Source organism: Crinia signifera, chromosome 4, assembly GCF_055691185.1.
Source record: "Crinia signifera chromosome 4, ASM5569118v1, whole genome shotgun sequence".
Lineage (NCBI taxonomy): Eukaryota > Metazoa > Chordata > Amphibia > Anura > Myobatrachidae > Crinia > Crinia signifera.
Window position 1 is genome coordinate 181,375,671 of NC_139220.1, and position 144,179 is coordinate 181,519,849.

Here is a 144,179-nt window from a genome sequence, read left to right on the forward strand (position 1 = left end):
CCTTGCGTTCTGTACCCGGTGGTGTGGTGTGTTGAATAAGTGCTCTCTGGACCTCTTGTTGCTTGTAATAGAGGAGGTGGGGAGTGAATTGACGAAAATTAAGAGCGAGATTGCCATTCTTAATTCAGCCTCTGCACCTGTATTGACTGGTGACTCTACAACAAATTGGTTGGAAAAACTTGGTGAGCAGATCAACACCTATCAGAGTGACTTAATCTCTTTTAAAAAGAAAAAACTGGAAGTGGTCAATCAAGACTACGCCAACCACCAAGTTTATCGGTGGTTGAAAGGTGAACCCCGTAGATTCTACAACAGGGGTGACAACCGTAACTATAGACCAAGAGGCAATTCCTCTTATAATAGTTCTTCACAGTCTAACTCTGAGGGTGAGGGTAGGCCACCGAGGGACCTTACATCATCAGCTGCCTCCTCCTCCTCCTCTTTTTTAGGAAGGGTTACCCGGAAATTTCCGGACCCCTCGCACCGCCCGCAAAATACCCCAAGAGGCGGGGCGGTGGGAAAAAGAAAAGGAGGGAGAGGAAAATAAATGAACTTGTGTTTAATATCTCTAGTCAGGAACTCACAAAGACTGAACTTGAAGTTTTGAGTTTAGGTTTTACCTTTGTTCCAACTGTGAAACCCAACAAGTTCGATTGGTCTGTTGACAATTTTAGATTTGGTCGTAAACTACGTTTACGTGAGTTCTTTGGACCCCAGACCTCTGGACTACCTGAGACCATTAACAAATTTCCCAAGAAAAGTACATTTGATCCTTGTTCTGTTAATCCAAGCATCCGTACGTCTTCACGTCTTGTTGAACAAAACATGTCAGCACAGCATCTAAAACCACGCTATGACAACCTCTCCCATGAACATCGTTTGGCACTTCGCAGCCTTATGGGTAATAAACAGCTTGTATTTCGTCAGGCTGATAAGGGAGGTGGCGTGGCGGTGCAGGATTGGTCAACTTACGATGCCGAAATTCGGCGCCAACTTTCTGATATGGACACGTACGAACAGCTTAAAATTAACCCTATGTTAAACATTAAAAAATTGGTTGATGTTACTGTTAGCAGGGGTTTTCAGTCAGGTTGGATCAGTAAGGATGAGTTGACGTTTCTCCAGGTGGACCATCCAGTGTGCCCATATATATACACTTTACCTAAGATCCACAAGCGGCTGGATGATCCACCTGGACGCCCTATTATATCGGCTGTGGGCTCTGTGCTACAGCCATTAGCTATTTTTGTTGATGTTTTTCTTCAAATGCATGTTCAGCAAATGTGGAGCTACATAAGGGACACCTCAGACTTTCTTGAGAAGATCTCCTCTTTGGGTGACATTCCAGATGGGGCATTTTTTGCCACTATGGATGTCACCTCGTTATATACAGTTATTCCGCACCAAGGTGGATTGGAGGCACTCAGAAGAAGTCTGCAGACGGGTCCTTATGTTGGTCCCCCAATCGAATTTCTTCTTGAGTTGGCAGAGCTTGTATTGCGACACAACCATTTTATGTATGGCAAAGGATATTTTTTGCAAAGGGCGGGGACCGCTATGGGGTCTTCCCTGGCCCCGTCCTATGCAAATTTGTATATGCACAATTATGAGAACAGTCATATTATGCCTGCATTTTCCAGTAAAATTTTATGTTTTAAGAGATTCATTGACGATATTTTTTTGATTTGGGTTGGCACGGAGTTAGAGTTTCTTGAAATGATTAATTTACTAAATTCCCTGGATACAACCATTTGATTTACACACAGCATCTCGTTGACTAGCATAAACTTCCTGGACGTCACACTATTTAAGGAAGGATCAAAGATTGGTTTCACGTTGTTTCGTAAAGAGACTGACCGCAACTCGTTACTTTATGCTTCGAGTCACCATCCTAGCTCCCTCAAAGAGAGTCTTCCCATCTCTCAATTTATTAGAGTGCTACGTAACAACTCATCAGCCTTTGCAGCACATCAACAAATTGGTGAGATGAGTGGGCGTTTCCTCGAAAGGGGATATCAACAAAGAACCATCGATCGTTGTCTTCGCAAGGCACATAATAGGCACCAGCAAGAGCAGTTGGTAACACCACGTAAACTTGAGCAAGATTGCATGATTTTTACATCAATCTACAATACGGCATCCGACGAGATGGGTAGAGCAATCAAAAAGCATTGGCCAATTGTGGCCACAGACACAAAAATGTCTCATGTGAGCAAAAAAGCACCTATGCTTTCCTACCGTCGTGGACCAAACATCAAGCAGATGCTCATGCGACCTACATCACAGCCCAGTGGGAATAACACCTCCTGGTTACCAACACAGCGCCTGGGTTGTGTTCGGTGTATTGACTGCACCACTTGTCGGTCTATGTTGGCTGGACAGACATTCCCCACCCACATACTGGCAAGAAAATCAAGATTCAGCACCGACTATCGTGCACCACATCATTTGTGATCTACATATTGATGTGTCCCTGCGGACTCTACTATGTGGGACTTACTACACAATGTTTTAGGGAGCGGATGGCGAACCACCGCCTGTCGATACGCCAGGCACTTGAAAATAAGGTATCTGACAAACCGGTGGTCAAGCATTTCCAACAGTTGGGCCACTGAGTTGCTAGTCTGAGATGCATGTTAATCGACCATATACCCCCTCCTTTGCGAGGTGGAGATCGTGTGAAAAAACTTCACCAGCGCGAAGCACGCTGGATCTACGATCTTGGAACTGTAGCCCCTAGGAGCTTAAATGAATATATTTCATATAATGTGTTTCTCTAGGGAATTAAGTTGAAATTGACAATGCTGCATAATATCTTCGATATTTTATATTTTTTGTTTTTTTGTCTTTTTATTTTTAACAAAAATTTTTTTTTCGTGTATATAATGTACATTATTATTTTGTTTTGTGCATTTTTTACTTGCAATACTGTAAAAACGAGTTTTACGGTTGAGATTCATGATGTGAAGTATCAGGCAGTTTCTCCAATCCGGCTTTATATGGTGGTAACTATCTATTACTATAATTTATCTGCACCCTAAGGTCCTGAGATTTAATGCGCTGATCTTAAATAATCTAGATTTCCCTTCCTGTTTGCGTTCCACTTAGTTGGAACGCAAGCCAGTATTATTGGTTCCCGCTATACAATGAGTTCCTTCCCCTTGCGGTGTGCGTTCCACATAGATGATACGCAAGTTAACTACTTCCGTCAAGCAGTGCGCTCCATTTGCTGGAGCGCACTTGACTTCCGGTTCCTGTAACTAGCTCTGATATCTGGCTGAGTATTTTGGCGCGCTCGAGCGGTAAATCCCAGCTATTTCCGGTTAGTCATGCGTTCCACGGCGGTGGAGCGCATGTCACTTCCGGTCAGACGGAACTTTAACTTTTTAGCGCTTAAACTTAGGACCTGATAATTCCCTCTGAGGTGCTTTGTATTAATCATACTAGACGCTACCTCACCTTAGTCTGTGGGGTTTTATATTGAGTTATTTGGCCCTTTATTATGTGGTTTTGAATACTTCCTGGTATTTTACTTCACAGGAAGTAGGTGTGTCTATCAATGAATCCAGTGTTACCATAAATAGCCGCATGGGAGACTGCATTTGTACACTGCCTGGTGCTGCCTGTCCTGTGATGTGACCTATTCCTGTCTTGACAAAGATCCCTGTTAAGGATCGAAACATCGACCAAACTTTTTTGATGTCTTGAATAAAATTTGATCCAACTTGCTCAAAATTGCCTATGGTGAGTGCCTGCTTCAAAAACAACGCTTATATATATATATATATATATATACACACATACATATACACATACATACATATATACACACACACACACACACACACACACACACACACACACACTCGAGTATAAGCCTACTTTTTCAGAACACTTTTTATGCTGAAAAAGCCCCCCTCGGCTTATACTTGAGTGAGGGTCCCACTTGAGTCAATACGTTTTCCCAGTTTTTTGCTGTAAAATTTGGTGCCTCGGCTTATATTCGGGTCGACTTATACATCCGATAGGTCAAATGACCTGTTGTAGCTGAGTGTCCATTCCTAGGCGTGCCTCATTGGTATGGCTTGATCCTGAAAGCAGGTTAAAAGTTATTAAAACGGTTTTATGGAGGAAGCAGCCTCCTGTGCTTGTTTCGCCTGGGATGTTTATGGCGCTGGGTCACTTGAAGGCAGGTGAAGGACTCAACTGGGTCGTCACCCAGGAGAACCGCTTTTTGTGATGCTGAGGCTGGTCCAGCCTCTGGAGTAGCTTTGTGGTGACTAAGCTGAATGAGGTCACTTGTGTGGTATACCAACGTGTTTCGTTGCACTAACAACTTTATCAAGGTGGATAATCGCGTCGGTGTACCACACAAGTGACCCGGACGACGACCCAGTTGAGGCCTTCACCTGCCTTCAAGGGAGCCAGCGCCATAAACATCCCAGGTGAAACAAGCACAGGAGGCTCCTTCCTCCATAAAACCGTTTTAATAACTTTTAACCTGCTTCTAGGATCAAGCCATACCAATGAGGCACGCCTAGAAACGGACACTCAGCTACAACAGGTCATTTGACCTATCGGTGACTATACATCTATCTATCTATCGCAATTGGTCACTTTTCGTTTTTATTCCTACCCTTAAATGTTGTATGTTTATTTTATCTATTCTACTTTTATCCCTTTCTTTTTTCCCCTATCCCAACAAAAAGAATCCTAGAATGAATGTGTGCATGTACATGTGGTAGAGAATATAGGCCCTTATTCTGGTTCACTCACAAAGACAAATTCCTTCTCAAATGGACAAAACCATGTGCACTGCAGGTGGGGCAGATGTAAGTTGAGAAGAGAGAATTCGATTTGGGTGGGGTTTTACTTGAAGGCAAGATTGAAATTGCAGTATAAAAATAAAACAGTCAGCATTTTCCCTGCACACAAACAAAATAACTCACCCAAATATAACTCTGTGCACATGTTACATCTGCCCCACCTGCAGTGCACATAGTTTTGTCCATTTGAAAAGGAATTTGTCTTTGCTTGAGAATAAGGGCCATAGATTGTAAGCTCCACTGGGGCAGGGACTGATGTGAATGTTCAAATATTCTCTGTAAAGCACTGCGGAACATGTGTGCGCTATATAAGAAATTATTAATAAATACATAGCACGAATGCATGCACCTGAGAAATTACAAATGCAAGAAGAAATGCCATTTCACGGTTCTCACTGCGAAGTTGCATGACATTTACACAATATAATACCTGGGAGAAGTGCATGAAAATAAATGGGGAAACTGTAAGAGTGACAATCTAGGTAGCAAGACATACAGTAGAAGGCCGTTGGTGGCTATAAGGAAAGTATAAGGTAAAAGGTGGTAAATGGATGATTTTTGGCACTTTGTATTTAATTGTTGAAACATTATAGGAACAGTGTTTCTTCAAACTATAGTATTTCCAGCATTTTGGAGTAAAGATGTATACCGGTTGAGTTTCCCATATCAGTCATTCTTAGGACCAGTTTTGATTTAGCTGTATACTGAAATATTTGCATACTATAAAGAAATGGGTATGGATCATAGGGTCGACAGTCAATAAGTCAACATGCACAAGGTCAAAATCTGGAAAAAGGACGACAAGGAAAAGATCAACAAATTTAAAAAGGTTGATGTGCGGTTTTCATGTTAATGTCAACACCTGCGCACATGGACCCTCACTTCCCTTGCCAGGCTTGAGGCCAGGTGCCTTTCTGAGCTTTGCTAACTTTAGTGTTTCCAATCGTAGCCCACTAAAAAGTAAAAAAAAAACATGTCAACCATTGCCATGTCAGTCTTTTTATTGTGTTGGCCATTTGTCTATGTCAGTGTTTTTCAACCACCGTGCTGTGGCACACTAGTGTGCCTTGAGCTCTTCTCAAGTGTGCCACCAGAGCTAGAGATGCCCAAACCAGTTTACAGCCACCGCCAGTTCAACTGTTATATACTGGTCTCTTCTTTTCATGTAAAGGGACAATGTATTTTATTTTTGTTACCTGTGGGGACCAGTGTGATTGTTTTTTATATGGGGGCCAATAGGTTTGTTTTTTTCCTGTAGGGGCCAATGTGTTTTGCTCTGTGGGGATCTCAAGGTGTGCCTTGACAATTTTAAAATCTTATTTAGTGTGCCGCAAGGTAAAATGGTTGAAAATCACTGGTCTATGTAGACCTATGCATAGGGTGACCAACTCATCCCTTTAATCCGGGACACTTATTAATTGCACAGGTTCTGTGGCTGGCTTTCACCTGGTTTTAAACTGCCACAGAACCTGTGTAATTAATGTGTCCCGGATTAAAGGGAGGAGTTGGTCTCCCTACCTATTCATGTCAAATATATGATGTCGATCCTTTTGACTGTTCACCTAGACATTGTTTATCTATCATCTGGATTCCAATGAGATCTGTCTGAAGTCTGAACACAAAATGGATTTAAGTTTCATAAAAACCTTATCCACACAGCCTGGCGGTCCTTTTATACATCTGTGACTAAAACAAAGTGTGGGTACATTGAACCATCATAAAGCAAAGGTGTCACTAGCTCAGTCAATCTCAAAAAATGTTGTTTTCCAGCTATGGAAGATTCAACCTTCAGTCATAGCTCAGTGTTTTCAAGATGGAATAAACACGTTTTACCTATCATCTGTAAGTTCAAGATCACCTCTCCCATCAATCAGCATCTCCAGGTACCTGCTCCCATCATTTTACCTATTCATTTAAAAAAAAATCCCTAAAAAGCTTACCAATATCTATTTATGTATTGACCAAATTATGCGATATAACCCTCTTCAAGTGCACAATTATTTCTTAGGAGGAGTGTGTCAGTGGTTCCGTACTGGGTCCCTGCATTTTTGCTTTAAAATATTTGGATTTACCACTGAGACCATTACAGAATATAATTATTTTGCATATAGAAACATTTTACCAATCCTTTACCTTTTACAAAGCTTATGGTTTTGGGGCACTTTTACCCTTACACAGAAAATGACACCGTATGCTCCTTGGATGCCAATTGAAAGTGGCTGTGGGCTCTCATATACCCATGTGGGAGCTATAATGATATTTATACGGAAAAGGTAAGTACAAACGTTTCACTTGCTTGATGACATGTTAGGTATGGGACAATGTTGTAGCATATATGGAACAATACAAACAAAAAGACCGAAGACATCAACCACAACCATTATGAAGGATGTCTTAATATTTTAATGTTTTCAAGATCTATAAAGTATACAATATTGTTGCTAATAATTGGAAATGACTGAACTTGTCCTTTGTGTTATGTAGATGTGATTGATCCTCTTTCAAGAATGCTATGACGCTTCTTCAACTGTGATCATTTCGGACTTCCCAGTGTCTTTGTCTGTGCAAGTTACATGTAATGATCCTTCTCTGGAAAAAAAAAAAGCAAACATTATAACCAATTGACATCATTCCTTCATTTGGCTCTAGAAACAACACAAGAATTACCTGTTTACTCAAGTATTTCATAAATGCCCCACTGAATACCCTTAAGGCCCAAAAACACTGGGCGACTGAGCTGAAAGCAGTTTACTTGTTTGAGGTGCTTTCAGCTCGAAAGCTGCCCAATGTGTACAGAGCAGTGATGAGCAGTGAGCGCTCCCAAATCATTGCTGTCCCGGCCATTCGTCTGTTGGTATTACCAGTAGATGAGTGACGGGGTGGACAGCGTTCCATAGCATCTTGCTACGTAAAGTCACCCACCCCGTGAAAATAAGTAATTCACTAAAACAGTTTAAAAATGCACATTGTGATTGCACTGAGCGTTTTTCAGCCCAGCGATGTTTCCCATCATCTGTCTGCATACATGCTGGGTAAAAAAAAAAAAAAAATCACCCAGTTTGTATGGACCTTTAGTTTTAGGAATTTACCTATCCAAACTATAATCACAATCATATATACAATATAAAGAAGGCTTAAATGGTGTAGGTTTCATTTTACATTATATATCTTTCTTTACTTTAATTATATACATTACTTGGGTTTGTATAATGTATACTAGGTGATTCATCGCGCCCTCCGGGCGCTCTTCACACCGTCGTAAGGGGCTGCGCCCCCTTAATTTGTGAACGTTTGTATATGAGAAATATGGTTAGAATTGTATGAAATATGCCCTGTATTGCAACTTAGGTGTCCGCGAATCGCGGGAGGGGGGGTCGCGGAGGGTGCCGCGAATTGCAGGAGGGGGGGTCGCGGGGGGTGCCGCGAATTACAGGAGGGGGGGTTGTGGGGGGGTGGATGCTGCGAATCGCGGGAGGGGAGGGATTGCAGAGAATCGCGGGAGGGAGGTCGCGGGGTGGGTTGCCGCAAATCGCGGGAGGGGGGTTACGGGGGCGGGGGTTGCGGCGAATCACGGTAGGGGGGGTCGCGGGGGGTGTGCCGTGAATCACGGGAGGGGGTGCCGAGAATCGCGGGGGGGTGTGTGTGTGCCGTGAATCGCGGGAGTGGGGGTTGCGGGGGGGGGGGGGGGGGGTGGGGGGGGTGTGACGCGAATCACCACAAGAAAAAATCAACACAGAAAGGTGTAAATGTTGACATAAGTGTGGCACTTCATTGGTGTCCATGTCGACACATGACAATGAATATGAAAATATTCAAAAAATGAAAAAAAAAACTTCAAAAACTCATGTCAACCTTTTTCATTGTCGACCATAGCCATGTCAGTGTTTTCCATGTGCAATTTAATTCTGGAGCTGCCGCGAATCACGGGGGGTGCCGCGAATTGCGGGAGGGGGGGGTCGCGGGGTTGGGTGCCGCGAATCGCGGGAGGGCGGGGTTCACAGGGGTTCCGGTGGGGGGTTGCCGTGAATTGCGGGAGGTGGGGGGTCACGGGGGGTGCCGCGAATCGCGGGGGGGGGGGGGGGGTGTGACGCGAATCGCCACAAGAAAAAATCAACACAGAAAGGTCAACACATGTAAATGTTGACATAAGTGTGCCACTTCATTGGTGTCCATGTTGACACATGACAATGAATATGAAAACATTCAAAAAATGAAATAAATCTTCAAAAACTCATGTCAACCTTTTTCATTGTCGACCATAGCCGTGCCAGTGTTTTGCATGTGCCATTTAATCCTGGGGCTGCCGCGAATCGCGGGAGGGGGGGGGGTTGCGGGGGGTGGGTGCCGCGAATCGCGGGAGAGCGGGGTTCATGGGGGTTCCGGTGGGGGGTTGCCGCGAATTGCGGGAGGGGGGGTCGCAGGGGGGTGCTGGGGTGCCGTGAATCGCCGGAGGGGGGGTTGCGGGGGGTGTGACGCAAATCGCCACAAGAAAAAAATCAACACAGAAAGGTCAACACATGTAAATGTTGACATAAGTGTGGCACTTCATTGGTGTCCATGTCGACACATGAGAATGAATATGAAAATATTCAAAAAATGACAAAAAAACTTAAAAAACTCATGTCAACCTTTTTCATTGTCGACCATAGCCATGTCAGTGTTTTCCATGTGCAATTTAATTCTGGAGCTGCCGCGAATCACGGGGGGGTGCCGCGAATTGCGGGAGGGGGGGTCACGGGGGTGGGTGCCGCGAATCGCGGGAGGGCGGGGTTCACAGGGGTTCCGGTGGGGGGTTGCCGTGAATTGCGGGAGGTGGGGGGTCACGGGGGGTGCCGCGAATCGCGGGGGGGGGGGGGGGTGACGCGAATCGCCACAAGAAAAAATCAACACAGAAAGGTCAACACATGTAAATGTTGACATAAGTGTGCCACTTCATTGGTGTCCATGTTGACACATGACAATGAATATGAAAACATTCAAAAAATGAAATAAATCTTCAAAAACTCATGTCAACCTTTTTCATTGTCGACCATAGCCGTGCCAGTGTTTTGCATGTGCCATTTAATCCTGGGGCTGCCGCGAATCGCGGGGGGTGCCGCGATTTGCGGGAGGGGGGGGTTGCGGGGGGTGGGTGCCGCGAATCGCGGGAGAGCGGGGTTCATGGGGGTTCCGGTGGGGGGTTGCAGCGAATTGCGGGAGGTCGCAGGGGGTTGCCGTGAATCGCCGGAGGGGGGGTTGCGGGGGGTGTGACGCAAATCGCCACAAGAAAAAAATCAACACAGAAAGGTCAACACATGTAAATGTTGACATAAGTGTGGCACTTCATTGGTGTCCATGTCGACACATGAGAATGAATATGAAAATATTCAAAAAATGACAAAAAAACTTCAAAAACTCATGTCAACCTTTTTCATTGTCGACCATAGCCATGTCAGTGTTTTCCATGTGCAATTTAATTCTGGAGCTGCCGCGAATCACGGGGGGGGGGTGCCGCGAATTGCGGGAGGGGGGGTCGCGGGGGTGGGTGCCGCGAATCGCGGGAGGGCGGGGTTCACAGGGGTTCCGGTGGGGGGTTGCCGTGAATTGCGGGAGGTGGGGAGTCACGGGGGGTGCCGCGAATCGCGGGAGGGGGGGTTGCGGGGGGTGTGACGCGAATCGCCACAAGAAAAAATCAACACAGAAAGGTCAACACATGTAAATGTTGACATAAGTGTGCCACTTCATTGGTGTCCATGTCTACACATGACAATGAATATGAAAAAATTAAAAAAATTAAAAATAAATCTTCAAAAACTCATGTCAACCTTTTTCATTGTCGACCATAGCCATGTCAGTGTTTTGCATGTGCCATTTAATCCTGGGGCTGCTGCGAATTGCGGGGGGGGGGGTGCCGCGAATCGCGGGAGGGGGGTCGCAGGGGGGGTGCCGCCAATCGTGCGGGGGGGTTCTTTTTGCCGCGAATCGCGGGAGGGAGGTCGCGGGGGGGTGTGTGTTTTTTCCGCGAATCGGGGGGGGGGGGGGGGGGGGGGTCACGGGGGAGGGTTTGCCGCGATTCGCGGGAGGGGGGGTCGCGGGGTGGTGGTTATGTCGCGAATTGCGGGAGGGGTCGTGGGGGGGTTCTTTTTGCAGCGAATCGCGGGAGGGGGGGTCGCGGGGGTGTTTTTGCTGCGAATCGCGGTAGGGGGGGTCGCGGGGGAGCGGGTGTTTTTGCCGCGAATCGCGGGAGGGGGTGGGGCGCGCGGGGGGGGGAGGTTTTGCCGCAAATCGCGGGAGGGGGGCGCTCACCTGGTGGCTGTGGAGTAGCAGTGCTGGGCAACATGGGAAGGCAGTGGGTGTCTGGCACTGTCTGTGGGCTCACTGGGCTGGTTCTCTGTCACATACCTCCCAACATGACCCTCTCCAGGAGGGACACAATGCTCTGTTTCTAGACTTCCCCTTAATGTATGATTGCCATCACCTGTTTTAAACAGGTTAATTTCTCAGAAAGGTGTTCAGCACAGATGAAGGCAATCAAACATTAAGAGGAAAGTCCAGGAACAGAGCGTTATAGACACAGACACCCACTTTGAGTGACAGATGTAGCCAAATATATAGGAGATAATTAAAGCCTGTTAACATAGTAAAGGTTGTTTTCAAGCATTCAAAACAGTGAGCCCAACACAGCTGCACCCCTGCGGGAATAAAACACTTAATCTGATGGGAGCAGGGTATCTTGACAGTAATTCTAACTAAGGGTCTGATTCATATGGGTATGGGTCTTTGGGTTGACTGGCCTTAGGCATGTGGACCTTTTTAAGTGTTAACCCAAGGTCTACAGCAGGGGTGGGGAACCTTTTTTGTGCCAAGGGCCATTTGTATGGGGAAAAAAGCCTTCAGGGGCCATATGTAAAAATTTCTCTTATAAATTGTCCTGCTGCAGGCGTCCCACGCTCCGGCGACTGCGCTGAATAGGACTTACAGTGTCCGGCTGCTGTTGATTAAGAGGAATCTCGGGAGAACTACCGACCTCTCGCGAGAATTCCCCTGTACTTGACTCCCGGCAAAGCCACTCAGAACAGCTACAAGGCCGCATACGACCCACGGCCTGAGGTTCCCCACCCCTGGTCTACAGGGTCAACATGTCTACCTTAGGCAAAATCATTAGATCAACATTGGGAAGGTCGACAGTCAAAAAGGTAGTTATTGTCAACCTAACGACCATATACCATTCATATTTACAAGCACACAATTGGACAAAACCATGTTGTACTGCATGTGGGGCAAATATAACATACAGCGAGAGAGAGAAAGCGAGGGAGAAAGAGAGAGCAATATTTGGGTGGGTTTATAGGTTTTGGCTTTGATTTTGCATGTAGCATACAAATGTTAAGGCCCCCAAACAATTAGCTGAGATATCACATGCAATACCTCGGCAACTACCCGCCAGCTAGGATAACATACAGTACATTGTATGCAGTCCTTCTGCACATGATTTATCATATGCAATCTGAGTCATGGCTGCAGGATTAGGAACAGCTATCGATATGCCTAAAAGCACAATGCCACACAGACAAAACAGCCCTCCATAGCAAAAGGAAGCCTAAATCCACCCTATATAGCTTGCTGTAAGCAACTTAAATTATGGGTCATTTTATATTGGGAATGAGTAGAACAGATAATTATTGTTGTTTGGTGATGGTGTATGCTGCTTCAGTAATTTATTTACAGTTTCTTATATAGTGCAGCAGATTCCATTGCGCTTTACAAGAGTAGACAGTGATACAACAAACTGGGTAACAACAGACAGACTTGGAGGTAGAAGAGCCCTGCTGCAAGCTTACAATCTATAGGGATATAGGAGGGAAACACAAGGACAGGCACCAGTAATAGCATAGCAGTCCCACCAAGTTACAAGTCCAGAAGGGAAGCTAAATAATACATAAGTGCCTCAATGGGTAAAACTTAAATAGAATAGGCTTGCCTGAAGAGGTGAATTTTCAGGGAACGCTTGAAAGTTTGGAGGCTAGTGGAGAGTCTTATTGTGCGTGGAAGGGCATTCCATAGGATGGGAGAAGCCCGATGAAAGTCCTGTAATAGTGAATGGGAGCTGGTGATCCATGCAGAAGAGAGATGCAGATCTTGTGCAGAGCGGAGTGGTCGAGATGGGAGATATTTTGTGATAAGTGCAGAGAGATATATGCTGCTGCAGTATGGTTAATAGCTTTATATGCAAGTAGAAGTGTTTTAAATTGAATACGGTAAGATACAGGCAACCAATGAAGGGACTGGCAGAGCGGATCAGCAGACGATGAGCGTCTTGCTAGGAAGATCAGCTTAGCAGTAGCATTTAAAATGGATTGCGGTGGTGAGAGTCTGTTCTTGGGAAGACCAGTTAGGAGACTATTGCAATAATCAATGCGGGATATAGTGAGTGCATGGATAAGAGATTTAGTAGTGTCTTTTGTGAGATACGGTTGTAATTTGGATATGTTTTTTAGATGCATGTAACATGATTTGGAGACAGATTGAATGTGGGAAAGAAAGGACAGTTCAGAATCGAGGATGATCCCTATGCAACGAGCTTGTGAGGCAGGGTAGATTGTCGAGTTGTCAACTGTTAGAGAGACATCAGGATGGTAACTGTTCTTGGCTGGTGGGAATAGAAGTAATTCTGTTTGGAAATATTGAGTTTGAGTTGGCGAGAAGACATCCAAGATGAGATGGCAGAGAGACATTCAGAGACTCAGACCAAAACCACTGGTGACAACTCTGGGGCTGATAGAGAGATTTGAGTATCATCCGCATAGAAGTGATACTGAAATCTGAAAGAGCTGATGAGTTTGCCAAGAGAGGAAGTATAGATTGAGAAAAGCAGAGGAACTAAGACTGAGTCTTGCGGGACTCCGACTGACAGAGGTAGTGAAGAGGAGGTGGAGTAAGATAAGCGAACATCTGTACAACCTCTTGAAAATAAAAAAGAAATCAAGATGCACAAGCAAGAGGCTCCACAATTTAAGTACATATTGTTTGGATGATCAACGCTATTGTCACTAAGAAAGCTCTATGCTAAGTAAAGCTATGGGGAGGAATGAGACAATAAGCTTTACACAGCAAAAAAATCAATTTTTGAAGAATGCATCTACCCAGTAGATCATAAGAAAAGGATTTCATCCATAAGGAATGGCTGTAGGTAAAAACAATAAAAGACTAAAATGCATGTATCTGTTTAGTACCGAAAGTAGATGCAGGCATAGCTAGAATGTGTGGCAGAAGCCCTGTACACACTAAGCGACTTTCATGTGAAAGCCACTCAGTTTTCTTGTCTAAGCGGCTTTCAGCATGAAAGCCGCCCAGTGCGTACAGGGCAGCAATGAGCAGCGAGCGCTGCTGCGCGCTCCAGCATCATTGCTGATGGTTGCCGCTCATCTGCTGGTATTGAGGTGTGTTCAAACTGAAATCTAAATTGCAGTGTAAAAATAATGCAGCCAGTATTTACCCTGCGCAGAAACAAAATAACTCACACAAATCTAACTCTCTCTATACATGTTACATCTGCCCCACCTGCAGTGCACATGGTTTTGCCCATTTTGAGAACAAATTTGTATTGTGATCAGATCTGAATAAGGGCCTATGTGTACTGTCAGTACAAAACTGCTAACATAGACAGATGCATGACTGCACCATACAATTCCATATCCACCCTGACCTGCATCTAGCAGATTAGATACAACTTTATTGTCATTATCCTAATTTAGGACAACAAAATTCAATTTAGCATCTAACCGTATACAGCCATACTATAAAAAACCAGAAGTCCATACAATTTATACAATGAATACTAAAAACCCAATAACCCCCCACCCAAGCTACGTTCCCGATTTAAACTAACAATAGCCCTTGGAAAAAAGCTATTCTTCAACCTAGTAGTCCTATTCCGTAGGCACCTAAACCGCCTGCCTGACGGTAGTAATACAAATAACCCGTTTGCTGGATGAGTTGGGTCTTTTAAAATATTGTGCGCTCTACGTAAGCAGCGTTTACTCTGAATCTCCTCGACAGAAGGGAGTGTAGTGCTCATTATACGTTGTATGTATTTTGTGGTTAATGTACATGCAGCCAATGAACTCTTGAACACTCTAAATGAGCCTCAATCTCTAAGCATGTATGGTCCCAGAGACATAAGAACACAAATTACCTATTCATTGTCAGTACAGTCACTATGTCATGAATTCCATTTTCTTTCTTTTGCAAATCCCTAAGTACAATCTGTAAAGAAACAAAAAATGCAGATCATATACAGCAATCTAATAGTACATTGTGAAACAAAACAGCATAATTAATGTGCAATATAAAAAACAGCACCTTCTAACTATGGCATTACTTAAATCCGATCTAGAATGTCTCACTGTTTATATATCTACATTTGTTACACTTCATTGCTTTCATTCCTTCTTTACTGGTATTTCTTGCCTAATGCCAGTCTACACATATGCAAAAAGAAGGATGGAGGAAACAAAATAGGCAGCATTCTGTAACTGGAGATGGTCTTCTATGCAAACTCCAAAGCAGTAAGAATAGACTTATGAGAAGGAATAAGCTGGATTAAAGGATTGATCATTTATGGCCAAAAGATGAACTAATTCATGTCTTACTTGAGCAAATTTACAGTTGTCCGATACACCAGATTTCTGAACAGATTCATATAGCTCTAGACACACAGAGGTGAACTTTCCAGGTGCTTGTAAGGAGTGTTGTCTGCGAGCAGGTAGTGGCGTTCCAGACGGTAGTAAAATAGTAAACTTCTCAGTTCCAGTCTCATCAGCTTCCTGTGAAGAGAAGGCCCAAGCTAAATACCATACACCTACAAAAGCTAATTCATTACATTCACGAGACAGAATTAATTATAAAACTGGCCCTGACAATAATGATGATATTAGGTTTGCATGATGACCTAGACAGTTCTGCGGTTTGCACATACATCTTTGCCACAGCCAACGGCACGCCCCCTTCCAGCCCCCACTGCATTCTCTGCACACACACCCCCATCCACACAAAGGGACAGATGATTTGAGTGGTTGGGGATGTGATGGAGGGCGCAGAGCTTGCTGAGGTCACCTGACACATTTATGGAGAGATAGATTGTACACATATAAAGGCCATCTATTCCTTGTGCTATACACTTTTATTCCACATCATTAGATACCACAAGTTTCCTGTAAAACAAACCTTAACGAAAATGTCACTGGCAGAGCACTCAATGGTAATGGTATCTAGTTCTGTTGATAGACTGTCTTTGCCCAGTAGAATTCCAGCTTCTATGGCAGCACCAATGGGAATGACCTCATCTGGCGGTATGCTATTTAACAGTTCCACCTCTGGAAATAAGTCCATAATTAATTGCTGTAGTTTTGGGATGCGAGCTGACCCGCCACATAACACTACCTACAATGCAAGAAAAGATAAACCATTGTTAAACGTGAACACAATTCTAAATATATTAATCTAAATGGCCACTTCATGACCCCATTCAGTAGTTTTTTTTTACCCCAACACACATTCATTCTCTAGATCTGTCATGTATGAGGATATCATATGTTTGCATTTTGCTTGCTAGCCAGACACATGACAAGGACTAGGAATTATAAAGCATATATTGGCTTTCTCCAAAAGCAATGCTTTGCTTTATACAGAAACGCCAGAGTACCCAAAAATAAAAATACAGCATGTGAAAATAAAGCCAAGCCACTATGCAGTGGAGTAGCAATAGCCCTACAGATCCGGCGGTGACTTGGAGGTGCTGGGTTTGCTGTGGGGGCAACTGCTACACCCCTGGATGGACCTTTTTGCCTTGGGGCACCTATTGTGTGTATATATGCCACTATGGTATTTCACCTTAGGGTATAGTGACCCTTCCTTACTTTGCTGGTTACGGATGGCATTTTTAGGAACTTAAATCGCAAAAAATAACAAACCACAATAAAAAGAGCATTCCTCCAACCATGTGCTTGGATTAGGAATTATGATCTGTAGCACTACGTGGGCAGCTGGAGATCTACAGCCACACACACTACACTACTGCCATTGTGTATGGGAATACCATAATAGTGTGCAGGACTTACTGATTAAGCTGGAGAACCCAGAAAAAAATATTTTCTCGACATTATAAAATGTTAAGCACACATTACACAATATGTGTATCCAGCGATGTCGTGCCAACAGGGGAGTGGGGTTGGGGTTAGGGACCCGGGGCCATGCTGCAGTTCTCCTAGCGATATTCTCCGTAGGCCGATGGAGGACATTGCAAATGACCTGCGGAAGCATGCATCATTAAAGATATAGGGCCAGATGTACCAAGCTTCAAAAATGATAAAGTGGAGAGTGATCAACAAACCAGCCAATCAGTTCCTACCTCTCATTTGCTTAACATATTATTGTGTTGTGGGTGGGAGTGTTGTAAAATTAACTGATTAACTGACCCTATGGAATGGGTTACAGCAGCTCTGCATAATTAATTCCCAGAAAGCGGACTCTGCTCGCAGTCTATGCAATCGTGCAGGCAGGCAGATGCACTTAACTAAATCTGTGTTAATAATCTCACTTGGACATGTTGAAACTGTTAAATAGAATCTTTTATACAGGGGTGTTTTAGGAGAAGCAGCATATGTGCCCCCTCCTCTCCACCCGCAGCACTATAGAGTCTAAGCATTAGAAGGCTCCCATTCTATTGTGCATGAGGTGGTGGACATTTTTCCGGTGGTTTCCGCAACACTGCTGCCAACATTGTTGGACTCTGAAAGGGGTAAATTTTAACAAAAGGGTGCATTGTGTGCCCGCATGGACTCACGGGCCCATGTTCACCACACACACACACACACACACACACACACACACACACTGCACCCATTAAAAATACACCACTGCTTTTACACATGACTAAATCATTACACTTAAAATTAAGCCATGTCCCATAAACAAGTCGTATTAACATGTGTTTGTCTTTAGGGATTAATAAATATTGTAGGGGTGGGGGGTATTGGACTAGGATAAAATGGAAAAAAAATGTATATAATGAGAAAAGTGTAAAGTTCACACCTGATTCACATCCGTTGCGTTAAATCCAACTTGTTCCAACAACATCTTAATCGGATCAATGCATCGACTGAACAGAGAAGAACAGATGAGCTCAAAACGAGCCCTGCAAGAAAAGTCACAACAGACAACTTGAATTAAGTGTGTGTGTGTGTGTGTGTGTGTGTGTGTGTGTGTGTCTCAATGATCAAATATAAAGCATATAATATCAAGCATATGGACCGAATTACACAAATCTTTATTACAACTCATGTATTTGTGAAAACAAACATACTGAACCATAATTGATCATGGGCTATTGCTTTGCCAGGGGCTGTCCTATTAGCCCTGATAGGCCGGCACCAGCTGCAGCTTATCAAGAATTTTGGCAAAAGCTTATAACAAAGGGAAAAAAAAAAAAAACTTATGAGGGTAAATGTACCAGCAGGTGGCTGGGAGTTTGAAGCCTGGTACACACTTGAGCACAGTTGGCATGATTTGTCTTGACAAATCTCCTATACCAGAGATATGTAGTTGGTAGCACACGCAACCTGGTGTATACTAATAAAGGATGGAATGGTGAGCTTTCCATCCTTCAATAGATCTTTCTGTATTGTACCCATGATCCAATGTTGGGCAGACATATTGGCTTGGTATACATTGTGTAGCGCGTGTACTGAGCTTTAGAGGCAGTCTGTAACACACAGGTTATCACATTTACATCCAAAGCAACTTCCACAGAACAGAAAATCTACAATAAAATGCTACTAATACAACACATAGCCAAATGTATAATCAATTCACAATAAAAGCTCAAAATGCTGTAGACCTGTATTTTATATGTAAGTTACATTTTGAGGCATTTTAAAAGTTTTGGATCCATTTATTTAAGGCCAACAAACACATTCTGAATACCGATAAAACAATAAACAATCAGCTTACCTGGAAACACTGCATTCAAAATCAATTCCATCATGCAATGAATCAACAAAACTATTGGCACTTCCCAAGGTGGATAATGAATGCTTGGCAAGGTCAGCACTATTCATTAGTTTCATCATAGCCCGGGCATTTCCTTTAATGTCTTGTTTGTATGACCTACAAAACAAGTCATCTTTTAAACAACTGTAGTTTGTTGTGACAGTCCAACAGGACAATTAATTCTAGGTAATGTGCGAAGACTGCTTAGAATCACAGATGTCCTGTGCATTTCTATGGACTGTGAAGGAAAATCTGTGCATGAAGTGAAGCCAACCGCTCTCTCCTCCATATATGATCGGCAGATCGTATAAGGAGGAGGAGAGAGCGGTCTGCATACACCAGGTGTAAAGCTACAGCACTTAAGGTAATAGTTGTTTATGAAAAGGAATTTCATGGCCCACTGCCCAACGCCAAGGAGCGGAGCGCTGCACTAACCTGCCGTTAATTCCACAATCCTACTCAGACTGGTCATCTGTTAAGTGAAGCAGCTAACTCCGACCAATCGAGAGCAGTGCGCAGGAACCAAAAAACTTGTACCAATTTGTAGTCATCACTTCTCACTTCACTTCACAATTGCCCCACCCCCAAAATACCAAAGAGTGGCGGTAGCTCACAGACAATGTCCAGGTCAACAGCAAAAGGTCAAACTCAAGCAAAAGGTTGACAAATGAAAAAGATGACATGATTTTTTCGGTGTCAATGTCAACACCTGAGCATGTTGACCACAAATTATTGTACCGCATCTCCTTATTGATTTAAACAAAGCACTTAACTGAGGTAGTATCTATATACTTAAATAACACATCAACACACAATCACAGTGAATCAGAACAACTAGTTCCCCAAATATTAAAGCCATCCTGGACGTCAAGTTGCCGGTTTCACTTCATTGTCAGCCTTTAACTATTCCCTTCTATCATCTTTTTAGGTGTGCCTTTCCTCAACTTCCAGAATCACACACTGGTTAATTCAGCAGTCAGTTCTAGTGCAGTGTGCAGTGCTCAGCAATACACCAATTATTTTAATTAGCAAAAACAAATATATATGTAAGTTATTTAAAACTTCAATTATTTTCTTTTTTTGGTATGATAAATTGCTGTGCTCTGTACGGATAGAACTATGCTGGCCAATACAGAATGAGAGGTGGCTACTCTTCTTTGAGCCATCTGAGTGGGCTTACTGTACCAATCCTGAAAGTAACAAACTGTAAGGTCTTCATGAACTGCATTGTGGTCAGGTAATTCACCCCTTACATCCCAGCTATATCTCTATAGCTGTAAATAGGAAAGTAGTCCAACTCTGCATGGATGATACTTGTGTAGATTTGTTTCTAGAGCATATGCAGCACTAAAACAAGCTACATAGGTTGCACAGATTCAACTCTGCCTTATGGCCCATACACTTGGAGCAATTTAGGGGCATTTTCAAAGCGATCCCACTAGTTCGCATAGAAAATAACCCAGCATCACTCCATGTGTAGGGGCCATAGCAATAGGGATGCCCGGCCCCGTGCTTCGCTATCATCCGGCAATTAATATCCAGCATCCTGGATATTAAATCGGTCAGGGCCAGTGTTGTCCCCGGAGAACACAGGCCCTGACAGACCGCACAGCACTGACACATCACTGTATGATGAGCAATTTTGCATTGCTCAGAACTCTCAGCAAATCTCCACGTGTGTAGGTCTCTTAAGACTCACAATCCGTTTTAACATATAACATCTTCCCAGGGCATACCCAAATATACACCCCACACATTTATTTGTGTCCTTGTTCCTTTCACAGCCCATTTGGTTTTGTACTTTATGCTCTAATCTACCAAAGCTTTAACTCAGGAGTTTCCATTTCACCTTTCTTCATTAGTACATTTTTCTCAATCAATTGCTTTTACGTTTAAGCAAATGCTAGTCCCCAATTCAAACCCAACCTGAGCCAATCATCTCGGATATCACCAAAAGATCCCTGATCTTACTTTAAAATCCTTCCTCTCTAGTGGACTACAACCAATCTAGTCTTTGGTTATCTGCCACATCAAGTATAAATTTAAAGTTACAACGAAAACAAAAAAACAAACTTTGTAAAAAACAAATATGATCTATTTTTACCTTTGTAACAAAAAAAATTAATCATACCTCTGAAATTCAGATGCTAGATATTGTGCCAAAGCTTCTGTGAAACATACTCCTCCAATGTCATCATAAGTCTTTGTTGCAAGGACTCGATATATACCACTGTTAACTTCAATCACTGTGACAGACAATGACGTCCCACCCAACTTGTACACTAAAACATTGCTGCAATCAAATATCTTGTTTAAATAAATGGGATACAGCAAAATGAAGCATTGCGATTTTAAATAGACAATCTAAAATAAGCATTAGTTCTAAGAAAAGTACATTAAAATGTTTATCAATTTACAAAAATACATTAATACCAATTGTATTCCAATAGTCTGGGAGGAGGAAAAAAAAAGGATTCTGAAGAAATAATTACTAAAGGTAAAAACACAGTTCAGAGAAATAAAAAACAGCAGCAGTAGAAGCCTTAACAAGAGCTTGGCTCCAACATCTCTGTGCCCTGTGAGGTTAACACATGATTGTAGCCACAGTATAGGAAACCACCTATACAGATATGCCCTTATATATATATATATATGCTGCAGTCACTATAAACATCCCTTCTTGGATTGCCAGATCGCACAAAAATCTTCTAGTGTCGGGTCTTCCTTGCAGAATAGAAGTCTTAGTCGCAGCACAATAGGACTAGGACCTATGAGGAGACTGTGCTGATTAATTTGATGTATGAAACTTGTGTATCTGGGTGCAATGGAATTTCTGGGCATGATTCAATGCCGGGGGCAGGCGGAGACAGCGAGCAGCGCCCCGTCAGTATTCAACTGACCCCCCGCATACGTCGATTCACCCCTCGCTCCGTTTTTGGAGTGAGGGGGAATCAGCGTATTTTGCCGCAGAAGCAGGGAGACCCGCGGCTAAAATGTGGCGGGCTCCCTGTATTAGTCACAAGCCTCGCTGTTTGGGGGAATCCTCGCTGTCCCGTGACAGTGAGGATTTCCTCGGAACGTTAAAAAAACGGAGAGCAGCCGGCGCATGGGGTCAAACAGCGAGGATCGCTGATTTTCGGAAATCCCCGCTGTTTAACCCCCTTGCCGGCCGCTTGCACCCGCATTGAATACGGTCCCCTTAATCTGTACACAAAGTGCTAAAAAGTAGCTGCCGCAGCTTTTTCCCCCCAATACAAGTTCTGTTATGCTCCCAACTGTATACAGACTCAGTCACACACAGTATACAAGTGTCTCCTTGTGTGAAATACATGCATTGTAACCAAGATGCATTTTCAGCCCCCCCAAAAATGTCCAATGTTAGTTGAGTTGCACGGAACCTGGCTGCTTAGTCATGCCAAGCATCTCACCCTGCATGGTGCATTGAGTCTAGATGTACGAGGACGCATCTGTATGTTGTCTTTTTAAAGACAACATACAGTTTAAAAAAAAAAAAAATATGTTAGAGGCAACAGATGGTCTGGTAATGTTGTAGGTCATACACATCCAAAAGCAAACACATTTTATATTCTAAAACAGAAAAAAAAAAAAATGAGAAGCAATATAATCTATATAAAGAGGACAATCCATTTTACCTTTTGCCAGTGGGTGAATCCTGTCCAATTCCATAAGCCAAGAGAGCAGCAGACGGCTCATGAACCATACGCAATATGTTAAACCCAGCAGCTGAAGCAGCTTCCCTGCAATGCAAAAAGGGGGGAAATGGGAAGATGGGCTTTTATAGTTGGCAACTCAGAATTCAGGGGGCATTTTTGTAATGCTATCCCTGATCAAACCACCAAAATATATGAAATAAGGTGGAATGAAAAGGATTTGGCTTAACCAGTACATTACTCTTTTGTCTCTCTGCACTGTGATAACAGTGTGGGTATGGTGCAAACTTACAAAGCACTATACAATGTCAAATTAAAAAAGTTATTACCACTAAAAATAAAGACCACGGCGCATATGTAGAGCTAGTATTGCCTTTTGAATTATTGCCACTTTAAAAAGTACAGAAGACAGAAATAAAGCGTGAGTCATGGGTTCTTTACACTCATGGTGGCCCCGGCTTTGGTGGTTGTACAAGGGTCCAACATCTACTTATTACTTAGATTTTTAGTACTTTTAATTATTTTGATCTTCAAAACCTACCATGTCCTCAAAAAAATTAAGAACTTCCTAAAAACCATTTGAAAGCCACTAATCCTTTGGTTATTACTAGGGGAAATTCATGTCCACATCAACTAATGTTGGATCATATTCCCCATATGGATTGCCTCCTGAGCTAGCAAATCGCTGGCAAACCTTAGAGCACTCACAGTGATAAGGACAGCAAGTACTTTCTCATGTACGATGCCAACGCTGGCTCTTGGTTGTCTTGTTAGTTAGGGGTATCAGGGGTAACAACCAGTCAAATGTGTGAACAGCCAAAGGATTTAAACATGTACAAATGTATGAAGAATGGCAGGTAAATGCCTCGTATATTTCATCATTGACCTAGGTTTAATACATCCTAAATGAATCCTCAGATGCAACATAAGCAGAAAATGATTCCTTTCGAGTGCTTCAGTGCTCAAGGACAATGGGTCTAAAAGATCAATAATCCGAATGATAACTGGCATAGAAGATATGTTTACCAAGTGGTGAATGAAGCTGTTGGACACATTCACTAATATATAGATGTGTCCTAGTACATCTTTGCGGTGTATAGCAGTGAATAATAGTGGTGTCGCGATGCAGCCGCAGCATATGTAGGTATCCGCTACCCATCGTCAGCGAATGGGGAAATCCCCATCAATGGATAGTGGATGCCTGCAAATGCCACAATCTGTGTTCTGTAATGTACACAGTAAAAGGACACATCTGTACACAGAAATCTCTGGAGTGTTTTTTTTAACATTACATTTTTATTCGAATTTGATAAAATCAATAACATGTTAGAAAAGAAAAAAAAACACAATAGGTGGGGGGAGAGGTACAGAAAAAAGGAGAAGACATGGGGGGGTGGCGCACAACAGGTATACAATATGAAACTAACAAATAATAATAACTGCAGTACATAGCAGACTTATGAGCACTACAAAGCAGAAGCATTTGAGCTCGCGTTAGGAGATCTAAGAGTGGACAGGTCCACAAGGGTATCACTAGTAATGGGTTGGCCCGATTTCTCTCTGTATAGGGACCACCTAAACCACCTCATGGGCATGGAAAAAGCCGATGTGGAGCCATTACATTCTGCTGTTTCAGACTCGGGGGGGGGGGGGGGGTATGCAATGTGCCGCCGCTATTTCCGACGTGGGAAATAGCGGTGGCTCCCTATTCAATGCTGTCATTAACGCTAGCATTGATGCGGGCTCACGGCAGAACAGGCCCGACTTCAGAAGCGGTCAGGTTGTTGACAATCCATGGCCGTTTTTGCGGCCACACCCCCTTTGTGCCCATCGGCAGGTGGGACAATGAATCCCGTCTGTCGTTATGCGGTCGATCTGACCGCAAACAGGTCAGGATCACAGCTGTCGGCGGTGATCGACAACCGTGATCCCAGATTGCATACCTCCAAAGTGTTTATTCACATTATTTTCAATCACTAATATATTGGGAACTACGACTTGACTTCCACATTTGAGCAATGGCAGCTTTTGTAGCTATTAAGATATGTCCCAGGAGGTACTTATCGACTCCAGGCATCTCTGTAGGGATGTAGTGAAATAAGGCCAATAGGGGGTCCATTGGAATAACTATGTCTAACACTTTAGAAATGAGAAGGAATACCATTCCGCAGTTTCTCCAGCAACTAGAAGAATCATTGGGCCATATTTTATGTAGATGCTCCGGTGTATAATATAATCTATGAACCAGCTTATAATACATTTCTAAGTGATTTATACATTTGGAAATCATAAAACATGACTGGAAGATATCTTCCCAGACTGCGTCATTAAAAAAAGTTAGGCAGGTCTTTTAACCATTTGGCCTGTGCGGGAAACCTCCCTTTCTGAATTACTCTAAGCAGATGTTGATACCACCTAGAGATACCCCCTCTAGTGGACAGGGACGTGAGTAGAAAGGTCAGTATTTTAGGGAGACCAATTGAACTTATTAGATAGTAGATGATTGAACTTTTTAGAAAGAGTTTTAGGGAAAGGTCTAGTGATGGTACGGAATAAGTAAATCTCTGGAGTTTTACATTTGTCCACGTTTTCTCCAATTTCATAATAAACAGACCATGAGGAAATAGGTTTCTGTTTTTTTTTTTTACTGCAGATAGTGACTGAGCTTGGGGAGATTTCAGCTGCATTTATGTTGCAACTTCGAAATGATTCGCTCTATGGGGGTATGAATTTCATTGCGCATACTCAACCGAGCAGAAGTCGCTATAACAAACCCTGTGCCTGTTATAATGCTAAGGAGAGACTTTATGACTTGAGGAATGCCAAGACAATGCAGATATAAAAAGGAGGACAGCAGTGGTTGCAGAGGTGGACATTCCACAGGAAAACTAGATCTTGCAAAGCAGGGGTTCCTTTCTGTATCAGAGGACTGGAAAGGTTTTCTGAATACAGGTTGAGTATCCCTTATGCGAAATGCTCGGGACCATGAGCATTCCGGATAGGGGATTTTTTCGGTTTTTCGAAAAAAATTTTTAGGCTTACTTACCTGTCCCCTGATGGTGTCCGGTGGTCCCTCGGCGTCCACAGCAGGCCTCCGGCATCTTCTCTGGTTCTCCAGCGGTCCCAGGAATGCATTGCGTGGGTGTGCGCGCGCACCGATGACATCAGCGGCACGCGCGTACACTCGCCTAATGCATTCCTGGGACCGCTGGAGGCCCTGGAGAAGATGCCCTGGGACTTGGTAAGCATCAAGGAGAGGACGGGTAGGGAATTTGTCTGCACACTCTAAATGGGTCGTTATTCGTTTTATTTATGGACCCGTGTTGCCCGCTATTATGGTTCACTTGCGGGGGTGCCACTCAAGGTAACTGGGAGTATACAGAAGACTGTGATAGCACAGAGAGTAGTGCCAGGAAAGGACGTTACGCTATTAGAGTGCACACTGTTTATTTATGTTTTTCACTGTATTGTAATCTGGGTATATAATAAAATTTAACTTTTAATAAACTTGCTTTAAAGAGATTTCCTCTTTGTTTTTATTCCTTTATATACGTAGGAAAAAAGAGGATTAGGTTTTCTAGGTGAAATATAGAATTAAAATGGTTTACATTTAGACATGGTGCTCATACAAGGAAATGAAATGAGAGGGTGTAGAAGAATAGAATGTTTAAAACAAAAGAATGTTAGAGCCCGTAGTATTAAATGATCATTAAATGATACAATGTGGTAACAAATGATACAATCTATAAGAACAATACACAATATACCAGCCAAAACCTGCAAATAAGCGCCAAATAAGTATTCAAATATAATATGTGCAAATAAGTAACAACAGATATATGCATGTGAAATTTTGGTGGGAGAATCACTGTAATAAAAACCCAATAAATCTGTGATTAAAAACCGCAACAGGGCTCCAACTGCCGGTCTAGGCAGGGACCCTCAGTGCGGCGTCAGAATACACATTGAGGGAAAATAGTGATAGACCCACTAAAGTGACTGTGTAAACCTATAAATATTAAAATCAAAGCCTAAAGGCTATAAATATAAGTAAAAACTATACACAGAATTCCACTAAAAGAATTCCTTTTCCAAAACTCTTTATACTAAAAACCCTGATACAATAACGACCAACTGGGGCAAACAGAACCTCTAAAGATCTAAGGAGGTGACATAACCCCAACTATAAAAATAACCAGTACACACACCTACCTCTGAAATAAAGGAACATGCTGAATTAAAAAAGCCAACAATATTGGCAATACTAAATATCAGCCTACACTCCTGCACCAGATACATTTAACAGGTAGCTGGGCATAAGCCAATTATAGGCAACGGTGCATAGACACAATAAGACCCAGGGAACACCTGTAATAAAACCATAACATTGAGAAAATCAAATCAAGCGCAGCAGACTATGGGCTCTAACATTCTTTTGTTTTAAACATTCTATTCATCTACACCCTCTCATTTCATTTCCTTGTATGAGCACCATGTCTAAATGTAAACAATTTTAATTCTATATTTCACCTAGAAAACCTAATCCTCTTTTTTCCTACGTATATAAAGGAATAAAAACAAAGAGGAAATCTCTTTAAAGCAAGTTTATTAAGACTTGGTAAGTATGAAAAGAGGGTTAGGGGGGTAAAAAAAAAAAAAAAAAAAAAAAAAAAAAAATCGAATTATTCCAAAAGCTACGGTTTTTGGAATAATTCGGATAATGGATACACGGATACGGGATACTCAACTTGTACTAAGTTCAGAGAGATCATTTCTGGACACACTTTAATGGTAAAGAAGCTATTTGCATGCTTCCAATAAAGTTTTAGATTTTGTATGTCAAACTGATTTTTTTTTTTTTGATGAATAGACTTTTCCTTACCTCAAGAGTACACACAAAAATCCTTAACTCTACAGCCGAAACAGCACAATATTACACAGTGTTTACACTGGATATGTTCTTACCCAAGATATTTCTTCTGACTTTCACCAAAATCAAAAGGAACGGTTATAACCACATCAGTGATGTCCGACCCCAAAGCTGACTGGGCAGTCTCTAAGCAATAATACAGAATAAGTAATCAGTATAAAAAATTTTAAAAAAATACAGCTGATCAACAAAATCAAGGCAAAAACAGGCCATATGTACCTTTCATTTTACTGAAGATCAGTTTCGCAACATCTTCTGGACTCACAAGTTTTACAGCTTCTCCAGTATCAATTTCATACTTGGGCTTTCCTCCTTTCTCAACTACCTGAAATTACATAAAAACTATAAAACAACCACAAGATAATCTAGAAAACTATAAAATAAAATCTATTTATACCAGATTTGTATTTGATTATTAGCCCAAAAAAACAAAACAAAAATATATATAAAAAAATAAAAACACTAATTTGTAACTATCCAACTTGCATATTGCTTGTGTTACTAATTGGTAGCCTTTTAGCATGCTTTGAAGATGTCTGAGAATCCTAGACTTCTATTGTTGCAGCACAAGCCCTGCAAATAGATGGACAAATGAGAGCTATTACTAGTTAACTGACAATAATTACTCATGATTGTCAGTTAAACTGTAGCTACATACGATCATCATAAGTATCTTTCTACATGTACTGAAAGACTACTGTTGCTGGGGGCAATAGGTCTGGGTGTCAAACACTTCCCATATTTTAAGCAATGCTGGGTACACAGCAGAATGATTTGGCCTCAATTCCCCCAATTTCGATACAATCTTGACCGACTGTATGTAAAATTGGGCATGTTTTAGATACGACTAGGATCCACTGCGTGTCCCCACTGGTCGTTTGGTCATTTTACAGAACCTACATGCTGCAGTCAGGATTTGAAAACGATCCCTTCAACTGGGCACAGATCATGATTGGATCGTATGCAGATTGTGCGACCATCGTATTATGGTCATCTCACGACCTGCTCACTATCATGATCTTTCTGCTGTGTACCCTACATAAAGCACAGAGGAACACTGCATTGTTATACAATTGTTTGTAATTTGTACGGGTCAGGGTGGCCAAGCCCAGGACTGGGATTAGTCAGTGCATGTGTGTTTTTTTTTTTATGCCAGGCAGCGCTGAGCACTTGCAGGTGGCGAGACACTGCCCAGCTGTGTGCAGTGGTACATCTAAAGTCACATTGCCTAGCCCAATGCCAGCTGCGCCCACCTACCATGCTTAAGCAACTGCAAAGGAAGACGGTCTGCTGTTGCCATGTGGTGTGTCTGTCACACGGCCGTGAAGGGAGAAGCGCACAAGTGACATAACCAGTACCATGTGGAATGCTTCAGACATTTTAATATCGTGTACCATACCTCAGTCTATTTAGCATCCATAGTACATAGTAATGGCATACATTGCCTTCAATACCTACTCTACATCCTGTGTCCCTGATACCCATCCTGTATCAGGGACACAAGATGGGTAGATGAAGAAGAAATGAAAAAAAAAATGTTGCATTTCATAAAAATTTAAATTTTTTTTTTACTGTGGTGCAAATTAAAAATGGCAAAGTAAAAAAAAAATCCCCTCTGATGGACCCGATCATCTCCATCTCTAATTTGTATGAGTTTCAGCACTTGGACCAAAACCTTGCTTTCAAACACCCCAAATCATACCTAATCTATAGGTACAGTGGCTGTGGATCATTACGTTGACAATCAATAGGTCAACGTATGAAAAAGGTCAACATGCACTAGGCCAACATGGACATAGGGATATGTCATTATAGCCCCAATGTCACAGTTCTGTGCGTTCTGCCTCTTAGTTCTTTTCCTTTTCAGAATAATGTGAAATTAACCTCTAATGAGAATGGAAACAGTTAGGATTACTAGAACCATTAAAAACAACAGCAATAGTCTACTTACTGAACATTTGCTTTCAGAGATGTGTTTCTGGGCCTGTGCGTCTTCAAAGCTGAGAAGTTATTATGCATATAAAAAAATATACATTAGCAAGACTTACATAACGGCTGTTATTTTATCCATATTACAGGTACAAATACAATTGCGCTTAATTAAATATGTATGAAAAAGAATACGCCAATGCAGTGGTTCCCAAACTGTGTGCCTAGGCTCCCTGGGGTGCCTCAGGACACTTACAGGGGTGCCTTGGGTTGGAGGACCAGGATCAATTCATATTATTAATGGTCAATGTAACAGGAAAAAGCAGTGCTAGTGGCTGCCAATCATAATATATGTGGACAAACAGGAGCACATCCTGTCCCTCACCACATAACTGTGACATATACACACAATGGGGCAGATGTATTAAGCCTTAACAAAAGATAAATGCAAGGGTGATAAAGAGAGATAAATGTCCAGCCAATCAGCTCCTTACTGACTTTTTTCAAACACAGCCTGTAATATGACAGTTAGCAGGTGATTGGCTGGATGTTTATCTCTCTTTATCATCCTTGCATTTATCTCTTGTTAAGGCTTAATACATCTGCCCCAATGTACTTAATTTAACATTTTTTTTTCTAAATTTCTCAATAAGAAGCATTTGGCCTAGGGGTGCCTTGAAAACATTTTGATGCTCTAGGGCGCCGTGATTAAAAAAAGTTTGGGAACCACTGCGCTAATGAGTATATTTAAACCATAATGTTTGATTATGACAAAATTAAATACATTCTCTATATACAGATGGAGCCCTCCTCATTTAGCCCATTAATAGGATTACTCTGCTAATCCCCTACTGTATTGTTCTATATATTGTATTTCTGCTGAGAACAATAGGATAGCCATGGTGACCATGACCTAAGTTACAAAGTTGAGAGTGGCTCCAACTGTAATAGCTAAATGAATGCTGGGCTATAATCAAGTAGGGCCACCTCTATTATCTGACTACATGCTTGCCATGAGCAAGTGTAAGTTGAGTAGGTAAAATCTAAAAAAATATTCCATTAGAACATGTAAAACTTACAGCCAAATATCCTGTTAGGTATGGTGACACAGTGGTTAGTATTGCTGACTCCTAGAATTCTGTAATGGATTTGTTTTTTACCCAGGGAACTAACCAACTATCTGTTGGACAATTTAGCCTAGAAGAACTAATGGGTTATGGTCTGATGTGAATGGGCAGTATGGATGGTGTAATGGTTAGCATTACTGCCTCTGAGCACGGAGGTCATGGGTTCCATTCCCACCATGGCCCTAACTGTGCAGAGTTTGTATATTCTCCCCATACTTGTGTGGGTTTCCTCCTGGTACTCTGGTTTCCTCCCACATTCCAAAAATATACTGGTAAGGAAGCCCAGCATCTCCGTAGTTGGGACATGCCCGCAACAGTGGCAGATGCCACTTTTGAATGATGTGCCCAAATTGTGCGTGCTGCCCCGGTACATAGACATGTGTCGGCCAGGAATCCACCTCCGGAGCGTGGACTCCCGTGTAGGCTGGAGTAGCGGCAGGTGTCCTGGTCTGTTACCGCACTGTGCCCCCGCCGAAAAGACGGAAGCTGCCTCCCATCCCACCAGGGAGCAGAAGCAGCTTCTTCCTTCTTTCTCCCACCAACCCCGTCCCTCTGGCGATGGACCCCCCCACCCGCTGGCAGCAGCATGGAGTGGGGAAGCTGCCTCTTTTCTCCCCCACTCCCCCTCCGACAGCTGCAGCACATCTCTACTCTGTGTAGCTGCTCTGCTCTCCTCCCATCACCACAGCAGCAGTGAAGGCAGCGAATGTAGGGCGGCCAGCTGGACTGGGAACAAAATGTAAGTGCCACTTTTGGGGGACATTGAAAGGTGTACTACTGTTGGCATTAAATTTATAAGCAGGAGTACTGGGGGCATTACATTAAACAATGTGGAAGAGCTGACATGCCGTCCCCCGCCACGCTGACAGACAGCTCACCTCCTCTGATGAAAGCACCTGCTCCAGCTGCATAACACCCTGACACACTGCCCACCTCTACTAAGAATGGAGTGTAAGTTGTGAGATATCCTAGAGTGAACACTAGTTAATAAATAGATGAAGCAATACACTTTGTAAAGCATAATATGGTGGGACTACACAGTTATACTCTATACCAGGCATTCCCAACCACAGTCCTCAAGGCACACCAACAGTGCAGGTTTTGTAGATATCCAGGCTTCAGCACAGGTGACTTAATTAGTATCTGAGGGATTCTGATTAAACCATCTGTGCTGAAGCCTGGATATCACTAAAGTCTGCACTGTTGGTATGGATTCAGTATTAAATCCTGGCAGTCGGGATCCCCTGGAGGGAGAAAGTGTCGGGATTTCGGCGGTCGGGATTTTGAACGCCGGGATCCCGACCGCCGGGATTTACACTGAATCCCATTGGTATGCCTTGAGGACCGTGGTTGGGAATGCCTGGTCTATACCCTAAAAGTAATCCATAACGATAAATAACCTAACAGTAAACTATAAACTAGCTTACCTCCTGCCCAATATCTGTTTCACTTTCACAATGGTATTTGCTGCATTCCTAACTCTGCTTTGTTTTGCTGCAAGGCCAACAATCTATATAGAAAAAAGGGGGAGAATGCATATTAACAAGGTCTGGATCATAATAAATACGATGTTGCACAATATCTATTAATGGACAGCTGTGAATACATTTATGGGGCAAAATCTTACCACTTCATTCTCCAAATATCCAACAATAGCAGGTGTGACTCGGTCACCTGCATCATTGGCCACCACATCAGCACGGCCATCCTGGAAACAGATAAAAGGTTAATGTCTCACACATTTTGTTTATGCATACAAACTAAATCAATACTTGCACACAATCACAAAAGCATACCTCCCAGGAGTGGGGGGAGACGACGACACTGCTGGCCCCGGGCGGGACATAGGAAGGTTTCCCCCAAAAAAGGGACAGTTGGGAGATATGCAGAAGCAATTTAAGTTCAGGGAAATGCCACAAGTGTAAATTCAAATAGTATCTATTATAGGTACTTATGTAATATCTGTTTTTCTTATGAGACTGCGTCCCCTCGCCACGCTTCGGGCACGGTGGCTCGCTGCGCTCGCCACACTATATAAAATCAACTCCATGCGTAGTTGGATAGAAGGGGTATGAAAAAATGGGGTGCATTTAACATGGAAGCCCAGATAATACATAAGTACCCTATTATAATATAACAATCGATATCTTATTAAAAAAGGTTTTGTTGTTGCATCTTGTGAGGTTACACACACCAGAATGGTATAGAACTCTACTAAAAGCTTTAGGTCGGAGGAGGCCCCCAACTCAGAGCACAAGACGTGGCTGCAGCCCAGGATACGGCCCCCGGCAAGGATGCAGCTGCAGCCCCCAGTGCAGGACAAGGCAGCGCCGCTGCCCCCCCCCCCCCCCCCCCCCCCCCCCCCCCCCCCCCCCCCCCCCCCCCCCCCCCCCCCCCCCCCCCCCCCCCCCCCCCCCAGAGGCAATGGCAGGATGCTGCGCCCCACCCGCTAGGGCCCCCAGCGGCATGGTGAGGCACCTTCCACCCCACGCATATAGAACAGCAGAACCCCCAGCTGCAAACACCCAGCATGCCCTGCTGAAGAAACCGACGGAGAGGAGGTATGGCTCTGCATCAGGCCCAGGGGGGCCCAACTCCAACTCCTGGCCTCACAGACTCTTTCTGACTACCCCACTATCCCTGCATTCCCCCCACCCCCATAGCTCCAGCCAGGGCCCTGACACACTGCCTCTCCTACAGTCTTAGGATCCATCCTGCAGTGTGCTGTAGGGAAGATGGCCTGTGGAGCCCTTCTGCTGCTGTGAGTAGCATGATAAAGATGGTGCCGCAAATGGCTGCAGTCTTGGAACTGTGCACTCAGCCATATGTAAACCCGTTTCTCCCCTGTCTCGTACATTGTACAGCAATCTATATCTGTACTGTCTTTGCTTATCTGTTACCTACCTGGCTGCTGCAATAACCAGTGGAGCCGCTGATGGCTGCCTAGGCGCTGTGCAGTTTGGCGGGTATGTATTCTCCGGTGTGATAACTTTACAGTCTCTGCTTGTAGTGTTGTCTGCCTGGCCGTTGCGGCGACCAGTGGCGCTGCTGATGGCTGCCTAGGCACTGTGCAGCTCGGCTGGAATGTGTTCCCGGTGTGATAACTGTACTGTCGCTGCTTGCCTGGCTGCATAGGCACTGGGCTGCTCAGCAGGTATATGTTCCCTATGTCATAACTGTACTGTCTCTGCTTGTATTGTTACCTGCCTGGCTGTTGCAATGACTAGCGGCGCTGCTGATGGCTGCCTAGGCGCTGTGCTGCCCAGCCTCTATAATCCCCCGAGGTACATCTAGCGTATACCTGTATGTGTTATGCATATCTGTACTGTCACTGTTGAACTGTTACCGTACAGCAATCCAAATTCTAATTCCTAGTATACCTGGCCAATAAAGCTGATTCTGATTAAGGATCCAATTGTAAAGCGCAACAGAATAATAATCTATATAAGAAACTGTAAATAAATAAAATAAATAACCCCCATCAGCTGTAATGATCTGCCGAATAATCCTTTTTGTGTTTGTTCCATTAGTAATCAGCTTCAGGGTATCAATTATCAAGCATATTCTATAAAATGATCAGCAGAAGCTGACTGGTTGCTATGAGCAACTTCTCCATTGGTTCACTATCCACCCTTTTTAGTGGTCGCGATGTGCAGCACATCGCTGCCATCAAATGAATTGTTCCCCTATAGAGCGAGAAATCAGATAGGCTAGACGACAACTAAAGGTTCTGCAGTGCGTGAAGCCACAAACATCACAGTATACATGCTCCCACCTTTAGTGTTAGACACATATAAAGTATGAGAACCTAACATACCAACAGTAAACAATAGCCAATAGCAGACCCTCACCTTATACACGGCCACACAGGCACATGTGCAGCCCAAATGTACACCGATAGCCGCCATGCCGGTCTCTGGCAGGACAGATTGAAAACGTTAGGCAGCCAATGCGGAGAGAGAATGGTGACAATTAGCAACCAATCACATAGCAGTAGTCACATGGCCTGTTAGGCTTCCTGTGAGAGCAGGCTCAGCACGCAGCTACGGCGACAGGGGCGGGGCGCATCCCGGCACTGACGTCACGTTCGGAGACTGATCCGATTCCTGCTGTGTCGGGGAGGAGAGAAGACGTCATAGGGGACGGACAGAGTGGTTGTATTTGTGCGGCGCCGGAGACCTCTCGTCTCGTGTGCGTAGAGCCGTAGACTAGGAATGAGTAGCGCAGGCAGAGGGATGGGGAGAATACAGGACGCGATGCGCTGGCTGGTGTTGGGACTGATTTGGGGTCTCCCGGGGACAGCAGAAGCCCAGGCTGAGTGTGAAGGTGAGGGCACGGCCTCTCCCTGCCGGCATGTACTGCTGTGTGCGTGCAGTGGTGGTGGCTGCAGCATGTGCATGGTGTGACACATCCATGTGACAACCCCCAGAGCCGGGCACAGTGCGCTTCCAAAAACTCGGTACACATATATATACCTGCAGCGGTGGTGGAGAGGGGTGTGCACACGGAGAACTTTTAACAGGAGATTTTGATAGATAGTCAAAATCTCCTAGAAGGTTACGAGGCTGAAGTTAGCTTCTTATTCGGCCAGCTTCTTATTCACTTCTTATTCAAGCTCCAGCTTCTTATTCACTTCTTATTCAAAGTCCAGCTTCTTATTCAGGAAAATCAGTCTTGCAAGGGTTAATGAGTATTGGGACACAAATTTGACACCTGATATCATCAGAGGGGTGTCACTTACATGTGACCTAAGTGTATTTTGCCTGGCACAACATTAATTTGGGCATGAAATATGCTGGCAAAATATGCACATGCACAATATTTAATTATTTGAATAAGTAGCTGTAGTTTTACAAGGGTTAACCAGTCTTGGGCCACAAATTTGACACCTGAAATCATCAGAGGGGTGTCATTTACATATGACCCAAGTGTATTTTGCCCGGCCCAACGCTGCTTTGGGCATGAAATACATGGGCAAAATGGGCAAATAGACATCATAATGTCTCATTTTGAATCAGTAGCTGTAGTTTTGAAAGGGTTAACGAGTCTTGGGCCACAAATTTGACACTTTAAATCAACATACGGGTGTCACTAGCATATGATCCAAGTGAATTTTGCCTGGCCCAACGCTGGTTTGGCCATCAAAAATGCGGGCAAAGTGGGCACATTCACCATTTTATCATGTATCATTTTGAATAAGTAGCTGTAGTTTTACAAGGGTTAACCAGTCTTGGGCCACAAATTTGACACCTGAAATCAACAGAGGGGTGTCATTTACATATGACCCAAGTGTATTTTTCCCGGCCCAACGCAGGTTTGGGCATGAAATACATGGGCAAAGTGGGCACATGGACCATTTTATCATATTGAAAAGGCTGCAGTTTTGCAATGGTTAAAAAGTCTTGGGCCACAAAATTTACACCGCAAATCAACAGAGGGGTGTCTCTTACAGATGACCCAAGTGTATTTGGCCTGGCCCAACGCTGATATGGGCATGAAATACACGGGCAAAATAGGCACATGGACATCATAATGTCTCATTTTGAATAAGTAGATGTCGTTTTGCAAGGGTTAACGAGTCTTGGGCCACAAATTTGACACCTGAAATCAAAAGACGGGTGTCACTAGCATATGATCCAAGTGAATTTTGCCTGGCCCAACGCTGGTTTGGCCATCAAAAATGCAGGCAAAGTGGGCACATTCACCATTTTATCATGTATCATTTTGAATAAGTAGCTGTAGTTTTACAAGGGTTAACCAGTCTTGGGCCACAAATTTGACACCTGAAATCAACAGAGGGGTGTCATTTACATATGACCCAAGTGTATTTTGCCCGGCCCAACGCAGGTTTGGGCATGAAATACATGGGCAAAGTGGGCACTTGGACCATTTTATCATATTGAAAAGGCTGCAGTTTTGCAATGGTTAAAAAGTCTTGGGCCACAAAATTTACACCGCAAATCAACAGAGGGGTGTCTCTTACAGATGACCCAAGTGTATTTGGCCTGGCCCAACGCTGATATGGGCATGAAATACACGGGCAAAATAGGCACATGGACATCATAATGTCTCATTTTGAATAAGTAGATGTCGTTTTGCAAGGGTTAACGAGTCTTGGGCCACAAATTTGACACCTGAAATCAACAGACGGGTTACACTAGCATATGATCCAAGTGAATTTTGCCTGGCCCAACGCTGGTTTGGCCATCAAAAATGCGGGCAAAGTGGGCACATTCACCATTTTATCATGTATCATTTTGAATAAGTAGCTGTAGTTTTACAAGGGTTAACCAGTCTTGGGCCACAAATTTGACACCTGAAATCAACAGAGGGGTGTCATTTACATATGACCCAAGTGTATTTGGCCCGGCCCAACGCAGGTTTGGGCATGAAATACATGGGCAAAGTGGGCACATGGACCATTTTATCATATTGAAAAGGCTGCAGTTTTGCAATGGTTAAAAAGTCTTGGGCCACAAAATTTACACCGCAAATCAACAGAGGGGTGTCTCTTACAGATGACCCAAGTGTATTTGGCCTGGCCCAACGCTGATATGGGCATGAAATACACGGGCAAAATAGGCACATGGACATCATAATGTCTCATTTTGAATAAGTACATGTCGTTTTGCAAGGGTTAACGAGTCTTGGGCCACAAATTTGACACCTGAAATCAACAGACGGGTTACACTAGCATATGATCCAAGTGAATTTTGCCTGGCCCAACGCTGGTTTGGCCATCAAAAATGCGGGCAAAGTGGGCACATTCACCATTTTATCATGTATCATTTTGAATAAGTAGCTGTAGTTTTACAAGGGTTAACCAGTCTTGGGCCACAAATTTGACACCTGAAATCAACAGAGGGGTGTCATTTACATATGACCCAAGTGTATTTGGCCCGGCCCAACGCAGGTTTGGGCATGAAATACATGGGCAAAGTGGGCACATGGACCATTTTATCATATTGAAAAGGCTGCAGTTTTGCAATGGTTAAAAAGTCTTGGGCCACAAAATTTACACCGCAAATCAACAGAGGGGTGTCTCTTACAGATGACCCAAGTGTATTTGGCCTGGCCCAACGCTGATATGGGCATGAAATACACGGGCAAAATAGGCACATGGACATCATAATGTCTCATTTTGAATAAGTACATGTCGTTTTGCAAGGGTTAACGAGTCTTGGGCCACAAATTTGACACCTGAAATCAACAGACGGGTTACACTAGCATATGATCCAAGTGAATTTTGCCTGGCCCAACGCTTGTTTGGCCATCACAAATGCGGGCAAAGTGGGCACATTCACCATTTTATCATGTATCATTTTGAATAAGTAGCTGTAGTTTTACAAGGGTTAACCAGTCTTGGGCCACAAATTTGACACCTGAAATCAACAGAGGGGTGTCATTTACATATGACCCAAGTGTATTTTGCCCGGCCCAACGCAGGTTTGGGCATGAAATACATGGGCAAAGTGGGCACATGGACCATTTTATCATATTGAAAAGGCTGCAGTTTTGCAATGGTTAAAAAGTCTTGGGCCACAAAATTTACACCGCAAATCAACAGAGGGGTGTCTCTTACAGATGACCCAAGTGTATTTGGCCTGGCCCAACGCTGATATGGGCATGATATACACGGGCAAAATGGGTACATAGACATGATAATGTCTCATTTTGAATAAGTAGCTGCAGTTTTGCAAGGGTTAACAAGTCTTGGGCCACAAATTTGACACCTGAAATCAACAAAGGGGTGTCTCTTACAGATGATCCAAGTGTATTTGGCCTGGCCCAATGCTGATTTGGGCATGAAATACACGGGCAAAATGGGCACATAGACATGATAATGTCTCATTTTGAATAAGTAGCTGTAGTTTTGCAAGGGTTAACAAGTCTTGGGCCACAAATTTGACACCTGAAGTCAACAGAAGGGTGTCACTAGCATATGGTCCAAGTATATTTTGCCTGGCCCAACGCTGGTTTGGCCATGAAAAATGTGGGCAAAGTGGGCACATTCACCATTTTATCATGTATCATTTTGAATAAGTAGCTGTAGTTTTACAAGGGTTAACCAGTCTTGGGCCACAAATTTGACACCTGAAATCAACAGAGGGGTGTCATTTACATATGACCCAAGTGTATTTTGCCCGGCCCAACGCAGGTTTGGGCATGAAATACATGGGCAAATTGGGCACATGGACCATTTTATCATATTGAAAAGGCTGCAGTTTTGCAATGGTTAAAAAGTCTTGGGCCACAAAATTTACACCGCAAATCAACAGAGGGGTGTCTCTTACAGATGACCCAAGTGTATTTGGCCTGGCCCAACGCTGATATGGGCATGATATACACGGGCAAAATGGGTACATAGACATGATAATGTCTCATTTTGAATAAGTAGCTGCAGTTTTGCAAGGGTTAACAAGTCTTGGGCCACAAATTTGACACCTGAAATCAACAGAGGGGTGTCTCTTACAGATGACCCAAGTGTATTTGGCCTGGCCCAACGCTGATATGGGCATGAAATACACGGGCAAAATAGGCACATGGACATCATAATGTCTCATTTTGAATAAGTACATGTCGTTTTGCAAGGGTTAACGAGTCTTGGGCCACAAATTTGACACCTGAAATCAAAAGACGGGTGTCACTAGCATATGATCCAAGTGAATTTTGCCTGGCCCAACGCTGGTTTGGCCATCAAAAATGCAGGCAAAGTGGGCACATTCACCATTTTATCATGTATCATTTTGAATAAGTAGCTGTAGTTTTACAAGGGTTAACCAGTCTTGGGCCACAAATTTGACACCTGAAATCAACGCCCAAATCAGCGTTGGACCAGGCCAAATACACTTGGGTCATCTGTAAGGGACACCCCTCTGTTGATTTGAGGTGTAAATTTTGTGGCCCAAGACTTTTTAACCATTGCAAAACTGCAGCCTTTTCGATATGATAAAATGGTCCATGTGCCCAATTTGCTCAGGTATTTCATGCCCAAACCAGCGTTGGGCCAGGCAAAATACACTTGGGTCACATGGAAATGACACCCCTCTGTTGATTCAAGGTGTCAAATTTGTGGCCCAAGACGAGTTAACCCTTGTAAAACTGCAGCTACTTATTTCAAAATGATACAGGATAAAATGGTGAATGTGCCAACTTTGCCCACATTTTTCATGGCCAAACCAGCGTTGGGCCAGGCAAAATACACTTGGACCATATGCTAGTGTCACCCTTCTGTCGACGTCAGGTGTCAAATTTGTGGCCCAAGACTTGTTAACCCTTGCAAAACTACAGCTACTTATTCAAAATGAGACATTATCATGTCTATGTGCCCATTTTGCCCGTGTATTTCATGCCCAAATCAGCATTGGGCCAGGCCAAATACACTTGGATCATCTGTAAGAGACACCCCTTTGTTGATTTCAGGTGTAAATTTTGTGGCCCAAGACTTGTTAACCCTTGCAACACCGTAGTTAATTCAAAATAATAAAATGGTCCATGTACCCACTTTGCCCATGTATTTCATGCCCAAACCAGCGTTGGGCCAGGCAAAATACACTTGAGTCACATGGAAATGACACCCCTCTGTTGATTCCAGGTGTCAAATTTGTGGCCCAAGACGAGTTAACCCTTGTAAAACTACAGCTACTTATTCAAAATGATACAGGATAAAATGGTGAATGTGCCAACTTTGCCCACATTTTTCATGGCCAAACCAGCGTTGGGCCAGGCAAAATACACTTGGACCATATGCTAGTGTCACCCTTCTGTTGACGTCAGGTGTCAAATTTGTGGCCCAAGACTTGTTAACCCTTGCAAAACTACAGCTACTTATTCAAAATGAGACATTATCATGTCTATGTGCCCATTTTGCCCGTGTATTTCATGCCCAAATCAGCATTGGGCCAGGCCAAATACACTTGGATCATCTGTAAGAGACACCCCTTTGTTGATTTCAGGTGTCAAATTTGTGGCCCAAGACTTGTTAACCCTTGCAAAACTGCAGCTACTTATTCAAAATGAGACATTATCATGTCTATGTACCCATTTTGCCCGTGTATATCATGCCCATATCAGCGTTGGGCCAGGCCAAATACACTTGGGTCATCTGTAAGAGACACCCCTCTGTTGATTTGCGGTGTAAATTTTGTGGCCCAAGACTTTTTAACCATTGCAAAACTGCAGCCTTTTCGATATGATAAAATGGTCCATGTGCCCACTTTGCCCATGTATTTCATGCCCAAACCAGCGTTGGGCCAGGCAAAATATACTTGGACCATATGCTAGTGACACCCGTCTTTTGATTTCAGGTGTCAAATTTGTGGCCCAAGACTCGTTAACCCTTGCAAAACGACATCTACTTATTCAAAATGAGACATTATGATGTCCATGTGCCTATTTTGCCCGTGTATTTCATGCCCATATCAGCGTTGGGCCAGGCCAAATACACTTGGGCCATATGTAAGCGACACCCCTCTGTTGATTTGCAGTGTAAATTTTGTGGCCCAAGACTTTTTAACCATTGCAAAACTGCAGCCTTTTCAATATGATAAAATGGTCCATGTGCCCACTTTGCCCATGTATTTCATGCCCAAACCTGCGTTGGGCCGGGCCAAATACACTTGGGTCATATGTAAATGACACCCCTCTGTTGATTTCAGGTGTCAAATTTGTGGCCCAAGACTGGTTAACCCTTGTAAAACTACAGCTACTTATTCAAAATGATACATGATAAAATGGTGAATGTGCCAACTTTGCCCGCATTTTTGATGGCCAAACCAGCGTTGGGCCAGGCAAAATACACTTGGACCATATGCTAGTGTCACCCTTCTGTCGACGTCAGGTGTCAAATTTGTGGCCCAAGACTTGTTAACCCTTGCAAAACTACAGCTACTTATTCAAAATGAGACATTATCATGTCTATGTGCCCATTTTGCCCGTGTATTTCATGCCCAAATCAGCATTGGGCCAGGCCAAATACACTTGGATCATCTGTAAGAGACACCCCTTTGTTGATTTCAGGTGTAAATTTTGTGGCCCAAGACTTGTTAACCCTTGCAACACCGTAGTTAATTCAAAATAATAAAATGGTCCATGTACCCACTTTGCCCATGTATTTCATGCCCAAACCAGCGTTGGGCCAGGCAAAATACACTTGAGTCACATGGAAATGACACCCCTCTGTTGATTCCAGGTGTCAAATTTGTGGCCCAAGACGAGTTAACCCTTGTAAAACTACAGCTACTTATTCAAAATGATACAGGATAAAATGGTGAATGTGCCAACTTTGCCCACATTTTTCATGGCCAAACCAGCGTTGGGCCAGGCAAAATACACTTGGACCATATGCTAGTGTCACCCTTCTGTTGACTTCAGGTGTCAAATTTGTGGCCCAAGACTTGTTAACCCTTGCAAAACTACAGCTACTTATTCAAAATGAGACATTATCATATATATGTGCCCATTTTGCCCGTGTATTTTATGCCCAAATCAGCGTTGGGCCAGGCCAAATACACTTGGGTCATCTGTAAGGGACACCCCTCTGTTGATTTGAGGTGTAAATTTTGTGGCCCAAGACTTTTTAACCATTGCAAAACTGCAGCCTTTTCGATATGATAAAATGGTCCATGTGCCCACTTTGCCCATGTATTTCATGCCCAAACCAGCGTTGGGCCAGGCAAAATATACTTGGACCATATGCTAGTGACACCCGTCTTTTGATTTCAGGTGTCAAATTTGTGGCCCAAGACTCGTTAACCCTTGCAAAACGACATCTACTTATTCAAAATGAGACATTATGATGTCCATGTGCCTATTTTGCCCGTGTATTTCATGCCCATATCAGCGTTGGGCCAGGCCAAATACACTTGGGCCATATGTAAGCGACACCCCTCTGTTGATTTGCAGTGTAAATTTTGTGGCCCAAGACTTTTTAACCATTGCAAAACTGCAGCCTTTTCAATATGATAAAATGGTCCATGTGCCCACTTTGCCCATGTATTTCATGCCCAAACCTGCGTTGGGCCGGGCCAAATACACTTGGGTCATATGTAAATGACACCCCTCTGTTGATTTCAGGTGTCAAATTTGTGGCCCAAGACTGGTTAACCCTTGTAAAACTACAGCTACTTATTCAAAATGATACATGATAAAATGGTGAATGTGCCAACTTTGCCCGCATTTTTGATGGCCAAACCAGCGTTGGGCCAGGCAAAATACACTTGGACCATATGCTAGTGTCACCCTTCTGTCGACGTCAGGTGTCAAATTTGTGGCCCAAGACTTGTTAACCCTTGCAAAACTACAGCTACTTATTCAAAATGAGACATTATCATGTCTATGTGCCCATTTTGCCCGTGTATTTCATGCCCAAATCAGCATTGGGCCAGGCCAAATACACTTGGATCATCTGTAAGAGACACCCCTTTGTTGATTTCAGGTGTAAATTTTTTGGCCCAAGACTTGTTAACCCTTGCAACACCGTAGTTAATTCAAAATGATAAAATGGTCCATGTACCCACTTTGCCCATGTATTTCATGCCCAAACCAGCGTTGGGCCAGGCAAAATACACTTGAGTCACATGGAAATGACACCCCTCTGTTGATTTCAGGTGTCAAATTTGTGGCCCAAGACTGGTTAACCCTTGTAAAACTACAGCTACTTATTCAAATCATTAAATATTGTGCATGTGCATATTTTGCCAGCATATTTCATGCCCAAATTAATGTTGTGCCAGGCAAAATACACTTAGGTCACATGTAAGTGACACCCCTCTGATGATATCAGGTGTCAAATTTGTGTCCCAATACTCATTAACCCTTGCAAGACTGATTTTCCTGAATAAGAAGCTGGACCTTGAATAAGAAGTGAATAAGAAGCTGGAGCTTGAATAAGAAGTGAATAAGAAGCTGGCCGAATAAGAAGCTAACTTCAGCCTCGTTAGAAGGTTAGCTAAAATATCCCTATTTTTCTCCTGTTTGCTTAGTCATTATTGTCTAGCAGAAATTGCTTAGCATAGATTGACTTTGCAGGCAAGGAAATTACCAGGGGTGGCCGGACTTTTGTAACCGGGATCTACTTTTTGTACATTTATTTGTTTATTTATTTATTAACAGTTTCTTACATAGTGCATAAATATTATGCAGCGCTTTACAGAGAATATTTGAACATTCACATCAGTCCCTGCCCCAGTGGAGCTTACAATCTATATTCCCTACCACATGTACACACATACAGACATTCTAGGGTTAATTTTGTTGGAAGCAAATTAACCTATCTGTATATGTTTGGATTGTGGGAGAAAACCGGAGTAAACCCACGCAAGCACGGGGAGAATATAGAAACTCCGCACAGTTAGAGCCATGGTGGGGATCGAACCCATGATCTCAGCAGTGTGAGGCAGTAATGCTAACCATTCCACCATTAACATACCAGTGATCTATCGGCGCTCCCCCTGTGCAAAATATTCCCCTTCCAGTGCAATTATTCCCCCCCCCCCTCCCCCATGCAATTCAACCATGTACAGAATACCCCCTTTTCAGAGCAAAACAGCCCCCAATGTGAATTACCCCCTTCTGTGCAAAATTCCTACTGCACAGACAAGCCCCCCCCCCCCCATCTCTAAACCCCTAATGCTGCTTTCAGACCGCATCTCTGGCTTTGACCCTGTATTTGGAAACGTTTCCAAAAACGGGTCTGCCAGATAAAACCCCTTTCACACCGCAGCACTTAAACGGTATATTACCGTTTAAGTGCCGATTTTTTGACACTGGCAGACCTGTTTTTGGAAACTTTCCAAATACAGGGTCAAAGCCAGTGCAGCCTTCAGCCCTCCCCTCCGTGCAGCTCCCCCCCCCCCCCCCTGCGTGTCAGCGCCCCCCCCCCCCCCCCCCCCCCGTGTCGACTTACCCCGTGCCGGTACCTCCGTTGTGGATCCCGGCACTGCAGCTCAGTATGCTCGGAAAGCACTTATGAAAAAAGTGTCTTCCAGAAAATGGCTGCCCCATAGGAAACCCTGTTTAAAAAACTGTCTTTCGTATGGGGGCAGCCATTTTCTGAAAGACACTTTTTTCATAAGTGCTTTCCGAGCATACTGAGCTGCAGTGCCGGGATCCACAACGGAGATACCGGCACGGGGTAAGTCGACACGGGGGGGCGTCGACACGCGTGCGGGGGGTGGCTCCAGTGCTGTGAATACTTAATGAGCGCTCATTAAGTATTCACTGTGCTGAATTTAGGACCCAGCTCATTGGCTGGGTCCTAAATACCGTTTCAGAACCGATTTTGAGCCTAAAATACCGGTTCTGAAACGGGTAGGACCCTGCATTTTAACCGGTTAGAAAAAACGTTTTTTTCTAACCGGTTAAGTGGTCCTGCACCTTTCAGACCGCACACATTACCGTTTTAAAACGGTAAAAAAACGGCAATATACCGTTTTTAAAGTGCGGTCTGAAAGGGGCATCAATGTCACCTCATCTCTAAACCCCTGAGGAAGTCCCAGCACATAAGAAAGGGACGAAACCGGTCGGGCTACATACCTCTCCGTTCCCGCTGACCTATATCAGATAAGCATGTTTTTTTAAGTGAAATGTACGGGTCCACTTTCACTGTTTTTATTTTTATATGCGTATTTGTTATAAATAAATGTATTTTATGAAACAATATTACGCTATCAGCCTTTCCCTTGGTGGAAGTTTTTTCTAGTTTTAAGGGCTCCTGTACTACTCCTGATGGGAAATACATCTGGACAAAGTTGTTTTTAGTGTGAGTTCATGACCTGTTTTTATAAAGCTTTTTATCACAGGGTGATTACACAAGTGTAATTAATAAGAATAGCCACAAGGTGGCGGTTTTTCACCCTTAATATTTTCTTTCACAAGCACTTTTTTGTAAGAAACCACTTTTGCACATACAAAAAATCTTTTTTTGTAAAGGCCCCCATACACTATGCGATTTTCGGCCGATTTCACCCGATATCGTCACTTTGGGCCGATAAATCGGGTGAAATCGGCCCAAAATCGCATGTGTTTGACATCTGATCTGATCTGATGCGCGGTCCCGTGCGCATCGGATCAGATCAGGTGGTCGGACCAGCTGAACATAAGATATATCGGAATCTGACCCATCATGGGTGCTTTATAGCACCCACGATGTTTCAGATCCGATATATCTGGGTACCTCCTTCTGGCGCTGTGGACCTCCTCCAACCCCCAGTAGCAGCAGCCGGAACTTATGTCGTCACAGGAAGGGGCAGGTGTAACGGCCGGGAGAGAAGAAGAGGGCAGAGGGCGGCAGCAGGGAGACTCTTCCCTGCAGTGCTGCTAGATTTCATAACGCGCAGCAGAGCCCCCGGACCCCCCCCCCCCCCCTCTCCTCTCCTCTGGTGCTATACGACAGCACGGGCAGCAGAGCCCGGACCCTTGATCTCCTCTGCTGCTGATTGTCAGCTCGGTCAGCAGAGCACGGACTCCCCCGCTCCCCTGCTTCTGGATGACAGGACGGGCAGCAGAGCCCGGACCCCCCTCTCCCCTGTGTATGCCTGACTAAATGACTATTGTTCTCTCTACTACTAGTGTAGCAAGCAGTGATTATGTACTGCTGGTGATAATGGGAAGTGTCCAAATACTTCTTTCCTGAAGATTATGGATACTGTTATTCAAACGGTCCCCGATGGAACTGTCTGGGCTGGTCCTATCTTCCTGACTCTCCCTCTTGGCCACTGGTTTATGTTCAGGATAATTGGATACTAGTGACAAACTTCTATTCCTGCTTGTTACTTTCCTAAGACTTTACTGATATTGCATCTCTTTGGATGCAATATCCCAGGTCGTCAGCTCCCCGCCCTGGTCGTCAGCTCCCCGCTGCATGTCCGATACCGCAATGTGCCCAGGCCGTCAGCTCCCCGCTGCGTGTCCGATACCCTAGTGTCACTCCTGACAAGTGCCCAATTGATGTCACTCCTGACATTGATTTATACGTCACACACTGCACTAATTAACATCTCTGTCACAGTTTGCAGTAGGAGTTAAGCAGCCCATACACGGTCCGTTTAACGGATCCGTTTGGGACTTAAATAGTACACATCGGATCGGATCGCATCCCTAGTGCATGCAGTGTGCATGCACTGCGATCCGATCCGATGTGTACCTAGTACAAAAAGTATGTGCAGCACATACTTTTTGTACCGTACTATGTGATGCGCGGGAGGCTTGCTTAAGGCAACTGGTAGGGGCCTTTCCAGGTGTTCAGGGGGAAGAATGTCCCATCTGTGGTGCATGCCATCTCTGACCACATAAAACTATGATTTATATTTTCTGGGTGGCATAACCCCTCCCCATGATTTGGGCCATAGTTTCCCTCATCAGCTGGGACCATCATTGCTTTCTATGGCCATGGAGATAGGGTCTGTGGCTGGCTAAGGGTCTGCCACATTTGAAAATAAGATTTCTCCAAAGTATGCCCTATTTCCACATTCTCACACTCTACCAAACGGTGGAGGCACTCCTAGGTCTTCATCACACAAACGACACAGACACAGGGGTCTGAAAGCGACGTTTCGGTCTATTTCGGTCTCAGAACAGTAATATCTGCAAGGTATAGCACTGTTCAGGCCACTCCCTAGAGCCATCCCATCAGATAAATCTCATGGCACATCCAATTTGCGTCAGATGAATCACGTGATAAATCACATGTGATAAATCACGTGATTTATCTGACGCAAATTGGATGTAAAAAAATGGCACATCAAGAGTCAAATTGTATGTAGGCCTCCTGGGAAGCTGCTGGGGAAGTTCAGGGGAAATAAGATGCAATTTACAGGTCAGATAAATCTTACTAGTGTATGGGGGCCTTAACTCCAATCTCCTTCTGGAAATTTCATATACGATCGAATGCCCTTACGCAATCGGCGGAGTCTGAAAGCAAAGGGAAGAAGGAATTTTTTGGAGTGAAAGACACTACTATGTGTGAGATTGCTTCATACCTTTGGTACGCACATAGAAAGCACTTTAAGGATTGTCACAAACCGTTATAATTGTTTTTGCCAACACAGAAGGCGCAGAAGTTTTACCACAAAATAGACATTTCCATGGTCCTACGGAAATTAGGCCAATCAGAAAACTTTTGTCGACACAGCATATAATCTGGAGTGTTGTTTTTATATCACTTGTGTATATATAATTTTATTATATAAAATTCCTTCATAGATGGACAAAACCATGTGCACTGCAGGTGGGGCAGATGTTACTTGTGCAGAGAGAATTAGATTTGGGTGGGGTTTTACTTCAAAGTGAGATCTATATTGCAGTGTAAAAATAAAGCAGTCAGTATTTATCCTGCACAGAAACAAAATAACTCACCCAAATCTAATTCTCTCTGCACATTTAACATCTGCCCCCCTGCAGTGCACATGGTTTTGTTCATCTAAGAAGGATTTTGTCAGAAAGAGTGAACTAGAATAAGGCCCAGAGAGAGGGTGCAAATGCACTATGCGATCATTACATTACAATATAAGGTACTTGTTTCCTAGCACGGCGCCCGTCGGGGTTGATCGCATGCCTTAAGTTAAGGTACTTAAGGCATGCGATGGATGTGATTTTGCTGTCAATTACCAGCTTTAATTGCCGGTAAAGAGAAAATCACGTTGATCGCATCCATCGCAATGGCACGCGATGCGACCGACACGATCAACGCGATTTTCCCATAGAGAACAATGTTAAATGAGTTTTAAAGTTAAAATCGCGTTGATCGATCGCGATCAACGCGATTTTACATAGGGAACAATGGGAAATGGGCCAATATGGCCAATTTCTCATTGTATATGCCGCCTCATGGGTATTAAGTATGCTTAATGCCCCCCCATTGTTAACGCCACCCCACTATTGACGCCAACCTGAAGCGTGGCGAGCCCCGCGAGGGGACGCGTATACCTGTGAAGTTACGCGCTCGCCACGCTTCGGGCTCGGTGGCTCGCCACACTTTATAAAATCAACTCCACGCCGACGTCGATAGTGGGGGTATGTAAAGGTCGGAAGACACGTACTACCGCCGCTTGCCACGCTTCGTGTTGGCGTCAATAGTGGGGTGGCGTTAACAATGGAGGGCCATTTCACTCGAGGGGGGGTTTGCAATGAAAATGGGGGGTTTGGGGGCTTTTTACATTGAAATCAATGTAAAATTGATTCCAATGCAAAAATCGCGTTGATCGCATGGCATGCGATGCGATCGACGCGATTTTTGCGGCCGCGATCAATACAATCAAAATAATCGTGGGCGCCGTGCTAGGAAACAAGTACCCAATATAATATATAATAAGAGGTTGTTGGTATATCATTGGCCAGTGATATTGGCCTGCCCACCAATCGTCCAGGTCACCTCTTGAAGAGCAGGTCCCTAACACTATGGGGTCACCACCTGGGATGCAGGGAACCCCGAAACATGATCCAGCTAAGGACCCCCCAGGGCATCACTATAAAGAATAATGATAGTAAAGTGGTAAAATTATAAGTATGAAGGTCCCTACAATATGTTTGGAGGTAGAGAGTGTGTGGAAAAAAAATTATACAAAATGATATAAAAAGTGACTTTGTATTTAAGTTGTGATGCCCTGAGACAGTCCAGCCAGAGCAGCCGGGGGGCCTATGCCCAGATGCCAACCCCAAATTTTCTGACACTATATACAAATAAATAGAACTTACTTGGAATTATGCCTTTTGCCCCTTTCCCACTGCAGCTAAAAAACGGTAAATTGACGATTTTCAGCGCAATTTACCATTTTAAGGCTGCAGTGGGAAAGTGACAGAGTTGAAATACCGTTTAAAGTTAAATGGTATTTCAACACGTTTTTAAAGCAGAGTCCTACACGGCTAAATAACGTTTAAGAGGCAGTGGGAATGCCTCTTAAACGTTATTTAGCCTCCAGGCAGTCCCAGTGCCTGATGAAACCTAGCAGTTCTCACTTTGTGCATGTGTAATGTGTGCACGTGCATAATAATGAGCCGGTAATTACATATGCGCATATGTAATGAGCAGCTCATTAGTATGCACGTGCACTCATTACATATGCGCAAAGTGAGAACTACTAGGTCTCATCAGGCACTGGGACTGCCTGGACCCTGCATGGACCCCCGCTGCCCACAGGTAAGTACAAGGGGAGGAGAGGTGGGGGCACAGGGCAGGTACGGGGGTTAGGCACTATTTACACTGGGGGGGGGGGTTAGGCACTCTTTACACTGGGGGAAGGGGGGTTAGGCACTCTACATTTTACACGGTTCACTGCAATGGGAATGGTACTTAAATGGTATTTAAAACGGTAATCTGCTGCAGTGGGAATGCTAATACCGTTTTAAATACCATTTAAGATTACCAGTACTTTAAACTGGTCTGCAGTGGGAAAGCAGCATAAGTCTCAGTGCAGTCCATGCAGGTTCCCTGCTTAAACAAATAGAGGGTGGTGGGGGAGGGGTGCCAATCTAGATGAGGCATTCTCAAACCTCAGGTGTTTATTTCTACACATATACATAGTAGGGAAAAGTGGCTCTAAATTGCACACCCCACACAGATATACATAGGCAGGACTCCTAGGCATATATACTCCTAACCTTAGTTATCACATATAAAACCAGGCAGGGTAGCAAAGTCCAACCATCCCCCCCGTGGTCAGCTGACATATGTTTAATAAACACAGGTCTCGCTGGATTAATGCTGCTCAGCAAAATCATTCCTGCGCAGAGCCTGGGGATGTGGCTGCCCTGTGGGAGAGAGGTCCGTGGTCCTATATGGCGGGCAACACCGCTCCTCAGGGCACAGCCCGGCCATGTAATGTTAAAGCTGGAAGCCTATGTATGACGGCTCCCAGTAATCGCGGGGTGCCGCAAGTGCTGGAGAGGGTGGTAATTGATGGGTTTCAGTACACATCCTGGGGGGGGGTGTTTGCCCTTTGATCGCTGAGGGATAGGGGCATGTGATGCTGAAGTGGTAGTTGCAGGTAGAGGGGTGCTGCTGGCAGATCCAGCAAGCTCTTTGCTCATATGCAGAACGCTGGCGTGTGGATGCACGGATGACGTAATCACGTCAGCCGCGCATTGTATTACTGGGAACGCTTAGCCTCTCTTTGCTTGAGACGCTCAGGGTTCAGAAGCTGATTTACTTCAGGTTATGATTGCGATCTACCTGCAGGAGCTCTGCGAGCTACCGGTAGATCGCGATCGATGTTTTGCCCACTCCTGTTATAGACTATCATTGCTTAGTCAAAATCGCTTAGTCAAAATCTCCAGGGCATCTAGCCAAAATCTCTCCCAAAATTGCTTAGTCAAAATTGTCCATTAGTCAAAATCTCCCCGTGTGTACACCCCTTTAGAGCACATCAGTTCGGGAATTTCCTTAGCGGTCACTGATATAGAATTGCGGGATCTATACACCCATAAACACTGGGTGGTTTTGAACTGAAAGAAGCTCACTTTTACCATTTCTGTTCAAAAGCCGCATGGTGTACATGGCTGGTGGTGAGTGCTGATCGCCGGCCGCTGCCACTCATCTGCTGGTATTACCAGCAGATTATTTTTTAGTTATTAAAAGTTTCTTGTATAGCATATACATATTCCACAGCGCTTTACAGAAATTATAGTTGAACATTCACATCAGTCCCTGCCCCAGTGGAGTTTATAATCTATGTTCCCTACCACATGTACACGCACACACAGACATTCTAGGGTTAATTTTGTTGGAAGCAAATTGACCTACCAGTATATTTTTGGATTGTGTGAGGAAACCGGAGTAAACCTACGCAAACATGGGGATAATATAGAAACTCTGCACAGTTAGGGCCATGTTGGATATCGAACCCATGACCTCAGCGCTTTAACAGTTTCTTATATAGCGCACACATATTCCACAGTGCTGTACAGAGAATATTTGAAAATTTACAGTAGTCCCTGCCCCAGTGGAGCGTACAATCTATATTCCCTACCACATGTACACACAGACATTCTAGGGTTAATTTTGTTGAACGCCAATTAGACTACCAGTATATTTTTGGATTGTGAGAGGAAAACCGGAGTAAAACCATGGAAGCACGGTCCATGGTGGGAATCGAACCCATGACCTCAACGCTGTGAGGCAGTAATGCTAACCATTACATCAACCGTCATGCCCCAAGATGAGCTGCGGGGTGTATGGCTTTCCATAGCTTCCTGCTATGGAAAGGAGTCCACCCCCACAAAAAAAATCGCATGGACGGATGGATATCGCTGAGCGATTTTCAGCCCAGCAATTTTTAACATTGCTGTGTATACATGCTGGGCAAAAATGCCCAGTGTGTATGCACCTCTAGCCCTGTACACACGGGTGATGGGGGAACCTGTGGTGAGTGAAGGGCTAATGGGGTGATTTGGATTGACTTGCTAAGCAGCAAAAGTTCGCTGCTTATTGAGCCATGTTACACCACCCGCATGAATGCCCCCACCCCCGTTTCCCCTTGCAACCGTACAGAAGATACATCCCCTTGCATGTTACCGAAGCACAATCATTCATTGGTTGCCGACCATGAAATGATTTCTCCTGCCTGTCTGAACTGACTTTTATTTGCGGGCACCTGGGACGAAGACGGGGTGGGCGGCTGACCTCAGCCGTCTCCCCCCAGCGGGCATCGTGCCACCTGCTAACCCATGAGAACACCCATAAAATGCTGGGTGTTCCCATGGCCCTGCGCAGCCCCTGGTACTCCCCGCTGCAGACAGACAGGCGAGTGAGTGACCAAGGGGGTCAGGGGCCAAATTTCAATCACTATGTGTGATACAGAATCGGCCCATGATGTGTACAGAGCGGGGCTTTGCCTATTGTTTATTAGCAAAGCCCCGTGATCTGGCAGGATAAAGCACTGACTTTCTGATGCCCGGGGCTATATGCAAGGAGCAATCAGTGCTCCATTTGGAAAATTGGGTAAAAATTGCCCCGTGTGTATGCCCCTTTAAACCTTGGGTGGAGACACCAGAATATTGGCTTGTGTTGCAGTATGTTTGAAAAAAAAATGTCAGGAGCTGATATTTCTCTCAAAGGCTTAGTACATATGTCTGCGTCATAGTTTCCTCTCATCGGATTTGCATACATCTCTGAATCTTACCCTAATTGCGGAGATCACTTTGTGCTAATGAGTATGCAAATAACACCAAAGTGGAGGCATTTTGCATGTTATACCCCTTTTCTACCGACTAAAAAAGTTTTTGCACATGAACTCGCGTCTAACTGGGATTTTTTGCAGTAGAAATGATGATTAGGTAAAATCCTGGGTAAAGTGAGCCAGGGTTTTTACCTGTGGCAGGAGTAGGTTTTTTAGTGGTTCTGCTCATTTCCCAGAATTTTCGGCCAGGAGAGGCTGTCCACTGCGCACGCGCCTCCTTGCTGCCCATCCCAGGTTGCCTGCCGCACCGGAATTGGAAAAAAAAACTTTCTCTATGCAGCAATTTCTGCCACACTGGAGCTTGTAGTGTGCTTCCTATACATGGGGTGTCATGTCTGGTGGTGGTGTCACCAGGAAGAGGGAGAGATTACAGCAGTGGTTCCCAACCCTGGTCCTCAAGTACCCTCAACAGTGCACGTTTTCCAGGTCACCCGGCAGGTGCACTCATTCTTCAGTCACATTTTAAAAGATCCACAGGTGGAGCTAATTATTTAAATGGCTCCCTTCTGGTAATGCTCAGCATGGGGCCGACAGGTACAAGCTGATTTTGCAGACAAGTGAATCTCGTGCGTCTGATGCTGACTTATTAGCCATTGTAGTGTTCCTTCTAGGAACAGGGGCGGGCAGGGCATCGCTGCACGGGGCAGTGTCAAGAGGGCGGACTGGGCCCGCCGACGTCGCAAAAGGGGCGTGCCCGGGCCGCGATGAAAAGGGGCAGGCCCGGCCACCCCGAAGGCTCTCCACTGCCGGGGAAGCACCGGGCACCGCTATATACTGCGGCTCCGGGCTTCCCCGTTATCACAATAAGAGTAGAAGGCAGGCTGTTTTAGCGGGGCACTGCCAGAGGGGCAGGGCGCATTTTGCCCTTTAAAAATCAGGCGCCCCACTAAAACAGCCTAGCGGGAACACTATATTGTCACACAGCATAGCTGGAGCCTTGCCAATGTACTTCCAGTTCCTGTACACTGGCTTAGATAGCTATCTAATTATGTAGATCATGTGAGTGCCACAATGTTGGACAGAGAGGCATTTGCTCCTTCCCCCATGATGTATTGCTGTGACAATGCAATTTACAGGTCCTTAGGCCTATAAGGAACTCGTATCTACTCTAGCTTATATCTGAATTGGTCTACGATGCTACCCTGCTTGCTAGCATGTTTTTTTCCAGGATTTGCAACCTTGGTTTATAGAGTTTCAGTTTAGACAGACCGATAGAGAAAAAAAGAAGGGAGGTGAGACACAGACCTTCCTGCATTGAAATCAGAAGACCCTTTGGAACCAGCAGTGACAACAATGTAAAGTGTAAACTTGTAATGATTGAACTCCAAGGAATATTATAATTTTAGGAAAATAGAAATTCTTCTACAAGGTTCAAGCCTATGTCAACAATGGCCACTAGGTGTCAATGATAGAATGGGAATGAATATGCAAAAAACAGCTTTAAGTTACTAAAGATGCTATTTATATTAAATTCAAGTTACCATTTGGCAATTTAGTGAAATCATAATGAAAGAAAGCAGTGATCTCTGTAAAAGTATTAGCAATTGGCAAGATGCAACTAGTGACAGAGCAGGCATCCCCAAACATTTGTAAAGTGCAACGGAATCTGCTGCGCTATATTAGAAACTGTAAATAAATAAATAATTGTTATAGTCACAGTGGTGTAGTCTAATAAAGAAGGCAGTAGTTGAAATGCAACATCTTTATTAACATGAGAGGACTTTGGTGAGTGTGGGTCGACAGTAAAAAGGTGGACAGTCATTAGATTGACCACTATTGGTCAACAGGCCAAAGGTCGACATGAAAAAGGTCATATTTGCTTTTCTTTTGTCCTTGCCAACAAATGTTGAAATAGACACCATACAAGTGTAACACGTCTCCTCACATAGCTTGCTTCGCTTGCCGTGCTTCGAGCAAGCTGTTTTTTTTTAAATCATGAAAAACTCATGTTGCCCTTTTCCATGTTGACCTTTTGCATGTGTCAACCTTTTTTCTATGTCGACCTAATGCATGTTGACCTTTTTTGTTGTGTTGACCTTTGGCCTGTCAACCTAATGACTATTGACCTTTTCAATGACGGCCATACAATCACATCCAAATTATGCAAAGAGTCTGAGAAAAAGTACAGAGGCAAAAAGAACTGCGTTGGCCAACAGAGGAGGCTCACTCGAGTGCCCGCTTCAGGCAGGTGAAGAACAATCAAAGATGCCAATAGCCTCATCTGGTTACAATTTGTGACTTACCAGTATATTTTTGGATTGTGGGAGAAAACTGGAATACTTGGTGGAAACCCACACAAGCACAGGGAGAATATACTAACTCCCACACAGGGCCATGGTGGGAATGAAACCCATGACCTCAGCGCTGTGAGGCAGTAATGCTAACCATTACACCATCTGTGCTGCCTCATTTGTTGACTGCATTCCAACTCCAGGTGTGCACTCTGCATGCATTAGGGTTAAAAGACTGCAGTCCCCACTCAGAGAAGAACCTGGGGCAGGGCAGGGCAGTTACAACACAGACCCGGAAATAAGCTGTAGCATACACATAAACTACATGCAGGGCAATGATAAGCCCTATAATGGTTTATTGGGCTTCTCTAACAAATACTAAAGAAAAAGCCAGGAAAGGAAGTGGTAGATGTACTGGGATGCAGTTAAAATCCCGGCGGTCGGGATCCCGGCATTCAGAATCCCGACGCCGAAATCCCGACCGCCGAAATCCCGACACTTTCTCCCTCCGTGGGTGTCCACGACACCCCTGGAGGGAGAATAGATTAGCGTGCCGAGCATAGCGAGGCACTGGGCCCGCAAGGGGGGATGATCCACGTCCCCCCCTTGTCGGGATTTTGAATGCCGGGATCCCGACCGCCGGGATTTCATACTGAATCCGATGTACGCTCAGCACACTAATTTATTCTCCCTCTATGGGTGTCGTGGATACCCATAGAGGGAGAAAGTGTTCGGATTTCGGTGGTCGGGATTTTGAACGCTGGGATTCCGACCGCCGGGATTATAACTGCATCCCGATGTATGCCCAGGGTTCAGATCAGCAGCTTCGACATTTCTCAAAGGTACGTTTTTGCTCTAATTGCCCCCTTATCGGATTCGATGCGTGGTCCCATGCACATCAGATTGGACCCGGAGATCATATGTGCTGCACATATGATTTACATGTCAGAGCCCCTCCCGGCAGCAGAGATCAGGGATCGCATGAAAGACATTGCATGCAGAAAGGCTGCATGCGATACGCCGGGAGGGGCATTGTATGCAACTTCTCCGAGGGGAGAAGTTACATAGTGTATGGGCACCTTTAAAGGACAAACCCAGAGCCCAGATAAAAAGCTCAGTTGTAAACATGCAAAGCTAGGATCAGAGATAAGTAAAGGCCCCCATCCACTAGGCAGATTTGGCCTGATTTCGTCAGATTCAGATGCACCTGACACCAATCTGACAAAAAAAAGACCAAATGTGAACTCCCTCATATCAGATGTGCGGCTGACCAACAAATCTTAAGGCCCATATACACTATGTGATTTGGGCCCGATTTCACCCGACTCGGATGGATCGGGCCGTGAAATCGGCCCAAATCACATGTGCAGACATCCCTTCCGACCCGATGCGCGGTCCTGTCCGCAACTTGTCCGATTCGGGAGGTCTGACAAATCTTATGTGCAGCCTGGAGGCGCAGTGGCGCAAGCAGGGGGGGTGTCTGAGTACCCAGACCCCCCCAGGAATCTAAGGGCCTTAAACTGAAAGCTGAGGGTTCTCTCTTTCCATGGGTACAAGCATTTTAATAATCGGCCATAGCGAACCGGAGATATCTGACTTCAAATCAGTGGTCCCCATCCAAGCCTGTTAATTGCTCTTTCCAGTCAGATATTTCAGTTCTGTCTTACTTACAGTTTTCTGATGGTATATTCCAAAAGCTGGGACTCTCCCCCTTTGATGGACACTAGCAGCTTGTCTCTACTGTTCCCAGAACCAGAGATATCAGTCTTCCAGCAGCTGGTTACTGCTCCAGCTCCACACACCTGGTATGTAGTTTTATATACTCGTTGGCGGATTGCTCTGCCTCCTGAATTCTGATCCCCTAGTCCCCAGTAGCATTTAGTAGGTGGGATTCTCTAGTTTTTAATTCCATTCAAGCTAAGAAATCTAGTTCCGGGAACTGGAGATATCTGCAGTCAAACAAGCTGTCCTCCCACTAGAAAATTATGAATAATAAGCCCACTCCACTATACACTCCTCCTCTGCATATTAAACATCCTCTACCACCCTGGAAGTTATGTATCAGGACCCCTTCATTCAGCCCAATGCCCCCTTCTCCCACCCCATCTCCCACCAACTGTGCAGTAAAGGGGTAATTAGTGGAAATTACTGATCCAGGCCCTACATGCTAAGCGGTTAATATAATACCCCCCATCCCTACCGCTGGAGGATCGGTAGGTGCCCCAATACATTGCTATGCCCAGGGATCTACACTGCTGTTATGCATATATATATATATATATATATATATATATATATGCATATGGATGCTGCAGGATGCACGTCCCCCATTGATATTAATGGGAGCCGGGTCGGATGACCCGGCGTACCCATTTACACCGCCCTCTACCCAGGTCCTAGCCGTGTTCCAGGTCAGGATCTGGGTAGAAGTCCCGTGTAAAGGGACACGCCGAAGACCTGGGGTTTTGAGGCGGTGTAAAAGGGGTATAAGATATGCTTTTTGCTGTGAAACCAATGCAAAATGTGTTCTAACAAATTATAATGGTAGGACCAGGGGCGTAACTAGACTTGGTGGGCCCCATAGCAAAATTTTGAAGGGGCCCCCCTTCTACAGGGAGCGGAGGTACACAGGTATAGTGCGGGTATAGGGTGACACATGCACAGGTTGATTGGGGGTATAAGGCATCACAAAACATAGGGATAGGAGGGTACATGGTGTCACACACACACACGGGTAGGGGGTGTACAGTGTCACATACAGTGAGGAGGGGGTTATAGGGTGTCACACACACACGGGGAAGGGGGTGTACAGTGTCACATACAGTGAGGAGGAGGTTATAGGGAGTAACACACACATGGATAGGGGGTGTACAGTGTCACACAAGGTGGGGACAGCGGGGAAGCACAGGGTGTCACACAGAAGGGAAGGGGTTACACAGCTGGGAGGTGGTTTCTGGGTGTCACACACACACACACACACACAAATGAGGTAGCAGTTGTACACCTATAGTCATTTGGCAGACCACCAGCACGCTTACAGTAGTAGGGGCAGTCAGCTATTACTTGTGGGGAAAGTACACACACACACACACAGGAAGCCCCTCTATCCTAACTCAGATAAAATCAAGGTGCTAAAGTATGTCCAGATTATAAACATTTAAAAATCCTATTAGTGTCAGTGACATGAACACACTGCTTGCTTCACTTGGATTGAGAGAGATTAATTGAGTGAAGGTGTAAACTAGAGAGAAGGAAGAACTAGGAAGGGAGTTGAGAGAAAGTTACCTTATAACAGCAGCCCTGAGCAAGTCAGCCAGAGAGGTCTCTGATGGGGCGGGGCCTCCCCGGCATTAAGCCCCGCCCCCTAAATGTCCGCGAATTGCGTCTCGGACAGAAGCCCGAAGCGAGGCCTGCCACCTAACAGTGACAGGCTAGTGAAAACTTTGTGGGGGTCGGGGTAGGGCGCCGCTGCTACATCCTCCGCGGCTGCTGCTGCTTTTAACAGTAGCCGGGAGGTGCTGGCTCTGCTCCGGCAGGTAAGACACTGGGCGGTATTCAATGAGCCTGATTCGCCATGTTTTTATGGCGAATTTGTGCTGTTTGGCGAATTTTTGACAAAAACGGTGAATCACCCTATTCAATGACCACATGGCGAATACATTTGAAGGGTTTTTTCGCCATGATTCACCGAGTAGGAATCGCTATCTTTTTATGGAGAAGTGGAATGTGAACTTTTAAAATAAAGTGTTTTGTTTTTTACATTTGGTGTAAAAAAATCAGGAATTTTATTCTGAGGAGGGGCATGCTACTTTTATTCATGTGCTGTAAGCACATGAATATATATTTAATTTTAAAAAATATATTTTTTTTTTTATTTTTTTTTTACACAGCAGCCAGCAGGGGGCGCCGGAGCCGAGCCGCTCATTACATATTCATATATTCACTGCACCCGATGTTACGATCGGGTATAGTGAATATACACTCCCCTGCTGGCACCCCCGGGGGGCAGCCTGTGCTGCCTGGCACCCGGGGAGCCCACCTGCCCCCACAAACGTTCTGGGCCAGGCAAGAGAGACTTCCATCTCTCTGCCTGGCACCGTCCTCAGGCTCCCTGCGGCAATCGCCGCAGGAGCTCATATTCGCCAGTCAGGGGCAGCGAGCCCCTGACACGTTGAATACCGGAGCCCGCTGGCTCCGGAACGTGGCGAATGTGCAGCGAATCCTAAAAAGGATTCGCTGCACCTCGCAGGTATTCACATTGAATACCGCCCCAAGTGTTAAGCTTTGAGGGCAGACTACAGTGTGTGCAGGGGGAGCTGCGGGCCCTGGAAACAGCTCGGGCCCCATAGCAGCTGCACCCCCTGCACCCACGGTAGTTACGCACTGGGTAGGACTTAACGTTTCAGAAAACCATCTTACAGCTATAATTTTTTCTTAAATAAAAAGTATAATAAATATAATTATAAACAAGTTTAGTAAATAAAAAAATGGAGACCAATGTACTGTGCTATGGAACCCCTGTGGCTTCTTTTAAATAATAATAAAAATAATATAACAATACAAAGAAATGTTTCTGTCCAAAATAATTTATGTTCTAATATAATGAATCCTGCTTTCAGGAGAATATTATTTCCTTCTCCACTTGACAGCAGTCACTTTGTATTTACAATTTGCATTAGTTTCCATTACAGAGTTTTGGTAAAAGACTGACATGTTCCACAGGTGGCAAACCTGCATTAAAATACAGCTTGAAGCCAGGCTAACATGGACTGTGACTATTGTTTATTAACAAGATTTTACAACAGCGGTTTTCCATGTTGTACGTAATCTTAAGGAATGTCTTTGTCTGACAGTTCAGTTAATAAGTTCCTTGTCTTAAAATAGCTTGTTTGTAGTGAAGGTGAAATGTGCAGATATTATTAGATGCTTACTGGTTTATTATTATCTTGACTTCGATACCATTTCTTTTTCCACTGAAAAGGTGTATTTATCTCTAAGTAGATAGTAGTGTACTTTAAGTGACTTACAGTATGTGTGAATTCTGTTTTACAGCAAACAATTTATTTCTATGGGAAAAGTAAAGCAGGTTATGGCTGCAGGGGATGGGATGGGGATGATGCCGGCGGTCAGAAGAGCTTTTCGATAAGTACGCTAACCCTCCCTACCTGCAGCCAAACCATAACCCTCCATACTAAGTGCCTAATCCTAACAATACTCCCTTATACCCCTTTCACACCAGCCTAAATTCCTGGGTTGGGCCCGGGAACAAACCGCGACCAGCGCTGGTGTAAAAGCTTCCCAGTCCGAAATTGTTCCCGGGATTTCAACCCGGGTTCCTGTACGGGAACCTGCTGCTGCTGCCATGCCGCCGCCCGTCGCTCTCCATCGCTTTGGGGACACAGAGCTGCTGGGTGACCACCCCCCCCCCCCCCCCCCCCCCCCCGCCTGCTGCTGCTGTTACACAGATCTGCTGGGTTCCCCCGTCGCTCTGGGAACACGGAGCTGCCGGGTGCCGCCCTCCCCCCAACTGCTGGTACACGGAGCTGCTGGGTGCCCTTGTGTGTGCTGCCCGTCGCTATGGGGACACGCCCCCGACTCCCACTTCCCGCCCTATATCTCCCCCCTCACACCAGAAAATGCAGGGACTAGGATGGTGTGAAAGGGTCCAACCTAGGAATGTCCTTGCATGATACGAGGACCATATTCCCGGGTAAGTCCCTGCATTTTCTGGTGTAAAAGGGGTATTAGTGTAACTAGGATAGAGCGGAGTATGCCACTGCACACAGCGCTGCAGAGTAGGAGGGCAATGTTGACATCGCTTGTCAGCTATCTGTTTTAATTACTCTCACTTATGGATTTCCTCATTGAGGCCTCACTGGCTCCTCTAGGCACATGCAAGAGCATGTGAGTCTCACAAGATCTCATATGCAGTAGAGATGAGCGGCGGGCACTTTTTTCGGGTTTTGGTTTTGGATCTGGATCTCCCTTCGTGTTTTGGATCTGGATTGGTTTTGGCAAAACCACCCTTGCGGGTTTTGGTTTTGGATCTGGATTTTTTTTGGAAAAATGCTAACAATTGCTAAAATAACAGAATTTGGGCCTGTTTTTGCCCCTAAAGTGTTATTAAGCTCAATAACATTAGTTTCCACTCATTTCTAGTCAATTTCGATCACTTCACAGCTCATAAAATAGTTTTCATTTACTGTAGTTGGATCAATTTCCCCTGTATGAGTTTCCTGTGCAGCCGCCGGTCTGTGCAGAGACTGACTTCTAACCTGCGGCAAGTGTTTATCTGTTCTGATCAGTTTAAAATCTAATAAGACCCTTATCTGTCGTGATCAGGTTGATGAACTCTGGAAACATTACCAGTTGCCTCCTCATCCATCACCTAATGGGTGGAGGGAAGGGGGGTAATTGGTGGCAGATAACCGAGTTCCTCCACCTCTCTAAGGGGTTTATTCTAGTTCATTCTTTCTGACAAAATCCTTCTTAGATGGACAAAACCATGTGCACTGCAGGGGGGCAGATGTAACATGTGCAGAGAGAATTAGATTTGGGTGAGTTATTTTGTTTCTGTGCAGGGAAAATACTGACTGCATGATTTTACACTTCAATATAGATCTCACTTTGAAGAAAAACCCCACCCAAATCTAATTCTCTCTGCACAAGTTACATCTGCCCCACCCGCAGTGCACATGGTTTTGTCCATCTAAGAAGGATTTTGTCAGAAAGAATGGACTAGAATAAGGCCCTAAGACCCCTGGTTTGGAGATCCCTATCTAGTCTACCCTTATAGACCCCTATCTAGGTTGTGAGGTCTATCAGTCTGCGACATCTGTCACCCAATTTACCGCTAAGGTTAATTCGTTTGATAAGACTGGCTAGGCGTGTGTTCCCTTACCTCCCTCACCACTTCACAACTTTACGTGTGTCCCTCCCGAAGCCGCACACTCGGTCTAATTGGATGACCATCCCCAGTTGTTTGGACTTCCTCTCCCCACCATTCATCCATCATATCCCCAAAAAAATATTTATTGCTCCAAAGAGCCAAAAAAAGACGAAAAAAGAGCAAGAAAAAGATTTGCTGGGGCTCTCCCACCCAGCCATCCATCCTGGACATCCCATCCAAAAAAGAAGTACGATAGGAATGGATAAGACCATGGATGTCCATGAGGAAATATTTTCGCTGGACACAGGATATATGCCGTCACACAATGGTTACATGTCACACTGGACACAGGATATATGTCGTCACACTGGACACTGGATATATGTCGTCACACTGGACACTGGATATATGTCGTCACACTGGACACTGGATATATGTCGTCACACTGGACACAGGATATATGTCCTCACACTGGACAATGGATATATGTCACGCTGGACACAGGATATATGCCATCACACAATGGTTATATGTCACACTGGACACTGGATATATGTCGTCACACTGGACACTGGATATATGTCGTCACACTGGACACAGGATATATGTCGTCACACTGGACAATGGATATATGTCACGCTGGACACAGGATATATGCCGTCACACAATGGTTAGATGTCACACTGGACACTGGATATATGTAGTCACACTGGACACAGGATATATGTCGTCACACTGGACAATGGATATATGTCATGCTGGACACAGGATATATGCCGTCACACAATGGTTAGATGTCACATTGGACACTGGATATATGTAGTCACACTGGACACAGGATATATGTCGTCACACTGGACAATGGATATATGCTGTCACACAATGGTTAGATGTCACACTGGACACTGGATATATGTCGTCACACTGGACACAGGATATATGTCGTCACACTGGACAATGGATATATCTGTCACACTGGACACTGGATATATGTCGTCACACTGGACACAGGATATATGTCGTGACTCGTGACACTGGACAATGGATATAGGCCGTCACACTGGACACAGCCCCTTGTATTACTGCAGCCCAGCGGCGTAGCTTTGTTTGGGGCGCCCCCCCGCCGTTAATGGGGGGGCGCCCCCCCCCTCCCCGTCCGTCCGCCCCCCCGTGCCTGCCCCGTGCCCCCTCCCCCCATTGCCGTATGCTTACCTGTTCGCGCGTCCTTGCTCCCCTCCTATCTTCAATAAATTCTATGCAGACTGACCACGATAAAATGGCCGCCCCCATACCGCAGACAGTTTCAGAGAACAGTCTGCTTTATGGGGCGGCCATTTTATCGTGGTCCGTCTCCATAGCATTGATTGAAGCCAGGAGGGGAGCCGGGACACGCGGACAGGTAAGCATGTGGGGTATGGGGGGCGGGGGGATTACTATAGCACCGCAGCCCCCCCGGCGCCCCCATATGCACAGCGCCCCCCCGCGACTGCGGGGACTGCCGTGCTATAGTTACGCCACTGCTGCAGCCCCTGTACACAGTTTACTATTTAGCAGCACTGCAGCCCCTGCGTGTGAGCACTGCAGTACTGAGTTAGTTAAATCACACAACACAGGGCTTAGGGCTAAATAAATCACAACAGGGCACGGGCCACAGGACAGCCCCTGGACAGTGGACACTGCAGCCCCTGCGTGTGAGCACTGCAGCACCTAGTTAGTTAAATCACACTACAGGGCTCAGGCCTATAAACAGTCACTGACTCAATACAAGTCTACAACGCAGTGCACGGAGCACAGGGCAGTGAGGGCACAGGGCAGGTCATGGAGCACATGGCACAGAGCACAGCACAGGGCACACGGAGCTTCCCAACCACCCTCTTCCATCTCCAAGATTGGAGTGAAGATGGCGGGGCGCGCGTGCGTCTTTTATAAGATCCCGCTCACGTGAGAATCCGACAGCGCGATGATGACGTTTTGCCTCGTTTTCGGTCCGTAATTGAGGCGGGAACTCTCGAGCCGTCTCGGATCCTGACCCGGATCCCGAGATTTGGATCTCTCGGATCTCGGGGATCCGGGCCCGCTCATCTCTAATATGCAGCCCTTATCCAGTGGACGCTACAGCCAGAGTCAGCGCTGTCCTGCTGCAGTGTTCGGTTAACAACACCTGCAGCTGTCGATATTGATAGCTGCTGTTATTTAGTAGATAGCCCCTGTCACTGGGCTAACAGAATGTCCCTGTCACTGAGCACACTTCTCCTTCATACCTGGGGAGAAGTGGTGTCAGCGCAGATAACAGGACTGATACCGCTTCTCCCCATAACAACATTTTATACTTTTACTACACTGTCCTTTATTATAATTCAAGATGCTGGATTCAAACCCATAGCATTTCAAGTCAGATACTCTATTGCTTATTGAGCTATCAGCCTTTGCATAGAAAGCTAGGTAATTCTAACTATGTGAAGCTCACCTTTGTACTTTGTGAGTAAATTAAATTAAAAGCATCGCAGCTGAGCAGATCTATGTAATGTGTGGCTGCACACTACATATATCTGCTCAAATGCAATGCTGATTATTTTTAGTAATTTTTTTACAAAGCACAAGTAGCTTCATATCATTAAAAATCACATATTGTTTATGCAGGATTAAAAAAGCTCAATGAGTAGAGTGTTTACATGGAGTTCAACAGGTTATGGGTTTGAAGTGCATGAATGTGGTATAATAAGGATTTGTGCCCTTGTGTTTGAGTACACACATCAATTATGAAAACAAAGGAAAAGGGGAGCACCTACTAGTGTGCTAGGGGTGTTATCACACCAAGGTGAAGCAAAGTGTATATAAAAACATAACTCTGTAATAAGTATCTTTTGTCCTAAGACCACCACATGAATGACTCATGAAAGATAAAACCATTATTCTGATTCCCATGCAATGCTGCGAATTGCGTTGCATGTGCACAGCCCCCCCCCCCCCCCCCCCCCCTGGCTCACCGAGTTCCCGGCATGGCTGCGGATGGATGTTTTGCATAATCATCCATTTGCAGCCTGGGGTGCGTGGGACAAATCATTCGATGGTCGCCAACCATTTGACGTGATTTTGGAAGGTTCACACAAAACTAAGACAATCTCTTCACTGCGTGCTCCCTGTACGGGAAGAGGGCAGGCAGCTGACATCTGGTGACTATTGTTTCTTAACAGTTGCCCCCCCCTTCCTGGGCAGCCGTGTCACTTCCATGGGAACACCCAGCGTTTTCATGGGAAACACCCATGAAATGCTGGGCATTCCCATGGGTGCAGCCAGTCCACTCTATCCAGTGGCATAACTATAAAAAACTCTGCATATATCTATATATCAGGACCGCTTTTTCAGCTGCAAAATATGTATGCATGTCATGAAGCAACCTACCTAGAAAAGACCACCTATCCATGCTACTACTGGACATATTTTCTGTAAATAAGTGGCATACCTCGATTCACCCTTTTAGGCCCCACATGTGCCTTCCGCTTTTCCGGTAATATAAATATGCTGGTGTAAACAATTCTACCTTATTGCACAACCGAACATTGCATCAGAAGAACACTGTAGAAGGTTGAATTTAGGTGAAACTTACTGCTATATGTCTGTTTTTGTGTGGCAACCATGATAACACAGGCAAGAGAACCATTTGTGGGGGGGGAGGCTCTTGCACTGCTATCCATCTACTTATGAAAATAGCCTCATCACTTTCAGCACACATTTGCACCCTCACTCTCCCTTGCGCAACATATGTTTGAAAATAGATTGATTTCTGTGCACACTCAACTCTGAATAGGGTCGATAATCTGCCTTCACTCACTTGAAGCACTTAATCAGCTTACAAATACCTATTTGTCTATTTTGACTCTCTTAGTTGTTCCATGTTACATGTTTTGTCTCGAATTAATCCACATTGAAAAACTCACAAGATCCATTTACAAAATGGATTTGCATGCGTCATAACCTCTGTATGTTGCATTCGCTGTTCCTTTGCTTTTGGTTACAAGTGTATTCTACTGTATGACAGTCTGTTTATTGTAGCCTTTATACAGCACACATCTCCGTTTCCACTGAATTTGAATACATTTGCTGCATTTGAATAGGTGCATAGAGAGCTATCTATTATGCTTCTTGGAAAAGAATTGTAGCAGTTTGGCATAATGAATATACAGTAAAAGGTGTCTGTTTCCACATTTTTTTTTAAACCATAATACTATATGGTATAAGGGTTTTTGCATTAGAATGGACATAAACAATGTATATTACTTGTATTGGAGGACAGGGCCGAAACTAGGATTTTGCCACCTGGGGCAAGGCAGTAATTTGGTCCCCCTACACCTGAATGTGTCACATGTAAGTGTATGTGTATTTAAATTGGCACCAACTCTGATCCGGCACTCGGGTCACATGCCCTTGTAGGTACTGCCCTGTGGAGGAGACTATACTTCTGGAACCAAAAGTAACATTGACCATATGTATACATAGACTTTTATAAGAATGCATAAGGTAAGCTCAAGTTATAGAAAAAGAAGAAAAAAGTTGGCTCCTATACCAACAGCGTACCTCTTTTCACAAAATGACAGATCCACCTTTTTTTCTTCTTCTTAAGCTAGTTTCAGACCACAGACTCAATGGTCCGATGTAGATTATTTTTCCGTATATATATATATATATACATTTATATATATATATATATATATATATATATTTTATATAATAAATTAAGAGAGCGAGCGCTCTATAGTGCATGAATCCGTTTTTTAAAAGGATTTATTAAGGGTAACAGCAGGGTGAAACACAATGAGGGTAACGTACCAAATATAGCTGCACACACACTGCAGGTAGATCACAAAGACACGCTGTCAACACAGCGGTTGATGGAGCGGTTACACTCAGCCGGTGTTCTTAGGCGGTGATCTCAGCTGTTTGCAGCGGCAGTGGTGATGGGATCCACAGGGAAAGTCGATGACGAAACGCGTTGGGACGTGGCCTAGCGTCGTCTCTGACCAAGAGTTTTCCTGTGGATCCCATCACCGCTGCCGCTGCAAACAGCTGAGATCACCGCCTAAGAACACCGGCTGAGTGTAACCGCTCCATCAATCGCTGTGTTGACAGCGTGTCTTTGTGATCTACCTGCAGTGTGTGTGCCGCTATATTTGGTACATTACCCTCATTGTGTTTCACCCTGCTGTTACCCTTAATAAATCCTTTAAAAAAAAGGATTCATGCACTATAGAGCGCTCGCTCTCTTCATTTCTTTTTAGATTAAAACACCTGTGGATTCAGGATTGCCTTGGAGAGGCAGAGAGCTTGGAGCTGCCGGGTCTACTTTACCTGAGTGCTTACATTAGAGACTCACACATTAAAAGGACATTGTGTGGAAGGGTATTATTGTCCTTATTGGACACTGGCATTTTTCATTTTATAACTTTGCGCACTGTTGTTGTGTTTTTTTATCTATATATATATATGTGTGTGATCCTATTTATTTAAAAAAATTACCTTTAATGTTTAATAAACTTCTAATACTTTTACAGGTCCGCTTATGCAGAATTCTGTTTAACTAGTGATAGAGGGGTGTGTTATGCCTACCCAGCCAGAAAAACCACATTGTGAAGCTCATGTATTGAATACAGTAGTGAACAGGAAGAGCTTCATCAACTGTGAGAACACTCCATGCATGGAGGACTCTGAAGAGCTTCCAGCTGTAGCGGAGGAAACAGATTTTCCATTACTAATTGTAACTGCATGTGACACTGACCTAACTGTGCACCCTTCCTGCTTCTGCCCCAGCCAATCTAAATCCTCGGTGTCAGCCTTCATAGGTTTGGCATTTAGTTTTATTATTCTATTTAAAAAGAAAACTTAATGCCAATGTTTGGAAACGTAAACTTTTTAATATAAACTTATTGATAATTGTTTAGTTGGTAGGGGTTGATATAGAAATGACGAAGATTATTAATGAAAATGGAGAAAGGAGAGAGAGGCCAAAGGCAGATGGATGTAGTTAGTAACCATCATTAGACAATCACCACTTATTTAAGGGGCATACACACGTAGAGATCTGTGCTAAGCAATTTGACTAGATTTTGACTGCATGCACTGACTTAGTTAGAAATAGATATTTAATCTCTTGGAGCATACACACGGAGAGATCTGTGCTTACTTGCTAAGCAATCTAGTCAGATTGCTTAGAAAATAGCACAAATTTGCTCCGTGTGTATGCCTGTTAACTGTTCTATACAAAGCATATGTTGTAAGTAGTTGCATGAGATGTTTGTTTGATCTCCATGTGAGCTTATAGATCAGCAAGTTGAGCTATATAATAAACATAGATTTGGGAGTCACTCTGCCAACCTAGGGGCTGATTCAAAGGTGGTCGCTATAGCTAAAGTGGCTGCATCTCTGTATCTAGCGCATATGATAAAATATGCAAAAACCGCAGGAGGTGTCTTGTCTTAATCAGGCTTATGTGATTATTTGCTGTGTCCTAGGGCCCAGCATAGGAAAACAGCGGGATCGTCAGACATCTGAGTACCCCTCAGGTTGTTAAGGATATCCAGACAAATCATGCCACTGGCTTCAGCACGCCCACAAAATGGGACCCACATTTTCTCTAACGCTGACCATCTCCTCCCCAGCACACTAGCAGCATGTTCTAGTTATATACTGTGGGTTTTCCTGATATAGGAAGATTGGTGGTGTAATCCGAACACTGGAATCCTAACTGCCAGTATGCACGGAGCACTTGTGTTAGTCCGGGGCAGGGTGAGGGTAAGGGTTAGGCACTATTGAGGATTTAAGATTAGCCTGGGTGGGGGAGGGGTTAGGGTTAGGCTGCGGGGAATAGGATTAAGCACTTAGAAGGGAAAGTTAGGCTAAGGCTGCGGGACGGGGGTTTAAGCTGCAGGGTATTGTGGTTAGAGTTAGGCTGCAGATAGGGAGGTTTGGGGGTGCAGGGGAAAGGTGTGTATAGGATTCACTCCATAAGGATGCCAGCGTCGGTATTCTGTCTGCTGGCATCCTCACTGCCAGTGATTCTTAGAATAATAAACAAGATCAGTGAGAACATCATGCAGTGTACCTAGTGGCATTCATTTTTTGGTATCATTTTGGTCTGACACCATGATTGTGTATGTAAAGCAACTTGTCTAAATAAATAATGCAGTGATGCAATTTGGAGTTGTTTAGTTTCACGGCGGCCGATTTATCGGCCAATCCGATGCGATTTTTTACCTGTTCATAACCCCACTATCGACTACGCATGGACTTGATTTTATATAGTGTGGCGAGCGCAGTAATCCGCGTCCGCTCGCCACACTTCGGGCTCGCTGCGCTCGCCACACTATATAGAATCGACTCCATGCATAGTGGATAGTGGGGTTATGAACAGGTAAAAAATCGCATAGGATCGGCCGATATCGCATCCGATATATCGGCCGCCGTGAAACTAAACAAGTAACTGGAGTTTAAAACCATGATGGAAATATTCTAACTATAAGTATTGGGTACTTGTGTAGTTTCACGGTGCCAGCATGGGGCTGTAAACCTGTGTCCAGCTGCGGGGCCGTAAACTCCATGCCAACATGTATAGATCATACCCCCACTATCCACGTTGGCATGGAGGCGATTATAGATAGCGTGGCGAGCGTAACGAGCCACCAAGCCCATAGCGTGGGCGAGCGCAGCGAGCCCCACAAGGGGACACAGACGCAAGGTGCCATGCTGGCGCCGTGAAAGTACACAAGTACCAAGTATAGTGCTTCAAAATATGAATTTCGTCAAAATTGATTTCTTCTGTCCCTATTTTTCAGTCTGCAAAGAATATCTGCACAGATTTTACCAGTCTATAGTAGAAAGAAATATTGACTTTACTCCAGCTGCCATAGAGAGAGAATTAATCAACACATGCAGAGAGGCTACAGGAAAGGAAAACCGCCTGGTAAGAATAAACAAGTTTGTGTTTAAACACAAATATGTGAAAGGCTGGAGATCAAAGCACACTTGGCCAATTCACAAACTCCTATACAAAGCACATTGATCAGTAGTGGAATATGCAAACTTTCATTTTGCTATGAAAATATATGTTAAACATTGTGCATAATAATGGAAACAAAATGTTTGCTAAGGAAGGAAGGTATATATATCAGTCATACTGTAAGACACAATAACGCCACAAGGATGTAGTTTCTCAGTCATATAGCATGTAAGTTTGAAAACGTTAAAACAATTGTATATAAACTGAATAAATTATTTTTCAGTGGGACAGCAAAGAAACATTACAGTACAGCAATAAATTACTTTGAGCTTTTAATTTATTTTCACTAAACACTCAAATTATATACATATCACACTTCAATAAATGGACCATCAAATTATTATTTATTAATTTACCAACACATTCATTATTTGCTATACTGTACCTTTGAGTGCCAACATCTCTGTGAGAGATGTGCAAAATATCTGCTAAAAATGCCAGCGTCGCTCACATTTGTTATATACATTCAAATAAAAAATGTGTGAAAAAAATATCATAATTCCTTTATAAAGTAAACATTACAGGTCATGATATATTGGCTGATCCGATGCGATTTTTTACCTGTTCATAACCCCACTATCGACTACGCATAGACTTGATTTTATATAGTGTGGCGAGTGCAGTAATCCGCATCCGCTCGTCTCGCTGCGCTCGCCACACTATATAGAATCAACTCCATGCGTAGTGGATAGTGGGGTTATGAACAGGTAAAAAATCGCATCGGATCGGCCGATATCGCATCCGATATATCGGCCGCCGTGAAACTAAACAAGTAACTGGAGTTTAAAACCATGATGGAAATATTCTAACTATAAGTATCGGGTACTTGTGTAGTTTCACGGTGCCTGCATGGGGCTGTAAACCTGTGTCCAGCTGCGGGGCTGTAAACTCCATGCCAACGTGGATAGATCGTACCCCCACTGTAGCAACACGACAAGCTGCACGTGCCAACGCCGTGGCATGGCGTTGGCACGTGCAGCTTGTCGTGTTGCTACACTTTCACACCGCAAGGTGTTTATTTACTCAATGTATATCTGATGGCTGTCAAACAAGTCTTGATAAAGGCCCTGATTCGGGTCGAAACGTTGACCAGAGTGATGGCAGCATCAGGGATCGTCTATAGTGCTGATATGAACTGTACCACTGAACTTTTTATGATCTGATCTAACCACCATTGTAGTATGGAACCAAAAACATTTTAATAAATTTATATGAATTTTGGACTTTACTTTTATGTGTATGGAATTCCAACTTAAGGCTTCATAGATCTAATTATTGAAGATCTCACCAAAGGGCGCCAACCCACAACTGCTACTCACATTCCTCTTGTCCCCATCCAACAGGGGTCCGTGTGGGTCCGGCAGCCCTAGCACAGTTACTACAAAAACCAGTGGCGCGAAACGAGAGTCTGTTCCCCATATATATATATATATATATATATATATATATATATATATATATATATATATATATATACATATATACATGCACACACACACACTTGCGTCATCTCCGGCACTCTCTATAACTGGTGTATTGCCTGGAGAGATGGGGGGGATCCCACTCTCCCTGTATATATCTGTTACTGCGCTGGGTGCCCGCATCAGTGAGTAATGTAGACCAATGGAGGAGGACGCAGCACTCCAAGCAACTTGTACAAAAAGGCACTTCAAGCAGACGTTCTCAGACAGGTCATTTGAAGACCTGAAGAAATTGCCAAATAAAGGGCAATGAAACGTTGTCTGAGAAAGTTTCATTGTTGTCTGAGAAAGTCTGCATGTACAAGTCGCTTGGGGAGCTACCTCCTCCCCCATGGTCTGTTGCAACCCTGCAACAGGGTTGCAGTCAAGAAAGGACACAGCTGGCAGTTTTCAGTGTTTGTGTAAGTATTTAATGTCGCACATGAAATGAACCAACTTTACAGCAATCAAAACTTCATATGGAAAACCAAAGAAACATATTCTTCTACCAAGCACTCCATGTGTGCAATGACTCAGTGCGCCCGGACACTGACAGTCCAATACTTGGGGAACATTTTGGCATCAGTGCACTGAGCAGCAGACTGAACAAGATTTAAATCCCTTCAACTGCAATCAGCCCACTTCCTAGCTGTGGCTGTGAAGGTCTGAAAAACTGAGTCGTGTGCCTGAGAGCCTACACTTCTCTCCCTCAAGCATATCTCAGGGACCCATTCACTCTGTGTGTAGGAGCCATAGTGATAGTGATGCACAGCCCTGCGCTTTGCTTTGGCCCAGCGATTAATATCTAGCATACTGGAATAATCTAGTAATCGCCAGTATTCTAACCAGATCACTCTATCACATCTCCACGTGTGTAGGCCCCATAAGAGTGGTTTATCGCCATGGAGATAACCATAATATATTGAGGATCAGTTCATGTTCTAGTTAATCATCCCTTTAGTCCAGAAAGACATAAGGAAATATTTTCCCTGACGTGACATGACATGTCCATGACCTTTGACTGGACATGTTCATAATATATATCTAATATATATTTAAATACATTTTACTGCCATATCATTCAAAAACAGAAAACTGTACACAGCATGTAGATTACAAATGATATCTAGATAACATGGGTCTGTTATCTTCTCTAAAGCTTATATTGCAGCATTATATCGTAAAAAAATTATTTATAGCCACAGCTTATATGGAAACTTATTTATTACACAGTTAATATTTCCAATTTGTTCCTCTGTAGTCAACTTTTTTGTCCAGCCCATATTCATCATCATTCTCTCGCTCCATTGTTCAAGGGAACTATGGAGAGAGATAATGATGATGACTATGGGCTGGGGAAAAAGGTTGACTACAGAGGAGCAAATTGGAAACATGGATCTGGGCAATAATACAAGTCGCAAAGCAGGGAGCAAGTGTTTTAATCAGTACTGTATTTATCAACGCCAAAATGATCACACTAAATACTTGTAAGTTTTACAAGGGATCATGTGCTAAGCCTTAGAAATTGATAAAATGGAGAGATATAAAGTACCAACCAATCCTCTTCCATGTTACAGGCTGTGTTTGAAAAATTAGAGTAATGCTGGGTACACACTGGGCGTTTCTTGTGCCATGGAAAAATGAAACCATGCATACACACGGACCGATATAGCTCACGGTATCGGTCAGCGACATCAAACCCCCCCCCCACCCCCCTGTACACTCTGTACATGCAGATTGAGTTGCATGTACAGATGATGGGGGTCAGCAATGATATTGAGCGTGCACACTGACCAATGGTCAATATATTTATCTCTCGCCAATTTATCACTCTCCAAGGTTTAGTACATCTTCCTCACATACTTATATTTGTACAGTAATACAAAATATGCTTTTAAAGGAAATGACCAGCACATTTATAGAACACAATATAATGTGGCAGAAATGTAAGCATTTGCTATTTAATTAATTAATTTATTCATTCATTCATTTATTGGCAAAAAAAAAAAAGACCCACCTATGCTGATAACCTCAACTTGTTGGTATCAGTCTGTTCTATACTTTACTAAAGACATAACGCATGACACACAATGGAGAGTATGGTGACAATTCCCCATGTTATGCAATTGGGACCAATCTGCAGCTAAAGGCCAAAGCTGCTTGAGAGGTATGCATACACTATGGGGTTATTCAATCTGGGCCGAGGTTTTTACCAGACGAAAAAAAATACAAAGAAACACCTACCAGTATTCAATCATGCGCATTTTTGCCCATTTTTGAGTACATTTCAGCCAGGTGAAAAATCTGCATGGGGATTGAATAGGTCGAATTCACCCAAAAAAACAGGCGAAATTGCCTGAGAAGGACCCCCTGACTCTTAGTTATGTTGCTGCGTATGGCAGCTACAGCTTGGAGAGCCAAGGTAAAGCCGATGAAGCTGTCCATGAAGAGGCCGCTGACTAACTTGGCAGACAATCTCTTCCAGGCCATTACCCAGCACCATAAACGGAGGCTAGCAGCTCCTGCAGGCCCCTGAGGCGGTAATGCCCCACTGAAGCTGGGGGGCACTTACTGTGGGTGACAGAGTGGCTGGGGGTCACTTACATTGTGTGTTACAGGAGCCGTTGCTGCAGATGACACAGGGGCATGGTGGCACTTACTGAAGGTGACACAGGCACTTGCTGTGGGTGACACAGGGGCACTTGCTGCAGCTTACACAGCAGCAGGGTGGTACTGACTTTGGCAATTATTGCGGGTGACACAGACAGGGGGCACCAATTGCTGGTGTCTCAGGCAATTGCTGTAGGTGACTTGTGCAATTATTGCAGGTGACAGGAACAGGGGCACACTTATCAATTTTTTTTTAATTTTGACAGCAGATAAGAACCACTTGACCTTACTGTGAATCGGTTAATTACTGCAGATTACACGGGCACTTACTGTGGGTGACACAGGCCAGGGGCACTTAGTGTGGGCAACACAGGCAGGGGGGCACTTACTGGAGATTACAAAGACAGAAATTATTCTGTGAGTTACAGTTAGTGCGGCTCCTAACTTTTGTGGGTAGGGGGCTGCCTCTATCCATAACAGTGAGGTGACTCCCTGCGCAATGGAGCCAGAACCCAGTGCATGTGCAAAATTGGCGGCTTGAATGTGCATGTGTAAGCCACTGGCTTCAATGGGCAACAACCAAATAGGGCTGATGACCAGGTAGGGAGTGGCTTCCCACAGGAAGCCAGATCTCTGCTTTACCCCCAGTCTGGCAGTCCCAGAGGGAGGGAACATCTCCCAATGGGACAGCCTGTCATTTGGGTTAATGGCAGGTGACCAAAGCCCTAAAACAGGTCTGAGCAATAAGAGTCCATCCAGCTGTTGATTAACTACACATCCCAGCAAGCTTTGCAACAGTTTTACTATTTGGCCATTTGGCTATTTGGCCATGCTGAAACTTGGGCAGATGGAGGGGGGCCTGTGGTTCCCATGAGCCTGACTACAAATTGCTTCTGTGAAGCAGTGGCTGAGATCAATCGTGCCTGCAGTTGGACAGATTATGGTGAAGAACCTACACTGATAAACCATTTCAAAGAGAGGTGCCCCCTACAGGCAGATACCTTAGTAGAAACCTCATTTATTTCTTTGTTATTTGTGTAGTGCACACATATTCTGCCAGTTTATAAGGATTTTGGTTAATTAAACATAGCAAATGTTTTTGGAACTGAAGCAGGATGACCTTGATTGGCTCTACCATAGATAGTCAATAGTTTTTTGAAAATCAGAAAGAAACCATTGATGGTTGAGATGTGGTTGTAAGGCTTCCTTATCACTTGGGAGATGAGTGGGAGGAAGGTTCTACAGTATATTATCTCCTTTATTACAAACATTGCTCAGTGTCTGTAGATTATTGTTTTATTAGGTGTTGTAAAACATCTGGTTTCTATATTTAGTAGTGTGTTTTGTCTTAGTTGCCTAATATATATATCTGTGTTTTGAGTTCTGATAAAGCAGCATGGTATAAGGCTTATTTGTGTTGTTAATGAACTTTGACTTGTAACAAACTTTCCCGATATCCAGTATTACTTAGTGATGTCTGTGGCAGAATGTGGATTTGTAATGTCGTTTGAAGAATGTAATGCTGTCTTGAAATAATTCTGCCCTGCAATGAGTAATTTTTAATTTTGAATTCGAATAGAGAAAGATTTTGCAATTACCAAGAAAAATGCTGCAGCTATAAGAATGTTAACAAACAAACAAATTATTCCATTAAATAATTTAATAAATAATATATAAACAATATATAGTTTCTATAATAAGTTTATTTTCCATCCTGCGTCAATTAAAAATCACGTACCAAAGCAGGCGGTATGACCTCCCCGTAATACAATTGGCATACATACAAAAACATCAGTCCTTATCAATGTAGGTCAAGAATCACGTACTGAGGTGAGAGATATGACTTCACCACAGCACAATGGTACACCACAGCACAATGGTAACGGGTATATGGAATAATCCCTGCTCAGACACGGTGACAGGACTTCAGGCCCTACGCATTTCGTCACTAGGACTTCCTCAGGAAGAGAGATCGAGAGAGGGGAAGGGTGTCAGGGACAGGGAGAGAAACAGGGTGAGCAAAAGGCTGTAAAGGGGTAGAGGGGGATGAGCAAGAGAGAGAGAGGAGGGGTCAGAAAGAGAGAGATAGAAAGAGAAGCAAGAGATAAAGAGGTGTCATGGATAGTGAGGGAATGAGAGAGGGGAGAGTGTTAGATAGAGAGAGAGAGAGAGGGCAAGAAAGAGTGTGTCTGGGATATGAATCTGAGAGAGAGGCAGGGGCTGTCAGGAAAAGAGATTTGCAGAGAGATAGAGAGAGATGGTGTCAGGAAGAAAGAGAGTGATCCAGAAGCAGATCCCTCCAACCCAAACAGCAGCCAGATCCCACAGCAGAAAGCATGTATCATATCATTGAGCCAGGTTTGACAAGGTACCCAAACAGACAGTCTAAACAGACCCTGTGTCACCAGTAGAAGGGTGGTTCTGACCATGAGATCATGGGTCATAGATTCCCGCCTTAGCGACACTGTCACTGAGGAGGCAGATGGTAGCAGACTTGAGACATGTCCCCTTCATGCTAGGAGCCTGGCCACAGCTGACTCCATTTTCTCTAGCAGATTCACCTCTGCCTTTCTTATATACTACATACATACATATATGGCTTCATACATATATAAATACACACACACACACACACACACACACACACACACACATATATATATATATAGTGGAATTGACTTACCTAAGTGAGGTTGGCTCCACCACCTTTATTGACCGTAAACATTTTGTTCGGTATAAGGAATACCCTCACTGTTGTAATCTTGATATCCAAATTTATATGTTGCGTGGCCCCTGATGAAGTCGTGTTGACGAAACGCGTTGGTATTTTTAAAATAAAAATAATGCTCTTTTGAACGAACTCTACGTCTCATTGCTGAACATCTGAATCTGACCATGGGGTACTTATATGTTAGTTGGGCGCCCAATTAGCATATGGACGGTAACGTAGGAAAATCGCACAATATCGCATAGCATCGCACCTCCCGCAAAATCGCATGTGATCGCATGCGATATTATAGGGTGTGCAATGCCATTACATGAGGTATACAATAATATGAGTGTATGTCCTAAAAATAGCTTATATGCACCCCCCCCCCCCACACTATCCACACCACCTTGAAGCGTGGCGAGCGGCGGCTCCGACCTTTTCATACCCCCACTATCCATGTCGGCGTGGAGTTGAATTTATATAGTGTGGCGAGTGCAGCGAGGCGAGCGGACGCGGACTACTTTGCATGTATTCCGTGTCCCCTCACGGGGCTTGCTGCGCTCGCCACGCATTAAACCTATTTTTGGGACATACATTCATATTACCTAATGTCATGGCATCACACAACCTATAAAATCACATGCGATCACATGCGATTTTGCGGCAGATGCGATGCCTCAGGGCTGAGAGAGCACTGGATAAATTACATAGGAAAATCGCATCACATGGGCCATGCGATGCGATGTGATTTCCCTACGCAGAATAGCCCACTAAGCAAATTGCTTAGTGGGCGCCCAACCAGTGTCGGATTCAGAGGGGGCACCCGGGCACGTGCCCCCCCTGTCATTCAATTTGTAGATGAGGACCAGAGCTTTCCAACGAGCCCAGCTCCGTGTCTCTAGCCCCCCGGGAAACTGAGATATCGCCTGGCAAAGCTGTAACATTTTTTCCCCATAGGATAATATGGGACCCATCAATTCCGACCCCCACCCAGGCGCTGCTCAAACCCCCTGTTTCTTCTTCTTCCCCACCCAGTTCCGACGGCTGCCAGTTCCCCCCTGGCATCACAGGAGCTTGTGGTTGATGTCATTCAATTCCAAATCGCTGGGCCTTCAATATGATACCAGGATGGTCCATATTGGTCAATCGGTTCCAGAGATATAGCGTGTAAATCGATTTTTTTTTTTTCTTTTTGAAATGTAATTTCATGGCTGTTCATGTTCTTTGAGGGCAGATTACTCTGGAACCAAACGTTCCAGTTTCACTGGACCAAAATCATTCAAAGCCCACTCAAAAGTTCTTCAATATGATACTTGTCTCATGTAAATGGGACAGTTAGTTCCGAAGATATAGCTGGTTAAATGAGATAACTGGTTAAAGGGGGGGGGAGGGGTGGTTTTCTCTCCCCCTCACACCAGAAAATGCAGGGACTAGGCTGGTGTAAAAGGGGCCAACCTGGGAATGCATTTTCTGGTGTGAAATGGGTATTATTTCAAATAGCTGGGACCTGCAGTGCTCGGAATACAGCCAGGCTCTGCCACTGTCAGTGGCTATCACTTCCGCCTGGCGGCGGCTGTCCCCCATTTACCACGAGCATGTATTCCCCGTTGGCAATGAGCATGTAATCCCACATGGCAACAAGCATGGAACCTCTGGCAATGAGCATGGAACCCTTGGCAATGAGCATGTAGATAAGCAGCACTTACTGTATGTAGCATAATTTTTAATAGGCATTATGGTGTTTGGCATAATACATAATGGACATCATGCCGTGTAACTTAACGTACAATGGACATTATGGTGTAAATCAGGCATGTCCAACGTTGGCCCTCCAGTTGTTGTGAAACTACACATCCCAGCATGCTTTGTCATGGTTTTGCTATTAGACAATGCTAAAACTATTTCAAAGCATGCTGGAATGTGTAGTTTCACAACATCTGGAGGGCCAACGTTGGACATGCCTGGTGTAAATGTTTAATGCGCGCCTTTGGTGGACAATGTCCCTGTTTATGAAGCGTATTGTGAATTTTGTCTTAATCTGTGTGGCATTATGTGAATTCTGGCTCAATCCGTGTGGCATTATGTGAATTTTGTCTCAATCCATGTGGCATTATGTGAATTTTGGCTCAATCCGTGTGGCATTATGTGAATTCTGGCTCAATCCGTGTGGCATTATGTGAATTTTGGCTCAATCCATGTGGCATTATTTGAATTTTGGCTCAATCCGTGTGGCATTATGTGAATTTTGGCATCATGTGTAAGGGGCAAGTATAATGGGGTCTAGTATTTTGTTGCATAATGTGTAGAAGTTGTATATGGTGTTGTACACTACACTCAAGGACATGCCCCCTTTTGAGTGGCCACAGCCCCTTTTCCAGAGCGCGCCTTCGGCGTGCGCACAACTACATCCTTCACTTTTGTTGCCATGGTGGGCCTGCGTACTTTAAATGCCTGGGCCTATTTTTAATCCCATTGCCACCCTCTCTCTGCCGCTCTCTTAGCATATGCACTGGCACCACTAACACTGGCCCTCCCCCACCTAAACCCTCTTTTATCATGGTGCCCCCCCTGTCATTTTATCCTGGATCCCCACTGCGCCCAACTAACATAAGTACCGACCATGGAAATGAATGACTGTATTATCATGTTGTATATGTATTAACGTTAGGTGGTACAGTAGGAGTCCTGGATATAGACTCACTGGACCTAAAATCCGATGGCCTGTGTGAGTGAGCTTTACAGGAAGGTTTATTCTCCTACAGACACCGCTTGTTGCATTTGAACTTTAATTACATGGAACTGCACTTCCTTTATATGACAGATAAGAGTTCATTAAGGTGCTGTTTACTGAAAAATGCATTGGTGATAGGAATTTTCCTGTATCACAGAGGTTTTATTGTGTTTTTATTAGACTGTTGTAAATGATCTAGGACTATTATTAGAACAGAATGCCCTAGTTGACCAGACTTATCTGTACTCTGAGTCCTGAAACAGAGCCGAGTTATGTGTTTTGCTGTTTATGAACTTTGACTTTTAGCAAACAAACTTGTAATTGTATACTCCAGTTATAGGAGGCAGGTATTCTAAATACAAAATCATTTTGCATAATACTTTCTATAAGTATGGGTCTAAATGCCTCTACCTTTGGATAATGTGTCTGTGTGCTGTACAGTGTCAAGAATAGAAAAGTCTGGTGCACAGCCTAATTGTTGGATCAGAACATTTAAATATCCCCTTCAGTGCTTGAGAAAGGGTTCAGCTTTTGGTAATGTTCTCCCTACACCATACTTGCCTACCCTCTCGGCATGGCCAGGAGGCTCCAGAAAACCGGGTCCACCTTGAGGCCCCCCTACATTTACCTCCCCACATTCCTCAGCTGATCAAGTACATGCATTCACAGCTCTTCAGGGACACAAATCATGTAATTTTAGCCCTCCTCTCTCAAGAGCTGTGAAATGCAGTATTATTTATAATGGGGGCAGGGCTTGATGACGTCAACCTCTGAAATGCTGCAGAGGGTCTAAGAGGGGTATTCAATGCTCTGACAGCAAGCTATGATGGTGAACAGTGCCGATAGCTCGCCGTCAGAATATTCAACTCCCTCCCCTTCATTAGCCATTTCCACCTCACTGATTCCTTTCAGTGAGGTGGAAACGGCGAGTGTGGCCATTAAAATGGCAGGGCTCACCACAAAATACAGTGGACTCCCTGCATTTGCGGCAAACCTCACCGTTCCAGGGGATCCTCGACTCCTCTGACGGTGAGGATTTCTTCCTAACATTGAATACGGTGAGGAGGTTTGATGGCAAGGATGGCTTTTCGGCACCGAAATTAGACCACCTTTGCGTAGAAAACCCCTTCGCCGCAGCATTGAATACCACCCTAAAAGTGGGCAAAGGTATGCAACAGGGTAGACACACCAGGAGAGTTAAACTAATGGTGGATGATCTATGTAGACTAGAGGAATGGTCAAGAGCATGACAATTACATAATGCCAAAGAAATCACTTGGCTCTCAAAAATCCAAAGACTAAATATAGTATAAATGCCACTATATTGGAAACTACTGAGGAAGGGATCTAGGTGTCACTATTTCAGTGGACTTAAAGAAAGGTAGGCAATGTAACAAAGCAATGAAGAAGGCAAGTTAGATGCTTGGTTGCATAGGGAGAGGTATCAGCAGCAGAAAGAAAGAAGCAATAATGCCACTGTATAGGTCATTGGTATGACCTCATCTAGAGTACTGGAGGCCATATCTCCAGAAGGATATAATTACATTAGACACATTACAAAGAAGGGTAACTAAAATGGTACATGGCCTACTGTCATATTTAAAGTAAACCAACCGCCCATATACAGGGGATGAAGCCTTAGTGTATGTTGCACTGGTTTTTTTTTTTAATCCTATCACAGGATATCAAAAGGACTTTGGGAGTGTGGGCAGGTCTATGTGATGTCATGACATCACGCAGTAGTCACGCAATGCTCCTGTGGGAATGTTTTGGATGGCCAGGATATCTTTATGGGGCCCCTTGGGACCTGCTGGGCCCTAGACAGGGACTTAGGTTGCCTTGTGGAAAATCCGCCTCTGAGTAACGCTGCCATTTTCAGTGTCTTACTACTTTTGTTAATATTGTGCAGTTGTTGGGAAAGTTTCTCCCTACATTGAATGATTATCGTTCAGTTGAGATCTTTAAATCAAATTTTGGTTTACCTAACTTGTGTGAATGACAATATTTGCCCAGTGTTTGGCATTTGGGTGCAAACCACCCGGCATTTGGGAGCAAACATACCAACCAGCTCACTAGTGGACTGGTTGGAACAATTTTTGGGTAATGTGTGGCCAGTTTAAGACTTCAACACCTTTCTGATTTAAGGCCCCCATACAGCCAATTCTCCTCCAAGCCGCCCCCGGCAGCTCCCCGGGAGGTTCACATACAATTTAGGACTTGATGTGACATTTTTTACATGTGATAAATCGCATGCGATTTATCACATGTAAAAAAAAACAAAAAAAGGGGAGCTGCAGGGCGGTGAGGAGCAGTGGGGGCGGGCGGGCTCTCAAATGAGTGGCTGGCGGGGGGTGCCAGTGAGAAAGCATTGCAGCCGCGGTGGTAATCCGTTAATCCGAACAGAGGGACGGGTGGCGGTGATCAGTGTCCAGCGCGGCAGCGGCGGCTATTACAACTTTAAAATAACGTGGCAAATGACTCTCCAGCTTTTGATTGGCTGAGATAGAGCACTCTCAGACAATCAGTGGCCGGGGAGGGAGGCCGCTGATTGGCTGAGAGTGCTCTATCTCAGTCAATCATTAGCCAGACAGTCATTTGACACATTATTTTAAAGTTGTAATTGCCGCTGATGCCCACCCGCTGCACACAGTGACAGCATGCTGATGATCACTGCCACAGTCGCACTGCTTCCTCACGGGTACCCCCCGCTCACTCATTTAAGAGCCGCCGCTGCAGGAGGTTGGACATGATTCTATATGCTGCACGTCCGTCCTCCTGATCCGGTCTGATGGGCACGGGACCACGCATTGGATCACATGCGATTTTGGTCCGATTTCACGCGATTTATCGTGGAATCGGTCCAAAATTGCATAGTGTATGGGGGCCTTAAGACCTCAGCCCAAGCCCTTACCTTCAATTTACAATTATTGGTGCAGAGCCAAAGCATTTCATTCCCAATATTCTATCTGTTTGAAAGATCTTGCAAGTACATTTATGGCACTGAAAAATATGAGAGAAGTCTATGAAATTATATGACCATTTGCCATATATTTGTTGATACCACTGTGGCTAATAATGAACGATTTGCTGATATCATTGACGGTGTTTTATAGAAAAAAAGTTCTATATGGTTACTACAAACATTGTGTTTAGTGTTATTATTTAGGGGCCACAAGTGATGCAGCTACCAAAATTACAAGTGAAGTTACTCGCCCCATGAGTGCACATGTTCCAGCATACAAAATCTGCGAGAAATTAAAGAAGATAGATATGCAGATCTGTGAACTGAGATACGGTACGTATTATACAAGGAAGGGCATTATCGTAGTACTAGCCATTATACAGAACATTTGATGCTAAGCATAAGAATGTCTGCTCCAACTGATCCCTTACCCTACTGCAAAACTGGCCAACCCAGTCCTCGAGATCTACCAACAATTCTCATTTTCCAGACCATCTATCTGGTGCACAGTTGTAGTCATTACTAATTGTAACATTTTCAAACATGTGCTGCATTCATTCCTAACCGATACATTCTACAGATCACACGAGGCCTCGAAAACATGAACTGTTAGTAGATCTCGAGTACCGTTTTGGCTACACTTGCCCCACTGCATACCTAAAATGCCATGCTGACATATTTACTATTCTCATACACTTACACAAGCACACATTAGTAACCTCTTTAAACTTATTGCTGATAGAAAACAAAAACATTGAAGAATGCAAAATTGATTTTCACAAAGTATCAGTGACCAGTCTGGTGTGGAATCATATTCAACATCACCTTCTAAGAAGGAATTTGCAAGAAGGAGTGAAACAGAATAAGGCCCATAGTTCCTGCAGTACCACTTATAGTCAAAAGGTGGTGATACAGGGCCAAACAGTATTACCAACACATATTATTACAGGCTGATTTATTTATTATTTATTTATTTGCAGTTTCTTATATACAGTAGCGCAGCAGATTCCGTTGCGCTTTACAATAGTAGACAGGGATAAAACAAACTGGGTACCAACAGACAGACTTGGAGGTAGGAGGGCCCTGCTGATGGAGTCATATATAAAAGCTCACCTTTTATACACTGAATTTCAGTATTTGTTATACTTCATATCATTAATATGTATTTTTCAAAAGTGTTATATAAATAAATAAAAGAGAGTAATGTATTTGGCATTCCTAAGTTTTATCCACTATGTATGTAATTTTATTTTTACCTTTTGTGTACTACTCTCATAAGCACTGTAAAATACTTACAAAAAATTAAATTGTGTAATAGTCATCTTTTCTAAAGGAATTGTTCATTTTAAACCCACTGCAATGTCCTTTTTTAAAGCCATAGCAGCTATTTAAATCTGCTAAACTTAGTATGACAAGGATAGTTGCATCCATACTGGTAACTCCTAACATGATATGCACAGTTAGGGGTGGTACTGGGATGTTTGCGCCACTAGCAAAATCTACATTTGAAATGTTATCTTCATCGGTAGACCTGCTACAAGGGTGTGTGCCGTAGCTAAGGGACTGGATGGGTCTAGGGTCCTAATTCATGTTAATTCGGAATGGGGTAGATTTGTCGCTTTCCAATGTTTAGGGGTCTGCACATGCTGTTGTAAACTCAGGCAACGAACGGCCTCGGTGAGTTTGTTGCAATGTTCCCAGCTTACAGGGCCAACCGGAAGAGTGTAGAGGGGTACTGCCTGGGGTCTCCCACTCTAACCTAGACCATGACCCACAAACTCAAACCTGCTCGCTAGTCCAATGATCCTCTAGAGATCCAACTCCACAACTAAGCATGCCCGCTATTGAAAACCCCAATAGAGCTCTTGTTAAATATCATGAAACATGAACTTCATTTGGCAATTACTGCATCCAATTCTTAATAAGTTAATGTACAGGATTGGATTAACCTCTGGTCTCCAGAGTCCGGACAGATTTACAATTACTACTGGACTGACCACAGTAATGTGCCTCTCTGCAGGGCTGAAGCTTCAATTTACGTCACCCAGGGCAAGGCAGTAATTTGTCTCTACTTAGTCCTCCTCCCCTTCCTTAGAGCACATATGGGTTTCACATCCAGCGCCATTTTTTGCAATGTAATTGATTGCCGCTTTAAAAAAAATGGGAGAACTCTCAAAATATATAATTTTCTGATTCTCACACCCTATTATATTTGGCCCCTAAATTTACTCATAGCAACCAATCAGATTTGGTCTGTCATTTCTCTATTGCTTCCTAAAAATTGATAGATTCATAGTTTGGGAACTTGTATGTATTTGTGATTTGAGCAATTAATTAGTTCATAGCTGCCTACCCTCCTGCATTCTGCAGGACACTCCCTGAAATAACAGCAATTTCCCTTTCTCCCTCATTAGTCTAACAATCTCCCTCATTTCACCTAGCCCACATTACATTGTTACATCATAGTTACCTCCCCTCCTGCATTCTGCAGGAGACTCCCTGAAATAGCAGCAGTCTCCCTCATTAGTCTAGCAATCTCCCTCATTTGGGTGTGGTATAGGGGTCCGACAGTCGGGATACCAACAGTCATTAGCCCGACGTCGGTATCCCGACTGGCCAGACTCAGGAAGCATGGTGAGTACAAAAAAGCCCCTCGCCACGCTGTGGGCACGGTGGCTCGCTGCGCTCGCCACTTACTCTATTCTCGCTCTATGGGGTCGTGGACCCCCACGAGAGAAAATAGCAGGTGGCTGTTGGGAACCCGGCTGTCAGTGTATTGACAGTCAGGATCCCGATATCGGGTAAATGCCTGTCGGGATCCCGACTGTCGGGACCCTGTCCGGCACCCCCTCATTTCACCTAGCCCACATTACACTGTTACATGTTTGTTGAAAAAAGGAATGAAAGAGAGATACATTTACAATATTAAATTATTAGCACCATTTCCCAGCACTTTAGCAAGTATAGTAGCTCTTACTAACTGCTTTGGGGCAGTACATTTGGATATAAGCCATTTTAAAAGATTCCTCTCAGATGTAGCAGTGCACACCCACGATTCAGGGTGCCATGTTCACAATCTCTTTTTACAATCTCTCCATATATGGAACAAGACACGCCCTTTGGGTGGAGCATGACACACCCCCTCAATGGGGCACTGTGCAAAATTCTACTACCAACTATAATCTCCCTGAAACTAGTTTTCAAAAGTAGGCAAGTATGAATTAGTTAGTAATATTGGTACTTGTGTATTTTGGCGGCGCCCCCGATGTCCGTGGTACGATGAACGGATCGCATCGCATGCCATGCACCCGATGGCATGCGATGCGATGCGACGCGATTCTGACCCCCTATACGATCAAAAATCGTATAAGCACCCTAAAGGGTGCTTTTGAGCACCCTAATGGGTGCTTACAATGTTAAATGCACCCCCACGCCACCCCCCCACTATAAACGTGAACCCGAAGCGTGGCGAGCGCAGCGAGCCTGCCAGGGGCGGCGGTACGCGTCCTACGACCTTTTCATACCCCCACTATCCACGTCGGCGTGGAGTTGAGAATAGAATAGTGTGGCGAGCGCAGCGAGCCACCGAGCCCGAAGCGTGGCGAGGGGACGCGGATACCTTCACAGGTAAACGCGTCCCTTCGCGGGCTTCACAGGTATCCGCGTCCCACCCATTAGGGTGCTTATACAATGTTTAATCGCATCGCATCGTATGGCATCGTATGCCATGTACAATGGCATACAATTTCAAAATTGTATGCCATCGTGCACTATCGTACGATATCACGTCGCATCGCATACCATCGTATGCGTTATGGTATGCGATGCGATGGGCGCCGCCAAAATACACAAGTACCGTAATATTTATTATGCTCATTGGTGATTTATCCAATGTGTGACTTTCTATCTATTACTCTAAAGTCTGTTTTTCTGCACACAGAGAAAGAATTTGATCTAAATTCCATGGACCTGGCTAAGATGAAGGTGGCAGACCTGAGGAAGATACTGGATAAATGGGGAGAAGCATGCATCGCATGTATAGAGAAAACTGACTATGTGCAACTTATAAAGGAGCTGGCTCCCAAATACACTATAAAAAGTCAAAGGAATGATCTTTGAAACTACCATATTTATATTTAAATAATAATAATTATTGCACAGGTTTTATTTAGTATGTGAATACTATATTTCAATGTAACAATCAAATAAAATAACCATTACATCATCATTTTCAGTATATGTATAATGGTCTTTTTCCAGTCTGGAGAAGGGAGCAATAACCTGCAGATGTATGTGCAGGTTATTGGACATTGCAATGTATAACCCTATGGAATATTTATAGCACCACCATTCAGTGAATTTATAAAACAAACATGTTTCTTTAACAAATGACTAGCGCATCATTTGAGTTATCAGTAGTTTAAATGTTATCTAATTTGGAGCAGTAGAACACACTCCAGAGCCCTCTGATTTAGGCAACTTCTTTTTCGCTAACCCTGTATATATTTATATCATGCACCATTAGAGGGGAAGCTAACAAACACACAATACGAGGGGTGTGCAATTATTTTTATATTTACAAACAAAGGAGGTGATTCAGGTTGGTTTGCAAAAGCAAACTCCTTCTTTAAAAGACAAAACCATGTCCACTGCAGGTGGGACAGATGTAACGTGTAGAGAAAGTTACATTTGGGTTGGGTGTGTTCAAAAATAAAGCAGCCAGTATTTACTCGACACAGAAACAAAATTACTCACCCAAATGTAACTCGGTGCACATGGTTTTGTCCATTAAAGAAGGAGTTTGCTTTTGCAAACCGACCTGAGTCACCCCCTAAGTGAAGTTGTTTTTTTAAGTAACCACAAAGGATTATTTGCAAAGTTGCATGAGTTCAAACCACTTGGGGAAGCAGTTGGACCAGTATGAAATCTGAACTGAAGCTTATGTCTGGACTGTACGGTGGCTCATGTGTCCTTGAGCCAAAAATCCACCCCTTTTCAGGGGTGCGAGTTCTTATGTGGCATCTGCAAATGCTTTCCAGCACTTGCAACAGGTTTTAGTTGGCATATCAATCCCCAGTAACTGTGCACTGCTGCACGAGTGGTGCAGTAGCTACATGACCAGTCTTGGCCACAAACACAGCCATCATCTGCTTGCATTGGAACTTCTGTGGTTGTGCACCTTTAGCTGGGGTGCACTTTGCCGACAGTCTTAGGATTGAAACCATAGCTCCAAAACTCTTTGCCACTGATGATCTTTCACAGTTTAAGTGACCACCATCAAACCTGGTCAGCATGTTGCATCACAAAGTTACATAAGCCTTCTTCTGCTCTTGAGTCAGATGATTGAGTGTTTCAGTGTACAGAGCCTCTCTTTCTCAGGCCAGTTTTTTCATATATCATCAAGCAAATGGATCCGATGAGATGCTTATCTCCTTCTCTAACTGGTTCACAGTCATGCTGATGTCCCTCTTAAGTATGGCCTTTACAGCAGCGACATTATCCTCAGTGATGGTAGAAACAAGTCAGCCGCAGTGCTCCTTGTCTTACAGGGACCATTCCCCGTGCCAAAATTCTGCAAACCACTCAAACAAATGTTTTTGTGTTTCCTCCCCAAAATCAGCTCACCATCTGTCAAACTCTCCTATGGTTGCAGACTCTCATATAGTTGTTGAAGATAATGGCTCTATAGTGACCTCTGTTGGGCTCCATAATGAGTTTATAAAGGAAGTGAACATGCTGACTTCTTTGGCGTGAATTGGTTGTTATATATAGTTCTGTGCTAAAACATTTCACAAAAACTTTACACTTCACAGTTCAGATTCTGTTGACACTACCTACCGTATTCACTGCACAACTGGAAACTTATTGCACACCTCTAGTGCACAATTTATAGCAACTATTCTTATGAGTGAAGTTCCCCTCACACATCTCCGCGCTGTGGGCCCGATTCGAACCTGATTGCTGGGCTGCAGAGTTGATTACATCGGTTCTCCCATTCAAAGCCGCTGTGTTTTCTTCGACACTCCATGTAAATAGCCGGTTGACGCTCCCAAACGCCCACCGTCTGTCAATCATCATGCGGCAATTAAAAGACGTCGGTGGCTTTCACTGAAGGATGACCTTGTGCATCACAGCATTAAAGCAAGAATTATTCTAGCAGGCATTGGGCCTGTGACAATATTGCATGCAAAATACAGCACCCCTAGATGCATGTACATAAGAAAGAGATACATGTGCAGAGCTACAACAGGGAGATTGATATCAATGTCCCAAACCCACAGCATGATTGACATGCTGCAAGCATTTGTGGACAGACATGGGTGGGAAAAGGGATAGTTTTTGAAAATGGGGGTATGTTGCCCCTGTTTTGAAGGCATGCCGAGGCTAGGGTTTGTGTGCTTAAACATAGATTTCCTGGCCCTATCAGATGTTTCTTTGACCATTCTAAGCTTAGACTAACTGAGATGGATACAAGTTGGGAGAGTTGGAGTCATGTAAGTTGATGATCAGGATGCTGACACCGGAATACAGACACTGGAATTCTGACATCCTAATTGGTAAGTATTTGGTCTGAGCTAGCATGTGGGAGGGAATGTGTGTGTTTGGGGTGGGGGTGGGAGGGGGCACAGGTAAGTTTAGGCACTAGTGGGGGGACTTTGGGTCAAACTGCGGGGATCGGGGAGGAAGAGTTATTCACTGACAAGGGATGGCGTGGTCCGGGTTCTACATAATTTTTATTTCTACTGCGATTTTGCATACTAGTTAGAATATAGTTTAAAAAACAGCAGGGTCTATGACAATGGAGTACGCTTATCAGTAGATATATACTTACATAAAATTCTTGGCTGACAACAGATAAAGGAGCTCTCTTTTGTGTTGGCATATTAAGTAATGTAGTTGTTTTCAGCTTAAGCAGATGATTATAATGATAATGCAGCCATGTGTATAATTCATGTCTTATGCTTACATTATGCTGTTGGCTGCCAAATATTTTCTGCTGAGGTTGTCACTGCATACTTAAGCACACTTTGTTAAAAAGTAACAGGGTCAATTATATTTCTATTTCATGCTGAGTGAGAGAAGTCTTGTTTGAAAACAATAATGTTAAATCTACATAATGTACACATTCTGCAGCAATTCATTGCTGAAAATATTTAATAAGATTATCAGTAAATTAGTCAATGAAATGCTGCTACCCCTCCCCCACCACCACCACCAAGACCACCACTCCCATGCTGATAATATATAACAGTAGCAGGGATCTGTATGTCAGACAGTTCAAGCATTTTAACTCTGTTCGCATTATAACTTTTGACGTTCTGACTGTCAATGATTGAAGTACCTCCCCATCCATAAATGCTCATGCATTATATTAATATTACTTATATTCTGAAATACATAATTAATAAATATTAAACAGAAGATGAATTCCCTTTTCACAACCGAAACTACAGGGACTTGCATAGGCAAACATGGAGGGGGGTTCCAGATGCCCGGAAACCCCTCTCCAATTGGCAAGTTGCTCAAATTTAGTCAACAATAGCAATGGTATGATTACTTGAGCTGCAGCAACATAGAGCAGTGTATGGGACAGAGCAGAATTGCTACACATGCCCAGTGGTAACAGCTTCTACCAAGTTTTCTGTGTGTGTGGGGGTCTGAGTCCTCAGTCAGTACACTGAACCAGAGAGCAGCTGCCAGAAAGAAGATACAGGAGCCTAAAGATAGTCTACAGCGTCTAGATGCACAGTAACGAAAGTTAAACACAAGCATTAGGTTTAGGCACAAGGTTGACAGGTTTTTCAAATATGACATTGGAACAGTGTTGTCACAATAATTAAGAAACCAATAGCATGTGCTTCATAGTCTTTAACAGTAGTAGAAACAAATTATGCTCGAATGATTTAATAGGCCTTTAGTCTAGCATGGGGAACAAAGAAATGTCATCAATGTTTGTATGGACAATAGATCACATTGATAACTGATCATCAGCCATTGGTATCAATTTCCAAACCTCAAAAGGGAGATCGAGCCATGACAGTTGCAAGTCTTGGTCATTGTTCCTGGATGCACACAAGTGACATTGACTTTAAAGAAACAAAACTGTATGGCAATGCTAATAGTCATGTTTCCCTTTGCCCGAATGTGAGGAGAACAATGTTAAAGATCAACTGGAAGGGTATCACAACATGTTGATAGAACAGATACCTATTACAGCGAGGAAGGGCTGTGTGCTGCCTAGAGTAACTGATTTGACCACAAATCTTGGCCTACACATGGTAATGCTCAATATTTTGGATTTTCAGCTAGGAGAGATAAACCTGTTAATCCTGGGTAGTAATACCACCAAAACTAAAACAAAGTTCTGGAACATTTGCATTAGGGTCACCTGGACAAGGTGTAAATGAATTATTGTATGGTGGCCAAATTAAAACAAAGAATTTGAATGTTGTCAGTGCAGAACGGACGGCTAATGGTTAGCATTACTGCCTCACAGCACTGAGGTCATGGGTTTCATTCCTACCATGGCCCTAACTGTGCGGAGTTTGTATATTCTCCCCATGCTTGTGTTGGTTTCCTCCAGGTACTCCGGTTTCCTCCCACAATCTAAAAATATACTGGTAGGTTAATTGATCCCATCAAAAGTAACCCTAGAATGAATGTGTGTGCATGTACATGTGGTAGGGAATATAGATTGTAAACTCCACTGGGGCAGGGACTGATGTGAATGTTCAAATATTCTATGTTAAGCGCTGTGGAATATGTGTGCGCTATATAAATAACTGGTAATATTATAATAATATGTCAGGTAATTCACTGAACATAGGGGATTATTCTGGTTCACTCGCAAAGGTACATTCACTCTCTAATGGACAAAACCATAAGCACTGCAGGTGGGGCTGATGTAACTTGCAGAGAGTTAGATTCGGGTGGGGTACTTCAAACTGATATCTATATTGCAGTGTAAATATAAAGCAGCCAGTATTTACTCTGCACAGAAACAAAATAACCCACCCAAATCTAACTCTCTCTGCAGTGCGCCTGGTTTTGTCCATTAGAGAGTGAATTTGCCTTTGTGAGTGAACCAGAATAACCCCCATAGTCCAGTTACACTCGAGGAATGGCAATCAACTCCATGGCAGCATGCACATATTAACTTTGCTGGCCCATTCACAAATTATATATTTCTTATTGCAGTAGTTGCTCATCAAAATGGTCAGAAGTCAAAGATGAAAATCACAACATCTGAAAAACCTATTTCTGTTCTGAGATCCATCTTTGCACGAATGTTTAGTAGACTTTGTTTATTTCATTTAAGCATACCCTCTATCAGGATGAGGCTGCTGGGCATGTGCTTTCCTGTCCTTAAACACATAATAAAATGTTCCTAGTATCAAGTTGTCTGGTATGTGCTATGACCTCAACTATAGGTAAGTTTTCTATAGCAACACATTTTCGTTAAACAATTTGCATAATGATATTATGGGGAAATGTAATAGAATGAGAGAATCAGATTGCAATCATTATACTCTTCAATATCAAACTGGTTTTGCAGTGTAAATGATTGCCGCTTTAAGAAACTGGAAATTTCTCACCAAATCTCTCACTTTCTGAATCTCTTATCCTATTACATTTCCCTCTATAAGTTTCTCCTTAGGAATTTTCCAAAATTTCACAAATGTGCTCCCATTGTGAACCTTTATAATTGTATGTCAGTTTAGTATGTAAACCTTTAGAATGTAAGCTCTAACAAGCAGGGCCCTCTCTCCCCATGTGCTTTCCTTAGAATATATCTCTACCACTGTTATAATTGCATCAGGGTCCACCGTTGCAACTGTCTGTTTTATTTACCATGTACTTCTCCTAATTTGTATTTGTACTGTAAATCACAATCTTTCTTGTATTGTTCTTTGCTCATCTATTGTATTGTCTCCTGGGCCCAGCAGATTTTCCCTGATTCCGAGATAATCCACAACTTGCTTATTAATAGTTTTCACAATGTCGCAAGTCTTGATGTTGTCAATGGAATCTCCCTTTGTAAATGAAATCTTAGCACGCCTTTAGTCCCATCTACAGTATCTACACAGAGGCCATACTAGAAGTAAATATTTGATTACTTCCATGTTCTAGCTTTCATTTTAGTTAAATGTGGCTTTTCTTTTCACAAAATTAGCATTTGTCTTACAGTAGTTAACCAAGTGCATGCCCTCCAACATGACCCATTCCATTAGGTATAAAATGCTCTGCTCCTGGACTTCCATCTTACTGTATGGTTGCCATCACCTGTGTTGAACTAGTTAATAGATGAGATGGGTGTTTCAACACAGGTGACGGCAATCATACATTAATAGGGAAGTCCAGGAGCAGAGCATTCTGTACCTCATGTCAGAGGATATGCAATTGCTATATCCAATATAAGGAAAGATACAGTAAAACCCATCAGTGAAAGTTCATATCACTACAAAGCACTGATGGCCTCGCTACAATGTTCACTGCAACATGATGCATTCCCAGCAGTTACGAGGTTAATTATTCAGGACCCTGACAGATCCTAAACGTGTAATCTTGATCTTCATTACAGACATCATTTTCAATATATTTTTGTTCATCAATATTTTAAGGGTGTAAGAGTAGAAGGTTATTCTTTTGTTATGATGTCACTGATACACACTTGGAGACAAGCATGCTTCCTACGATCAGGCTACACTGTATATTCACATGAAGCCAGGTAACTCCATATGCAACGCTGTAGCTTTTCCCTGACCTACACTTGTAATAGTAGATAGCTGCCGAGCTGTTTTGCTGGATGTTTTACTAGCTGCTAAAAGCTTGGAGCATAATGAAAGGAATTTTTCAGTATATTTCCCTCTAGTTACCTCAATGGCCGCACTGTTTAGAACCTTGAGGTTGGAGCAATCGGACCAGGATAAACAAAGGATCTTTCTTTTTCAGGGTCCCAGAGGATTTTAGAGAGTCACTAGATCTCTCTCAACATTTTATTACTTCATGATCCATTTTCTGCTCATTGACTGCAGGACCCTAGTACTGTAATCTCAAGATTGCAATGTTCACGAGAAAGAATTGTGCTGTTTGTGGAGAGAAGATTGAACTGTGAAACCTGTCCCTCTGCACCAAGTGTATGGTGAGCAGCGACACTTGTAAGTTGAAGATACTGTATCTCGCATACAAAATGCATGCATTCCCCTGTTCAGGGTTTCTGACCTGCTTTGGACATGAAAGGGAGAATGTGCCTTTTGACCATTCTGGCACCAGTGCACTCGATGTGCAAAAGGCCAATGCTGGATCTGTTGTTATTAAGCAACCATATGCACATGTATCCTGTGGACAAAATAAGAAGAAGGATACCGTCCCAGCAGATAGAATTAATCAATGTTGTTATTCAGAAAGAAATGGCATCAACAAGTGTAATTCAAAGGCTGATGCACATGGTGACTCCAAGCTGTCAGATACCAACACTGCCTTAGGATCTGAAATTAATGCTGACTTAGTCTCCATCCAAACTCACATTCCCAGGCCATCAATAATCACCGTGTCAACGGTAAGTGCTACTCTGTGGGAACACCTGATATATGGAACAACAATGTAAGATGCTGTGAAGTTGTAACTAAAGATTTTATGTAAATAGCAACAAAACTGCATTGTGGTTGCACTGACCTCACTGCCTATTGGCGTGGAGCAAGGCTAATCCATGTGTCATGCAAGTGGCTAGTTCCTTACTCACAACTGCAGGTGCTATCCTGATCTTGTGTGCAAGTGGCACACCCTGCATACCAGAGGAGTGGTGTCTAACAGATAAATAGGACATTTTATTTCATTTAATACCTTTCTGTATTCAATTTGTATATTGCAGCACATTATAGGCAAAAACATACATGTTATTAGCTTAATTGCAGCACCCCAATAGTGGCAATATACTGTATATGCTATAAGTGTACTTCCAGCTCCTTAATGGTGACTCAATATATGTTGTGACCTAAAATGCAGCACCTCAATAGCGGCATGCGTGCACTTTGACATATAACCAAAGAAATACAAGACACGGGTCACCACTATTTTTCGGATTTGTATCATTATATGTATTTTTGTAAATCTATTCGAAGAATAGTTTAGTTTAGATTATAGGATTAATAATTATATTTTCTTTTGATTGATTTACAGTTGGTTCTTACAAAAACATGGCATTTAGAAAGATTACAAACTAGCTTTAAATGTAAATTTATTAGTTGTTATGGAAAAAGGCATTTAACTTACAAAACTACATTAAAAAAATCGAGATTCAATTTGTTTTAAATAAATTACATTTTAAAAGACAATTTTGTTCCTAACCCTGGTTTATTTTAAATTTAACACACCCATAGCTCACTGATCTGCTATGTATCATAGGAATTCATAAAATTACAAACTTAGCAAAAAAATTTAAAATATTATTATTATTATTACTTTCAGTAGTACTGATCATTGATAAAATGTAGTCAACACTTTCAGCATTGACCTTTTCTGCCAATCACTAGATTGATACACTGCTCCTAACTGCTCTTCAGATCAATGTGCACAAGTCATGAAAGGCTTTTGTGTAACACTCTCTTTCCACATACCAGAGATGGGTTATTATTAGGCCCATGACAATTACTTGTTCAGCAGGCTACAATAATACGCACAAATTTAAACATGAATAGATATGGATCGTTTCGATCTTCTCTCCGTCCATGAACGTCATTATGGAAGTAAATTGACAGAGCTCTGTGAAATATTTATAAAGACACCTGCACTTATTGTTTGAAAGAATGTTATCTTATTTAAATGTCACAATATGTTTCTAAGATATGAATACTATCAAGGGCGTAACTACCATAGGTGCAAGGGATGCAGCTGCAATGGGGCCCAGAGCTGAAGGGGGCCCACCATTGCTGTCTAAGTAATATGTTTTACATATATTTATCACCATCAGTTGCTAAATAGGGGGCCCTTAAAAACCTTTGCCATGGGGCCTACGAATATCTAGTTACGTATACTATGTAACCAGTCTCTGCATTTTATGCCTTACAATATTTGAATTAAAAGATATTTCAACCGAGGTAATTGATTTGCTTTCCTATCTATACATTTTTGTGTGACTGACCAACTTTCTTTCCATTTTTAGTGTCCCCTCATATTTCTCAGGTCTAATTACTGTAGGTCAGGCATGCCCAAAGTCAGGCCCGGGGCCAATTACGGCCCATGCTGTCATTTCAAGCAGCCCGCAGCCTCCAACTGGAAGTGGGCAGAGCATAAGACGTGGGAAGCACAGGACACTAAAGTTGGGGCCCCGGCGAGCGAGCCTTTACCTTGCTGTCTGCTGCAGTGAGGAGGTGCCGGCCGCCACAGTCAGATGTGTTTGGCGTCCTACCCCTGCTGCTGCAATCGTATATCACCCTACTCCACAATCACAGTGACAGCAGTGTTTGGGGAGGAGGGCAGCAAGGGGGAAGCTTGCTCCCGTAACATGCAGAGCGAAGGAGGGTCAGGCTTGGGGACATACAATGAATGGAGGCACTGATGGACATTAAGAGAAGGGGGGCAGGCTGGGGGACAGAGTAAATGGGTGCAGAGTGGGGTACATACAGTGAAGAAGGGGCAGGCTGGGGGCCATACAGTGAATGGGGGCAGGCTGGGGGAAATACATTAAGGGGCAGGCTGGGGGACATAGAGTGAATGGGGTCAGAGTGGGGGACCATTCTGATGTGATTAATGATTCAAAGAATGTCAGGCTGAATTGCCGGCCCCCACACATTTACACTTCACCAAATCTGGCCCTCGTCGCAAAAAGTTTGGACACCCCTGCTGTAGGTATCAGATATAAACAGAAGCCTGAGTAATATGCACTCACAATCATTTTGGAAAGTATGATTGAAGCTTCAGGCATGCTGTGGTCACTTTCTCTAACTTCTCCGCATTTGACTGACAAGTTAGAATGTCATTTTTGTTTTCTATTCCTTGGGACACCCTGTATACTTTTTGACACCATTATACAGGGTGTCCTAAGTCTGGAGACATGGGCCAAAAATACATATTTTCAGGAAATGAGCTGAATTACATTTTCAACCATATTTTATTCAAATGGCATATTAACAAATAACATTTTCAATATGATTTCCATTATTTTGACAATGCCATATTTAATCTGTTGAGGTAAATAAAATGTTAATGAGATTTCCTGTGTGTCTAGACTTTAGGGACATCCTGTACTTTGATTTGGTACAGATATCTAATTAAAAGAGTTAGGAATAACATGAGCAAATAATTTAGAAGCAATTTTTTAAAAGGTGGATTTACAATTGAGGATTTTGGAACAAGCAAAAAATAAAAAACAAGATAAATAGCGTAAAATGTGTCAATTATGGCTGGTAATACATGTAATATACTAGATGTTTTCCTTGGAGCTACCTATTTTTCCCCCCCTCCCCCTCTCTATCTCTCCCTATTTTTTTTTCTCCATAACCCTCCATCATTCATAACCCTTCATCAATATCTCTCCAAGGCTTAGTAACTATGCACCATAGACAATATGGACAGAGATATGGTACCAGGCAAACAACTCATAACTGCCATGCTACAGGCGTGTTTGAAAACCAATCAGATAAAACAAAAATTGTTGCCTAAAATGAACAGACTCGGTACAAACCCGTTTCCAGATTATATGACTACCATTGAAAAAAGGTATATAAATAATGTAAATTTACTATAATTACATTAGAAACATAAGTTATATAAAAAGTTTTATTCAATAAATATGTATGGAATACATATGGCAGGCCGGCAGTTGGGATGACGGTCAGAAAAACCATCAGCGGATTTCCAATGCTGAAAATACAGACAGGGATGAGGTAAGTATATTTACCTTCTTCGTGTATCCGCTAACCTTCCCTACCCGCCAACTAACTCTAGTGCCCCCCCACTCACACACACCTTCTGCGTAACCCTAACCCTCCCCTAAGTGCCTAATCCTAACCTTCCTTGTCCGCAAGCTAAACCTAACGCCCCTTTCTTAGTTCCTAAGTCTAACCCCTCCCCCAGTGATACATTTCCTTTTAGGCACTTGAGACACATGCCAAGGGGTAGCACTTATCTGGGGCACAACTTAGATGCTCATGTTGGCACTGTCAACACAAAGTGTACCAGTACCTACAATATATTTGCACTGTGGTGTATCATATGCCATCTTGAATGAAGAGTGTTTGGGCAGGATATGCACATACTGCCCCTGTAAACTGTCCTACTTAGTAAATATATATATATACATAATTAAAAAAATGTTTAAAATGTCATAATTAGTGGAATTTTTTAATTATACTTTTAAATTGGTTATCATAAAATGAGAGCTTTTAACCAATCAATGAAAACAATTAACAGGCAGGAGAGGGCGGCCATTACTGTTATGCCTAGGGGTGCAAAAATCCCTTAATCTGCTCCCACAGCCTAATCCTAACCCACATCCGAGTGCCTAAACCTAAATCCACCATCCCCCTTTAATGGCCTATCCTTAGTCTGCATACTTGCCAGTATTTTACCATCAACATTGAGAGAAGTGTCGGTATTCCAGCATTGGTGGTCTGGCTGTGTGTTGGGATTCCAGTGCAGTGGGATTTCAACTGCCGGCATACACACTGCGGGTAGGTTAACCTCATCCAATATATATAGAAGGTTATACCTTTCAATTATTACATAAAATATCATAAACATCTATGTTTGGTGACAGTCTACATAAGTTGAACTAAAAACTGACTGCTGCGCATACGATTTATCTTATGTGCAGCACATCCGACCTCCATCTCTGAGCAGTTGCACATGGGGCCACACATCAGGTTGGAGCAGATGTCAAACACATTTGGCCACTAGTGTATGGGGGCCTTAATAGCTTAATTTTTCAATACTAAACAACTGAGTAAGATTTGGCAGCTTCACCTTGCAAACAAATTAGATAGATACTTAAGGAGCGTATTCAAACTTGGCCGATTTTTTCAACAGGAGAAAAGAAAGGGCAAATATTCGCTTTTCAATATTGAATCACGTGTCCGTTTTTTAGTACATTTTCACCCTGCCATTTCACTTTCTGTGTGTGTGTGTGGGGGGGGGGGGGGGGGGGGGGGGAACAATCGGCATAGGCAAATATGGGCGAACAAGGCTGCAAATTTTCCAAAACCACATACATTTGTGGCCACGGTTTTCGCTGATGCTGGATTTTTCGACCAGGCAAAAAAAAAAAATCAGCACTGGGATTGTACACGGGTCCTCTTCTAGATATGTTTCCTTTGCAGTAATGTAGATAGCCTATCAACCATTGAGAAGTGTTTTCTTGGTACTTGTTTCCTAACACGGCGCCCCCGATTTTGATTGTATTACATCTTATACAATCGCATCGCACGCAATATAGTGGCATGCGATGCGATGGGATCCAATTTTGTTATTGTACAAATTTTTTTATGTTAAATGCACCCCCATTGGCAACGCCACCCCCATGATCAACGCCAACCCGAAGCATGGCGAGCGCAGCGAGCCTTGCGAGGGGCGGCGGTACGCGTCCTCCGACTTTTTCATACCCCCACTATCCATGTCGGTGTGGAGTTGATTTTAGATAGTGTGACGAGCGCAGTGAGCCACCGAGCCCGAAGCGTGGCGAGGGGACACGGATTACTTTACATGTATTGCGCGTTCGCTCGCCACGCTTTGGGCTCGTATTCCACATCCGCTCGCCACGCTTCAGGCTCGCTGCGCTCACCACGCTATATAAAATCAACTCCACGCCGACGTGGATAGTGGGTGTATGAAAAGGTCACTGCCCTTCACGTACCGCTGCCCCTCGCGGGCTCGCTGCGCTCGCCACGCTTCGGGTTGGCGTTGATAGTGGGGGTGGCGTTGACAATGGGGGTGCATTGAACATTGTAAGCACACATCAGGGTGCTTGTACAATTAAAAATCGCATTGCATGCCATTTGCTGCCATACAATGCTATGCGATATTTCATTGTACAAGCACTCCTGTTAATTTTGCATGAATATCGAATTGCATGCATCGCATACCACTAAGTATGCTATGCGATGGGCACCGTGCTAGTAAACAAGTACCATTTTCTTATTACCGATAGCAACAGCTCAGAAATGAAGATGACTATATCATTCTTTATTAGCCACATACAGCAACAATTTTATGAAATCTAATTTTGGAAAAAATGTCCAAAAAGGATAGTTTAAGAAAACCTTTTAGAAAAGCCTAAAATAACCAATGATAATAATACACTTAAAGTTTAAGTTATAAAATAAGAAATGACAACTATAAGTGGATACCTGTACCTTAGGTAGCATATAATTAAAATTCCAAGATTATTTAAATTGCATGGATTTGCTGGGTTTTGAGAAAAGTAAATAAGTCAGACATTCTTATACAATAAGTCATTTTGAAGTTTACCTTTAATACGTTTCTTTTGACTTTAAAGGATGTACATTTCTTTACTGAGATCCTGGTTATTGTTTTAGGGGGTTTTATGTGATGTTTTTAACTTAATTATTATTGCTATAGGGCCTGATTCAGAATTGTACGCTATGTCAATGTTCGATTACGAACAGACTGCCCATGCCCCGCAATCTCACTTGTATATGTGTAAAGGTGCCTTTGCAATTCCAGTTGCAGTGGATAATTCTTTGCATAGTTATTGACAGAAAGTGACCATTTGGGTGTGTTAGCAGGGGCTGGCAAAAATGCAGGCATGTCTCTGCTGTTTTAAAGGCATGTATACAGAATGTTGTCAGCTGCCATCTCCTACATAGAGAATATTGGCTCTTGGCTCTCTACTGCTGTGTCTAATCTGTGTAGCCCAGTGACGTGCGGTGGTGGCTGTGTACAGAGAGGCACTGCCGCTGACTGCGGTACACTGGTACATTCCCTCTGGGATTGCCAGAGGTTTGCTGCAGGTCTGTGCAGCACCGGAGCGCCCCGGGGTGTGTGTGTGTGTGTTTCCTTTGTAGTACGGGATGCGGCGGGAGGTATACAGTGGGAGGTACCCGGCCGCATAGTGGCCAGCACTGGAGGGCACCAGTCTGGAGAAGGCCCCCCCTGGATGCAGGTCGACGGCGTCCGCAACTGTTCCCCCCCCCAGCATCACCCCCAGTGGAGTGACTTGGCGGCCTTCTAACAGCAGAGGATTGCAGCAGGGGTAAGTTTCCCGCAGCACTCTGCTGGTAAAGCTGTCGAATCCCCACGTCCCTTCCGAGCCACATCACCCGGCACCCCTCCCACCCCATCGAGTGACACGGCCAACCCAGGGTACCTCCCGCATCACCCAGCACCGGGCTGGCACCCCCCCTTGTCCCGTCGAATGATACCGCACAGCCAGCCCAGATACCTCCCGTGCCGCATCGCAGGCAGGCGGGCGGGTGGCCCCTTCACACACACACCCCCCTCCTCCCTCCATCCGTGTATCCGGTGAGTGCCGGGGCGCCCCCCGCCCCCGCCTGAGGCGCTCTGGTGCTGCGCAGACCTGCAGCAATCCTCTGGCAATCCCAGAGGGAATGTACCAGTGTACCGCAGTCAGTGGCAGTGCCTCTCTGTACACAGCCACCACCGCACGTCACTGGGCTACACAGATTAGACACAGCAGTAGAGAGCCAAGAGCCAATATTCTCTATGTAGGAGATTGCAGCTGACGACATTCTGTATACATGTCTTTAAAACAGCAGAGACATGCCTAAGGCTGCCTAGTGGTGGTGCCAGCCCTGGGTCTGCGCTACCTATTGGTTTAGTTCTCACCCACGCAGGGTGGTTTCTTGGGTATTGCACGTACCCGTCTCTTTGTGTAATTTGCTGTGTCTTGTTGTGTGGTGTTATATTGTGCTTTTGTGTGGTGTCTTTTCTTATGCTTACAACTAGGTCATCCTTGGTTTGCGATGATGTCGCTTATACACTTTGTTTACTCATTTCCATGGGATTGGCTCTGTAACCGTTAGTGTTTTTCTCTGTAAGGCCCCTGTCATTCAGTTTCACGTTTTGACTGTCTCTGAAGGATCTCCAGTACCTTGTCCAACCATAAGACCTGGTTGCACCGGAGTTGGGGCAGACTTAATTTGTCCCTTCAAATGTGAAGATTAATGGTGAAGCCTTAGCATCTGCAAGTACTGGCCATCCTTTGGGACAGATCACAGCGGCAGTGTAGGGTTCGCTGTGGCCATCATATACAGCGGTCACAGCTGAGGGGTAACACCAGAAACCTCTGCTTGGTGTTGCAAAGAGTGGCAGGGGCTGTCTGGAGGGGGGCGAGTGTCTTGCTGCAGTCCTGGCTGCAGTGTGTGGTAGAAGCAGCCGGCACAGCCTAGCAGTAGAAACACTGTCTGCTGTGGTGAGGTCTGGTGTATGACATGTATGAGTGTATGCATGTGTTTGTGTGTATGATTGTGATGTGCAGGGCCGGTGCAAGGTTTCTCAGCACCCTAGTCAAATTGTTAACTCAACACCCCCTGCTATGAAGTGTATGAGATGTGTGTGAGTGTGATGTGTATTTTTATGACGTGTGTATGAGTGTGACATGTGTGAGTATGAGTGTGACATATACAGATGTAGCCAAGCTCAGGGGAACAATTAGTCACATCTGCGACTCAGAACCGTGGGCTGTAATTTTTTCCATTCAGTGCAATATTAATGGCCGCGGTTGTGACTAAGACGAACATGCATGCCTGTGTGCATGTGCTTTGCAGCAAATAATCGCATGATGAACATAGCTATAATTGTATGTATATAAATGTGCCATGAAAGCAGCCTGGCTTATAGAATGCCAGGGCAGACCGGGCTTATGTATGAAAGGAGTCAACATGGGATTTTACAAGGATTTAGCTGTAGTGTAAAAGGAGGTATGAAGCAACAACTCAGGATTTTTCAGAGGTGAAAACCCGGGACATCCCTGGGTTGCATGTCTGAAAGTGCCTAACATTTATGGGCAGTATTCACTGCTTTTTTATGGCAAATCGGGCTGTTTTCACTCCTTGCGGTAAATCTTTTTCACTGAAAATCTGATTCACCCTATTCAATGTTCACTGGGATTCACCGAGAGTGTATTCAATGCTAGGATGGAGAACTGCTTTCAGCATGATTTTCGCCATGATTCACTGTTTTGCATTTGACATCTTTTTAAAGGTGAACTGGAAAGTGATCTTTTAATATAAATGTTTTTTTTTTTTTCTGGGGGCATACTATTTTTGCTTGCAGCACATGAATATATATTTAATTTTACATTTTTTTTTATGATTTTTCTTTTTTTACACATTCGCCAGCAGCGGGCCGGGAGCTGGGAGCCGCTCATTAAATATTCACTTCACACTGGTCCCACTCATTACATATGTACGAGAGGGACCTGTGAAGCGGCTCCTTACCTGTGTCCCCTGCCAGCTCTCCTGGGGGGGTCAGCTTCTGCTGCCTGTGTCCCCGGGAGCCCTCCCCCCCCACACAAATTCTGGGGCAGGCAGGGAGGCTTACATCTCCCTGCCTGCCTCCGTCCCCCAGCTCCCTGTGGCATTCATCGCAGGGGTAAAAATTTGCAGCGAGCCCCTGCGGCATTTAATAGGGAGACAGGGAGGGCTGGCAGCTAATGCTGCAGCCCTCCGGAACCCTGCAAATGTGCAGCGAGTCCTAAACAGGATTCGCTGCACTTAGCGTAATTTATCATTGAATACTGCCCTACTGTATGTATCAAATTTGTATCACAGTGTAAATATTTGCTTTAGGAATGCAATTCTACTTACCCAGGTCCTCCGGTGAAGATTGGTCCTCTTGGGTCCGCCGTAGTCCCCGGGATCTTCAGAAAATAACAAACCACCAGTGTCCCTGTAACCATCGCACTGATGGAGAGGTGTTGAAGTTTCCTCTTCAGCTCCTCTCCTCCGAATGATTCTATTGGCCGCCTAGTGGCCAAATTTCTCAGCTCCTGATTAGCTGCTAGGCGGCCAATAGAATCATTCGGAGGAGAGGCGCTGAAGATGAAACTTCAGCGCCTCTCCATCAGTGCGATGGTTACGGGGACACTGACGGTTTGTTATTTTATGAAGATCCCGGGGACTATGGCGGAACCAAGAGGACCAATCTTTGCCGGAGGCCTGGGTAAGTAAAATTTACTTCCACAGGTCCCCCAAAGGATTTCTACAGACTTTGGATTGCCGGACTCCGGACCCTGGCGCCCCAGATCCAGGGCTACCTACGAGCTCAAGAAAGGTAAGTATCAGTATGTGTGTGATTTGCCCTTTAATGCCCTGCATGCTGGGACTTGTGGTTCTCCAAGTCCCAGCATGCAGGGGAGGCTTGCTGTGACTCATAGTTCCACAGTTTTAAACAATAGTTTTTCATTTAAATTTTTACACTTTAATCAGCCCGGTACCCAACACCCAGGTGTATCGGGGACAGCACCAGGCTTCAGCCTGACCAGTTAGGCTGGTTGGGCCTGTGACTGGTTCTTAAAATACAGGGGACCCCTATTAATTTTGTCCCCCGTATTTGGAAACCAGACCCGGCCCTGGGGCTGGTTTTAAAAAGTCAGCGGAGCCCTATTTTGTTGCTTTCCTGATTTTTTAAAACCAGCCCCGGCTCCTTGAGCCTGGTGCTGGTTATGTCCGTGGTGGGAGCCCATGCCATTTCTTACATATATATATATTTATTTTTCTTTTCTTTTTTTTACACACTGCAGCCTGCACGGATCTGACTGATCCGTGCAGACTGACTATACTAATTCGTATTAGCGGCCATATATATGGCCGCTAATACAAATTAATACGAATGAATACGACATTGGGGTTTACAAAACAGTCGTATTTGACTGCTTTGTAAATTACCCTCCAGAACACAAATTTGCATACTGCTAAAACAGCATTCATTCGTATTAAGAATATGAATACGAAAAATTGTATTCGTATTCTTAGTAAATTTCCCCCTTTATGGCCTTGACTATCAAGTCAAAAATAGACAGAATTTTCAAAATAAGTTAGAATGTGTCTAATTAATTGAGTCAAAAATGCAAAAGTGTATGCTACTGGACATCATGGAAATTATACACTATACATCAGTGATGGCTAACCTTGACACTCCAGCTGTTGTTGAACTACACATCCCAGCATGCCCTGCATCAGTTTTAGCATGGCCAAATAGTAAAACTGTAGCAGGGTATGCTGGGATGTGCAGTTCAACAACAGCTGGAGTGTCAAGGTTAGCCATCACTGCTATACATCAAAAAGACACCCATACTGAAAAGGTGCACAAGAGGTTATACATACAATGGACACATTTTAAATAAGATATAAATTTAGTGTTGAATAAAAATGAAAATTTCCTTAGTATACGTACAAGAAAAATAGTTAATAGCGTAAACTAACATGAACATATGGACTTACATCTGGAGATGCAGATAAATGTGTGCTGAGCGATCTGTGCTAACCACTGTTTGTCTATCTGAGTGGGTGATGGCGACACATGTGACCGTGCATTGCCATCGCTAGAGGGTGTACACATGGAACAATCTGCTCTTAATTTCTAAGAAATCTAGTCAGATCGCTTAGAAATTAGACAAAAATCGCTACGTGTGTCGGGGCATTCAGTATGTGCACTGGTGATTGTAGGTTGATATTCAGTCCTGATCGCGGCAGCATGATTTAGCAGCTCCCTTGAACACCCTACGATTATATAGCCGGTGCCCAGTCTGAGTAAAATCCCGCCTTGTCCAAGCCTACAGAGATATTGCAGGCCTCCGATTAGCTGCAAATCCATTCGCAACTCACTCATCATCGAATGATTTTCCGACTGTGTGTGTAGTCCATGACCTACACAGCCGGCGTGATAGAAACATTGAGCTGACGTCACAGACCCTCCCTGCACATGCCTGAGAATGCCTGCATTTTTCCTTACACTCCCAAAAAACGGGTGTGTGACAACCATAAACATCAGCTTCCTGTCTTACCTTGTGAACGTCCAGCAACGAAAAAAGACTCTTGACTTTATCGCAGAATGGCCTTACGCACATGCTGTACACTCCGGATGCGCAGTTGTGCGATCAGTTCTGAATGACCCCCTAGTATGCGCCATGCAGAAGGAGATTTGTTTGTTTTCTATATTATTATTAAAAAATTGTGAAGACATTTAAAAAATATAAACTAAGTGACCTTCCAATGTATACAAATCAGCAGTACTCTGGCCCGGACTAGTTACCATTACAGAAGGGGAACTTCTCTTGAAAAAGCAATTGGCATGGTTACTATGAAGGGGTGAAATTCTGGCTATTTAGAGTATGCGATTTCCCCTTCAATGACAAACGCAGGATTTTGATAGGGGGTTTCCAAATAAGTGGTTACAGAACCCAAAAAAACTGCCCCCCCCCCCCCAATAGAGCCAGCACAGCCCCCCTTATATAGACAGCATATCCCCCCCATAGAAAGCACATCCACACATAGTCAGCACAGCCCTCCATAGATAGACAGCACAGCCCCCCATAGTTAGCACAGCCCACCAAAGTTAGACAGCACAAATCCCCATAGTCAGCATAGCCCCACCATAGACAGCACAGCTTCCCATAGACAGACAGCACAGCCCACAAAAGACAGCACAATCCCCCCCTAGACAGAACATCCCCCTTAGGCAGATATGTCAGTCAAATTTATCCACTTCCACCCCCCCCCACACGCTGCAATATACAGACATCATAGGTACAAACAACAACTCTCCCCCACCAGTGTCAGACCCGCTCTCTTCTAGAGCTATAATAATTACCACCGGAGCCGCTGCACCACTCATCTCAGTTTGTGATACTCTACACAGCGCCACGCCCGCTACTGTGCGCTTTTATCCTCTCAGGCTGTAAACACGTGAGATCACCCTGACAGGAGCTGCTCCCCCTGCCTGCCAGCAGCTGCCTCTCCACCTGACAGAGACTGCAGCTGCAAAGAGCATACCTCCAAACAATCCTAATTACCGCAGGAACGTCTCGGATTCCCGCGGCCGGCAGTGTCCCACGGCGGAGGCCTGTTGGGAGTCTCCCCTGTCATGTGCACAGCGTCTATTCCTGCAGCCAGGGGGCTGGGGGCATGGCTAGAGGCTCACAAAGCCAGGGGCATGGCCTCACGTGAAAATGCAATTATAGGCCACACACCCTTTCCGAGTAGCCACGCCCCTAATTTTCGGGCGCGTGCCGAGTGTCCCTATCCAGGGAGTTTCAAAGTTGGGAGGTATGAAAGAGGGAGCCATGGATACACCCAGCTCGACATTGGATTTCAAACTTCGGAACTTCACTGCAAGATACATTGGCAGCCAGGGAGGGTTTCTAGGTACTCGGTTTTTGACTATGTGCACTTGCGATTTTGACTGTCCTATTTGGATTATGACCAAATACATTACATGCGACAGATTTGCCTTGCCTGCACAGTCTATTTATCCATGCAATACCGACCTCATCACGGGGGGCCTTGCATCAGTATCGCAAGCAGGGGAAACACTGTGAGATTTTGGCTAAAGTTCTAAACGATTTTGACTATATATTCAAAATTGCTAGTCAAAATCTCACCGTGTGTAGAGATAACCTGTTATAATGCAAGTAATTCCATAGCATATTGGGTCAGGTGGATCTACAAAAAAAAAAGCGCCAATATGCGTGTAGGTATTGATTACAGGTGTTGAAATGTTACTTACAGTAGAGTTGATATTGCAGTAAATGCCCACTAGATTTGATTGTTAAAATAATAACAAAGGATGCAATTCATCATAGGAAGTGTACAGGAAAAATATCACAACACAACTTGATCATCCTTTAACCCTTTGGGGTGTATTCAATGCCCCGGTGAGTACAGCACAGTGTTCTACATTTTTCGTTCACTGTGCATACTCCATTTTTTCTACCCCTCGCCATGCCTCCTGCTCAACCTATGCAACATGTCAGCTGCTCGACGCCCCTGACAGCGAGCATTGACCAATGCGGTGTACGAGGAGTTATTGGCTCCATTTGTAGGCAGTGTTCAAATATTGCAGAGATATGCAGAAAAATGCAAATTAGCCTAAAAAAACGTTACCAAAGCAGCTAAATCTGTTTGAAAAGCTGTGTATCTCCTCAAAGTCCAAACGCAGGAGTGAGGAAGAAGATGTGAATCATGGGTAATAACTGAAGTGAATCATGGGTAGAATAATCAGTGAGAAATGGGGGAAAAGAATAACAGAAATAAAAATATATAGATCCTTCAAATAATAAAAAAAATAGACTTGTAGACACCAAAAAAACTTGTAGACACCATTGAATACACAAAAGGCGAGGTGCACAAAATTTCAGATAAGAAAGCAACAGCGAACAATGGCGATGGCCAAGCAGTGAACAGGGCAAAGCTCTCTGTTCTTTTTTGGCGAACTGGGAGCGTTGAATAGGGTGAGGTACATTTTTGGAGAGAGGACTGGCCTTCTCTACCAAAACAAAAGCCATACTTGCCGGGAAAAAAAAGTGAAATGAGAGCATTGAATACTGACCTCTCAGTGCCAACATTGCTGTGAGCGATCCTCAAAATATCCACTAAAAATGCCATAATCGCTCCCAGCGACTGTTCTTTTAGTGTAAATAAATACAAATACAGCCAAGTCAATTAACTGAAGATTAGTTAAATATTGCACCCCAAAAAAAGATCAGTCGCTGTGAGCGGCGCTGGTGTTTTTAATGGATATTTTGAGGATCGCTCACAGCAATGTTGGCACTGAAAGGGTTAATTACAGTATCTTCAGCCTACTGCCATTGTCCCTTGCATATAACTGGAAGTTTAGAAAGCTTTTTTGGCTGTGTAATATATATACCCTGAATCTACCACTGTGCACTGGAGGTAGAGCCCTGTTAGCTGACACCCTGCACTTATTTCAGCTGTAGTAATAAGTACTTGTCACTTTCTCACTGTCAGTGAAGCTGGGAATACACACAGGAGTTGCAGGTCCATTAACAAGAGAATGATGACATCCTACTAAGAATACTACAGAGTTGCAGAAATAGATCCATTACGGTTTCCTGTGTCTCACTCTCTATACATTTTCAGCTTATTTTAATGTGTGTTAATTATAGGAAAGGAAAAACATATTGAATAAAGAAAAAATGATTTCAGTGAGAAAATCTAAAATTTACAACCAAAATGTCTCATCATAAGTTAAGATAAAGATATAGAGGGCTTTTTATATGTATATCCTTAAATAGACCTTTCCATCTAAATGTATTTCATGATGATTTCTAGTGAGGATATACCCCTATGGGGTAATTGGAGTGAATACTGGTTGCTAAGCAACACAACACCCAAAAAATTTTTGGTAAAAGTTATGGAGCAAACTCCCCTTATTAGCTGAATTAATTTTTATCTCAAGAAACACAGTAAAAGTATACACACACGGAACTTGATGGATCTGTTTTACCTGTAACAATAATGAAATATGGTACTGTTAATGCTAAATATGTTCCCAATAATTAAATAAATAATTAGTTGTTAATTTGCATTCGAAAAGAGGGGAAACAGTTGTCAATGGGGTTAATACAGACCTCATCCCACGGCCGCAAATTTGCACAAATATCGATTAGACTACGCATGCATACAGCCCATACTGTTTTAGGGGAGGGTGAGTGACGGATACATAGGTGCCGATTCTGTGGGTGCTCAAGGGCCCGAGCACCCACGGAAATTGATGAGCACCCACGGGCCAGAGTCCCGCTGCTGGGACGCCATATTAACTTGCTAATTTACAGCTGCAGCACCCACATTGCCGGACCCGCCACCTGGGAAACAGTATGCCGGGAAGAGTGTATTCTGTCCACGGAGTACCTGCACTGTGGGGGCATTTATGTATGTGGAACTCTGTTGCCGTAATTTGAATATTGGAGACAACTGTGCTGCGTAATATAAAAGCGATCACATTCATTCTCAAAGCAGGATTTCACTCTAACAGGACGCACCTATATGAACGCTGGCCACTGTGAATTCACGGACATGCAATCCGGTCTGAATTGCCCCCAAGAATAGCCAGAAGGGGCCAAACACTAGCTCCGGTGGTCTCTAGCCGGCACATCAGCCGGCCGATGTGCACGCTGGGCAATTCACGTGCTGAAGATGCATTTGCCAGATGTCACGCACACCAGGGGCATACAGGCATGGGAAAGCAGTCACAGGAAATCATTGTTCTGGCTGTTCCCCACTAGCCGGGACGCCGGCAAGAAGAGTGTGCAGCCTCAGCTGCAGTTTGTTATCAATTATATTACTATAACATCTGGTCACTGGCCGGTAATAGTTCTTTGTGAGCCTTGTCATTTGGTCCCTCAGTGTCTATATGTTGTTTGGTGATCCTGTCCTGCTCCAGTTCTCCATATCCCCATACTCAGCCTGCTATAAGCTAAGTCATGGTGATTTCTCCTTGGCTGCTTGTTTCGTAAATTATTTGCTTATCATCTTTAGTTGATTGTATTGTCTTTCTTGCATTATTGCATTTATACTGTGACCTGTGGGAGCAGTTCACATTTGTCTGGTGGTAACTCTAAATCATGCTAGCAGTGTATCTTATCTTGTTACCAGTAGTGGGATAGCCTTATTCTGTTACCTGTCCTGACTGCATCTTTGGCTATTGTTATGATTATCTCCTACTGCCAAACTTTTATGCAGTATTATTATTATTATTATTATATCGCTTTGATACAGTCAGTTACATCTATTCCAACTAGTCAGTATTACAGATAGCTATCCTATGTGTTCGACTTCTACCTAGTGGTATCCTGCCTATTTGTGAGCCTCTACTGCCCAGAAATAGAAGACCATGAGACATCCTAAGTACCAGTCTGCTGTCTGCATTAAGGGAACAATGGACTGTTGTTATTGACAGGAGACCCTCCCTAAGAGGGCTAGAGATCTCACATCAATAGTGCAGGAGTTCCCTAACAGTTATGTCAACATATTGACATGCTAGATCTGGAGATACATTTTTTGATGTTGGTTTAACTTTATCCCCAAATATATATAATGACCTTGCTCATAATTGACTATGACCATCAGTGCAATATTTATCTAATTTGGTACATACAGTAGTATGCTACTTTATGGCAGAAAACCTTTCCTCAAATTCATTGTGGCCATTAAAAAAATTGCAGTAGCACATTATTTTCTCACTCCAGATGTTGATGATGATGATGATAATGATATCAGTTAAGGCATGTGCTTACCATACTTGTCAGAGTAACTATAATTTTTAAAATATTGTTATTAATTTTAATTAAAGGAGTACACTAAGATTTATCTATTACCACTGTACCTTGTCAGTATGTCATGGCCCAAAATAACCAGTGTCTACAAGAGGATATTCAAATGGACTGGCATTCTGCCTCCAATTAATAATGTTTCTTAAATGATTGATTTTATGCTGAGCGATTCATCAAAGGAATATGCCTGTAAAATACAAGCTTGATCATTGTTGAGTGTTTTAGTATAATGCAGATATTTTTATCTCAGTCAGCAAATTCTATGAAATAATTAGTAATTACTCCAGATTAGGGCCCTTATTCTGGTTGGTGCGGTCAGAGCCGCACACGGGGCTCCGACCGCACAAACCAAGGGCCGCCCACCAGACGGATCGCCACGGCCGTCCGTACACGGACGGCTGGCGATCCGCATTAAAATGGTGGAGGCTACGCCTCCACCATGGTGGGAGCTGCCCCCTGCATTCGATGGTCGTCGACCATCGAAGGCAGGCCCGCACGCCGCGGCAGCTCCCGCAAGCTAAGACCACACGGACAATCGTCCGTGTGGTAGCTTGTATGGGGGCTGAAAGCTGACATCCGGCGACGTCAGCTTTCCGCCCCCATGTCATGGTAATGAGGGCGTCATGCCCTCATTACCATGCATACGCCCCGCGTTTGCATGGGAACGCCCATGAAACGCGGGGCGTACACATAGGGAAATGAGGGCATGAAGCCTCTCACGCCCCTATACGCCCCCTTTGCGGCGGACGAAATACGTCTGCGGCGAAGGGGGCTGCACATGCGCAGATTGACCTCTGCGCATGTGCAGAGTCCAAACATCGGCGGTACGGCCGCACGCGGGCCGTACCGACCGAATCAGAATAAGGGCCCTAGATGAGCTCTAGGTTGAATTAAATATGCATTATATAAAACAATATTTAATGCCACCTATTTCCCAGATGAAACCTCTAATACAAAGCTTAAATGTAACCATTTCATTTCTGAAGTACATTAGCCATGATATGTGAAAAGATTAGCTGAATGCCTGGCCATGCAGTACTAAATCGAGATCAATACCTCCTACAAAAGGACAGAGCATCCCAGCTATTGCTTAATTCCCTTAAGCATTATTAATATTCTTGTTCAATTTATATATAGACTAGTGCACTAGTTACTGTAAATATTTGGATATTACAAGTCACCAATTCTGTTCTGTGCCCATTTAAAATGTGAGAGGCTGCAGCTGAAATGCTTTTATGCAGTTTGCAAAATTACAGAATGACTTCTAATATCTGCTATAAATTATAGCAGTGGTGCATTAGTCACTCTAAGCCATATAACACAAGGGGGTTGATGCATTAAGCAGTCAAAGAGTGGAGAAGTGGAGAAGTTGATAATAGCAACCACTGCACTACATACAATTTTTGGCAATACTATAAGTTTTGAAAAATATGTTTATAGGCCCTTATCTGATCGCAGTACAAATTTGTTCGCAAAATGGGCAAAACCATGTGCACTGCAGGTGGGGCAGATGTAACATGTAAAGAGAGAGTTAGATTTGGGTGAGATATTTTGTTTCTGTGCAGGGTAAATAATGGCTGCATTATTTTTACACTGCAATTCAGATTTCAGTTTCAATACGCCCCACACAAATCTAACTATCTCTGCACATGTTACATCTGCCCCACCCGCAGTGCACATGGTTTTGCCCATTTTGAGAACAAATTTGTACTGCAATCAGATCTGAGTAAGGGCCCTAGTGTATCCCTTTCTGAAGAAAACCTTTAATAATAATTTAATTGACAATTTAATTAAACAAAACAAATAAAAGTCACTCTATCTTTGTTTTATATAATAAATGCATACAATACAACAATATACTACTGGATTCATTTGCAGATTTCCTTGTGTCTCTTATCTGCAGTTTCTCCAGTAGGTATTTAACATTCAATAGCCAATAACAATTTACAGTATCTGCCCCCTACTGTATATCTCAAATCTGATATACAGTATCCCAATCTGGTATGTAGACTCCTTTGTGATGTATTCATTGAAACATACTTTTAATTCCTGTTTAAAGAAATGTATTCCATTATTCAAGGCAAATATATCTAGTTATCTTTCTGCATTTTACCATTGTGAGTTGTCTGATTTATTTAACCATGCCTAGAAACCTGAGGCATTGAATAGTGCACATATTATTTGGAGATAAATAATTTACAATAAGAATATTCATGCTTTCAACATTGTTCAACATCATGAAAGCCATTTAACAGCAACAAAGGACTTCTTAAAAGTGCGTTCGTTTCTTGTTGTTTATGAAATATAAATGAAGTTATGGAACCCAATGCTCCATGCATAATAATATCACAGTATGCTTTCAGACACTGCATTATTTAATGTACCTCTTGTCTGGTGAAACACATGGCACTTGAACTTGATGTAATCTTATTATACAAGTGTCAAATGTAAGAGGATTGTCATTACAATTCTCCTATCACTCCTACTAAAACAGTGTTTTGGCAGCATCAATATTTAAAATATAGTGAAATAGGAATATTAATTTTTATTAGATATAATCACTTAATTAGTCACTGTAGTAAGATTCATTTGCAGGATAAGGATGTCGACACTTTGTTAAGTGTATGACAAGCTCCAACATTAGGTTAGATGGTTCGAGATCTGCATGGTCACGTGTATTATTACAAACGAAAATAGAATCTGAAGGCTATGAATTTATTCGAACTTAGAAGACATATTAAGCGTAGTCGGGAACTAGTGAAAATTCATTACGGTCTTAAAAATACTGACAATTTCCATCCTCTCTCTTCAAGAGGTCATTATGTTGACTTATTCCATAAATCCTTTAAAGGAATAACTAGTTATATTGAAAAATTGAAAGAAATGTAATCAGCCTAAAAATTATTTTATTGCAGTTAATTAAAAAGCCAAAATGATTTAATCTGTGTATGTGCCAACATAGAAGGATCAGCTGCAATATTAGGTGCAGAAGCATACCCAAAAAGATTTTAGTTAACTACATGATAAAGATGATTACATTGAGTTAAGCAATACAGTAATTAAAACAAAATGACTAGACAAGATTTTTTATTAAACAAATTACAATATACTAAAACATACATGGGGTAAAATTACTAAGGAGTTCTATTAAAGATGGGATGTTGCCCATAGCAACCAATATTTATTTATTTAGCATCTTCTAGAAGACAATAGATATATTCTGATTCCATCTTCAACACCCATCTTACTCCATAAGTACCTGGTACTTTATCACCGGCCAATCAGCTCCTGACTGTTAAGTTACAGGCTGAGTTTAAAAAGGGACAGTTACGAACTGAATGTTGATAAAGTACCAGGCAATTTATCACTTCTACTTCCTTATCACTGCTTAATACGGTACTTGATTAGTTTCACGGCGGCAGCTTTATGCTGCGCTATGTTTGAATCTTGGCAGCACGCCAACAGCAGCCTTACTTCTCTAAGTTACATTATCAGTGTAGTGCCGGCAGCAACGCTACGCTAGGTTTTTTTTAAACTACGTTATCAGCCCAACGGCTGCCTTACTGCTGTAGTTAATTTGAAGCTACGTTATCAGCGTAGCTCATAGGCTGCCTTACTTGTGTAGTTTCACGACGGCAGCGAAAGCTACTTTATCAGCGTAGGCTGGCGCTGTGAAACTACACAAGTAACTACCGTATGGTTGCCGGAAACAGCATCTCTGTCCCTGGCAAGCCTAGTCAGCGCTTCTCTCACATCTCCGGCGCCAGCATGATCCCCTCTCTTTGGCGGAGAGGTGATCATGCTGGCACTGGCGGAGAGGCGCTCCATCTGTTTGACACGCAGGAGCATCTCAGACACTCCAGCAATGATACGCTCCTACGTCTGAGTAGCTATTGCTGAGATGTATGATAGGGCAGGTGTGAATGTGTTCCTGAAACACCCCCACCACACCTCCACTATCCACGACAGCCCGAAGCGTGGCGAGCGCAGCGAGCCCAGCGAGGAGTCGCATTATGCATTCTCCCGACCTTTGCATACCCCCACTTTCCACGTTGGTGTGGAGTTGATTTTATATAGTGTGGCGTGCGCAGAGCGCCACCGAGACCAAAGCAAGATGAGCGCAGTGAGCCCCGAGAGGGGACACGGATTACATGTAAGGCTTGCCAGGGACAGAGATGCTGTTCCCGGCAACAGTACGGTAGTTACTTGTGTAGTTTCACGGCGCCGATTTTTACAGGGACACTTACGCTGACTATGTATTGCCTACGCTGACTACACTATGCTACTTCTGACTGACTACGCTGGTCGCGCGGAGCACATTAAGCTGCTTCTGACTGACAATGCTGAGTATGCTGGGCGCAGGAAGAGGAAGCTGATTCTGAAAGGGACACTACGCTAAGTACGTCGTAACTGCCAGCGTGAAACTAAACAAGTAACCTTAATACATCTACCCCTTAAGGCCCCATACACCATGCGATTTGGGCACGATTTCACCCGATTCAGATGAATCGGGCCATGAAATCGTCCCAAATCGCATATATAGACATCCCCTCCAACCCGATGCGCTGTCCCGTGCAGCTTATGAGAAGTCGGACTAATGTATGGGGGCCTTTAAGACCTTATGGGGTAAGATGGGTATTAAAGATGAATCAGATTATATCTATTGTCTTCTAGAAGATGCTAGTTTGCTTTGAGGGCTCCAGATTTCTCTCATGCTCCAAAAATATACTAGTAGGTTAAGTGGCATTTACCCAAAAATAATTTCTAGTGTGTATGTGTGCTTGAGATAGGGAATATAAATGTTTAGCTTCACTGAGGCAGGGACTGATGAGACTGTGCAATACTTTACAGAGAATTGGTTCCACAATGTGCGTGCTATACAATAAAATAGTAATAAAAAAGTAATAATTCATACTTCCCCAATGGCCAGGAGGGACAGTCCAGCTTTTTGGAGACTATCCCACCATCCCACCCGCAGACCATAGTAGGGGGAGGTAGAGGGCAGCACTCTCATCTGATTTATTCACAGTTTGGAGAGAGAGTCTTGGGGCAGCACAGTAACTCCAAGAGTGCTGGGAATGCAGCCATAGTGATGGAAGTGGGAGCATGTTGTGAGGCCCCACCCCATTTCCACTGAAACTACTCTCCTTTTGGGTGTGTGCATATTCGGCATACATAGCATCCTGATTTTAGAAAAATAAATGCTGGGAGGTATGATGATTAAGTATCATGGATAACCAATTGCTTTCAACAAAAGTTCATTCAAAGACAAAAAGTGTCTGCACTGACTATCTAGACCAGTGATTTTCAACCTTTTTACCTTGCGGCACACTAAATAAGATTTTAAAATTGCCAGGGCACACCATGAGATTCCCACAGGGCAAAACACCAAACCTATTGGCCCCCATATAAAAAACAATCACACTGGTCCCCACAGGTAACAAAAATAAAATACATTGGCCCTTTACATGAAAAGAGGCAACCAGTAAATTACAGATGAACTGGTGGTGGCTGTAAACTGGTTTGGGCATCTAGATCTGGGGGCACACTTGAGAACAGCTCAAGGCACACTAGTGTGCCACGGCACAGTGGTTGAAAAGGTCACTGAGATTTATTTATTATGTATTTATTTACAGTTTCTTATGTAGCGTAGAATATTCCATTGCGGTTAACAATTGGATTTACACATACTCAGGGGCGGATTGGCCATAGACCTTACAAGGCCACCCAGTGCCAGATTAAGCCTTCGGGGGGCCCGGGGTACTTTAGCCAGGGGGGCCCCCTTGCACTTGTCATTACTGGACACACACTCCATGGGAGAATATTACACTGTCAAAACACAGAGTAAAGGCAGAATAAACTTGGTCAATGGGTAACTGCATATATATATATATATATATATATATATATATATATATACAGTATATACACATACACATAAATACATGCCATATGAAAAGCCCGTGCTTGTCCCTCTGCACCTGTAGGAGACCTCACAGTCCTAGTGCTGCCTTTGATTAAAAACCCTCCCATGACTAAGCTGCTGCTGTTGTTCTCCATGGGCATGTAATGAGCTCCACCAATTAGAGCTCAGCACAAACCTCTCAGCCTCTGCCCTCTGGTTTAAAGTGTCATGGGACTTAGTCAACTCTGTACACTTGTGTACACTTGTGCAATCAGTGTGCCTTGGCTCCCGATGCTCAGCACCATTAATCATTGTCACATTGGCAGATAGGTGAAGCTGCAGCACCACCCCACTCCCATGCACAAAACCTTTAGCTAACAAAAAAATAATAATTTTTTTTTTAAATACATGCCAACCACAGGGGGCCCCTAGCTAGTGGGGGGCCCAGGGGCATTGACCCCTTGTGCCTCCATTATAATCCGGCCCTGAGGCCACCTCTTAGGGCCACCTGTTAGCCGGTTATTTCCCACACAAACAACCTTTGCCAGTTCACAGAAGTCCTCAGCAGATGATGGAAGCAGGTTAATCTTGGAACTTAATATATTTTGAAAGGTAAGTGTACATTACCATATAGTCCCACTGCTGGAGGAAAAATTGTGGAACAAAGTTCCGAATTATCCAGATGGTATGTATCGTTACTATTGATGTTGCCATAGCAAAGTTAGCCACTGGAGGAAAGGTTTGGGGCCCAGAAGGTCCTAATACCGTGTGTGCTGTCTATTAATCATGGCAAGGGATGGTAAGCCGCTGAAGGAAGAAGGTCTGGGGTAAGGTCCCACCTGGTACAATGGTTGGTCCTGTCTAGCATGCCGTGGTTGCTGGAAATACTGCCAAGTTCAAGAAAGTCCAAACATCTAGGTTGGTCCAATGGTGGCCAGAGAAAGTAGTCCTTTAGTCTGGTACAGTTCCAAATACTGGGATAGAACCACCTCCTCTGAAATGACTTGTCTTAGACATGGGGATTGAATCAGCTATTGGGGAATTACTTGCAATGGATACTGGGGTTGTACCAGCTATTCATTAAAAGCTTATCACAGACACTGTGATTGAATCAGTTATTTGAGAATTACTTTTCTGTCAAAGTTGAGCAGACAATGGGATGGAACCAGTCATTCAGAAATTGTCAAGTTTGAGAAGATACTGATCTGAAACCAGTTTTTCAAGAAATTACAGATTTGCTCTGGAGGCAGGGAGTCCTTGAGATGGTTGCTTTACTGGAAGTCTTATGGCTGGATAATTGTTACAGAGAAACAGAAGCAAGTACACAGGGAATATGAAGACAAAGAAAAGCACTGGTCTTTTGGTTTTTGTAGGAAGACCGTCTTATAGCACTAAGAAGATGCTCTTTGGATGATGTGATCAGCTGGTCTAGGAGCAGCATCTGGATTGGTTGTGAAAAGTCAGCTGACTGAAATCAAGATGGAAGCATTCATATCAGTGTTTTGGAGGGAACTCCAGTGTTCAGTCTGAGGGTCAGGATATTAAGTGGATATTAAGTGAGTATTATGAAGAGACATAGGGGTATATTCAATTCCTGGTGGAAATGCCATCTAGTCAGTAAGACAGCAGTTTCTGTCTTGAATAGTAAGGAAGTCCATTTATTTATATATGCAAAGTCTATCTAATTTATTCATGTCGCACGCAACCAATAAGCGAATGTCCAGATTTATAATCAATGAATATTATTTATGAATGTAAACAGATGAAACTGTATCATGGATTACAAAATATAACAATCTATCTATCTATGAGGAAGGCTGGTAATCTAGCAGAAACGCGTTGGTGGTTTTAAGTGACATAGATACTGTGGGACTGGACCTTGTACCCAAACCATCTGGGCTATCCAAGGAAGGAGATTTTTGCTGTGGAGACCCGGGATCCCACCAGGAGCTACCCCTTGGACTGTCCAATACGACATTAATAGCCTTGATTATAAGGCCAGACACGGTACTATGCTCAAATAATTTTATTGTCCATGTTATTTTTGAATAAATGTTTACAATTTTACGCTATGTGGAGCATTTGATTTTAAACCGAGGTATACACGAATTAAGAAGAAGATAGCCCAAAACAACGTTGAAGCATCATATAATAACATACGAGATATCTTGTGGCCTAAGGAAAGGCTCTATTGCGGTACGGAGAATTCATATTGGCGGGGATTATTATTATCACTAAGCTACACATCTACACTATGAAAAGTGCGATTTCTTTGTTTTTTATTTGAGGTACCGCATATACGACAGAATCTACCGACATCGGCTAAGGAAGTGTGACGGATACATATACACAGATCCCAAGTGGGAGCGCCCTGTCCAAACTTTTTTGTATTGACTATATTTTGGGTAGTGTGGTGACTATCTTGTGACAAGGCTGCACCCTTTGTTTAGAGCGCAGGTGCTCTACTTTTCTTGTTTGTACCATCACACATAAACTGCCTGTACTTTCAATAATTGCTATCCACAACATTTACTTAAAATTACCTCTAACCTGCATCATGCGATACTCACAATCCTGAATAAAACTTGCACATTCATCAAACACACACCAACCCTGCTGCATACACAATTTGAATATCATTTAAGCTACAATGTACTTCTGTACAGAACACTTAAATGGCACCATACAATCTAAGGACTAATCATACCATAATCACATCACATGCCATTACACACACAATCCGAGCATCACATGCTAACAACACTTGTTACATATGTGTTGGTTTTATCCGCTATTTTATCTAGATATTCTCACTGGATATTACACAAAGCATTCACACTCTTCAATACAAAGAATCCTTACAATATACTACAATCCATAATCTACCAACCGCTGCTATATGTAGCTATTGTGAAACACAATACAATCCATGATGATAGCACGTGGCTGAGCACATGGCACACAGCAGATAGGCCTACACTTTGTCCACATGTAAACGTACACAGCTATCTCTACCAATTTAAGCATATCCTTGCTCACAATTCTTAACAGCTACCAATACCCATGTATATATATCAGATTCCAGTCATCACTTTATCTCTTACAGTCACGTTTCACATACCTTCCAATCATTTGACCTTCTCAGACCTTCAACACTCCATACCTGAACCATACTCTCATGAATAAGCTCTATCTCTTATCAATATTCCGAGCCATGCCTGATACACTTAAATAAACATTTGATACTTATCCCTCAAACATGTCCTGGTGAATTCAGTCCCATAGCTCCTTCCGTCTGCTGCTACAAAAACACACTGAACCATTTGATTCTCTCTTGCTTTCAAGAGAACTCTCGGGGGAGGGGAGAATCCATTCATTCACCTGGTATCACTAGCCTATAGACATGCCCCTTTGTTTGCTGTATCCTGTATGGTTCACTGGTGTTTGGGAATGTTAATGACTTCATTTCTAATGCTGGTTTTCTTATGACTACTCTAATGTGAACTTATAATTTGTTATAACATGTGAGTGCAATATGATATAGAATTCTAATAACTGTCATCTGACAGCCATTATAATTCTGATCATTTAGAGACTAAACTTGGCATATATGGGATAAAAGATTATTTATCTATGACTATATTAATGTTATTGGCATGGTTATAATTATAATTATGGAAATTATATGCTGGGAAAAATTAGACATTGACAGTCGTCCCTTTGACAGTATATAAAACTGTCACATTAAAATTAATAATGTATAATTTCCGCATTAATTTTCATAATTCATAAAGTTTCAATATTTTTCATAAAAATATTTTTCATTGATAAAAAAAAGATTTTTTTTAAAGGGTGGAACTTATGTGTATGTGTAGAAAGAAGGGGATGTATCATTTTTGCGCAATGGCTTAATCCTAGATTAATAATAAATGGGGGAGTGCATTTACTTAACGCCGGCATGTCCAGACCATGACCTCACAATAGTTGTAGGGCCACAGCCCAGACACACACGACTGAATGATACATTTGGGGAATGTATGTGTAGTCTATGTGGGTGTAGTGTTCCTGCATAGGTGTTGTGTTACCTACCGCAGGATGTACAGGGGTGAACACTTTCATATGTCCTACAAAGGATGCTGGGAAAACATGGATGAACAACATAACAAAAAAACAATTTAACAGAGTATTATAAAGATTTCCTGAAAGAGTGGAGAACAGTCATTTCTCCTAGTGCAGTTAGTGGACTAAAAACCTGGCTAGACCTCCCAGGATAAAAACCGTCTAACGCACTTTTGGGTCATTCCTAGTGTCTCTTGACATTAAAACTAAGGGCCAAAAAAAAAAAGTCTCTAGTGGGTCTTCTGCTCATCACGACGTGGGGTCGTCTAGGGGTCATCATTCTCTTGGTCGGCTTGTGTATTTCGTCGGCTCTTGGGGCTTTCTAGCTGGGTTCCTGTCCAGTCATCTGTCGGTATCCAAGTCGTCATCTCGAGGACCATCATCTGTCTACGGCTGGGCTCGTCTCTCCTTCTCCATTGCATCTGTAGGAAAAAGAAGTATCAATATTTTTTGCATTTTCACCTATTTTCCCTACCATTCTTGGCTTCTTGTATTCCATCCGATCCACTTGTAGACTTCCGATAGTTCTGTTGTCGACTTGTTTCCCTGCAGAGACATAAACAGAAAGAACTTCCCAAGCGTTAAAAGTATCCCGCCTCCCACATCTGTGAAGCTTCTACACTCTAGAGTGCTATAGTTTAACCCTCGCCTTACTGTCTTTTGACACTAGGTGGCGCTCTAATTTATTTAAGGGTATTTCTACCCTGTACTACCAAACCTCTTTCAATTTAACCTCTATACCACTCCATATATTTACAAATACAGTTGTCTGAGCCAAATAATCTGCGTTCTTCTTCGGAAAAATGTGACTAGAGGAAATCTGAGATATTCAGAATATTCAATCTCTCATTTTCCTCTTCTCTGTCTAATCACTGGGGACTATCAGTTACTTGACATCTGGACCTAACACTATCAATATCTTGAGATTTTTAAATCTCATTTAAAAACACTGTAATATATCTCGTTGTCTAGGGGATGAAACTTTTTCAATGTGAGGTCCATACGCTCTCCATGCAATTAGGAGCAATAGGGGTTTCCAAATCCAATGCGTCACATTTGACCGGGTCCAATCACAGCTCTTTCCGGCTTAACTAAACAACAAACAGAAAAACAAATCTTTAGACACCTTACACGACATATGTCTGATTCCGAGAACCAACAAAACAAACAATAACAATCAAACAAACAAAAGAGAGTACGTATAGACTAACTTCCATTTCTCCTTACTTGATTCCTAAGAACCTGGACTGACAATTACATCACATGCAAGTCACCACTAGGTGGCTATTAACTTTTAACCACTTCCCGATATCTTATGTGTTTTACATACATATGTGTCATGGGAACTATATGTCATGTAATGAACAAGCATGTTTCAAAAACAAATTTCCCAATACGTCGTTACCCTGGTACCAAGGGCGGATCGTATGCAGTACTCCTTTGAATAGAACATGTTATCTTGTTCTCTACCTTTTCTTGTGTTCTATACCTGTATGTCTTACCATAGTCTAAACCTTCATGTGTTCGCTGTAATATTGTGTTCTACTCTTAAGTCTTTAATCTACTTGTTAAAAAGGGGAGAAAGAAAGTTTAGGAGTTTTGCTAGTTACCGTTCTTCATTTGTGCGACATCTCTGCTTCTCTATACCTACAGCAGTTATTAACTTGGGGATGTAATTAACTTCAAATACAATTTGGCATTCTCAATTTATCTTGTTACCTTAATACTTATTACCTGAGTCAGTGTGAAACCAGTATACCTACTTCTCCAGCTGTGTCAATTTGGCATTGACCGTACCGTCTCTTACCACTTGGGAAAAACAGCATCCTCTCTGGCTGTTTGACTCCGCCTTACATTCGACTTATCTCGTCTCGGAGATGACAGCGGTCTTGAATATTACGTCAACACTTACTAATCCTTAACAAGGAGTTGACACAGGGTATAGGTTAATCAGTTTCACAATTACATCAGACACTTTAGAATAACTGGTCTCATTATATACGAATGGGGGGGGGTATTGCTATTCTGCATTAACAGTCTAATTGCATCTGTCCCATCACTTTTTCCTATTGCCATTTTCCTATACCACAGTTTTAAACAATCACTATGCCTCTTCTTACCTCGCGTTGATGAGAGCAGACATATTTTTCAATTCTTATTGTGTAATTCATCCGGTTCGAAACTGCCAGTACCTGGAAATTCTACTATCTATATACTTCGTCTTTTGGTAAGTTACTGCATTACTCACCTGTATGTCTAGTTCAATTTTTATACAGTCTCAAAGGCATAAAATTCAAAGATTAGTATTTAGACTGTTAAATAGAGAGCTGTTAGCTTAATATCTCCACCTATCCTCCTACTTTCACTATCTTGTTTCAGAGGATAGTGGTTCGGAGATTTCAAGGTAGTGAAGCCTTATTAGCTCTGAAGTGATAGATTTCACTATTTCCTTCTGCTTCTTGCTCACGTCTTTATGGCAGCACTGGTGTTTAAATAACACTTACAGTACCGGCATTCGTCTGTTAGTCAAGTGAGAGAGGAAAGAAAAGGAAAAGGAGCAAAAGGGGGAAAATATTTTAATGCAACCAATTTCAGTACTGGCTATGTTTGGAAAAATTGCAAAATTGTTAGCTTCGATACACACTAGCTATTTTGTACACAACAGATTTGATACATTGTATCCGTTGGTTTGCACAGTAGAGAAAAGTAAAGGTATAGATTAACAAGATATTTATTCCCAAACAAATTCTGCTATCATCCCATCTTTTAAAAAAGCGGATGGGTGATGAGAGACCCGATGGGATATCTGTTAATTTGTAGGGATAGTTAAAGAAAAACTACCTGCTCCTTCGCGTTTAACATGTGGCTATACACCTGGTGTCCTATACATTGCAGGAATAATGCCACCGGTCCCGCTAGTGAGAGGAGTTTTATAGAAAATTAGTAGCAGAGTGCTCATTTAGACATAAATATTTTGTGGCATATTCAGTGAACTTGGAATTGTTCCCTATAAGGTAATTGCCTATATCGTGTAGTCTGTGATTTTAACAAGGGTCAGATTGTATGCCCATATAAACAAGAGCACATTTTAACTGCCCGTCTATGCAAAACAATATATATTCTCAATTATATCTCCAGCCTTCCTTTAGGCAATACAGCAGAAAAGAGACAAAATTATTTTTGCAGCAAGAGCGCATGGAATAAACAGCAGGACAGGGTTAAGCTCTAGCGGTGATACTATATATTAGGAGGTACCTCCTATAGAATATATGCATATATCTCTAGCATATATATTGCCACAATAAGCGTTTACCCTCAGTGGGAATAAGTTACTTATCTGGTGATGTATTCACCCGCCACTGGTATCTGCTAGGTACACTCCTCAGTGTCGCTGGCCTGGAAAGAGGTGTCACCCGTCGTGGGTTCACTGATGTTGGCGGCACTTGTCTTGTGGCTGAGCTCCGTCAGAGTACTGTGTCTATACCCCGCTGGCGTGAGACAGGCTCTGGTAGCGGGAGGGGACCTGTCACTGAGTATCGCTCTCTGTCGGCGGCGCTTGTTCAGTGAAAGTGCTTTGCCGGCATTCAGTGTCCGTTCCCTGCTTGCGTGAGACAGGCTCCGGTAGTAGAAGCGGACCTGTCACTAGGTATCACACTATGCAGTGATAGGGAACGTAGGAACTGTCGGCGGTGCTTGATCTGCGAAAGTGCTTTGCCGGCATTCAGTATCTGTTCCCTGCTTTCGTGAGACAGGCTCCGGTAGTAGGAGCGGACCTGTCACTGGGTATAACTCTGTGCGGTGATAGGGAACGTGGGAAGACGCGTTTCGCCCGCAGTGGGCTTGATCACTTCCTGTAAGAAGGGTGCCAGGGCTAGCTCTATTTAACCCTGCAACTCCTCCTCTTTGTTCAGCATTTTTTGAAAATACGCATAATTGGGAAACCAATTGGTTCAATTAAATGTTAAGTGCTGAGTTTTAATCTCAGCAGGGTAGTAAGTTCAGTGAACTAAGTTGATAAGATGTAAAAGATTATTAGCGAATATTAAGTCCTCCCTATTGATTAATTATATGGAAAAAAGATTTTGCATCTATATAATTAAATATATCAATTACATGATGACAAGAGAATAAACAATAGACAATAATGATGTCATATCGCCCAGGCAGTGATCTCTATGATCCATTTATTTTATTTGATTTAGTGAAAAAATGTCCGCAATTTGCTGCTGCAAGGATACTGCATATTGGATAAATATAAGGTTATATATCAGAGTAATCTTTATATGAGAATTGATAATAGACTAGACTGTAAAAAGGATATATTTGTAATGTAATGTCCCAAGTGTTAGATAGGACAGAATAGAATTATCAGATTTTAAGGAGACAATATTTACAATATAGATACAGTGTGGTCCATGCAGTAATTGTAGCTATTTAGCTGTAATAATCCTAGTAGCGTGAGAGAGAGAGAAGGTACTAAAATGTCCTATATGGGGGAAAGGAGAGTGGACTCATGATACATATTCGTGTTTAAATTGCACTGATAATATAATATTAGAGTGATACCATGTCCTTGACATATCTTTATGAAGCCAGTAATAAGGTATATAATTCAGAGGTATATACAATCACTTATATTTACTGGAGCACAAGGCCACATTGATTATTGGGCAGTCTAATAGCTGCACCTGAGATAATCAAAAAGAACCTATAGTATTGCTACTATTTTATAGTGTCTCATAGTCCTAAAAGGATTAGAATGGACATGTGGTCCCTGGATGGAGTAATTGGGAGTCAATGTAGATGTGATCCTTACGTCACATTCAGTATAGATACATGATTAATTGAAGTATGGGGTGAGAAGAGGGGAGTGTGTGTTTTGAGATTAGATTAATTTTCATCAGGAATGTTCATTCTACAGTGGATAGAAGATACATCTGAGAGCAATACCTCTAGACTCAATCAAGCATCTGGTGGCTGGTCAGAAGGAAATAGTGAAATCTATCACTTCAGAGCTAATAAGGCTTCACTACCTTGAAATCTCCGAACCACTATCCTCTGAAACAAGATAGTGAAAGTAGGAGGATAGGTGGAGATATTAAGCTAACAGCTCTCTATTTAACAGTCTAAATACTAATCTTTGAATTTTATGCCTTTGAGACTGTATAAAAATTGAATTAGACAGCTCTCCGTTTGTCACATTAATTACCTGTAATTAATCTAATCACTGGGTATTTCACAACACTCTGTGTGTGTGTTTTATGTTTGTAAGTCTGTTTGTTAATTAGTGTAATAGTGGAATATAAATATATTCCCCTCTGTTGTCCTACACCCAGCTCAGATATATAAACTGAGAGGGTACTATAGGACTTTTTTTCTAAAGATATACATTAAACGTTAAGTTTTAATACTATAATTTCATCCCTTTCTTTCTAATTAAGTGCCCCCAATATAAGTCTTCTTTTTCTATGTGTAAATTTATGTTATTTCTGACTTTGGGGAGCACCTCCTACCCCATCTTATTTCGATAGCTTATTTTTAAAGCTTACTAAATTCGGGTATAGGAGCCTATACTGTCTTATATGCAACTCTTACGTACACTGTACCAATAAGCAGTCATCCAGTGCGAAATCTACCCCCCTATACTACTGTATCAAATGTATGTCTATCTGACATCTCCATCCCTACGTATCACGTTATCACTGCGTGACCCGTTATTACCCATAATTACAGGAATAAACGTTCACCGCTAGTAGATACCGGTGGGTTATTACTTGTCTGAGAGCTCCCCAACCACTCACTTCTCCACATAATGACACTATTCCGCAATCAAGCGTGAAGCCCACTATGCGAGGCAATGTACTCAATCGCCAAGTCTTTCAACTAACAGCAAACTTCTAGTCAACTTGCAAGGCGCGGCCAATCTCTCCAGGGCACAACAAACTTGTTTTCCTGTACCCCCAGAAACCGGAGGAGCTCAGCGGAATTCGAAGTTCCGATTTTCGCTCCTATACCCTTCCGGTAGACCAAAATAGGTAGGTCTACGGAAGGGGCAGTAAAACTGGGTACGTCGACTCGTACGTCGTCGCGTATCCCCGTGTGTCCTATTTCAACACACAATCCTTAGCGCTAAGGGCAATCCTTTCACCACCCAGGAATTTCCACATCTGGGTACCATTCACTTAACTTTACTATCTATATTTCTGTACAGAAACATCCCATGGTTGGCAGCTCTTCTACTGGATGTCACACGAGTGTTCCCTTGACTATCAATGGGAATTTAATCAATACTATTTGAATTTCTTGAATTTTGAACAATAATAAAAGAATCCTGTTTGTAACTCAACAGGAGTCTTACTTAATTTATCACTTAATTGTAATTATCACACAATTAATTATCACTACCCATCGTTGGGCCTTTACCTGTACAGCGTACCTAGGCAATCACACGCGCCAGCACATGTGTCCATCACGCAAACAGTGTCTCACTGAGCGGCAGACGTTGACACCCATGTGTCCGAGTCCCGCCTTCTTTTGCATACTTCGCAAACATATTTGCACTTCTACTTAACTTAACTATTCAAGAAATCCAAACAGCACACTCTATTCTATAACATTTGTGGTTAGCAAGGATATGGCACTATGAATTTAACACCTCTTACAATACTGTAGATATCTCACATTCACAGGGGAAAGCAAATGCAATTTTACTCTTAACAGGTACAAACAAACTCCACACAGTACAATACCTCTTACAGTTTTCCTGCACCTATGCATTTGGGGTAACAGATCACAACAGGAAAAAAAAAACTTTGTTTCTATTGTGAACTATTGAAACTACAGTCGCTGTTGAGAGAGAAAGCAAATGAATCAATCCTATTCAAATTCCCCCCTTCTAAGTGAAGTTGCTTTGTCTAAGTTTCAAGGTTAAATCTATTGTCTCAACACCTTAATTTACATCTAAATACCCTCTGGCTGGTTCTTTTAAAGTTAACAAATTTTTCTTTGCATGTTGTTAAATGTTTAGGGGAAATCTGTCTTTTAGCCTGGAATAAAAAGAGAAAATGTTATTTATCATATTTGGTAACAATTAATTTCAATTTCAAATTTTAATACTTTAGAGTAACATTCACTTTTCATACTGCTTGGAATTTGTTAGCTTAACTGTAAATTTACCTGATTTTCCCTCGACTGGTATTTTATCTCTCTCTACTTTTATCTTTCTAAAGTTAAAATACTTATGACTCAATCCTATCAATTATGGGAATGAAAGTTTACCATTAAACACTCTTAGCACTGTACACTTTAACACTGGCAATGCTTTCCGCCTTGCCTACTATTCTCATTACCATATGTTGAAAGGTATACTAAAATAAAATAAATTTATTTAGTAGAAATAGCATTTTTACCCAGAGTTCTTTGCAACATACAACTATACAATGGCTTTCTCAGGTTGAGATGGTCTGCAGTAAAATACCTGCAATTTATGGCTATACATTATCCCTTTATAATCCGCTTCTGCGGCAATTATAAAAGATGTGCATTTATTTAAAATTTGCACTGCTTATAAAACAATTCAAATTTAAAAAAAAAAACAATTCAACCTGAAACAGCCCTTGCCAATCATATCTGGCTATTATTTAAAAGATAAACATCAAAAGGGGATAACATCGCATGTGAGAAAACAAATTATTATAACAAATATACTTATAGAATCGCATCTTGGTATTTAAATATAAATAAATGTTTTTCCTTTTGTCCCAAAGTTCAAATTAGTATCTTACAGATTATGCATATGCAGGCCTGGACTATCAGCATTAGAAAAAACCCAAAACAAAACCGAAAAATTTAAAATAATTATTTCTATTCTATATGTGATCCCTCCCTTGCTGATTGGCTCAAATCTGCATAATATTGCATATCTTTAAGTATATAATATCCCGGACGAGCCCCCATCTAAGGAAGTCCATTTATTTATATATGCAAAGTCTATCTAATTTATTCAATTCGCACGCAACCAATAAGCGAATGTCCAGATTTATAATCAATGAATATTATTTATGAATGTAAACAGATGAAACTGTATCATGGATTACAAAATATAACAATACAGGTATTATACTTACTAACAATTATTTATTTATTTATTAGCAGTTTCTTATATAGCGCACACAGATTCCGCAGCGCTTTACAGAGAATATTTGACCATTCACATCAGTCCCTGCCCCAGTGGAGCTTACAATCTATATTCCCTACCACATGAACACACACACACAGACATTCTAGGGTTAATTTTGTTGGGAGCCAATTAACCTACCAGTATATTTTTGGATTGTGGGAGGAAACCGGAGTACCCGGAGGAAACCCACGCAAGTACGGGGAGAATATACAAACTCCGCACAGTTAGGGCCATGGTGGGTATTGAACCCATGACCTCAGTGCTGTGAGGCAGTAATGCTAACCATTACACCATCCGTACTGCCCATACAGTCACGGACCCACCGGTCGCCTGCTCCGATACGTCAATCTGAGCAGCTCCGGCCGTGACTGGGGTTCACTCAGGACACTCGGGTCCTTTCCTTGAGGTACACTGCCACCAGCCAAAACCTGATTTTAGCGCCTGAAACTGCGCAAGGGGCGGCTTGGCTCGCCCCTGACCACACAATACAAGATAACAATGGTAACGTTTTCCAGCCTTTCGCTTCTGAGGCTAATGAGTCTTAAGAACACAGAACCAGGACTGAGAATATGTATTATTTATTCCTAGAAATACTACAGAGCTTTAAACAAAATGGTTACAAGACATTACAATGATTTTAAAAGTACACACAACGATTTTTAAATGCAATTTCAAAAATAAAAAGGGAAAAAAGACAGAACCGTATCTTACAATCCTGAAGTGGGGGGGTTCTCCACAAGAAATCTCTCGTCGCCTACAGCCTGATTGCTAGACCCCCAGGTAGTGACTTTTAAAACTATAGTAAAGCTCTGAGTTCTGATTCTGGTGATGTGGGTATTTCTCACAAAATTCTACCCACACTCACTTAAGTTCTTAAAGAGAAAAATGAATTCTCCACCCCACCGCTTGCCACCAAATGTACTGATTATTGCTCCAGCATCCTTAAATAAAGCTAACCTCAGTTTTATATATATATATATGTGTGTAAATACAGAGCTGGGGGGGGGGGCGTGGCTATGAGGCGGTCGCCATTTTATAATAACTAATTGTCGGCCATCTTAGCCAGACCACATGTTGGTCTGCCGCATGGCATTCCGCCATCTTAGATTCCTCCACATGGCACACAAAAGAACCTTAACAATCTATAGGCTCAAACAGCTGCCTGGCAATCACACATAAACTGCCTGTACTTTCAATAATTGCTATCCACAACATTTACTTAAAATTACCTCTAACCTGCATCATGCGATACTCACAATCCTGAATAAAACTTGCACATTCATCAAACACACACTAACCCTGCTGCATACACAATTTGAATATCATTTAAGCTACAATGTACTTCTGTACAGAACACTTAAATGGCACCATACAATCTAAGGACTAATCATACCATAATCACATCACATGCCATTACACACACAATCCGAGCATCACATGCTAACAACACTTGTTACATATGTGTTGGTTTTATCCGCTATTTTATCTAGATATTCTCACTGGATATTACACAAAGCATTCACACTCTTCAATACAAAGAATCCTTACAATATACTACAATCCATAATCTACCAACCGCTGCTATATGTAGCTATTGTGAAACACAATACAATCCATGATGATAGCACGTGGCTGAGCACATGGCACACAGCAGATAGGCCTACACTTTGTCCACATGTAAACGTACACAGCTATCTCTACCAATTTAAGCATATCCTTGCTCACAATTCTTAACAGCTACCAATACCCATGTATATATATCAGATTCCAGTCATCACTTTATCTCTTACAGTCACGTTTCACATACCTTCCAATCATTTGACCTTCTCAGACCTTCAACACTCCATACCTGAACCATACTCTCATGAATAAGCTCTATCTCTTATCAATATTCCGAGCCATGCCTGATACACTTAAATAAACATTTGATACTTATCCCTCAAACATGTCCTGGTGAATTCAGTCCCATAGCTCCTTCCGTCTGCTGCTACAAAAACACACTGAACCATTTGATTCTCTCTTGCTTTCAAAAGAACTCTCGGGGGAGGGGAGAATCCATTCATTCACCTGGTATCACTAGCCTATAGACACGCCCCTTTGTTTGCTGTATCCTGTATGGTTCACTGGTGTTTGGGAATGTTAATGACTTCATTTCTAATGCTGGTTTTCTTATGACTACTCTAATGTGAACTTATAATTTGTTATAACATGTGAGTGCAATATGATATAGAATTCTAATAACTGTCATCTGACAGCCATTATAATTCTGATCATTTAGAGACTAAACTTGGCATATATGGGATAAAAGATTATTTATCTATGACTATATTAATGTTATTGGCATGGTTATAATTATAATTATGGAAATTATATGCTGGGAAAAATTAGACATTGACAATAGGTTGGTAGGGGTTCTGACCTATTCAATAAGATCCACCTGCTTTTGTTGAAAACGTGGCAAAATCTTTCAGGTTTTGGCCCCGTTTCTGACAATCCCAATCTGACTTTAAAAAAAGTCAGATTGAGGAAGGGAGGATGGCACCAGGTGAGCAGCAGCTGCTTACCCAGTGCTGTCCTCCCATCTGCCGTCATCCCGCCCACCTCCCTCATTGCTTACCCAGTTCTGCCGCAGAGCCAGGTGAGCAACTGCTCACCCGGCATCTATTTCGAAGTCTTGCCTACTGGCCGCCTCATGCCACCTGCATCGCTTACCCGGTCCCAGCACCAGCTGGGTGAGCAGCAGCGATCAAATTCGACAGTTGGATTTGGCCGTTGATTGAATAGGTAGTGTCGGATCCATTCCGACAGATGAATGTTGGAATGTATCCGACATGAATTGAATATACCCCATAATTTGGATTAATCATCTGATTTTTGCTGTACAGTCCTGTGTTTTTGGAACTGTCCTTCTATCCCATCTGTGTCCCATAGTGGTGGTGGTCATGTGGTGTATGTGTGTGTGGGGGGGACGGGGGGGGGGGAATTGGGAGTCCCCTATCACTTGTAAACATAAGTTGGTGTGTTTGGTGCTGGAACAGTATTTACAAACTCCACTGTCAGCTGGGAGTGAGTTCAGAGAGACCAGTTGCTAAACTCAGGATTCTGCAAACCTCTCACATAATGAATTCAGCAAAATAGGGTTCCCATGGAACTGGTGGGCTGTGTTAAATCCAGACAGCATTATACACTTGAAGGACTGATCGCGGAGGAGAGTCACAAGATTTAAGAGTATTAAATTAAAATTGTGATACCAAGTATGTATGCTTAAGTAGCAACACAGAGGAAAGGGTTAGACAAGTTATGCAACTGAGTATGAGACTATAAAACAATGCTATTATATATGGCAAGTGCAATAGAAGAGTCCTATCCTAAAACACCTTACAGCACGGAGAGTTATAGAAAAGATTTCCCCCCTTAAACTATACCATGAACCATGTTAAGCTACTGTATATTCCTCTTTTTATGTTGATCTGCAGAATGAACTAATGCTAAGAAACAAGTTTGTCTTGTTTTCCTGTATTGAGTGATGAACATTCATTTATTTAGTTTTATAAGTCAGCTGTAGTATCTGGGACTCCAGCCAAAGAAAACTCTACCTGTCAAACATCTTATCATTCCCAATATTCGATTTTAACAATGCTTATTGTCCATTGTTTACGCAGGAGGTGAGGCTGGTATTATGCAATCCAGCATGTTTTTCAGTTCAAGTAAATCAGATTGGACTATTCATGCTTCGACTTGTATGCCTTGCCTTATGAATTAGGATTCCTGAATACAAGCTCACCCACAGACCCACAGCATGTGTAGGAACTTTATCAAATCACCAAGCTAGCTACTTACAGCTTCTCAACCTTCTCCCAGATATCAGTTTGGGAACACAAACACACACACACACACACACACACACACACACACACACACACACACTGCCACCACCCACATAAGGCAGAATAAACTCAGCATACAGCCAAGAGAAAGTGCCACACAGCAAGTTATACACCCCAATGGACCACTGAATTGTAGCACCTTCTCACCTAGCTATGCTTCCACTAATTTGAGAGAAAAAAAATGAGACATACAGAACAAGGTTAAGGGCAGGAGGCTGTTACATGCAACCCCAAAAAAGGCCGGGGGGGGGGTTCATGAAAAGCCCTCCAGGGATGCAGTAGTTGGGGCCTCTGCTTACGGTTGCGGCCAGCCACCATAGATCTTGGATAACCATTGGAGAGTGCATGGTCTGGTCCTTTTGATAAATATACAGTAAATTCTTCTAGTGCATGCATGATAACGTACCAGTTTAATAACAGCAATGCACTGTAGAAAATACACCACTGATCTCTGCAGTGTAAAATTATATATGTATAAAGTGCACAGTCTGGAATATGAACTTTCCACAAAGTGTTGGTTCCTCCGGCAGTGGTGCCTTACCACTGCCCTGACTCCTGGGGTATGGTAATGGGCTCCAACAATCCGGATTCCGACAGTCATTAGCCCGACGTCGGGATCCCGACTGGCTGGACTCAGACACCATGGTGAGCGCAACAAAGCGCTCGCCATGCTGCGGGAACATCTATGGGGGTCGTGGATCCCCACGAGGGAGAATAGCCGGTGGCCATCGGCAACCCATCTGTCTGTGTTTTAACAGTCGAGATCCCGAAGTTGGGTAAATGACTGTCGGGATCCCGACTGTCGGGAGCCCGTCCGGCACCCTGACTCCTGTGGGCCAGTCCAACCATGTATATATTATCTTCAGAATACACCCTTCAATCCTCAGTGATCAACAGATTATATTTCACTGAGCAGTTACTAAACCACTAATCTACTTGTTACAGGGATTGATTGATTGATTGATTGATTACTTACTATTCACCAAAAAAAGAATATTCCTAAAATAAGAAAAGGGCAAATATGCATTTTATTTTACACAATGTGAGAGTAAATGTATTAAAATAAATATGTAACGTTGTACCTCACAGAACAATCTTATCACATCATCTTTCCCCAATGGTAAATAATAGTATACTTATTTCATATAGATGTGGAGGTGCACCCAGGAATACAACAGGAAAAAAGAAAAAAGTATTCCTACACAGGTCACTGACAACTTGAAAGTCCTTAATTAGGTATTATATGTTTCCATGACCCAATAAAAACTATTGTAACTGTGTATTAAAATATTTTTATTTTTCTGTTGCTATGATAGGACCATGTTTATTTAGTTATTATTACCAGTTATTTATATAGCACACACATATCCCACAGCACTTTACAGAGAATATTTGACATTCACATCAGTCCCTTCCCCAGTGGAGCTTACAATCTATAAGTCCTATCTGCTTATGCGGTGAGCGATGCACACACCATGGGAAAAGCTGTGAGGAATCCGGTTGGACCCCTCACAGCAGGGGCAGTGCGATAGATACCATCTCATATGGGCAAATGCTGGGAGCTGTGAGTGACAACAAGATATCAACTCCGAGGGCTATGGTGCTATGTGAGGCAGAGCTGTTTATATTCTGTTTATAAATCTGAGATGTCAAATAGATGTAATAGACAGCTTTCCGTAGTCTCTGCTATGTACTGTATAATGGGCATAATACTAGCGGACATTTTTGTTGTTACTTTCTAAACAAAACTCTTACTCCCTAACTGTACCCTATAAGTAATATTGGTCTAATGTTTTCCTGACATACACTAGTTATGAAATTTCCAGTTATACACTAGTAGTCTGATTTAGGCAAATGCCAACTGATTGAGATCTGTGTTATACACTGTTCCCCAGAATGGACTTTATATTGGAGCATCAACAAAGGCTGTGCTGTATTCACTGGGAGGGGTGGGACATACAGACCCTGATCAGAAAGTAGTCATTCCTGATGGAACCCTGAGTAATTTGTTTGGTGCAAATGACCTAAAAAAAAAAAAGAGCACCATCAACCTAGTAAATCAAAGAAGAATGATCATCTGGGAGCACACAGGTGGCCTACATGCTTTGATAAAGTACCAACCAATCAGCTTCTATAGGGTTAGATTTATGAAAGCTTGGAGAGAAAGATTGTGATTGTTCTACCAAGGGTTTCCTGTCGATAGGTCAACAGTGTCTAGTTCGCCAGTCAATAGGTAAACCAATATTAGTTGACAGGCAATAGGTGAAAGCATGAAAAAGATCAAAATGCACTACTGTGGGTCAACATTGACAAAAGGTCAACACAAGCAGCCTACATGAGTCTTTCCAACATGTTCTTATTTCACAATCGAAGTGGGCAATAGATTGAGACTATAATACTGTGCTGAGCTTAGCGTGGCACTGAACATGAAGCATGGCCAGCAAAGCAAACCATGCGATGGGACATGTTACACTAAGTGGGGATCCATGTCAACATATGTCGACATTGTCACCTAAAAACATGAAAACCGTATATGTCGACCTTTTCCTATGTGGCCCATTCTCATGTTGAAATTTTGCTTGTGCCATCCTTTTGACCACGTCGATCTTTTTTCATGTGCCAACCTTTTGCCTGTCGACCCATAGTGGTCGACCTACTCACTGTCATCCTAATAATCCACGCCCCTAGCAACTGAGCCATCCTTCATACAGGCATAACAAATTACAACAAAATATCTCTATATACAATGTTAGGGGTTCAGAATGTGGAGGACAAGGACAAGTCTCAAAAGCAGGGATTTGGTTTAACCAACACAGAACTGTTTTTTGTTTTTTTAAGCTTCTCTCATGCTAGTGCATAAACTGATTATTGATATCCTAAATAGATACCCATTACTATTTTGGTCTTTATTTTGCCTCATATGCTGAATTCTATGAAGAATGGACAAGGGGACGAATCAATTGCTAAACTGGATGGAGCCGTTTCAGACAGATGTGCCTTATCAGGTAGGACATAAAAAGCGCTTCTTATCAGTTATTTCCTGTCTGCTATTTGCTAAATGTGGGATGGGTCCTGTAACTGACAAGTTAAGACTTTTCTTACTGGATTTTAATGCAAGTAAAGTGTGTTTGACAAGGTGACACATCACAGGCACCAAGAAGACAATGACCTCATTCATAAGGCTTCCTTTATTATCTTACAACTATTCACTCCTAGATAACTAATTTGTTCCCTAGAATGAAATGCCCCATCATACCGATTTATTTATTTATTTACAAACAAACCATTTCTTGTATAGTGCAGAAAATTCTGTTGCGCTTTATCATGGGATACAGTGTTACATCAAGCTGGGTAGTTACAGACAGTCAAAAATGTAGGAGGGCCCTGCTCGCAAGCTTAGTAGTACGTTTATTTATAAGGTGCCACAAAGTGTCCTCAGCGCCGTACATAACAAACAAAAAACAAATGACAAGGTAACGTACAGGGTGTGTTGATAAAATTCAGCATAAATAGGGGTATAGCTGGTAGAACTAAAATCAGCATCAGTTCAGAAGTAGGTGTCGAAATTGTCGAGGAGACTGAAGATGACGTAGAGGAAGGGAAGAACAGGACAGGAGCACAGGTGAGGTAAAGAGGTAGGGTGAGTACGTGAGGAAGGAGGGCCCTACTCATAAGAGTTAACATACTAAAAGACGGTGGGTGGACGAAAGAAAAACAATAGGATAAGTAGGAACGGATGGGAACGGAGGCAGGATAGGAGGATCAAAAGAGGTTAGGAGGAGGGATAGGCTAGTCGAAAAAAGTGGGTTTTGAGGGAGCGCTTGAAGGAGGTAAGGGAATAAGAAAGCCTGATGGGTGGCGGGAGGTTGTTCCAGTGCAGGGGGAGCAGCGCAAGAGAAGTCTTGGACAAGCTTACAATCTTAAGGGGCCTACACACATGCCGATATTAAGGCATTTTCTAAACGACTTTGCTTAGTTTGGCAAAGTCGCTGACAAAACGCCCCTACATCGGTGTGTGTGTAGGGGTTATAGCGACAGCAATGCGTGTCCCCACACGTCACTATCGCTGGCCGAGATTGATGAGCAGTGTCCATCAATCTCGCTGGTCGCTAGTGTTCTCCCCCGGAGAACACTGGTGCTATCAGCTCGCTCAGCACACAGAGCTGACAGCTCGCTCTGTGTGTGGGCTATCAGCTCTGTGTGCTGAGCGACAGAAGCGTAGAACTGCCCGACTTAGCATAGCTTAAGTCGCTGGCAGAAATCGCCATGTGTGTAGGCCTCTTAAGGGGAAATAGGCATCAATACAGAAGGATATGTATTATCTATTGCATAAAGTCCAACAAATTCCAAAGATTGAATCTCAAAGGAAAAGGGACCAGAGGCGATGAAGAGTTGAATATACACACGTGTTGGACACATCCATTGAACTCTCATTTAGATGTTACATGAAAGAGAATGGAGATAACACCATTCCATTGAGAGTTGGTTACCATCTCTTATTATTTATTAACAGTTTCTTATATAGCGCACACAGATTCCGCAGCGCTTTACAAAGCATAATTAGGAGCAAAAACACATATCATATCAAATTACAGTACAAGACAGTTTAGGACAAGTACATGGTAAATATGGATAGTTGCATCAGGGGACAGGACACTGAAGCAATCATCAGGGTGGCAGAGGTTTATATATTCTAAGGAAAGAATACAGACACCTGGGTGTCTGTTTGGGGCGCCTGTATGAGTGATTAAGCCTGCAGCAATCAAAAACAGGGGTTGTCAGTCCCTAAATAGTAAGAGAAAAAATGGGGGGAGATTGCGCAATTGAAGACAGAACAAATAATTTAAAAAAATGTAACAATACAATTTATTTAAACATTTGGTATACTAAAAAATGGTGCAATTGCATCAAAGTTAAAAATCTGGGAAGTTGAAAAAAGCTGTGTCCAGTAATGTAGGTAAAGCACCTTATCCTCTGGCTGGAAGAAATAGGAGAAGGGGACGATGTAATTGTCCTCCAGGTATTGGGACAGGGATCCCTTAACAGAGTGTCCTCCAAATTGGACTGAGATGGTAAATGTCCAAAATATGGATTCTCTGTAAGATTCAATTTCCACTTATGACCATGTGTGGGTACCTTAGATGGGTGGCGTTCCCTCAGATTGTGGTACCTGGAACGGTGGTTTAGTGAGTCAGGGTCCCGGTCTAGTTCTCCAAATAGTACATGTAATTCTGTAGGTTTCCTTTGCCAGGTAGGTGTCTGGAGCAGCAGCAATACACAAGGGGGGGTGGCTGGGTTGCCTGTGCCAACGCGTTTCACTGCTTAGGAGCAGCTTTTTCAAGGTGTTCTAAGAAAGGCACAAGAGGAGAGAGGGCCCTGCCCGTGAGAGCTTACATTCTAAAAGGGATGTTTAGACAGACAGGGGTGACACAGAAGGGAAAGAAGTGGGCATAAACAGTAGGTTAGGATGAGAGATGGTCAGGTTTTATGCAGGAGGGTAGGAAGGGGTCAGCTTAGTCTTTGATATTTTAAGTCTAAAAAAGCGCTGGGTCATCCAGGAGTAGACAGCAGAGAGACAGTAGGAGATATGAGTGAGGATGGAAGGAGAGAGATCAGGAAAGGAGCGGTAGATTTTAGTATTATCAGCATAGAGGTGATAGTGGAAGTTAAGTGAACAAATAAGCTCACCCAGAGAGGACATATAGAGATAGAGAAGAAGAGGACCAAGAATAAAATGATGGGGGACACCTACTATCAATGGAAGAGCAGAAGTGGTGAAGTCATTAGAGGTACAGCTGGGCATTTTCAAAACAGACAGTGCAAGTACAAGCATTAACAGTGATATTCAAAGTTTTAGCAGTTGCAGAAATGGGGATAAGCTGGATGAACAGTCAGATAGCCAGGAGTAGTATGTTGTGAGTATGAAGTGAGCTCACTCAAAGCAGTCCCTTGGTTTTCTGAGTTGCTGTAGTTTCTGTTTTTCTGAAATCTCTTTATGAAAAACTTTTTTTTAACACAATTTACAGTTGCTTTGTACTTACGGTAAGTATTTTATGATGTTGAATTTACTGTATATTAAAAAACCTCTGAGCTTATTATTCCATAAGCATCATTTTAATTATATGCTGCATAGCCCAGGTTTATTTATAAATATCCAGTAAATTACATAATTACAGCAAAGTTCTCCATTCCAAAATACTACTGTATGTTAAAACACATATCGTACCTCTAATTTTAGCTTTTTAAAATAAATCTTTTAAAATAAGCAAATATTATTAAACGCTTAGTATTAAATTAAATGACAAATGTATTTTACAAATTGCTCTTACCAATATAAAAAGAGGCAACAAGATAGCTTCCTATATCTCACTTAATGGTCGCTAAATGCATAGTAAACCTAATTACACATTTCATATGGGATGTAGATAAGAGGAACCAAGAGAGAGATCTTTCATTCTACATGTTTAGCTCCATCCAACACAAAAGAGGAATCCATTCCCACAAGTCAGCTATGTGAAAGCTGCCAAGCTGTCTGCTTTATACTCCTTGTTTGGAGGAGCAATGCATATTACTGTCCAGATTTTACAGTATGTATTATTTACATGATTTCATAGCTTAGACATGGGGGCATATAATACATTTCTAATTATTGTTTGCCATTTTATATTTACATTTGTGTATGGCTATACTATGGAAAGCATATAATCCAGTTAGTAAGCATGGCAGTAATGGTGGAACTTGTAAGTGGTTGGACCATGTGCAAAAATAAAATGTGGGCTCCCCTCCTCCACTCCAACCCAAATTCACAATATGCCGCACAGCAGAGGGTCCCTTAGTCCTCAGGGGGCCTGCTACAATGCACCTGCAGCACCGGTGGTAGTTCCACCTCTGTCTGGCAATATTCAGGGTTGGCAGGGGCGGATTGGCTCGTGAAACCGGCCCGGGAGTGGGGGGGGGGGGGTGGCGACGGCGGAAGGGGGGGTGCACGCCCCTGTGGGCCAATCCGCCCCTGAGAGTTGGTGTATGGCTTCTCAGCACCCTAGGCAAAACATCAACCTACTGACCCCTAATGTCAGGAAGTCTTCCTCATAGACATCCTTATTTTTTTGATAGGTAGCCCCCCCCCCAAATCCCAGCTCCCACTGCTGCTGCCTAATGGTAGAGTCAGCCCTGGCAGCATTACAATAGCTGCAAACACCTAGATCACGTCCATAGAAGCATGTACCTCTTGATGTGTTCTCTCTCACTGCACTGGTTATTTACATTTGGCAGCACATCTGTGAAAGGCAGTATAAAAGCAAATGTTGCATGTTTCAAATGTTATTGCATGTGCTGTGTGCTAATGTATGTGCTCAAACTGCCAGCTGCACAAGTTGTCATTTTAATGCTTTTTAAATTATGGGCTTCTAATCTGATAAAGGCAACAGAATTGCTACTTCATGGGTTCATCAAAAATGCTGGCAATGTATATATGTAGAGCATCTCCGGAGGGGGCACCCATGGCAGACTGCAGAAGCGAGTCTAAGAGGAAGACTGGGTGGGCATGTGACAAAAATAATGGAGTGAGATACATGCCCAATGGAAGACCACAGTGTCATGATCAGATGAAAGAAATGGAAAATGGTTAATCATTATGATTCAAATAAATGGTGCTTTGCTGGCTCAGAGCAGAGGAAGGAGGGAGGCTGGCCAGAGGAGGCGGTGGTGAAGTTGAGAGTAGGACACAGGCAGCCTGGGAGTGGACGAGAATGGAGGTAGGTTATGAAGAGGAGGTAGATGAACTCGAGAAGGGACAGGGTTTTTTTAATTTATTTTTATTTACAGCCATAACAGTGTTTTTTTTTTCTATTATTTGTGCTCTTCAACTCTTGTAAGAAACTTGAGGAGACATCCCTAAACTGTTGCTTTATGGGTACTGTATTTCCAAAGTGCTCAACAGTAAATCACAATGGGGCAGATGTATTAAGCCTGGAGAAGCGATAAACTAGAGATAAAGTACAGATAAAGTGAAAGGAGATAAAGCACCAGCCAATGAACTGTGTTTGAAAATGACAGTTGGGAGTTGATTGGCTGGTGCTTTATCTCTTTTCACTTTATCAACACAATGGGGCAGATGTACTAACCAGCATTAAGTGCATTTCTGCACTTAACGCTGGTTAACTGGGAGGATTACGTTTACCAATGTATTGTTAGTGACAGCCCACCGACTTACGCTCTGCGGGGCTGTCTCCTGCAATACCCCCCAGTGTTTAGCGGCCGGGGTAATGTATTAACAGCCGCCCAGGTGTTAAATCGCCTGGGCCGCTTCGCCAGCTCAGGGCTAGCGTTGTCTTATTCCCCCACTGTGGGGACAACGCTAGCCCTGCTTCTGGCTTGGGCTGCGCTGGAGATCTTGTGGTTTTAGCGAGATCTCGCTAATGCTCAGAAAGCCGGCTTGGGGGGGGGGGGGGGGGGAGCCGATAAGGAGAGCCATTCACGCTGGGCATAACGGCCGTGTCAGCTTCGGGGGGTTAATACATCTGCCTATAACGTTTGCCCGCTTCTCCACATTATGCTGGAGAAGCGGGACTCGTTATTTAAAAATGTTATAGGCAGATTGATACATCTGCCCCATTATCTCCAGTTTATCTCTTCTCCAGGCTTAATACATCTGCCCCAGTGAGCAGGTGAGATGAAAGATGCAGTGATTTTATCTTAATGGACATATTTATTGTACATGTGCTCTATGAAATAACATAGGTGTTATCTCAATGCTTATAATTAGACTTTCATTCATTTTACACCAGCTGTTGCTCTACTGCATCTGCCTTCACAGTAATACAGCCTACTACTAGCACTCACAAGCCTTTGATTCCCATCAAAGCCCATTGATTTACAGTAATCCAGACATTGGTAAATTCTGAGCTAATGTGTTTTATAGGAAAACATTGGCATTTGTGTAATGATGTAATTATGTGTTCTCTCTGTCTCATCACAGTGTAAGCAGATATGGATGTGATAGTAAAGCTGTGAGTTGTATTACATCAGTGGTGCCAGACTGGTTATTTGTGTTTTGCATGTGAATCACTTTCTCCCAAATGCTGACCTCCCACAAACCTCTGAGCTGGCAATATGAACGTGATATGTGCCTAATCTCCTGCACCCGCCCAGCACAGTTCTACATGATTATTTAACAGTTGGGCTAACAGCTGTGACATTTTCTGGATATTCATTTACTGCAATATAGTACAGTAGTATAGTACACTGCACATGAAATGTGCAGCTGATGTTGTGACCAGTAACTAGAGATGTGCATCGGCCACTTTTCGGGTTTTGGGTTTTGCGTTTTGGGTTCTGATTACCTTGAGGTTTTGGGTTCTAATGGGTTTTGCCAAAACACCTCCTAAGTGTTTTGTGTTTGGATTTCTTGGGTTTTGGTTTCTGATTTTTTTGTTAAAAAAGCATAAAAACTGCTAAAATCGCATAATTTTTTTTTTTTTTTTTGCTCCTACGCTATATTAACCTCAATAACATTCATTTCCACTCATTTACAGTCTATTCTGAACAGCTCACACCTTACAATATTGTTTTTAGGGCAAAAGGTTGCACCGAGGTAGCTGGATAACTATGATAAGCCACACAAGTGTGCGGCACAAACACTAGACTGATATGGCACACTTAGCATCCCCTCTAGGCTGATACTGCACACCTAGAATTACCCCTGGACTGATATGGCACAGGTAGCATCACCCCTGGACTGATACGGCACATTTAGCATCACCTCTGGACTGATATGGCACACTTAGCATCCCCCCTAGTCTGATACGGCACACCTAGCATCACCCCTGGACTGATATGGCATGCTTAGCATCACCCCTGGACTAATACAGCACACTTGGCAGCACCCCATGAATTATACGGCAGACTTGGCTTACCCCAGGAATTATACGGCACAGATGGTGGCACCCCTGACCTGATACAGCACACATGGAATTATACGGCACAGATGGCGGCACACCTGGACTGTTACGGCACACATGGCGGCAGGCATGGAATTATACGGCAGACAAATTCCTGCAGGAAAAATAAAAATGTGTATTCTTTTAATTATTAAAAAGAGCAGCACACCTTACTTAGCAACACACCATGAATTATACAGCACTCTTGGCTCACCCCTGGACTACAGCGCATTTAACAGCCCTTACATGTAAAAAAAAAAAACACCTTAATTTTATTTTCATTAAAAAAAAGGGCATCTCCCCTGGTCTGATATGGGACACATGGGGCACCCCTGGAATTATACGGCACACATGCGGGCACCCCAGGACTGATACAGGACACATGGGGGCACCCCTGGACAAATACAGCACACATGTGGGCACCCCTGGATGGATACAGCACACATGTGGGCACCCCTGGACTGATAGTACTGGTAGCCAGTGGAAACAGCAGATTGGAATTATATACTGCAATAAATACTGGTAGCCAGTGGCAACAGACTGGAATTATATACTGCGATACATACTGGTAGCCAGTGGAAACAGCAGACTGGATTTATATACTGTGATAAATAATACTGGTAGCCAGAGGCAACAGCAGACTGGAATTATATACTGCGATAAATACTGGTAGCCAGTGGCAACAGCAGACTAGAATTATATACTGCAATAAATAAAATACTGGTAGCCACTGCCAGTAGCAACAGCAAACTGGAATTATATACTGTGATAGGTACTGGTAGCCAGGGGCAACAGCATACTGGAATTATATACTGCAATAGGTACTGGTAGGCACTAGCCAGTGGCAACAGCAGAGAGCAGACTGCAGCAGACACTAGGCAGTGCAGGGCAGGCAGTGGCACTAGCAGCACCAGTGGACTATCACACTGTGACTGACTATACAGGAGCAGACTCAGCAGAGGCAGGCCACAGCACAAAGGAGAGACAGAACACAGCACCAGTCATCCTTGCAATGGTGATGTCTTGATCACTGAGCAGAGACACAGTACACAGCAGCACGGGCCCCAGCAGAGACCACACACAGCAGCAGCACACCCTTCCCTACCCTTCTCCGAGATTGGAGTGAAGATGGCGGCGCGAGGTTGCGGAATTTAAGGGTTCCGTGATCTGGCGAAAATCCGACGCCGGGCGATGACGTTTTGCCCGTGCGCCCGGATTCGAGTCAGGCGGGAAGCGCCAAGCGCTGCTCGTATCCGGGCCCGGATTGATGACGTCCGTGCTGGCTCGGATCTGAGGAATCCGAGCCCGCACATCTCTAGTAACTGGTGGCAATGCGGAGGTTAAAAGAATCATGGCTCCTGGATCCCACCTCTCCAGCACTTCAATCCACACACAATGTTAAAATGTAGGTGACATACAGTATACTGTATATAGTAGCAATATGTTTATAGTTTAAGTTATACTGTAGGTTATGATGACAAAGCTCACATAGGGTCTGGTTCAAAGATGAACACAGTTGCATTTGCTATTGTGATTTAATCCATGGCCGGATTAAAGG

The 144,179-nt window shown here is 43.2% G+C and overlaps 2 protein-coding genes across 2 annotated transcripts; one reads left to right on the forward strand and one right to left on the reverse strand.

Moving 5' to 3' along the window:
* Nucleotides 1-7,206: 7,206 nt before the first annotated feature.
* HSPA14 (heat shock protein family A (Hsp70) member 14) lies at nt 7,207-34,585 on the reverse strand. Its single transcript, XM_083183104.1, has 14 exons — nt 34,363-34,585; nt 32,139-32,219; nt 31,939-32,021; nt 29,407-29,455; nt 27,675-27,780; nt 27,491-27,581; nt 22,508-22,612; nt 20,986-21,147; nt 18,816-18,971; nt 17,898-18,000; nt 16,032-16,247; nt 15,458-15,631; nt 15,001-15,071; nt 7,207-7,415 (listed from the first exon to the last, which is right to left on the reverse strand). The coding sequence occupies exons 1-14, from the start codon at nt 34,417-34,419 to the stop codon at nt 7,337-7,339; spliced, it is 1,533 nt and encodes a 510-aa protein (XP_083039230.1). The 5' UTR covers nt 34,420-34,585; the 3' UTR covers nt 7,207-7,336.
* A 93-nt stretch (nt 34,586-34,678) lies between these two features.
* On the forward strand, nt 34,679-86,554 carry CDNF (cerebral dopamine neurotrophic factor). Its single transcript, XM_083183105.1, has 4 exons — nt 34,679-34,837; nt 69,630-69,757; nt 82,518-82,659; nt 86,267-86,554. The coding sequence occupies exons 1-4, from the start codon at nt 34,726-34,728 to the stop codon at nt 86,443-86,445; spliced, it is 561 nt and encodes a 186-aa protein (XP_083039231.1). The 5' UTR covers nt 34,679-34,725; the 3' UTR covers nt 86,446-86,554.
* The last annotated feature ends 57,625 nt before the right edge of the window (nt 86,555-144,179 follow it).

What these genes read in the sequence shown, in the direction of transcription:
- HSPA14 (XM_083183104.1), bottom strand. Translation starts at nt 34,419, where the DNA reads ATGGCGGCTATCGGTGTACATTTGGGCTGCACATGTGCCTGTGTGGCC. An exon ending in GATATTTGGAGAATGAAGTG is followed by an intron (nt 32,022 to 32,138) that starts GTAAGATTTTGC and finishes TTTTCTATATAG; the next exon opens with ATTGTTGGCCTTGCAGCAAA. An exon ending in AGTCAGAAGAAATATCTTGG is followed by an intron (nt 22,613 to 27,490) that starts GTAAGAACATAT and finishes TTTGCATTGCAG; the next exon opens with GGAAGCTGCTTCAGCTGCTG.
- CDNF (XM_083183105.1), top strand. Translation starts at nt 34,726, where the DNA reads ATGAGTAGCGCAGGCAGAGGGATGGGGAGAATACAGGACGCGATGCGC. An exon ending in AGCCCAGGCTGAGTGTGAAG is followed by an intron (nt 34,838 to 69,629) that starts GTGAGGGCACGG and finishes CCTATTTTTCAG; the next exon opens with TCTGCAAAGAATATCTGCAC. An exon ending in CAGGAAAGGAAAACCGCCTG is followed by an intron (nt 69,758 to 82,517) that starts GTAAGAATAAAC and finishes CATTGTGTTTAG; the next exon opens with TGTTATTATTTAGGGGCCAC.